Raw genomic sequence first — 125,132 nt, forward strand, 5'->3', positions numbered from 1 at the left:
TCTCTTTTACACATTAAAAATAAAAACCTCATCATGAGCTGAATCACAATTTGAGATCCACACGAAGTTCTGTGCAATTATTTAAATGAAATGTAAATGAAAGTCTGACCCAGTGCTCTGAGAACAGAAATTATAGGTGATTTGGAGGTCTTTGAATAACGTTAACTGAATGTTTCAATAAGACTTTTAGCAACACAACTGGTTTATTTTGAGTCAACTTTATTGAACTCCAAGCACAGATAGGACACATGGAAATTAATTTCCAAATTTATTTTTATTGCGACAGCATCAGTGAGATTCAAACCTATAATCTTCTGTTCTCTATATATGGAAATAGTCCACTGCGCCACCTGGATGGAGATAGCATGCCATGTTTTTTTTACGCATACAAAGCTGTTAATTTTAGTCTATTCAAACGGACCCCATTTTACAGGGAATGAAGCACTCATTAAGATCAGGTATGGCCAATTAGTGGGCACGGCCAACACACCTGAACACACTTAACAAGATAGAGGATAGAGAGAGTTTTGTTGATGCGGATGAATGGAAATGTATGTTTTTAAATAAAATTCTTATAACGTTCTCTGAACGTTACTAAAGTTTTCTTGTGTTTTTTATGGAAAGTTTACTTAATGTTCTCGGAACAATTTGAGAACATTAATTTAAATAGAACCTTGAGAAAGCCTGTAGAAAACGTTATTCTAAAGTAATGACATTCCCAAAGAAGAACGTCGTTTCTTAACGTTCTTGGAACAATTTGAGAACATTACTTTAAATAAAACCATGACACTATTTCAATTTTTTTTTTTTTACTCTGCATTGTTGGAAAAGGACCCATAAGTAAGCATTTCACTGTCAGTCTACACCTGTTGTTTACGAAGCATGTGACAAACACATTTCGATTTGATTAGATTTGATTTGAAACCTGTAGGAAACGTTATGCTGAAGTCCTGAAATTCCCACAGAAGAACGTTGTTTCTTAACATTCTCTGAACTATTTGAGAACATTCCAAATGTCAAACCAGTTGGAGACGTTCCTAGAACATTACCAACATTTTAATTAAATGTAACCATGTTTGAACGTTCTCTTAAAGTAATGAAATACCAAGAAAATTATGTGTTTTTTTGTCAAGCTCCTTAAATGTGCTGAGAATGTTCCAAAGACAAGCAACTATCCTGCACCATTCCCAGAAAGTTGTGGGAAGGTTGTATGCAAAATAACCATAGGACAACCACGCTCTCACCAAGCTCTATAAGAAACGTATGGTTCTCAGAACGTTTTGTGCTAGCTGGGGAGTTACACACATGGATCTCAGATCAGGATTAGTCTCTATAGGCGTAGGACACTACAACAACAGCAGTCATATCAAATATTGTCAGGGTCCAATGTGGACATTTGCTGGGAGAGTGTGAGGGTCACACTGTAGTTTCACTTTTCCACATACTTTTCATGCCCACAGAGCTCTGGGAATGGTCTGTGCCGCTTGTGTCCAATTCCAGCTCTATCACAGAGCTCTTGATGGTGCCGTTAGGGGCAGCCCCTGGCACAGCGGTAGTGATACTGTTCAGAGGGTAGGAGCAGCGCTTAGCTTCCCGCTCTGCAGCCGCTGCCAGTTTCAGATTGTCTCGGCTGGCGCTGTGCCTATTACCTTGCATAGCCACCCTGCTGGCCACAGAGGGGAGCAGAGGGAAGGGCTTACGGCTGCCACTGCTGCCCCCGTCGCTTCCCTCTGAGGGGCTGGTGGCCACTGTCCCCCCCACTCTCCTACCGTTACCGTTGGTTAGCGGGCTGGCCGGGCTCTCAGAGTGGCTGTGATGGAGACTGCCATTCTCACTAGTGGCCTGTTTGTGAGCTGGATGGGAAGCGTTGTGCTGCTCTATACCTGTAGGTCCCAGTGCTCCCATACTGCCCCCTCCCCCACCAGCCCTCATGGCTTTGAGACGGTAGTGACCTCTGCCTTCACCTCGGTGGTGATATTGGCTGCTCCCTTGTTTAGTTCTGCCACTGACCTTCTTCCTCTGAGGCTGGACAGGGGCTACAGAGCCTATGGTGGGCAGCAGGTTGTTAGCTTGCTTGTTGTTATTGTCCGTACTGGTGCTGGTGTTGATGCCTGCTGGGGCACGAGTGGCATTGTTGGTATTTTCTTGTGCCACCTGCAGCAGGTTGGTAAGTTTGCAGGGCCCAGGGCCCACACTGCTGATCCCACTGGGGGTGGAGGAGGACCTGGCTGATGAAGAGTTGTGGGGATCCCCTTGAGCATGGCAGCCAATGAAGATCTGGGATCCCTGTTCAGAGGTGGTCTGCACCCCACTCACAGTGGTGCAGGTGTGCGTGTAGGCTGGCATGGGCTGGGAGCGGTGATACCCTGGACAGCAGCTTAGCCAGGAGGCCTGCACATCAAGGCGTCGGAAGCAGTGGTGCACCACCAGGAACACCCCCAACACGGTGGCAGCTACTCCATAGAGACAGCTGAACAATAGGCTGCTGCGCCCTGTCAGCCACATGGCCATGGCTCCACAGCTCCACAGGGCCAGGAACAGGAAGTGGGTGGCTACCAGCATCAGGAACTGCACCTTCAGGGTGTACTGGTCCTCTGGGGTCAACGCAGCATGTATGGTCCCCACCACAGAGTCTGTGGACAGGAGACTGGTGCTGCCACCCAGGGCTGGCTGGCTCTCAGGCACAGGGGAGGACAGGGTGGATCTTGGGCACTCTTTGGACACCCGGTGCCTCAGGCGAAACACAGTGCACAGGAAATAGATCCAGGTCACCAATACCGCCAAGCCTGCGGGGACAAAGAAGGCCCCCAAACTGGGCCGCCACACCAACCAGCAGCTGGAAAATGCAATAAAAAAGTCAGTAAGGTCATAGCAAAACAAGGACACCTCTATGTATTCAAAATCTCATGAAAATGTCAAATGTTGCTCTTGAATAAGCAATAAACCAAAAGATAGTGTGTGAAGGGCCAATGGGTCAATAGTAAAATGAGAAGCACTCACTAAGGGTTGTTGTCCCCATAGTTGTTCATGTTGACAGCTGCAGTGATGCCACATATGATGAGAGGTACACCACCAGCTATTAGATAGAACCTGTATTCAAGAAAGATACAAATTAGAGGGATCAAAGAAATGTTGATGAAAAAGGAAGTAACAGTGAATGACAGTGAACTTATTTAGGAGTGAAGTATAATGTGAGATACAAGTCTATAATATTGGAAACAACAACCAAAACCCAAGGACTGTATGACAAATAGTTTCTGTTTATTCTGTATGAGATTTACATAGCTCAGTTGGTAGAGCATGGCGTTTGCAATGCCAGGGTTGTATGCACTTACTAACTGTAAGTCGCTCTGGATAAGAGCATCTGCTAAATGACTAACATGTGAATTTAGGGGCTTTGCTCCTTTGTTGTTTTCTCCCAGCAAACATACATTTCACACAGCTGTAGTGATCCCTAGGCTGGCTGTCTGTGATCTCCTAAGCTGAACTGAGCTATTAGTTGGGCAGCCTCTCTGAGCTAGCTGATAGTGTAACAATGGGCAATAGGCTGCAGGTGGGTTGTGATTCATCACAGGGCCAGGTGTCATTGGAGGGCTGACCACATGCGGCGGTGGTCGACAGAGGGGTTTGGGAAAGCCAGAGAGGTCAGCAGTACTGTGCATGATCACAGCCAGGGAGCACCAGGGCAGAACGGCACACGGGGGAGGAGGAGGGGAGTGGGGCAGTAATGAGGGGACAGTGCACCCCCTCCATCACCCTGGCCAGATTTACCATATTCTCATCAACCTCTGTTATCCCTCGCTCCTACATTCCTCCCCTCCCCCACTCTGGGCTCAGCTCTCTGCATCTGTCACTGCTGCTCTTTTGTGCCTTTAGCAGTAGTCTACTGTTTTTCCCTCCAAGGTTCTCAAACAGAAGAGCCTTGGTTCTAAACACAATGGTGGTCTTTGATATGACACAGTTTGGGTGTCCGTTCACATGAATACAGTCATTTAAAATAGCGCACCACAATGAGCTCCCAACTCAACCATTGACCTGTTTGACAATGACTCACAACATTCTCATCTAAAAGTCGACTCTGTCTCACCCTGATGACATCACTGACCTGAGCATAGGCCGCTGAGTAGGTGGAACAGGAGACTCTCCCTCTGGTTGCCGTGGCATCCTCCAGACAGCCTCTTTGTAGAGGACTCTGGCGCTGACACCGATCCACAGCAGAGTAGACAAGGAGGAGTAGTGTAGAGTGATGCCCACCTGACACAAATCACACTGGGTCAGCCATCACACACCACACGTAGAGATCATAAGCTGGGTCTGAGAGGAGAGGGACTTACTGCCTGGCACACCATTGGGTAGCTGGTCAGGGTGATGCCTCCTGCGTAGACAGCTGTGGTCATAGCGATGTGGAAGCAGGTATTGAGTAACGTGTGCCAGCTCTTTCTGGATATATTTATAGAACTACAGGAGGAGGAAAACAAAGATGAACATTAGCAGTGAAAAAAGACAGTGGGGTATGTCAGATAATAGCGCACGCACAAACACACACACACACACACACAAACACACACACACACACACACACACACACACACACACACACACACACACACACACACACACACACACACACACACACACACACACACACACACACACACACACACACACACACACACAGTACCTGTGGTGTAGCATGTGTGTGATGATGATGGTGAAGAGGCAGAGAAGGAGGATTGCAGTACAGGTATAGACCACAGGGTGGAGCACCCTCACTGACATGGGTGGGGAGTGGGGGAAGTCAGGGACCTCCTAGGAAAAACATTTAAATAGAAATGCAACAACCGCACTGTGGGGCTTGGTATAAAATCCTGAGATTGTGAGAAGAGAACATGGATATTCATCCAGTGCAGTCATCATTACATTACATCCACCATGTGTCTCAGAGTGAGTGATCCCAGGATGCCCTACCTGCAGCACAGCGTAGTTGCTGAGCACAGAGCAGCGCAGGGTGGAGGTGGCAGAGTCAGTGTGGGCCAGTTGGCAGCCCTCCTGGCTCCACCCCCCCTGCTTCTGCTGCAGTGCCTGTAAGCTCCAGTGGGCCGCCACCGGCTCGCTGCCCGAGGTTGAGTGGCGCAGGGACACCAGGATGGCCTCCGAGTGGTTCCACAGACTACACCCGTCTGCCAAACAAAGGAGGAGATAACCATCACCAGCTCATACATGTACATTTTTTTATTATTAAAAAAACAGTTTTGACCAGTCTGTAAATTAATTGAATTGTGTAATAATAGTATAATAGCCAGTTCCCTCACCCAGGCCTACGTAGACCACTGGGCTGTTGACACTGCGTCTGTGGGCGTGCTCTCCAGGACTGCTGGAGTTCCCAGAGAAAGGGAAGAACCTCCCTGTACGGAACGCCACAAACTGGAGCTTACAGTCTGACGGGGCGTCCGGGGGGAACAGAGAGGCAGGGAGAACCACAGAGGCCAGGGCTACAGCATTCTAGAGGGAGGGAGGGAGGGAGGGAACCTTTACTTTTCTACTTTCAAATATATTTGGCCATATTATCTCAATGGAATATGAAACAGAAAGTTCAAACACTAAACGACCAAATCTAAAACGTTAGGATTTTCTCCCTCTTTCATGTCAACTGTTGTAAATGACTATGCTACATGCGGATCCATGCCATCTCCAGTATGTCAAGCCCTAATGTGTGTTCCATCTAGTGAGAACCGTATGCACTGTCTGCCATTGTACCACAGACACACAACCACAGTCCTGTTAGTGAGTGAGGATAGGTTCAGGTCTGGGTGAGGGAGAGGGAGACAGAGACAATGCTCACCTTCATGGGGAAGTTGTTTAGGGAGGTGTTGTGGGTGCCAGTGGTGCAGCGGAAGCGGAGCTGCTGTTCGTGGGCAGGCTCTGCCCCCTCCATGCCCAGGTTGTCTAACAAGGTCTCCCGGCGTTGGTAGGCTGTGCAGCTCATGCCAGTGAAGTGGGCCGGACGGATAAGGTGGGCCTCCATCACAATGTTCCTGGAGATCTTTGTGGGGAAAAAACAACTTTGATTACAATTCAACCTTTAAAAATAATTATACTACATAAAAACATGTTAAAATTTGACAGTACCATGGAAAGGTCCTGGGCATGGCTGTGTAGCTGGGGCCAGGCCAGGGTCTCCAGAGAGTGGACTATGGAGCTGCAGGCTCTCTTTTCTCTCTGGGCATGGGCCAGGATCTGATCATCCACCTGCATCAGGTTACTGCCCATCTCCACCAGCACCTCTGACAGCTGACACATACATACACATGTAAAGACATGAGGACAGAGTCAGACACATACAAAAACAGGCATTCACATAAACACAGGGGGCAGAAAGAAACAAGGGAATCATGAATATTCAAGTCAAAAGACACAACATAAAACCACAAAGACCTGCATTGAGGGTATAAAGATCTCATCGCCCTACCTCTCGCAGTGGTCGGACATATTCCATGAATTTCTCCATCATCTGGGCCACGTACATCACGTCCATGGTGTCAGTGAAACCGGATGCCTCCAGAGTGTAGGTGCGCACCTGATGTGCCAGAGTGACTGCATTAGAGGCATTGATGGGCATCTGGAAAAAGAGGGAGAGAGAGTATGATTATTTAAGTATGAAGCAAATAACTCATATGTTTTGTTACTTTTACACATTTACCTTTCAGGCTATTTACATATTACTACCATAAGACATGCATCATACTTAGATTTTATATGTACTGGACAACATTTATTTGGGACATCCCAAGCACAGTCCCTGGCACTGGAACTGACCAGGATGAAGGTGTGTAGGACCCGTGTGATGTCGTTAGTGTAGAGACAGTTGTCGTAGTCTCCCTCCTCCCAGCTCCCTGAGCGGTCACAGTAGCGTGATGCCTGCTTCTGCACCACACCACCCCCCATGGACAGGGAGGGGTAGCGCAGCTGCAGACAGTACTGGTAGGAGGTTATACCTGCCAGGGTCCTCGGCCACCTAGGAACCACACCCAGAAATAATGATGAAGCATGTTTAATCAGAAAGTCTGTTATTATTGTGGATTTTGTTTCTGGAGAGGGGAATTATTGTTTTCTTCCTTACTTGAACTCTCCCCGGTTGTTAGTAACTCTCTCCTCCGGACAGAAGGAGGCACTGTTCTCCAGCACCACTATCTCCACACTGCGGGAGGTGTTGCCCCGTCCAGTGACCACCACACACTCCCACTCTCCACTGGCCTCCACATGCACGTTGGACAAGATGAGCTCACTGCACCGAGGAGACAGTACATCAGTCACTGCCATCACCACATACAGCACAGCACACTACACCGCATGTCCTGTCAGCAGAAACTAAACAAACAGTGCCATATTTCACTTAAACCTTTATAATAAATAAGTGAAAATAAGACAACTGAGAAGTGCAATAAAAAGGAAAAATGAGAGTGCTGGGAGCGACAGGTGTACCAGCAGACCCCTCAGTACTGTAACGTTACCTGGTGATGAAGGTGCAGTCATGCACCACGCTGGCCTCCAGACTGACGCCCTGTTCAGGGTCAGAGGTCACCAGCTGGCCGTTGTGGCGCCAGTGCATCGCAGTGATTTTGTCCACCAGGGCGGCAGTGCAGTGGAAGGGCATTCGGTCCCCCTTGAAGACCGCCTGGCGCTGGGAGGGCAGGAGAGACAGGGTGTGCAGCTCCAGAGGCCCGTCTGAGTGAGGAGAATAACACAGCACAGTCAGGGGAAGGGAAGGAAGATGAGACCATAACAAATCACTCTGGTTATTTCTGCTGCTCTCTCATTACTCAACCTCAGCTTAATGTTTATGAGGAAGCCATTATGAGTCTGCTTTTTTAGGAATATTGGATGCAGACAGCCCCAATTCATAAAGGCAGACCGCAGAGGAGTTGTCAACACAGGCACAACACAGCTAGCTCATGCACTTGTAAATACAACCCACTGAGTGGAAAAGGTAATACAACCCACTTAGTGGAAAAGGAAATACAACCCACTGAGTGGAAGAGGAAATACAACCCACTGAGTGGAAGAGGAAATACAACCCACTTAGTGGAAGAGGAAATACAACCCACTAAGTGGAAGAGGAAATACAACCCACTGAGTAGAAGAGGAAATACAACCCACTGAGTGGAAGAGGAAAGGGAACTAGATTTTCCTGCAGGAATACTATAGACAGCAGGCCATTGGAGATAGCAAAACATTGGTCTTTTGCTTTTCTATTGAACCACTTTTTTTTTTACATGGTCACTCACATACTGTACTCCTACCTAACAGATTTGGGACATCTACAAACAATATCATCATGAGAAAACAATGACTCTGTCATTCACATACTCAAGTTTTCATACTATTTGAGGGGTGATAGTGGTGAACCACCTCATTCATAAGCATTACATTTCCTGTCAGACACTCACCACAGCTCAGCTGACTTTCCCTCAGTCCACGCAAGGGCTTTCCATGGAGGCTCTTGGGATAGGCACAGACGGTCTCATTCCCAAGCCGGGCTGTACTGTTGCGAAAGTAACCTGGTACCCAGCGCAGCCCACAGTCACATGACAGGAAGTCAGAGTTGAAGTTCCTGGTGAGAAAAAGCAGGGAGTTTTACAACACCATTCATCATGGGAGATTACACTGAGGAGCGGGTGCACTTTCCCTCTAACGGCACATGTTGCCCAACAGTTAATATCTATTCTCTGGTGGTACATTATATGATCAACATGTCAGATGTGACAAAAGGCTGTCCATGGCTTGAACTAAGCCTATAGAGAGAATAATGTGCTCAGATTGCCTAGATTTATTTCATACCGCTTACTAAGTTTATACAAACATCTGTCTGGAGCAAACAGGGATAAAGGTGATGACCGTTACGAGCAGAGAACAGTACTCACACAAGCTTAAGAGAGGGGAGCACCTGGAAGACCCCCGAGTCCAAGGTAGATAAGATGTTTCCAGAGAGGTTCCTAACAGCAGAAAACAGACAGATGCTCAATCACAATCACTGTACTAGGTACCCATAATACTACACTAGGATGTGTTCAATGTGACGCGCTTAATATACAGTTGAAGTCGGAAGTTTACATACACCTTAGCCAAATACATTTAAACTCAGTTTTTCACAATTCCTGACATTTAATCCTAGTAAAAATTCCCTGTCTTAGGTCAGTTAGGATCACCACTTTATTTTAAGAATGTGAAATGTCAGAATAATAGTAGAGAGACTAATTTATTTCAGCTTTTATTTCTTTCATCACATTCCCAGTGGATCAGAAGTTTACATACACTCAATTAGTATTTGGTAGCATTGCCTTTAAATTGTTTAACTTGGGTCAAACGTTTCGGGTAGCCTTCCACAAGCTTCCCACAATAAATTGGGTGAATTTTGGCCCATTCCTCCTGACAGAGCTGGTGTAACTGAGTCAGGTTTGTAGGCCTCCTTGCTCGCACACACTTTCCAGTTCTGCCCACAAATGTTCTATAGGTTTGAGGTCAGGAATTTGTGATGGCCACTCCAATACCTTGACTTTGTTGTCCTTAAGCCATTTTGCCACAACTTTGGAAGTATGCTTGGGGTCATTGTCCATTTGGAAGACCCATTTGCGACCAAGCTTTAACTTCCTGACTGATGTCTTGAGATGTTGCTTCAATATATACACATCATTTTCCTTCCTCATGATGCCATCTATTTTGTGAAGTGCACCAGTCCCTCCTGCAGCAAAGCACCCCCACAGCATGATGCTGCCACCCCCGTTCTTCACGGTTGGGATGGTGATCTTCGGCTTGCAAGCCTTCCCCTTTTTCCTCCAAACATAACGATGGTCATTATGGCCAAACAGTTATATTTTTGTTTCATCAGACCAGAGGACATTTCTCCAAAAAGTACGATCTTTGTCCCCATGTGCAGTTGCAAACCGTAGTCTGGCTTTTTTATGGCGGTTTTGGAGCAGTGGCTTCTCCCTTGCTGAGCTGCCTTTCAGGTTATGTCGATATAGGACTTGTTTTACTGTGGATATAGATACTTTTGTACCTGTTTCCTCCAGCCTCTTCACAAGGTCCTTTGCTGTTGTTCTGGGATTGATTTGCACTTTTCGCACCAAAGTACGTTCATCTCTAGGAGACAGAACGCATCTCCTTCCTGAGCGGTATGACGGCTGCGTGGTCCCATGGTGTATATACTTGCGTACTATTGTTTGTACAGATGAACGTGGTACCTTCAGGCGTTTGGAAATTGCCCCCAAGGATGAACCAGACTTGTGGAGGTCTACAATTTTGGCTGATTTCTTTTGATTTTCCCATGATGTCAAGCAAAGAGGTACTGAGTTTAAAGGTAGGCTTTGAAATACATCAACAGGTACACCTCCAATTGACTCAAATGATGTCAATTAGCCTATCAGAAGCTTCTAAAGCCATGACATCATTTTCTGGAATTTTCCAAGCTGTTTAAAGGCACAGTCAACTTAGTGTATGTAAACTTCTGACCCACTGGAATTGTGATACAGTGAATTATAAGTGAAATAATCTGTCTGTAAACAATTGTTGGAAAAATTACTTGTGTTATGCACAAAGTAGATGTCCTAACCGACTTGCCAAAACTATAGTTTGTTAACAAGAAATGTGTGGAGTGGTTGAAAAACGAGTTTAAATGACTCCAACCTAAGTGTATGTAAACTTCCGACTTCAACTGTACAGTCATTTAGCCTGCTTACAGTTTGGTGAGGTTGGTGAGTCCCTGGAACATGTTTGGAGTCAAGCAGCCGATGCGGTTGTTGGACAGGTCGCTAGGAGAGATAACAGGGAGAGTGAGGGCACAGCAGTGAATAATGGTAATTTCTTAAGCTTATAGGTTTATCAACATAGTTTAGAAAGTACAGACTGGGCTATCTTGACACTGCATGTTGTTTTTGTGATCTCATTGGGAAAGACTGGCTTCTCCAGGACATTGGCCAATAGACTTCTGCTTCTTATTGTTTACAATAACAAAGTATTATCCAAAGTGGCTTTCTTGGTCTGTAGACCTATCTTTCACAATGTCCATTCATACAGCTAGCCAGTGTGTAACACAGCAGGATTGAGAATTTGACTTTTGCAACACTCTAGTGACTTGTGAATGTTCCTTATCGACAGACCATGAAGCCTCCTGTAAAGCCTTATCACAAAAGCACTCTGTAGCCCCTGCATGCTGTGTCTGCATGGTATAAGGACAGTCTCAGAGAGGGCCTTGTTCCACTGTCCCCCTGACACAACCCAGCAGAGAGTGTGTGTTTATCTCTCCCTGTTTGTTTTGAAAAGCCCCAGACCTTGCAGGGAAAACACAAGCAGTACAGGGAGGGGAAAAGAGTCACGTGGCGCAGGGCAGAGGACCGGAGCCGACCGCGACGTGACCAGACCTCACGGTCCAAACACACAATGAGTGAGCAACAAGCGGTCGCAAACTGCTGCCCTGTCACATCCAATGATGTGTGAGGAGCCTCTGCGTGGTCCTGAGGTTTCCATGGCGGCAGAGCAGGGCACCAGACATGTCATTCCAGACCCCACAGAGATCAGCACAGACCAGCATATACACTGATCACAGCTATCCACAACACATAGCTGAGCCAGCCAGGCTTTTATGATGACACTAAAACTGAGATATGATATAGTATGACGTGTCATAAAAGGTTATGACTATGTGTGCTGCTTATGAAAACAATAGGACACATGCAGTGCTGTGCAGGGAAACTGTGGCAACTAAAACCTCTCTGTATGTATGCAATATGACTGTTTACAATGCAGCCGATAAGCACTTACAGCTTTCGAAGATCAGATAAACTTTGGAAGGCTCCAGGCATGATGGTGCTGATGAGGTTGCTCCTGAGGTCTCTGAGGAGAAAGATAAATATATATTTTACATAAGAGATTAGACTGCATGGCAATGAAACTGACATTTGATCAGCAATACAGTGGTTTGTTTAAAATGACTGGGAGTGGATACCTATGCCCCAAACATAGCCCCACCAGTGGGACACAGCAGGATATTTCTGCATTCTGATGGTTGGGAAATCTTACCCCAACAGCCACCTGGGCTTGGGTCTAGCAAGGATGCAAATACTTCACCAAAGAAAACATAGCTGGAATCGAATCGTTTGAAAATAACTCTTCCCACAATAAAGTTACTCTGGCTATTGCCAAACCATAAATATAAATTTATTTGACTGTCTTTGAAAATCTAATTTCATAATACCCACTAGATTTGACCCCACCCTCTTCCCGTGCCTTGCCCAGCCATGTCCATGTCTTAAACCACTCAGCCACATACCCTTCTCCGTCCGTAGTCAGACCTGCCGGAGAATTAACCTCTGATACTCAGGGAGGCTCTTTATTGGTCAGGTTGGAATAGCAATGTTGGAGAAGGTCATCAGACAAAGGGTTGCAGGCAGGACCAGGCTGACGTGTGGAGGGAATATGATCCTTGTTCCTACAGCATGAAAAATGGTTGCTCCCAAAGGAACAGTCACAGAGGAGGATTTCCTTACAGAAGCTCCCAGACATCAACCCTCCCCCCCCCCCCCCCCCCCCCCCCTTCCCAGTCTTTCTGTTCCACTATCCCACAATGCATTATCTCAGATCTATTTTCCTAACCACACCGCCTCACACCATTCAATAAAATGAGAGCCCCCTCAAACCTCAGACAACTCCTCTCCCACTCTTGTCCTCCATCCAAGAGATGAGCTATTTTGATCAAATCAGTGCAGATTAATTCTGAGAATGGGTTCCAGTAAATACAAGAGAGAGAGAGAGAGAGAGAGAGATAGATAGAGAGAGAGAGAGAGAGAGAGAGAGAGAGAGAGAGAATATGGCTAGAACAAAGTGAGATACAGGCAGGGGTTTTATTGGTCAGGATCTGTTTTGGTCATCACTCATATCAGAATGATCTAAGGCAGCACATAATGATGGACCTGGTCTTGTGTAGTGTTGTCCTGACTGTGACTGGATGGACCAGAGACAGATGTGTCTATCTGAAAGCAGTAAGACAGACAGCCTTAGACAGAGCAGACCAGATCTTTCAGCACAGTATGCCAGCCCACTGATGCAAAAACTTCACATGTGGAAGTTTCCCCTGACCAGAGCACTCACTGAACTACGCTAACTTGCCATATCTGTTTGGCATGTGCTTCAACGCTGACCTACAAACAGTAGTCAGCACGTGTGGAGAGAGAGAGAGAGAGAGAGAGAGAGAGAGAGAGAGAGAGAGAGAGAGAGGTAGAGAGAGGGCAAGAAATCCCTTGCATTGAGAAAACATCTGAGTGTATGAGAGTGCAAATTACAATGTGTTGGTCTGTCTGTGTGTGTGTGTGTGTGTGTGTGTGTGTGTGTGTGTGTGTGTGTGTGTGTGTGTGTGTGTGTGTGTGTGTGTGTGTGTGTGTGTGTGTGTGATAGAGAGAGAGAGAGTCAGAAGCCTAGCTGTTGACCAGGGCGGGGAGAACAATGATAATGTTTCCAGCCTGGCGTGTCCCGGGGCTCATTAGCACCGTGATGAAAGGCGGGGTACTGCCCACAACTTCCTCCCTTATGGTGACTACTGTGTCTCAGACACACACTTACTGTACCACACACACACATTGTGCCATACAGACATATTAGCTCTGTGCCACATACAATAGACACACTACTGTGCTAGAGACACACTCTGTACCACATAGACACACAGGCAGTCAAGTACTGTGTTCCTCTTAAAGGAAAACTCCACCCATTAGTCCATTGTTAATATATTCCCTAAATGTTTTGTATGTCAGCAATCAAGTTTAAGATATATAACTTTCAAAATACAGAAATACAGCCGGTATGACGCATTTTGCATCATATGATGTAAAACGCAGCATCATATGATGCAAAATGCATCATTACATATTTCTGTATTTTGAAAGTTATATATCTTGAAAACTTGATTGCTGACATGCAAAACATTTTTTGGACTATATCAACAATGGACTAATGAAACAAATACTAAAAGATACATTTTGGGTGGAGTTTTCCTTTAAGCCTTAGAAGGTGAATCTGATGCCCAATATGTCAACAGTCTTCTTGAGATAAAATCAAGTTCCACATGCACCCACATATCTGTACTCTCCACAATCTGCCCTTTCATACACATCTCCAGAAGGGGCAGAGCAATGTGTGCTTTAGGCCTATGAATATCAACAGTTGGGCACTCCGATATACTCTCTTATCACTGAGCTGGGGAATGTGGAGGAGAGCACCAGAGTCAACAGAGCCAGCAGCCCCATGCAGCCCCATGCAGGCCACACACCCAGGCAATGACTCCCCTCTGCCCTCTGAGGCAGCACTCTCCCAGGCTACGACTTCACAGCTCACTGGCCCTCACACTGATGACAGCAGCTGTCAACAGAGAAGAGGAGCAGCATACACAATGTCTGAAGGAATTTCAAATGCATATCCTCAATGTACTGTATTTCACCTTGAAACATACTGGCATGGAATTGCAGCCTTAAGTCTTCTATGAATCTGAAATGTGATGATGGGTATGTTCTTATCATTGGCGTCCCAACAACAAAAACAAGAAATGTTGTAGTAAATTCCCTCCCTTATATTGACTATTATCCACTCTCTCCCACTCTCACTTATCATCCCTTATAGTTTAGTTGCAGCACAAACATATATGAAATGAATATAAAATCTAACTTCTGAGGTGAAATTCACAAGCCTCACTTCTAAATGACTTATGGCAGTAGTAATACCCTGGCCAGACAGCAAAATAGGCTTCTGTGTTCCTGTGATAATAGGGCATGACGGCAAAGGACAGATTATTGATAATCTGACAATCTGCATCAAAATGTGTTTTTATTTACTGTTCAAAATAAATAACTGGTCCCCAAATGGATTTGTAACCAACATCCCTCTGAGCCCAGTGCTTTATCCCCTACACCACATGTGGCCCATATGATTGGGCCCTGACAGCATCCAACCCACTGCCAGTCTAAAAAGAGCCATTGTGTTCTTCAGCTGGGCCTGACACCAGGGTCTGCCATTAAAGACTATATTTTTTTCTCCAAGTCTTCTCCCGATCAATAGGGCACATCTATTGCTGCTCTGAAGAGTAATTCCTGTCTGGGACAGGACGGGGCACAAGCACCTGGGGCCCAGGCAGGAAAGGAGAGGAGGAAAGAGAAGCGACGTGCTCGCAGGGCAGCAAGAGGGTCATAATTAAGACGACTGCTGTATAGCGCTCCAGACTGTGGAGTGCTCCATTATCAGGCCCACAGTGGCAGGGGATGGAGTGCTCCAGTGACATTGTTCAGGCCATAGCCCTGGGGAATGCTGGGAGAATGACTGAAGCCAGGGAACGTCCACTTATTATCGCCAGACTGGAATCAAGAATTTCCTGTTTCAATCGATTAGGGATAGGGTTTTTTATAAGTAGAGAGAAAGGGCATTCCATTCCCCATTTTCTATACTGTACCTAGCTGCGATGCACAACACAGTTCACACAATCAACCTTCCACGGTATGAAACAAGCGTTTGTTTGGGTGTGCGGAGTGAGACAGAGAGAAAAAAGAGAAAGGGACTGAATGGTTAACTGGCACCAGAGGTCAGTGGAGACCATTTTTGTGCTGCGTGTCATTTCCTGTCTCGTTGGCGTCTCTAGAACAGAGGCCCTTGCTCGTTTATTTTTACAGTTTCTCTTTTTTTTTACTAGCTGCTTTTCCCCTGTAGGGAGGGGCAGGTGGGGAAGGGGGGTTGGTGGGTTCAACATTGAGCAGATTCGGCCCTGTGAAACGGCCCCCTAGACCCCCCCACTCCTCAACACACTTGCTCACAATGGGGGCTCTGTAACACAGGCCCCAAAACCTACTCCTGCCTTCCCCCCAAAACAGGAAACCAGGATCTGCCGAGGTCTTGTTTTTCTACTAATTTCCTGCTTTCCTGCCCCTTCCACAGATTATTTTCTTTATTTTTTTTTCTGGTTCCCCTCAGATTGGATCTCTAATCTACGTTAGCTCGTGTGCATCTGGAAACCAGTTGCTTTAGCCGTGTCGGTTGGTTCTCCAGTCCAGAGCTGCAGTTATTAACCACTGCATGCAGCCTATTCTTTCATAGCAATAATGACCAATAATGACCTAATAATAATGACAAATTATAAACAAACCGATCATTACCCTTGAAATTCAATCAAAAGATGCCACTTGCACACACACACAACCCTCAGTTGGAAATACCATTAAAAAACATCCAGGTGATTTAAAATCCTCCGGTAAATAGTGCTTCACCTGAAGGTACATATGGGCACATCTGATGTTGGGTGCAACTAAGAAGAAGCCTCTTCCAACACTGGGTAATTTCAACCATGCCATGCCACAGAGCTCTAGAGTGAACTGTCTTGAAGGAATACGGCCACTGCTCTGGCCAAGTCTGACAGTAGTTTAAACTGTGGTACCAAATGCACGCTAGCTGGGGAAAGGATGAAAGGACTGAAATAGCCATGTAATACTTTTATTTGAAGTGTAACATTTCCTAGGTTTCCACAGTCTGCTGCTAGGGGTACTGGAGATCATTCTGCCAAGGAAAACTCTGGAACCATGGACTTACTGACTCCAACTCTGAGTTCTGGAAGGAACAGGGCTAGATGACAAAAGGGAGGTGATACCCACTTTGACTGTTCTCTTGATTGCAATTAGTATGCATGAGGTCCTGGTAGCAACACTGTTATACACAACTTCAACCAGGAAAGACTCAGGAATTGACCACAATTCACTTTACGTCACCAGTGTAGAGACCATTCATTTTTAATGCAAGGGTGTTTTATTTTCCTGTTTGTTCATGAACAACAGTCCCTCTGTGTAGGACTATCATAACAGTATGGAGATATTAGTCCTAAAAACCAGCCAGCTCATATTCTATAGTTTTCAGCAGAAAACCCCAAAAAGCAGAAGGGTCCCCCAAAACATTAATGTTATGAAAATGTAGTAAATCCATAAAATTATTTAAAAAGCAGACAGAAACAAAGCCAGCAATAGGCCACCTCCTCCATCGCTCTGCCAATGAGCTTGCAGACAGTAGTTTGGAAATACTTCATTCAGGGTTGGGAGTGGGCCAACTCTACCATAGGGAACGAACTGGCAAACAATGCTGTTCATAGAAAATATCAATGAAAAGGAGCGCAATCATGGGCGATGTGTGAATATGCATCCAGTGGGCGGACTGCAGCGAATAGAGGAGTAGTGAGAGAAAGGGGGGGATGGAACCGTCCGGTAGATGCAACGAGGAAAGCAGAAAAGGATTGAGAATGGAAGTGGGGGAAGGGAACAGAGAGAAACCTCAAGAACTTGTGAAGGAAGTTGAAATCATATCAAGTTTGCTGCATGTGCATTCAAGAACCACTGGTATATGAAGAATTATGTTAATTAATGAGCTTATGAGAGGGCATGCTCACCGTTTCAATAAACGCCTAGAGCCACGATTGAGTTAAGCTTGCAATACAAACACTCCCCGTTCCTTCAGTTTATCTCCCAGACACATCTGGAGTCTATCAACTCCAACAGCCCAATGCCCCCCCCCCCCCCCCCCCCCCCCCCCCACCCCACCCCTTCTGTTTCCACTCTCTAGCATGCTTAACCCCTTCCTCACTCGACCCCTCATGTCACACACACTCATTAAGTGACCGTTGCCTCACAGGGGCCATTCAAAACCGTATGCAGGAGAAAGTACAACACAAACACTCATTTGTTTGGATAGTGAGAAATGAGAGTCCCGTGTCCAGCCGTCTCTAGCTGCTCCAGCCAGGAGTTCAGGTTGTTTTTCGGAGGACAGATTAAATCAGAGTGTTCCTGCAGCCTGGATTTGGACTCCATTCTGCTATGCCCAGAGGGGTCTAGACAGAAGGGCTCCTAGCCATGGCCATGGCAAAGCATAGCCCACCTCTGCACTGCTCCCACTCATCAAGGTAATTTGCTTAGCCTCTGTGGAAATAATGTTAATCTCCCCACTAAAGAAAACAACTTTATATACTGAACAAAAATATAAAGCAACATACAACAATTTCTAAGATTTTCCTGAGTTACAGTTCATATAAGGAAGTCAGTCAATTGAAAAAAATTAATTAGGCCCTAATCTATGGATTTCACATGACTGGGAATACAGATATGCATCTGTTGGTCACAGATACCTTAAAAAAAAGGTAGGGGCGTGGATCAGAAAAACCTGTCAGAATCTGGTGTGTCCACCATTTGCCTCATGCAGCACGACACATTTCCTTTGCATAGAGTTAATCAGGCTGTTGATTGTGACCTGTGGAATGTCGTCCCACTCCTCTTCAATGGCTGTGTGAAGTTGCTGGATATTGGTGGGAATTGGAACATGCTGTCGTACACGTTGATCCAGAGCATCCCAAACACGGTCAATTGGTGACATGTCTGGTGAGTATGTAGGCCATGGAAGAACTGGGACATTTTCAGCTTCCAGTAATTGTGTACAGATCCTTGTAACATGGGGCTGTGCATTATCATGCTGAAGCATGAGGTGATGGCGGTGGATGAATGGCACAACAATGGGCCTCAGGATCTCGTCACGGTATCTCTGTGCATTCAAATTGCCATCGATAAAATGCAATTGTGTCCGTTGTCCGTAGCTTATGCCTGCCCATACCATAACCCCACCGCCACCATGGGGCACTCTGTTCACAACGTTGACATTAGCAAACCACTCACCCACACGTGGTCTGCGGTTGTGAGGCCGGTTGGAATTACTGCCAAAACTCTCTAAAATGATGTTGGAGGCGGCTTATGGTAGAGAAATGAACATTAAATTCTCTGGCAACAGCTCTGGTGGACATTCCTGCAGTCAGCATGCCAATTGCACGCTCCCAAAAAACTTGAGACATTAGTGGCATTGTGTTGTGTGACAAATCTGCACATTTTAGAGTGGCTTTCTATTGTCCCCAGCACAAGGTGCACCTGTGTAATGATCATGATGTTTAATAAGCTTCTTGATATGCCACACCTGTCAGGTGGATGGATTATCTTGGCAAAGGAGAAATGCTCACTAACAGGGATGTAAACAAATTTGTGCACAAAATTTGAGAGAAATCAGTTTTTTGTGCATATGGAACATTTCTGGGATCTTTTATTTCGGCTCATGAAACATGGGACCAACACTTAACATGTTGCGTTTATATTTTTGTTCAGTATATAAGGGAAACTGCTGGTGAACTCACTCTCTTTCACCAACAGCCTTCATACCATCTTTAGCAATCTCATCTCCTCCCCTGCATTGGATGGTAAAGTTGTTTAAGTTGGCCTAGTTCCTAACCCTAACTTCTCAGAATGGCAGAGACGATTTCAAGGTCTGTTTCAACAGGGCTCAAGCACAGCTTGAGAGGCTCCTGCCTCTACTTTATATAACTGATGTTATCGGGGTAAATATGAATGAATAGGACACCGTATTTCAGAGACACAGTAGACTTATTTCAATGATATCAAGGACTTTAACCCTCTGCTAAACACTCCCTCTCCACATCTGCAAATTCCCATGCCTTTCTTGACTTATGATGACCAGGAGTTTCAATGCAAACGTCCCCTCATTCTTAGCTTTCTATATAAATCACAAACAAGTGTGTATTTCCTGTTCTTAGCTGAAGTGGCTTCAACTAGGCAGGAAGTGAGGGGGAAAAGAGGTAAAACAGGCTATTGCAAACCAAAAAATATCTTACACACAAACCATGGTTAGAATAGCTATAAATGGCTATGAAGGAAATGTATAGGTCAGGAAGAATCACATCCAACAGTGAGTTTTTTTTAAGTCTGTGAACTGGCCCCATCCTGCTTGGCAGACCCAATCCCATGCAGCTAACTTAGCTCTTCCTTTCCTGTCCACCACAGTGCTCCTGCTCCTTCACCTATCCACTCTACCTCACCACTCTACCTCTCCCCTCTGTTCTCACTCTCCCATCTGTGCTCCCTCTCTCCCTGCAGAGTGAGCAGGCTGGTAATGAGGGCCCCTTATGCCCTGGCTGTCCTGTGTCCCATGGTGCAGTGGGGCCCCGTTGGACAGGAGCCAGACCCCCACTCTGCTCATTATTCTCATTACCTGGCCTCAAATCAGTGCAGGACAGGCCGCTGGGATCTGTCCACAACTCATAAAGGTCCCTGCTCGTTAGTGGGCCAGCCTCGTTAGGGCCTATCAGAGAGGGTGTGCTGCGAGGAGGTGGAGGTACCAGGAAAGGTGTGTATGTGAGAATGTGTGTGTGAGGGGGTGTGAGGGTGTGTGTATGTGTGTACACTAGAACGCTGAGTGTCGTACACTGGAACGCTGAAGTATGCAGTACATACAACTGTAGATATTGGGATACAAGCCTTTCAAAAAGAACTACAGTACAACACACAGATGTCCTGTAAGAGGGCAAAACAAACTAAGCTAAATAGCTCTCTGCACTTGGGTGGCATGGCAGTTTACGAAGGCAACAGTGGCTTTGAGGAGGTTTAGTCCAATGAAAGGGCTAACTGTGTGGAGGAATCCACAGTGTGGCCTGCTCTGCTCTGGTCTGGTTGGAGGAGGGGTTCCTGTTCTGTTGCTGTGCTTTCATACTTATAACAGCAAAGCTCTGATTATACTCAGCTCTGCCTCTGCTTGGACTACTGTTTCAAACATGGCTAAGTAGGCTGAGAGGGACAGTATTTCTGTTTAGACATCTACTTCTTACAATTATGCATGGAGGAGTTTGGGATGCCCATAATAGGATACACACACAGACAGACACTGAAGTTGAAACTGAGATCCACTGAAAGTGTGGGTGCAGTTGACTGTCTGGTTGCCCTCCTGACTTTGGGGAAGGGCTGCTGTGGTCTTATTCCCTGGTGTGTGTTCACCCGGCCCTCGTGGGCTCCTAGATAGCACATTATGTTCTGAGAACCATACGTTTCTTAGAGCTTGGAGAGAGCGTGGTTGTCCTATGGTTATTTTGCATACAACCTTCCCACAACGTTCTGGGAATGGTGCAGGATACCCCGTTCTGGGAATGGTGCAGGATACCCAGCTAGCACATAACATTCTTAGTTGTTATGTTTCTTAGGTGGGAATTTCAGTACGTCAGCATAACATTTCCTACAGGTTTCCTCATGGTCCTATTTAAAGGAACGTTCTCAAATTGTTCAGAGAACATTAAGAAACAATGTTCTTCTGTTGGAATTTCAGTACTTCAACATAATGTTTTCTGCAGGTTTCCTCATGGTTCTATTTAAAGTCATTTTCTCAGAACATTAAGAAAACGTTCCATAAAAAACACAAGAAAACATTAGTAACGTTCAAAGAACGTTCCAATAATGTTTTTGTTTTTTTAAACATATACATTCCGTTCTCAGTGTCAACAAAACTCTCTCTATCCTCTATCTTGTTAAATGTGTTCAGGTGTGTTGGCCGTGCCCACTAATTGGCCACACCTGATCTTAATGAGTGCTTGTTTAAATGGGGTCTGGTTGAATAGACTAAAATGAACAGCTTTGTATGAGTAAAAAAAAAAATACCGCGCTGGCTCCATCCTTGTGGCGCAGGTGGACTAATTCCATGGATAGAGAACATAAGATCATAGGTTTGAATTTCAGACACAATAAAAAACAAATGTGTTTGCATGATTAATGCCTAAGCAAATGAATTTCCATGTGTCCTATCTGTGCTTGGAGTTCAAAACAGTTGAGCTAACAGCTTTACTAAAAGCCTTATTGAAACATGTTCTCAGAACTTAATTTCATTACTTTCAAATAACCTATAATTTCCATTCTCAGAACGTTAATAAAACCTCCCAGGAAAACTTTCAGGGAACCATAGTAAAACGTTCTCAGAACCTGCCTGCAACCTAAAACTGTACGCTCCCAGAACAGGCTACATTTTCACTTCCGTTCTCAGAACATTTTACCGGTCAGGAAACATTTGGCTTCGTTCCCAGGACCAATGGGAAAACAAAAAACGTATGTTCCCACAACTTCCAAGGAACCAAATGTACTAGCTGGACTGGCTTCTACAACGCTGACCACATATATGAGTAACTGCTCGCCACTGGACCAAATGACAAGCACATGTAGACAACAGGCTGGAAATAATGAGCAAGACCTGAACGGTGACCAAGCTAGAGACAAAACAAAACAACATAGCAACTCGCAGGGTGAGCAGCACAGTAGGTACACAACAAGCTAAATTAATTTGTTTGTTTTACTTCACATCTATCCATCTTTGCCCAGTTTGATTTTTTATTATGTCAAGGTGGTATATTTTAATATGAAAATAGTCATTTTCCCATGAGCTGATTTTTAATTGTAAGTTGTGAAATGCTCAATTACAGAGTGTGGAGCACAAGATGAGTGAGCAGACCTCCAGTGCAGTGTGTCAGAGGGCCGGTGGAGGTATGAGGTCTGAGCAGAGGAGTGAAACGAGCCCTGTATGATTTACAACATGTCCTCTGTTGCGCCAGACGCCCACAGCTCCTGCTGTGTGTGTGTGTGTGTGTGCGCGTATGTGTGCGTGTGTGTGTGTGTGTATGCGTGCGTGTGTGTGCGTGTGTGCGTGTTTGTGTGCGGGAGGTTCTTGTTCTGTGTCTCTCTAACTAGGTCATGGTTATAGCACTGCAGACCTGCTCCACCCCCTACCCCCTACTAGTTTCACTACTGTCCCAGGTACAAGGGCCTGTTAGTGGGCAAGCTCATGTTACCCACCCCACAAACCCCATGGCACTCTGGGGGGCCTTGTCTGCACTTGCAAAAACAAGTAATATCATCTCACTTTACATCAAACAAACAATTCTGCCCAAGCCTCTACCACTAATCAAATCTCAGCTACACCCGATCTAACAATACAGGTCATAAAGATGATCAAACTAAGCCTGAATAGATGAGGCGCTAACTATGATTAAGAAGAAGTTAAGAACATGGTCACACAGGCGCTTTCTTGCCTGGCATAGCTCACATAAAAGAGGGTCTAGCAGTTTCAGCAGATTTAGCAATTTTTTCAGACCAGGCATGTCTGGGTTGAGCTCCAGTAGGTAGGTACTAACAAGCTAACAACTGCAGCGAATTACCATCTTTTTCTTTCTTCCAACATTTTGGAAAAGCTTGTTAACTTCATTGGTGGCAGCTCAGAGTCGCATGTGGAACTAATATCGCTTAAGCACCATCTCCCCCCACCCCCACCCCTCCCCCAAAACTGCTGCCTCCTAGACATACACAGGCAAAAGTTGGCCCCATTTCATACTGTACAGTACAAGACTGGAAGACCACTGTAGACTATCCTTTTGTTGACGCAATGTAAAACTCCCTTCCTCAGTGTCACTCAGCCTTTACATTTGTGTTCTTATGTTTACAACAGCAGGGACAGTTTGTGCCACTGATGAAAATCAAATCCTCAGAGGACTCAACTGTCATCTAAACTGTAAGGAACAATAAAAATAAAAAACAGTGGACCAGCTAGGCAGTGGGACCCTACATCCATAGGGTAGAGCCAGCCAGCCAGCCAGCTGCCTGCCTCAGTCTGAGTTACAGGCAGTGCAGGCAGCGCCAACAGCCTCCTCCTCCCATGGAATCCTCTTATCTTGTCGTGTAGAGCAGGGCTTCCCTGATAATGATGAATGGTGGTGTAATTATGTGATCTCTTCCATATAACTCTGTGATAACCACTCTGAGTGTTTCATCCTCCCTGCTGGAAGCCAGCCCACTGGATAGCAGAGCTGCGAGAAGCACAGATCTCCCTGATACCCTGTCTCTGTGGGGCTGTGGGCTCCGCAACACAGGGCCATATGGGCTACAAGTACCCAACTTGTTGGCGTTAAACCTGCCAATGTTAAACCTATGAGTGAGAACCCAGGACAGACTCATTCAGATGTAGTGAAAATGACATGCGTTACTCACAGTTTCTCCAGGGCATAGAGTCCAACAAAGGATCCATTTCTCAGAACCCTGATGCGATTGTTGCTCAAAATTCTGTTTAAAAAAAAGGAGCAAACCAAGATATCATTAGTATTGTGCTTCAAAAAAACATAAGAATTCATAAACATACACATTCAACTCATACTTAGCCTACCTGAGTGTTGTTTGTCAAACCCATATAGGATATGAAAGGAGTAAGGACAATAGCAGAGAAAGAGATGACCAACAACTCAATTACCCAGAAAATGGGTTTCAGATAAAAGTAGGACTCCTCTAAGAGGGTCAGAATCTTCATGAGAGGATAAGCAAACTGCACGAGAAGCAGTCACACGTGATTACCCTGGCCAGAGACATTACACAAAGCTGTTTCCAATTCATCCTAAAGACTAAATAGGAGACAGAGATTGGGGGTGGGGGTGGGGGGAAGGAAGCTTGTGATAATCATCCTGGATACATTTCTACATCAAAAGCCAATGGCGTTCACATCAAAGGAAAGTCTGCACTCGTCATGACAATTACCCTTCTCCCTATTGGCAAATAATTTGGCTTATAGGGCCCTTATCAGACAAGAGGGTGAGGGGCTTTCTAGGACCAGCCTGCACTGAGCAGAGCAGAAGATCTGCTTTGTCTCAGAGGGCATCATAGGAAACAGTATTTACAGTAATCAGCCAGCCCATACGGACCAGCTCAGATGAACAGAGAGGCTAAACCACTACAGAGCCCGCCAGCCTAGACCCAGACACAGCCAGGCCTTCACATGGTCCACTGTGACATTCCCTATCGGTGTAACCTGCTCAGGAGACACAGTCCCTGGTCCTGAAGCCTGTACACCTACTACCCTACAAACCCCTGTGTCGTGGGTCCTGTCAGGTCGGCTGTGTGTTGTGGGTCCTGTCAGGTCGGCTGTGTGTCTGCCACACCATGTCTTTGTGATCCTGGCCCCTCAGCGGGGTAGCAGGGTACAGCAGGGGCCCGGCTCCGGCGACAGCCCGCCATCATCACACCGCCCTCTCCCCGTTCCCCGGGGCACTTAATGGGCTGTTTGTGAGATTAAGTGTGTTTTTAATCAAAGATTAGGAACGGAACCGAGCGGAGCACGGGTGTGTGTGTGTGTGTGTGTGTGTGTGTGTGTGTGTGTTCTGTCTTTAAAAGAGGGAGCTGACTGTGAACAGCCTGTGAGATGCAGCAGCAGCCAATCCCCTAGCTTCCTGCCACATTAATAAAAATACAACCCTCAGCCCACACCTTTTAGTTCACTTAATGAACAAATGTAATCACCCCCCCCCCCCCCCCATGAGCAGCACCAACCGGTGACTTTTCCAACTAAGGAGTTGATAATGAATATATTGGTAATTAGTCACTAAATCAGCACTGTGAGAAACTAACTATAACATTCGTATAGCTATACCTGCAAAGTGTCTAAAGAGTAGATATTTATCCGTCTACTTAAACTATATCATGCTTTCACTTCCTTTTTTGCTGAACGTGGTCGTCCTAGGGAGTAAACTGAATTTGAACCTGTGACTCCCAGTCCTAAGGTCTCACGCGTCAGTTAGACACAGTATCTCTCATATAACTTGATGCAGGCCTGAGATGAAAGCTACAGAAGATCCGGAACTGCCTGAATAATTCAATACAGATAGCAGAGGAGAAAGTCACGTCTGGCAAAGCAACAAGCCATTTAATTCAACACAGACAGTTTGTGTGTGTGTGTTCATGTTCATCTTTTTGCGCAGGTTAGCTTTTTTCATCATGAATCTTGTTCTGGAGGCAGCTCTGCAGAGCGGTCACTAGCTGGCACAGCCACAGTCATAAAATCAGATTTTACACCTAACCCTAACCTTAATCCTCACCTTAACCACAGTGCTAACCCTAATGCCTAACCCTAACATTAAATTACATTTTGTTCTCATATATTTGTACAATATAGCCAATTTGGACTTTGCAGCTGGCCTATCTAAGGGGAAATCACTCAGTTCTACCTCCATGACAAGACTCATGATAATAAACATCAACCTGCTCTTTTTGCATGATTGTGTACAGTAAGTGTGTTGTGTGAGGATCAACACAAACAATACATAGTAGGCCTCTGAGAAAGAGCGAGTGTGAGACAGAGCTCTGTAAACAGCCTGAAATAGGCTGTATGCACCCTCCCATCAGGCTAAACAGGAAACCAGCCAATTAGCTGTTTATTCAGGACGCGGCTGACAGAGGTCAGGGGTCAGGAGGAGAGCACAGAGCAGAGCAGAGCAGAGCGTTGTCCATGAGCAGGTGTAAGACAGGAGCGACCGGAAGAGAGAACAAGCGAGGGATATGAGAAACTTAAACTCCTAAATTAGAGTACACAAAGGCTGTATAGAGTATTGGTGTATTTTCAGAAGCACTGGAGATGAGTGAAGTCTGTGCTTCATTGAAAAAGCATAGGTCACATACAGTATTAATCACTGAAGTGAGGAGGAGGAGGGGAACACTACTACTCACCCTCAAATTGATAGAGTGGCCTGTGTTGTTTGAATGGCCTGCTGCGTCTCCACACTGACTGCCCCCTTGACAGATGGCACATTGAGTTAGTCTGCCTCCAAATACAATTGCAGCTCTATGGTGCACGATATGAAAAGTGCACTAACTCAATCCAGACGATCTCTAAGGTACAGCAGAGCTGCATTAGCCTCCTCATTAATTAAGCCCTTTCAGACCAGTGGCTTATCAGAGATCAGAGGCAGTAATTGAATCTATATCAGCTGTGTGTAAAACCAGGGCTGCAGGTCAGAATGGGGGGACACATAAAGACACTTCATCTAAGGCCATTCAGTGAAGATCAATCACCAGGTCATCCAAGATGATTCAGCTGTTGGAACAGTAGGCATGCTGCTGTTAATAGAGGTTGAGTGTCTACAGGCTAATGGCCTTAACCCCGATCACAGCTCTGGTCAGGTGCACATACTCCTCTCATATCCTCTTATCTCTCTCCTAACAGGGATACAGTATCATGCTGTGATTACTCAACCGGATACATTCACCTCTGAGAGATGGAGAGTATACTGTAAAAGCAGAAAGACATCTAATTCTTGAGCTCTGTTCCTATAGAAACTGCTGGTAGCCTATACCTTAGCCTTCCCTCTTGGTGCACGGCTGAGACAGTAAGTCAGTGAGATGCACATTGACTGACAGACAAAGGGCCCTGTCCCAGCAGTACAAACCACAGCGACCCCTCCCTGGGCCGTGCCACTCACTTTGTTGGTTTGCTCAATTTGCTTCCTCAACCCACAAAGCCTTTGAGAGAGAGATGAGGGCATGTCAGCATGTCTCAAATTGTATTTATTCACTGATTTATTTCTGCTCCTTCCTCTCTGGGAAGAGGAGAGGATAAATGGTGACTCCAGGCCATGGTCTGTTTCAGACTGAACCTCTTCAGCTGGGTGGATCATGGCTCTGATCAACTCCAACATTAGCACACACTCACATAGGTGTCAGAGAGTGGGCAGATTGAGTGTGTGTGGGAAAGAGAGAGTATGTGTGGGAGTCTGTGTCTATTTCTGTCTCTATGTCTGTGAGTGTCTCTGTGTGTTTGTATGTGTTTGCCTCTGTGTGTCTCTGTGTCTCTGTGTCTCTGTGTGTCTCTCTGTGTGTCTCGCTGTGTATTTGTGCACGCTTGCCTGCAGCTGCACTGGGTTTCAGGTCTTCCTCTGCCAGTAATCTTTTTTTAGTGAACAATTGTTCCTCTGGTGGTAATCTGAAGGCATGCTACAGAATGTACAGTATGTACACTGTATACAGCTGAAGATAAACTTTTCAGCTATTCAAATGACAGCTGAGGGCAGAAAAACAGGTTTAGGATGAATCTCCAGGTTCCACTTGATAAAATCCTTCTCAATCTAGACAGGATATCCTCTCTTTCAAATCGCACATATCTGTTCCCAATAAACGTTGGTGTAAAAATACCTTTTGATTCTGCTCCACTCTCCTGCTCTCTTTCTAATCATGTCCTCATTTGGAGAACCTCTCTCTCTTCAATAACTGTGCTACCAATCTTACATTTTATCATTAGGACTTGCAATCAAATCAAACGTAAAGAAAAGAAGGGCTGTTACAAAGAAACAAACAAAAGCAAACAAAAGACTAACTAGATGATAGTTCAGCCTCTATGGCTTACTGCAGACGTTTGAGATGTGTACTGTATGAATGAAGAGTCCCGTTCCCATTTCCCTGATCTCTACTGCTTTCCCAAATACCCTGGCGTCTTGGAGCATCTCTCTCCCTGTCTCCACTCCAGAGGGGACTTTTGATTTTAGCTGCATGATTCTACAGCCGACCAAAAGTAGGATAACAGTCTTAAGGAGGGGTTTCTATTTAATAAGAATCCCTCTGCAGGCAAAGCTGTACACTCTCATTAACCATCTCTAACCTGGCAACCCAGCATCTCATTACAACAATAACATCAACAATCTCCCTCTCTATCATAACACTGATCATCGTTCTGAAACAAGGGTGCAGGAGACGGGGAGAGGGGAGTGAGGTTCAAAGATCAGCCATGGCTGTGGGCTGTCCTACTACACACTGTGGAGACAGTCCAATGGAACAACATGAGGATATGAGTACGGATTAGACACTACACGACCTTCCCCACCCCGACCAAGGCAAACAAAGAGAGGTGCCGGTTCAATGTATTAAAGAGAGTCAAAACAACTAAACACGCCACTTTGTAAACATAATTTAACTTAGGATAAACCTCTTCGCTAAAGGACCACACACAAGGTGAAAGACAAGAACCCTTGAAAGAGTTTGTTAACGCGCCACAAACTCAGCACACGACACAAGGCTCTATATCTCAGAGATTAAAAGACCAATAGCAGCCGCAATAAGAAAGTTGTTCACTGACAGTTTCTGAGCATCACAATTCAATCCAGTTTAATCTGCATGGTGATTTTATACTGAAAGCATCGGATTATGTCACAGCAAAATGTAGCCATTTAAATCCAATAACCCATTGAAAGTAATTTATAGAGGAAACCGAATGAGGGTATTAAACAAGGATGAAGTGACTTCATGTCTCTCAATGGTAAAGCTGACACAATACACCTTTGTATACATTCTCAGTCTGGACACTTCAGCTAGAATACTGTAGCTTAATGTAATTAAAAATATATATCCTTGAGTTTGAGTAATCTTTATTTAAGCATAAGTAATTTCGTAATTAGTAGCATTATTTCCATCCCAGTGTCCTGGCAGTGCATAGGAGAGCAGTTACTGTAAAGTAGAGACATGGCAGTCTGTTTTTCAATAAAGACATCACAAGGTTGGAACTTGGACTGATGAGGACAGACAGATCGGGTCTGTGAATATTGCGGGTGAACCCACCATTTTATTAAAAACTCCATTACTTAACTTGGCTGTTAACAAGCTTCTCAAGACGTCTTAGTCTTTCCAAGTGCCACGTCTAATACATCAAAAGCAATTACCAAACTACAGTACATTACGTAGCACCTTCCTCACACCTCACCTCATACACATGGAATGGACCAGAGTTGGCCTCTAACAGACTAGCCCCAGCCAAAGAGTTAGCCAAAGGCTGCCTGCCCCTCTCACTACTGGGAGAAGGGGCAATTGTCTTCAACACAAACTACTGTAAGGTGTGTGTGAGTATGTATACACACTGTACAACATGATGTTAGATCATTGGGTGGTAGAGGAATTAATCAGTGAAGCCTTTGGAGGGGAGTGTGACTTTTTGAATGGTTGGGGGCCATTTGAACAGCTTAGCGTCTGGTTTGCAATGACAATCCACTTTTTCTGCATTAGCCAACAAGTTATGGACCAGGAGCAGGTCTGCTTCAGAGACACATGAAGCTGGTTATAGGGTTAAGGGGTGTCTTCACATGTTAGCTGGCTACTGAGGGAGGGAGTCTGGTCACCTGCACACACACACTTTCATTGTGATATGTCAGAGTCCTCAGCCTACTAATGAAGGCCCAGACCAATTACTGCTGTAAGCTTTTAGCCACAGGAGCCCCATCTCAGCAGGAGCATGTGTATGTGTGTCTGTGTCAGTGTGTGTTTGAGAGAGTGTCACCTGTGTCTACCTGTTCACCTGTGTATTTATGCCCTCACTTCCCTGTGTTCCCTTGCTCTGTTTTCTTTGCTAGTTTCTCGATGCCAAACAGTACTACTCAGTGTCTGATCGCGAGACGTATGTACAGGTACTTGAGAAGTGTTCTCCCTGTTTCATTGTTGTTTTCAGTCGTAGTTAGTATTTCATGTTTGCTTTCAGCCTGTTTTTGTCCGTCATTTTGTATCCTGGTTTTGGGGCCACCAGTAAAGATCCTTGTTTCACCATCTCTGCCTACTGCCTACTGTCTATCCTGCACCGCACCTGGCTCATACCTCACACCAACCCTTACACCTCCCCAATATTAAAGGGCCTCTTTTCATTTGCAGGTCTTCCAGTGCTTCTGCACTGGACTGGTAGCTCTGTCCTGATGGCTAGTTGAGTGCCCTTGACTCACCATTCAGTGCCCTGGTCTGCCCACGTTCCAGACCCATCACAGGGAGTATCAGGTAAACAAGGGAGGCTCCACAGCCACTCAGTGGTAGAAAACTAAGCTACCTCTGACAGGAAGCAGTTCTGTGTGGCCCAGGGGCACTGGCTCTGCCCTCAGCGCCTTGTTCATCACAGTGAATGCAGCAGGCCACTGAAAGCCCTTGAGCACAACGAGCACTTTAGCAGTAAATGCATCTTGAGCCGTGAATGTGTCCATTGTCCCTAAGCCACCAGTGTGCTTCCAGCAGGGAACAGGGAGCCTTGCCAGACTACAAGTCCTATTTATCTCCTGTCATGTACATGAACATCCATGTAATTGCACGTCAAATGTTTTTGTAAAATCATGTCACAAGCACTGATTGAGTTATTCAAGCATTATGGAAAAGTGAACAGAATCTCCCTGACGAGTTTGCTTGTTCTCAGAGCTGTGCGGGGTAATTCTTGGTGTGCAGTCAAAGGCTGTGAAAACCAGAAAGAGTTATACAGTGTACATCTAAGATGCTATGTACAATATTTGTTTACCATGACTCAGGAAAACAAAAGAAATTCAAGATTAATATAAAATTGAAACTATATTGTGACAGTTGAGTGCAATGAGTCTTATCCTGAAGCTGGATAGTGGAGTGAGCTCTTGCATCTGATATGTACTGTAGAAGCGCTTATTATAGAGTATACTGCATTGTGCTTGGGTAACCAGGCAGGGCAAGGGAGTCTATATGGTTTGTGGTTACATGTGTGTGTGGTTGCATGTGTGTGATGTGTGTGTGGTTGCGCGTGTGTGTGTGTGTGTGTGTGTGTGTGTGTGTGTGTGTGTGTGTGTGTGTGTGTGTGTGTGTGTGTGTGAGACAGTCAGATGTATCCGTATACAACAGCATATGCATATGTTTGAGTGTATGTGTGTGTATAAATGGCAAGCAGTCCTTCAGCAATGCCTCAGTCTAAAATTAAAATTGGGGTTTTATAACTCTAATTAGAGAGGGGAGGATGGAATACTATTTTGGGTGCTGTGGCCGTGCACGCCCTTCCCGCATGCGTGCACACACACACACAGCGCTCCTGTGTTCAGAGATGGTCTCCCACATGGAAACAGTCTCAGGACAATTCAAGCAACAACACTATCAATTAATGAGAAAGCAACTTCCATGACATGTGGGTTTTTAATTCTACGTTTCTTTTATTCAGTATTTCCTTTTAGTTGCGCAACACATTTTAAACCTGGGCAACCAACAAAGACTGAAAGGTGAAAGATGTAAGCCAGTGGCTGCCTAGAATCCTAACAACCAAGAGTAAAACACGGCAAGTAAATGATGAAAGTATAACTACGATTCACACAAGCAAGTCCAACCAAGTCAGCAACTCCATCACTGTCTAAAGTTTGTTCTTTTAATGAGGCAATTTACTGAATCTAGGCTTTTCAAACAAGTGGAATGTGGTCTATGCCTGACTAACATTGTCTCATTGTTCTGTCTCATAACCAAGCTCTGTTTTCTGCTCCAATGCAAAGACTGCTGGGAAATGGGTTTGCTTTTACAAAGAATAGGGCCAAAATCATTCTGACCCAAATAACTTAACAATGCTGTTTGGCTAGTTAGTGAGACACTGTTCATTTCATGCAATAAATATCTACTGTAGAAATGGATGTTGTGTTATTGAGTGGCTCTGTAACGCTAAGTAAAGTGGAATACAATCAACAAGTTTCATAACTCCGCTCCAATTACTGGGTAATCAGCGACTGTAAAGCCATTGTTCCCTTAGAATTAGTTCTATTGGAACAATTTTCACACCATGCAAATGGTTCTCATATAATTCACCAGAAAGATGTTCTTAGTGTAAGCTTTTACAGCGATGATATCTCAGTTTGTATAATTATAGTCGAAGAACCATTTATTTTTATGAAACATTTAACCCGTTTTCTTTTTCACTAATTAAATGATTAATTACAAGCAGTAAATCAGAACTGATAAGGCTACATTTTTAGATATTATAAACATTTGACAAATAAAGTAGAGCTATCTGAGATATGTCCAACACTAAACATACGGGTGAATATTCTTACTATCTTCAGATATCAATACTCGGTGTCACACAAACACTTACACAGAAGTGGTCACACACACAAACGTGTGACCACAAGCATTTTCAGCACAGACACCCACCGCCATCTTCTGTGGGTCTGCATTCTGCTGCTTCCAAAGCAGAAACTCTGGAGGCCATTTCTGTGGTTCAGCACGGGGAAGAGAGGGGAAGGGGAAGACAGACAGAGGGGTGGGGGCTATAACTGGAGAAGAATAACCAGAGAGTCATTTATTTTTTGGAGTAAGATAAGAAGGAGCTGTATGAAAGGAAACACTATAATAACAAAAGTCAATCAGGGGTATAATGTTGCTATGACAACATATTTCTCTGTTTTTGTCAAGTTTGAAGATCGTGGCCTTTTGAGCAACAATCTCAAGTGATAAATGAACTATGTAAACCCTTAAAACTTATCCAGAATGCCGCAACCCGTCTGGTGTTCAACCTTCCCAAGTTTTCTGAATGGCTTCCAGTAGAAGCTCCCATCCACTACAAAACCATGGTGCTTGCCTATGGAGCAGCAAGGGGAACTACCCCTCCCTGCCTTCAGGCTATGCTAACCCCCCCCCCCTTACTACAACTGTGATATGTGGTTGTCCCACCTAGCTACAGTATCTTAAGACGAATGCACTATCTGTAAGTCGCTCTGGATAAGAGAGTCTGCTAAATTACTAAAATGTAAATGTATGAATTCAAAAGAGATGGACCAACAGAAACATACAGTAGATATCAAAGAAGTGTTCTTTTTAGAGCTGTGACTTTTTCCTTGACCCCCTCAGCCAGGCAGGGGGTCCTGGGAATGTGTGGCATTGACAGGTGCTGAGGCTGTTCATAGTGCCCTGGGTATCCAGTGTCAGGCCTTTGTTTTTATTTTTTGTATTTATTTATTGCTGACCAGTGCTCCACCTAACATGTGTGGACGGAGGAGAGCCCACTCCCCCTCCTCTCAACACCTTTCCCCACATAAATAAACCCTCTCCCAGCAGGAATGCCTGTGTGTTCCGAGCGCTCCACAACTCCAAGCTATTGGAATTCTCTCTGCTGATAAGATGGCTGTTGGGCGTTTCATTGACATGCTCCCATCTCAACACATACTGACTCACAGATCCAACACAAACCAATGGCACATCTGCTAGCCCTTTTGATAACCCCACACGGCCCACCCCACTCCCAAGATGCATTTACTTGGATGGTGTATACCATGTGTATACCGTACATACGACTAATAAAACTTGAAACTTGAAGATCACAATGTTGGATGGATGGGAGACATTATAACACTCCCATTAGAATCCATATAGACAGTGGTATACAGTAGGGACAGAACCCAGGCCCTACTGCGCCCACGTAGGCAGAGAGCAGCCTCACTGCAGCTGTCTGAGGCATTCCTCTCAGTGCCTGCTGACGGCCAAGGACAGGCATCAATGCCGCCCAGCCTGCCACCCCTTACATCTGCGGCCACTCCTTTGGGTTGGCACTCGCTGGACCAAGGTCATCAGTAACAGGCAACAGTGAAAATAAATGGCAAAAGCATGAATTATAATCAGCCAGACTTATAGACAGCACACTCCCTTCCACTGAAGATTTGTTTTCACCACCTCAGTGCTACAGTGTTGTTGACCATTAGAGACAGAGGCTCCATGGTTCTCCAGGAAATGGGATGTGTAACCTCCCATGTGTAGCTTCTCTATATCCTTCACAAAGTGCAAAACTAGATAACACACACACGGAAGTACGCACGCACGCACGCACACAGACAGACACATTCACAGACACAGACGCAGACGCACACACACACAAACAAACACACACACACATTACCAAAACTATATAGCTACACACAATGGAAAATGTATTCAGCATTTAGTCATAATATTTGGCAAATAAAATACTAATTACCTGGTGGTTAACATTAAAGTACTTTTTATGAAATTATGCTACTGTATCGAAACTATACTATAGGTACAGTCTCTTCCTTGGCTCTCCCCCAGTGTCTGAGGTCTGGTAGGCAAAGAGAGAGGCAGAGACTGGGGAGCAGTCAGCCTCCTGGGCCACATCCCTCTGAACCAGTGGAGGCTTCTCAGAGGAGGAAGAGGAGGACCATCCTACTCAGTGAATTTCAGAAAAATATAAATATAAAAAGTTCTCCTTTTTAGATAACACTATACTAAATATATCCACATCAGCAAATAACTGATTAAAACGCACTGTTTTGCAATGAAGGTCTACAGTACCTTCAATAGCACTCTGTAGGGCAGCACCATGGTGTAGCCGGAGGACAGCTATTTTCCATCCTCCTCTGGGTACATTGACTTCAAAATCAAACCTAGGAGACTCATGGTTCTCAAGCCCTTCCATAGACTTACATAGTAATTATGACAACTTCTGCAATGCTATTTATGTTAGCTAGCTGCCTAAGGCTATCTAACACAGCAAGTCAAGGTAAGATTTCGGTTTTATTAATTTATTGCCACCGGGGCCCACCGATGAAACTGCTAATCTGCTAAACTGCTTGCTGTACTGCGTGATTGTACACATGGATTGGATTGTGGGTTTACTAACGTGTTAGTTTAGTTTGTTGACTAGAACGTTAATATGGTGACAACGATGTAGGCTGTGTAGCTGTTAGCGGTTATGGTGTGAAGGTTTGGCTTCAGAGGTTTTTGCACCTGGTCTCAGACAGCTGTTGTGTTGTCCACAAGCGAAGGGAAAAGGTGAGACGAGGACAGTGCATAGATGCCAGAAATAATTACACTACGAGCAAAGTGATGATGCTGTATGTGGCTGCTTTGAAAGTGAACTATGAGTGCGGGTGATCAGTGTTGTATTAATTCTGCCGATTCTGTTGCAAAACGTTTCTTAAACGCAAGCAAACTGAACAAAACAGGGATGGATCTACCTGAATTTGAATGTGCAAGGAGGTATTGAATGTGTCACTGTCTGTCACCTTGATTACTCCAATTTTCCTCTCGACCTGTGCACCTACGTTGTAAACTTTCATTTGTAGGCTAGGTCGTAGCAACCTCATGATGGGCATAGGGCAAATTTGAGTATCATGCAGTAGCCTAAACCTATTGACATTACATTGAGCTGGGTGAATGGAATATGAATGACAGTCATCCAATATGATGTAATAGAAATCAGGCCATGCTCATTAAAAACAAATCGTCCTCCCTAATCTTAAACGGCACCGACCGACAATGCTCTGAACAGCCTGCCAAACCTGTAGACTTAGCCTCTCCTTCTCTCTTTTCTCCCTCTCCCTCTGTTCTACCGTTTTTCTCTCTCCTCTGCTGTAACTCTTCTCTCTCTTCTCCTTCTTTCTCTCTCTTCTCTACCTCTTCTTTCCCTCTCCCTCTCCCTGCTTTCCCTCGCCTTCACAGCCGTGTGCAATTAGCCCTAAACACAGCCCTGCCCTGCGCAGGCCCACATCTGGAAGGAGTTTAGACATGGCAGTATCCTACCAAGACGGCTAAATATTTAGGTTGAGAGTTACTGTGTGTGGATGAACTCATGATAGAGGGGTGGGGAGGGAGGGCGAGAAAGAGGGAGAGGTAGAGAGAATGAGGGAAAAGATTACTAACTCATGGAGAAAGGCTGGGAATAGAATTGTAACGCTAAACCACTGATAAGTTGCAAGTCAATGAAAAATGTACCAAAGGGCAGCCATTTAAAATATTTTTACATACAGTAATGGAGGATATCCAACGCTATCTGATATACTTTAATCCAACTGACCTAAATTTCCCACACATTACTCAACCAACCCAAAGCCCACAAGGTGTGGTGAGTCACAAGAGGAGGTGACAGTGTTAGGCTCACTGTTTGTTCCTTTATGGTCCACAGGAACAACAAACATCCAACTAATACTTTTAATAAACAAACCCCCGTTGGGATTTCCCATGAGCTGAGGGGCCTCAGCTGGAATGTTCATGGGGGCCAGCTGTTTTGCATTACACGTAGCAGTCAGTCCTGGAAGACCTGGGCCAGGCCTGGTGTCCCCCAGCCCCATAGCCCTGTCCACCGCTGGTAGCATGTAGCCATGGAAACATGGAGCAGGACATTCCTCTAACCTGCCCCAGGAGAGGGCCTGGGTGACAGTGCACCAAATCTGGGGAGGGAATGATGCAGAGCAGGCTAAGGCTGAGCCCCCCTACTGCACCTAGGATACAGTCTGCACAGACTAAGGAATGTCAGGAATAACAGTAATATCAACACAACTTCTCACATTCCACATCTGGAGCTAATGTCATGAGCGAGGATGAGAGCATCAGCGTTCGGAGCAATTCATTTAAAGCTCTCTGGCAAATTACCTTACCAGTCACGTCGTATTTCAGTAAAGAAACGTTAAGGATGGCCTTGGACAGTTTTTCACAAGAGTGTGGGAAGGAATTGTTTGCTCCTAGTACACAGCCTCATAAAAGTGTCACAGTATGCTAAACGTGTAGGAAAACAAATAAAGTGAAATTAGTAGATGCAGGGATGCGATATTATCTTCAATCACCTCCACTGCTGCCACCTAGGCTATTTTTTTAAAATTCTTTCCTCTCCTCTAGTTCTGAGAAATGTGTTCCGCAGATGTTTATGCTGCCTTTATTAAGCAGAAACACAAGGCCCTATAAATGGACCGCTGGCCGCCTTGGGCTCCCTCGGGCATAAATCCTCTGGCTGTACCTCCTTTGCATGCACCAATGGGCCAGTATGAGGTTTTACTGCGCCCATATGCAGGCGAGTGCTGCTCCCACTGGGTCAGAGAGGAGGAGTATTGTGGGATTGTGGAGGAGCAGACTACCTTGGGAAACAGTTCAATCAGCAAAAACATAAAGTGTTCTTTGGAGTCTTTGGTAGCAGCTTCATATGTGTACATATAGCTCAGGAGACTGTGTAGGTGTATCTTATCATACAGCAACTACAATTTCTTAACCGCATATTAAGAACCATTCTCCTCTAGAATGGAGTGGCGGTACTCCCGAGTGGCGCAGTGGTCTAAGGCTAAGGCTGTGCCACTAGAGATCCTGGTTCGAATCCAGGCTCTGTCGTAGCCGGCCGCGACTGGGAGACCCATGGGGCGGCGCACAATTGGCCCAGCGTCGTCCAGGGTAGGAGAGGGAATGGCCGGCAGGGATGTAGCTAAGTTGGTAGAACATGGCGTTTGCAACGCCAGGGTTGTGGGTTCGATTCCCACGGGGGGCCAGTATGAAAAATAAAAAATAATAATGTATGCACTCACTAACTGTAAGTCGCTCTGGATAAGAGCGTCTGCTAAAATGTAAATGTAGGTAGTGTAAGCTCCCTTGACTTAGGGCCTCTTTACACTGTAAAGGGCTTACCATGGATTTGACAATAATTTGCAGGCAGCTCGGAGGTAAGTTAAATTCTGTATTTAATATTACAGTACACCTACTGTAATATAAATACGGTATCAAAGCAAGTACTATGTATTGACAGTATTATACTTTAAAAAAGTAAATGCTACCGTAATCAGAATGAATGAATGAATGGATGAATAAATAAAGGCAATTCATTGAGGGGAGGGGTTTGTATTGACATTGACATTTTACATTTTAGCAGACACTCTTATCCAGAGCGACTTACAGGAGCAATTAGGGTTAAGTGGCTTGCTCAAGGGCACATTGACAGATTTTTCACCTAGTTGGCTAGGGGATTTTAACCCGCGACCTTTCGATTACTCTCCCAATGCTCTTAACCGCTAGTCTACCTACCGCTGTTTCACAGAATTTTACTGTAATTACAAGGGTTTGGTGCAAGCAGGTTGGCTGCTAGGTAAAGTGTTTACACATTACAGCATATTAATTAATATTTTATGTTTTATATCACTTGCACTTCTAGAGGCTTTAACAAAGGCTTCCAAACTGTCAGCGACTACAGGGAAAAAGAGACCAAAAGGACATGGCAAAATGCTCAACCATTTAAGGTGTGGATGAGTGTATATCTGTGTGCGTGTGTGCGTGAGTAGGTGATTTGTGTGCTAAGGTGCGGAGAGTTAATGCAGGTGGTCAGTCCAGTTCAAGTGTTCAGCAGTCTGATCGCTTGTAGATAGAAACTGTCTCTGATGCCTGTTGGTATCAGACCTTGTGCTCCGATACCGTCTGACCGACGGTAAGGAGAGAACAGCTCGTGGCTGGGGTGTGTGGGGTCCTTGAGGATGCTGTGTGCCTTCCTCAGGCACCGTTTCGAGATGTCCTGGATGGGTGGGAGCACGGTCCCAGTGATGTACTGGATCGTCTTCACCACCCATTGGAGGGCCTTGCAGTCGTGGACGGAGCAATTCCCGTACCAGGCCATGATGCAAACGGTCAGGATGCTCTCGATGGTGCAGTATTTGGAGAGGACCTGGGATGGCATGCATTTTTGCTCAGTTAGCCAAATTGAAAATTAAAGGCTTTTAAAATATCCACACATTTGTGAATCATTGCATTAATCAAGTGTGCAAAACTAGGTGTAATATGGTTCAGATGAGAAGCTCTTGTATAGTTTGAATTGCCATCCTTATTTTGTTTGTCTATACTATGGTATTTATGGTATGCTAATAGATGCACTCACACATTAAAGATTACCGTATGCTTCCCATGTCGAAACTGTTCACGCATATATTATGAGAAAATGTTGTGATGTTTTTGTTCACTTTGGTCTTCTGCAGGTTGGTCTGCGCCCCTTTGTTGATGATTGGTCAACAGTACTACTCCTAGTAGGAGTGGGAACATGAAGTGTTTGTTGTCATTCAACGAGAGACGACTAGTTTTCATGCAAATTTTTTCACTTGGGAAATACTGCACTAAACATCTTAACAGATTTCTTGATTTATCTTAGATTAATTTGGACTATTTTGAGGTGTTTCTGGCTAAGTTGTTGTTATTTTTATTTTGTATTTTTAGGGGTATGTTGTTGATACGGTGGCTTAAGAGGGACAAACAACAGTAATATCGCAAATCGGACCTATGAAATGAAAATGGATGGCCCTCCCTTCAGCAAAATATATAAACCCTCCCTGAACGCTTGAAACAAAAAAACAAGTGACCCTCCTTTATAGTGAAAGCATTGCATGAATCTATCATCATATTTGCAGGTCAGAGAAAAATAAGTGCCTTTTATAAACATTTCATGCAATTCTACGTCATTTTACATGTCTGGAGACCTTAGCAGAAGCTCTTTTAATACCACACAAATTACCAAAATTATAGGCTAAAAATGGACAGAGCCTATGCGTTCATCTTATCATATTTCTCCAATACCAAATCAGTGTGTCTTGTTTGCAACGAAACGCTCCCTGTTTGCAAATAATTAAATCTGAGATGTCATTATGAATCTGAGCATGGTACTTTCAAAAGTTAGGCCTACCTTTCCACCCCAGACAGAGTAGGCCTACCGACACAGAAAAATGTAAGCTTTAACTGCTGGCTACTCTTGTTCCGTGGCTTAACCCAACGAGAGAAGGTCACAAGTGTTTCCCTAAAACCTGCCTGGGTTTAAATACTGTATCTTCTATTGTACAGAACGCGAATAGCTTAATCAATTGATAGTGACAGAATTAGATTACTTCCCAAGCAAAGTAAATATTTTTGGCCCCTCGGCTATAGAAGCTGTAGCTCAGCCTCTGAATGTCAAAGAAACGAAACAACGATATCCCCATATGTATCGGAGTCACATCTTTCACCAATTTTCTTTAATAAAAGGTAGGCCTATGGCATACCCTCTCATACTCCCTCAATTCGAGTCCTAGTTTTAACAGCCCTTCACTGACACGGAGGTAGGCTATTTAAATAGTGCATGGTGGGTATAGGAATTGGCTGACAAATCTATGGATAACAACCTATAGCCTATTTTCGTTTGTCAAGCACGTAGGCCTACCTCTTATTTCTTAAATAGGAAGAAATAGGCTCCAACACAAAGCCCTCTTGTTGTTTGTAAAGTCGAATGAAAATGAAGACGGTTTAAATGAATTATACCTTCTCGAATTTGCCTACTTTCAGCACCATGAGCTGTCCAATTCCTAATGATTGTGTCGCGGCTGCTGCTTCAAGTTTCAGCACCACAATAGCTACATTTACACAGGCTTCCCAATTCTGATATTTGCCCAATTATCGGTAAAGATCTAATTGGTCAAAAGACCAATTAGTGGAGAAAGATCAGAATTGGGCTGCCTGTGTAAACACAGCCAAGGTAAGTTACTCGAATCTGGCTTATTGTGAGGTCAATAACTCTGATAAATACATCATGGGCAAGAAACATATTGTTTTTATTAAAATCAATTATAGCAAGATATCAAATTTGACCTCCTTAGAATATCCACTGCAGTGTGTAATGCAGCCCAGTTTTATTTACACCATCCCAGAAGCGCAAAAGACTCGGGAAGGAAGTACATTTTCTTATAAACGTACAGTTGAAGTCGGAAGTTTACATACACTTAGGTTGGAGTCATTAAAACTAGTTTTTCAACCACTCCACACATTTCTTGTTAACAAACTATAGTTTTGGCAAGTCGGTTAGGACATCTACTCTGTGCATGACACAAGTAATTTTTCCAACAATTGTTTACAGACAGATTATTTCACTTATAATTCACTGTATCACAATTCCAGTGGGTCAGAAGTTTACATCCACTAAGTTGACTGTGCCTTTAAACAGCTTGGAAAATTCCAGAAAATGATGTCATGGCTTTTGAAGCTTCTGATAGGCTAATTGACATCATTTTAGTCAATTGGAGGTGTACCTGTGGATGTATTTCAAGGCAGACCTTCAAATTTAGTGCCTCTTTGCTTGACATCATGGGAAAATCAAAAGAAATCAGCCAAAATTGTAGACCTCCACAAGTCTGGCTCATCCTTGGGGGCAATTTCCAAACCCCTGAAGGTACCACGTTCATCTGTACAAACAATAGTACGCAAGTATAAACACCATGGGACCATGCAGCCATCATACCGCTCTGGAAGGAGATGCGTTCTGTCTCCTAGAGATTAACGTACTTTGGTGCGAAAAGTGCAAATCAATCCCAGAACAACAGCAAAGGACCTTGTGAAGATGCTGGAGGAAACCGGTACAAAAGTATGTATATCCACAGTAAAACGAGTCCTATATCGACATAACCTGAAAGTCTGCTCGGCAAGGAAAAAGCCACTGCTCCAAAAACGCCATAAAAAAGCCAGACTACGGTTTGCAACTGCACAGAGAAATGGTCTGGTCTGATGAAACAAAAATAGAACTGTTTGGTCATAATGACCATCGTTATGTTTGGAGGAAAAAGGGGATATCTTGCAAGCCGAAGAACACCATCCTAACCGTGAAGCACGGGGTTGGCAGCATGATACTGTGGGGGTGCTTTGTTGCAGGAGAGACTGGTGCACTTCACAAAATAGATGGCATCATGAGGAAGGAAAATGATGTGTATACATTGAAGCAACATCTCAAGACATCAGTCAGGAAGTTAAAGCTTGGTCGCAAATGGGTCTTCCAAATGGACAATGTCCCCAAGCATACTTCCAAAGTTGTGCCAAAATGGCTTAAGGACAACAAAGTCAAGGTATTGGAGTGGCCATCACAAAGCCCTGACCTCAATCTTATAGAAAATGTGTGGGCAGAACTGAAAAGTGTGTGCGAGCAAGGAGGCCTACAAACCTGACTCAGTTACACCTGCTCTGTCAGGAGGAATGGGCCAAAATTCATCCAACCTATTGTGGGAAGCGTGTGGAAGGCTACCCGAATCATTTGACCCAAGTTAAACCATTTAAAGGCAATGCTACCAAATACTAATTGAGTGTATGTAAACTTGGGAATGTGATGAAAAAATAAATAAATCATTCTCTCTACTATTATTCTGACATTTCAAATTCTTAAAATAAAGTGGTGATTCTAACTGACCTAAGACATGGCATTTTTACTAGGATTAAATGTCTGGAATTGTGAAAAACTGAGTTTAAATGTATTTGGCTAAGGTGTATGTAAACTTCCGACTTCAACTGTAACTCCAAACTAAGTTTCCCCTAGTAAATTGAAATAAATTTGCCAAAATTATATAATTACTCCTGTCTATACAACAAAACAAAAAACATTCAAAATACTTCACTAGAGAGCATGACTTAGCCATAGAGGATCTTTATCTCCTTTAAAAAAATTGCTGTGGATTGTTTCAAATCACAAGCATGTAGGCCTACGCCTAGTTGGGAAGCCCACAATTTGGGCAGCGTGCATGGCAATAGGCCTAGCTGATTATTGAGTTGCGGCTGTCAGAGAAAAGCAATATGTGTGAAGATAATGTGTCTTGAGTATAATTTAAACATTTGAGACAAGAAGAAGGGGATGGGTGTGTGGGTAAGATATAGACATGTTTCTCTCCAGAATGAGCTCAGCTCTTCCACCCATTGTTGCACATTCATTGTTTCATTGTGTGAACTGTTTGCCCTTTGATTGTTTATTTTTTATAAATTCCCCATTACATATGTCACCAGTAGTACATTTACATTTACTCCCTGTCATTTGGTACATTCATTTCAGTTAATGTATGTATTAATTAGGCCTACAGTAATTAACCGTTCTCATTCTCAGAGTGGAAACGTTGTTTGCGGAGTTCACAACCTGCTACACTTGTGAGAAACAAGTTTTGGTTTATTTCATACAATCATTTAGACCTACGATTAAAAATAAAAAAAATAAAACATTGTTTGGAGGGCTCCATGTGAGCAATGAGCATGTGTCTGGTTTCTCTGTCCTGTTAATGTTGACGGAGCGCGCGCCTGAGCACGCATAGAAGTACCTGGCCTGCTGCATGCAAATGTAGGAACGTGCCCATTTGGGGATGTCTGATTTCTGATTGTCTTCACTCACCACCACTAATAAGCTGAGCTTCTAAGTCATTTTTTCTTCACCTCACACAGTAAGTCATCAAAGTCATATATAAATTTTTACATCCATTGCTAATGATAATAGTTCCTCACAGTAGCCTATTTGAAAAATCTTTCCAACACTCTACCCCTCGATAATCACCAATCCTTGGTGTGAAAGAGCAAAATGCAATGCTCTGATGATCCCATATATCCAGTGGAAACGTGATAAAATACCTGAACACTTTTCTCACAGCAGTGTGCGCGGGAAACTCGAGGGCCCGGATCAGGCTAGTTGATACAATGTTGCAAGTTCACTAGCGACAGCTTCGGGCTGGACCCAGTTGATTGATTTGATACAAAAATTACACTTCACTAGCAATAGCTAGTCAAGACAGATAGAAAGGGAGGCAGACAGGTGGAGTAGAGAGATGAATGCGATTGAAAGAAACTGCATTTTCATCAGGATATTTTCTAATGTTTTTATTTGTCAGCTTTATGTATTTTTACAATGGAAGTTATAGGACTACTGCTGCATTGGCCTATAGACTATCTCTGAAATCCATGCGCTCATTTCTTTAGCCACCAATGGCTCATGCTGTATCAATGTCTCCATAAGGCAGGGGCTGATGCTTTCGCATTAGTTGAATTTCATCATTTTAATTCATATTTTTATGATTAACCACATGGCAATGATTTTGAGAAATGGAAACATTATTGTTGTAATGAAACTGTTCCACGAAAATGTGCATATGAAAATCATAAATGGCACACAGATAGGTAGAAATGGCTATGAATCATTTGGTTGAGACCACACTAAATAGCCTATACGCACACTTGATATTGCGCGCCCAGCTGAGAATCAGAGATGAGGGGTGGCATTGGGCACACATCGATATATTGTATATATAGCCTAATAAGGAACTAATTCTAAAATACTGAGAAATCTAGGTATTTCATAAATTACAAATTACATGACCCTCCCCTGGACTAGATGTAAAATAAATACCATCCCCCATTTTCCTCAAGGTCCCCATTCTGTACATTTCTAACAATCCCTTAGGGAGTATGAGAGCATAGATGGTCCCTTCGCCTAGTTCTGCTAGGAGCAAACCAAACCTATGTATGTGAACGCCTTAAGCAGGCCACACCACATCCAAGGCTAGTGTAAAATGAAAAGTTGCAAATCTGATGTTGAAGAGAGATGGATCTCACTAGACATATTTTACTAATGTAAATCCACCCTTGTTGGTGAATAGACACATCAATCATAACAATTAAGATTGTCTGCCATACATGAATAGTCTATCAGACTAACAGTGATACAGGATGATTGAAGTGTCAGAAGACAGTGCTAGGTCTCACCATGGGCCGGTCGGCTGGACAACGGTCGGTCAGGCAGCCTTCCTTCCTGAATAGAAGGCGATTGTGAGGCGGCTGCCTGAGATTGCTGGGATGTTATGGTATTAAAGGAAGGAGCCAAGCCGCCATTAAAGCATAGAGAGGGAGGATAAAAAGAGAAGAAATGTGTTTCTGTTTATCCTTGTTTAGCAAGGCCAAGTCAGCTGGATTGTGGGGTGGGTGTGGGGAGCGAGGAGGGAGGAGGACACTGAACCCCAGTGTGTTTCCTTGTGTCAGAAGCAGATTTAAAGTGACAGAGTTGTGACAAAGGGGCAGGGCCAGGTGATGGCTTTACTTCACAAAGTCTTCCGTCAGGAACCACACCAGTCCAGACCAGACCAGACTCCCTACATTGTGCTTTTTAGAGACACAACTGACATTGGACTTGAGCTTTCAGCTCACGTAGTCTGTTACTATGCCACTGTATAAACTTCTGGTCTTCATTGGCCAAAACCCTGTCCATTACCTCAGGTAGTCTATAAATACCATCATAACTGAGACTGCAAGGTCAGGTTTGGAGGGTTTATCAGCATATGCAATGCATAAAGTGTTCAAATGTTCATGAAGTCAAGAGTCCAGCAACTATTAACAGTGGATACTGCCATAGCATGTGAACTGTAGGCTATAATGTATTTTCTCCATGTGTATATTCAGTTATAATCAGTGTATAACACTGTTAAGATGTATTGGATATCACCATGTGCCACAACTTCAACTATCCCCAACCTCCAAGGTAGAGATTTCCCATAATCCATTTTACACGTTGGCACTTTGCCCCTTCCTCTAGAATTATTTCCTAAAATGCTTTTTCTCTTACTCAGTTCTGGACTATAATAAAGCCCAAAATAGTTTCTCAATGATGAACATGTAGGCCTATCAACATTATGTTATGTATAATCTACATCATGCTAGTGATACATCAGTCTACAGTGTTTGGAATTTTGGTTTGGACACTCATGAGGCCCAGGCACCATCTCGTCGGTCAATGTTTGGATCAACACATTTTTTATTTTAAACTCACAGTTTTAAGCGGTAAAAAAAGTAATAAGTTTGACTTACAAAGTAACGGTCCTGTTCGGTAGCAGGCCGGGCTCTGGAGTTTCAGAAAGTTCTTCGCTACCGCAGCTGACTCTTTTCCGAACCGCCTGAGTGGCGTGGGCTTTGGAGCGTTCACCTGTACAGCTGCAGCCGCTAGTGATGAGCCCAGGGCAAGCTTGAGTGAGCCTCGACTCAGAGACAGACAGCAGGACCAGCATCAGCAACAGACGCTCCAGGAGCGGAATGCCAACGCCGGGCACAATCATTGTCTTTATCAGTCGCACCTCAGCTGCCCCCTGTCATCCCATTTCTCCACCACGAAGGTTCCTGGGGCGATGACAGGAAGATAACAGTTTTTATTATTATTATTATTATTATTATTATTATTATTATTTATTTTTACAAATGTGTGACAAATTGCTAATTTCCGTTTTAATTCAAATTCAAAGATGCTCGAAACTTACTAGTCATAAGGCATTCCCAGTATTTGGCACTCCCGATATTCTAGCTTCCCATTATGTCATGGCAAATTCGTGCGCGCATAGTCCTATGTGGCTTTCAATTTTGAGAAAATCCCGGCAAAACTCACTCCGTTCAGTTGTCCTGAACTAAAACTACTCGAAATGTGAAGATTCGAGATGAAGATAAAGTATTTGTCCAATTGTCCGTCACTTTGTATCTCCTTGAGACGCACTTCAACGCTTCAACGCTGGGTTTGATTGTCACAAACAGAATACATATCCAAACTCCGTTATTTCAGTGGTTTTAATCAAATTCCAAACGCAATTGAATAATATCTGCTGCCCTCCACAGTTTAAATTTAATTCATAGATTTAGAAATGAGTTTGCACGATGTTCTGAAGATTTCTCCGGGTGTCAACTTCAATTAAACTTTATCTGAAAGTAACTGAGTTAATTTGGAAGACGAAAGACCGGTCCTGATCGGCTACTCTTTATTCCAAAAATCTAGCGGTTTTGCATGCCACTCTGTCACACTCAAATTCAGTTACTACCCCAAGTGCGCGCATTCTGTCGCCTGCCACGCGCTGATACGCTGGGTCCTAGCGCAGATTGTTTTGGAAGTTTCACTTGGTTGCTCCCCAAAAATGTTTGCATCGGTAGCCAGCCTTAATGTCTATGGTAGCCAGCCTACAGTCTGTCTGAAAGTAGATCTGCAATTGAAGGGGGTGCACTGTGCACATCTGACATTTTTTAACATATCTAGGCCTACAGATGACATGAAATTACACTGCGCAAAGGACATTTTCATGTGCCATAAATTGACATTTGTAAAGAAGAGTTCAATTGATAACTGTAACATCAATATAATATCAATAGTCATAGACAAGCCTTTATTTAATTAACAATGACAATTTATATTTTCATTTTATTGATACAATATTCACACATCACTTTTAGGCTACTTCAAATACTTAATTAATTACCATATCCTGCAGTGTAGCTTACTCTGAAGTACAGCATAAATGCAATATTTTGTCTTTAAAAGTAGATATACAGTATTGGTTATCAGGTGATGAATAGAAACTTGCAAATGACCCCAAATGTACAAGTGGCTCTTTGACTGACCACAGTCTCTTAATAATAATGCATTTGATTATGCATGATCCCCTGTTGCTGGAATATTTTTGCCAGTAGAGGTAATATTTCTTCAAGCCAACATCCAGGGATTTGCCTTGCTGCTGGATTTCAACACATGCAGTAAGAAGAAGTTGGCCATTCATATGTATCTTCCCATACCAATCTTTGGGCACTAGGACCCATTTGCAAGTTTCCCATGGACTTCAATCCACCCAAGAGCTTGTGTGTGACCAGGTTTATAGAAGACTGGAAAAGGTCTTGGCTTCAATGAGCACATGGGTTGTGACAGCAAAAGAAAGTCAGTGAACCTCTAAAAGTTCCTTATTGATAGATGATTTTGACATTTTTCTTATGTCACAAGAGGGTTTTCTGAACTTTAGCTTTTGCCCATCAGGAGAGATCAGATTCACATAAATCAACTTCTCCCAGCTCTAGGAAGAATGTAGTGAGGCCATAATGTTATGAGGGCTGAAGCTATCATGTTAGAAGCTGAGGTCACAGCTTGAGGAGTTTAAATCAGCCTTTCTCGATGGGTCAGCTCATTAAGGTCACTGCTTCAGCAGGACCTTGTCCTGTTGGTGCAGGGGCCAGGGTCACTGTCTAGTTTGATTCAGAGGTCTATACATGACTGGATATTTGCAACTGAAATAACATGTTGAGTGAACATTGCTTTTATTGCAAATATTATTCTCTTAGTGAATTGTATAGCATTGTGTTTAGAGAGTTTTACACGTTAATACCTGTCCTGCTACTGCCAATTGCCTGTTGCTATAGCAAGCATTATTATGGTGCCTTATTCATGAGCCACTGTATGCTTTAAACAACAATAATGAAGAAAAAAAAGGTAGCGAGCAAGCACTAGTACTTACTACACTACTGGTCACTGAAATAGATGGGCCCTTTTACTTCCAGTGAGCAGTTGTGATTTAGTTCATGGAACTGATTTCATAACATTACGACCCCAACTAATGCTTATGCCCATCACTAATGAAAGTGTCTGCTTTACCTCATTATCCAAATGAGTGTAAGGACCACAGTGATCACCCATCTAAAGAAAGATGCATCATTTTTATGTCGGTGAATGTATAGTTAAAAAGTTACAGCTAAATGTCAGTAAAAACATTTTCCAGTTGCTTTCAAGGTAGACTATATCAGGTTGTACAGTGATGGTTATTGATCCTGATGAGTTGACATCGAGATTCCATGGCAATGCCATTACAATTCCTCCAACTCTAAAATGTATTTTTTGCTGAGAGCAAAGAATAAAATTAGATACAACCTGGTAAGACCTTTTGTATCCCAAAGCAATTTTGAACACTCCAAGAAAAACATTCAACTTCCTACAGGCATCCATTTCAACAAGTCTGTCTTTGTCTTTAAAAAATCCCAACAGTGCTGCCCTCTACACATTTCTGTTTAAAAATACTTTCTGTTATATGAGAGGCAGGGGAGGAATGAAACTTTAGCGTTTCAAATCTGGAGTTCATTTTGAAATATGAAAAGGTGAACCAGGAGAGTATTTGAAAGGGGTCTTGGTGCAATTGGGGGTGACATGTATTCACAGACATATCCAAAAGGCAGGCACCTCAAGTCATGCTAGCATGCCTGGTCGTACAATGGTGCAGTGTGCTCTGACCCACCCTGCAGACCCCCGGTTTGTTATTCCTGTATGTGATACTGTACACTGGAGCAGGCTGAGAGAGACAGCATGATTTCTTAAGGAAACCAGAAAGAGTGGATGGGTGCCTGCTCAGCGATGAAACAGAGCGCTATTTATCCAAGCCGTTCAATAAGGCTTCAAGAACAACACCCCCCTCCAACTCCCGCTCCCCGCTCCCCAGCCCCCAAATCTCTCTCATCTGGAGAGCACAGTTTCACGTCCCAAACAGCACATTACATTAAATTGTACTTAATGGCATCCAGACAAACTTTAATGTCGTTCCAAGATTCTCTCTGCATACCCCAACCCCCATTGCAATCTCTCCCTCTCTCCGTTCCACATCTGGACTCCATTCCAGGTGGAATATGGTAAGAGGGGGAATGGAGGGAAGGAAAGGTACCAGCTGAAGATCTGAGGAGAGAAGAGTGAGATTCAGTGTTGAAAGAGGTTGGGTGGAAGTGACGTCAGGGTGTGGAGTAGGAATGTGATGATCCCTCTTGGGCATTTCCACTGGCTCTTCCCAACCTCACATTACACAAGTACAACGAGCACTGTCGTCTTCAAAGAGGCTAACACAATCACAAGTTTCTAAAGACGTAATGAAACTAGTTTACTTGTTACAGTATCTTCAAGAAAATAAGGCACAACTCATCTTAGCATTACTAACAGTGGTAGCAAAACTCCAATAGTGAGGAAACCATTACAGTGTAATACTAAATACAAACTACTAGACTACTCCAGTACTGTATCATCATGTCTGATGTTGTTCCTTTCTTGAGGAAGCTATGACATCTAGTGGTGAATTCAATAACAGCATTGAGGCTGCTGTTAGATATTACTTGTCAGATATTACTGCACTGTCGGGGGCTAGAAGCACAAGCATTTCGCTACACCCACAATAACATCTGCTAAACACGTGTATGTGACAAATAACATTTTATTTTATTTGATGGCTGACTTCCATGCCAAACCCACAGGAACCACACCCATATATCCTCAACCTAGACCACTGAATCTGTGAGATTATATTTGTTGCTAAAACCAATACATATTAATACTTCAAATGTCTTTATAACCACTATCTATTACATAACTTTATGGTGGACATCTCATCATTGTCTGCCTTAAAGTTATTGTGCGAAAAATAATGGGTAAAAAAGTATAATACAGTAGCCTACAGTACTTGAATGTATTGGATTGTATACATTTTTGTGACGCTGTTGTTCTTTTAAAGTTATTTACTTAATTGTTTTTTATAACTCCTACTACACAGAATCACCATACTGTGTTGTAAACTCCAGTACAATACATACCAAAGATGATATGTTGGACAGCCTCAGTACTATGCAAAAACCTAACTGTGACATGTCCCCCTTCTGGAGGAAAGATAAAACAGCAGTACCTGTGAAAAACAGTCCTAAGAATAAATGACCATAGCTGCAGGAAGTAGAAAAACATAATAATAATATATTATTACAAAATAAAATAATAAAATAAAATGTTTTTCACAAAAGTAGTGCACTGGGCCTTTACTAGTATTAGCGGACCGATATAGATGTCTGAAGCTCGGCAAAAACTATTTTTCAGCATCTCTGCTTTGGCAAAAAAGGTAGTTGTATAATTAAGAACAGTATCTTGCAGGATTCAATAGTTGGAATTGTAAAAGTTGTTGCCCTGTCCCTTTCTCTGCTATTGTCATTCTAATGGAATCCAGAAAGAATAAAACCCTGTCCTCAAACATTTACATCAAAAGGTGCAAAGTTATGGGCAAAGACACAAAACATCCACATCAAATTAAATATTTTTCTTGATCAAATAATATGGAAAACAACCACTTTTTGTGCAGTATTAATTTACCATCCTTACAAACCACTTAATGTAAATGTACATGACTGTATTGTACACAGGCTGGTCATCTAGGTTTGTACCTGTAGACTGTCCATCACCATGAAGAAAAACAATGCACAATACAGTAATTGAGTACATTGAGACATCAAGTTGACCGTGATGATGTGGCTCAGTTGGTAGAGCATGGCGCTAGCAATGCTAGGGTTGTGGGTTTGATTCCCACAGGGGACCAGTATCAAAATGTATTCACTCACTACTGTAAGTTGCTCTGTATAAGAGTGTCTACTGAAAAGGAGTGATTAGACCATTTCACTTTCATATAGAAATAAGTTGCATTTGCAAAGTATTTCAAGAAACTGGAAAACATATTCAACAAGTATTATCAGATTAACTGTTTTGTACAGATAATTAACTACTTCCCGTGGCTATGTAAATGACAGACTGAGCAGTTTCTGTGTTCACAGTGCCCAAAGGAGTGCTTTAAAGCTTACTGCCTTCAAGTCTCAGCCATGGGATCATAAAAGCCTATATTTTATTTTGACTCACTGAGATGTACCTTTTTATTTGAGGAAAGGTAATATGTCTGTTTCCATTAGATTTGCATCACTTTTCATATATAATCACAATTACTTGGCCACATGGTTCATGCAAAAGGTCTAAGGATATCAGAGTCTACATACAGTGAGGGAAAAAAGTATTTGATCCCCTGCTGATTTTGTACATTTGCCCACTGACAAAGACATGATCAGTCTATAATTTTAATGGTAGGTTTATTTGAACAGTGAGAGACAGAATAACAACAACAAAAATCCAGAAAAACACATTTAAATTTTTTTATGAATTGATTTGCATTTTAATGAGGGAAATAAGTATTTGACCCCCTCTCAATCAGAAAGATTTCTGGCTTCCAGGTGTCTTTTATACAGGTAACGAGCTGAGATTAGGAGCACACTCTTAAAGGGAGTGCTCCTAATCTCAGTTTGTTACCTGTATAAAAGACACCTGTCCACAGAAGCAATCAATCAATCAGATTCTAAACTGTCCACCATGGCCAAGACCAAAGAGCTCTCCAAGGATGTCAGGGACAAGATTGTAGACCTACACAAGGCTGGAATGGGCTGCAAGACCATCGCCAAGCAGCTTGGTGAGAAGGTGACAACAGTTCGTGCGATTATTCGCCAATGGAAGAAACACAAAATAACTGTCAATCTCCCTCGGCCTGGGGCTCCATGCAAGATCTCACCTCGTGGAGTTACAATGATCATGAGAACGGTGAGGAATCAGCCCAGAACTACACGGGAGGATCTTGTCAATGATCTCAAGGCAGCTGGGACCATAGTCACCAAGAAAACAATTGGTAACACACTACGCTGTGAAGGACTGAAATCCTGCAGCGCCCGCAAGGTCCCCCTGCTCAAGAAAGCACATATACAGGGCCGTCTGAAGTTTGCCAATGAACATCTGAATGATTCATAGGAGAACTGGGTGAAAGTGGTGGTCAGATGAGACCAAAATCGAGCTCTGTTTGGAGGAGGAGGAATGCTGCCTATGACCCCAAGAACACCATCCCCACCGTCAAACAAGGAGGTGGAAACATTATGCTTTGGGGGTGTTTTTCTGCTAAGGGGACAGGACAACTTCACCGCATCAAAGGGACGATGGACGGGGCCATGTACCGTCAAATCTTGGGTGAGAACCTCCTTCCCTCAGCCAGGGCATTGAAAATGGGTCGTGAATGGGTATTCCAGCATGACAATGACCCAAAACACACGGCCAGAGGCAACAAAGGAGTGGCTCAAGAAGAAGCACATTAAGGTCCTGGAGTGGCCTAGCCAGTCTCCAGACCTTAATCCCATAGAAAATCTGTGGAGGGAGCTGAAGGTTCGAGTTGCCAAACGTCAGCCTCGAAACCTTAATGACTTGGAGAAGATCTGCAAAGAGGAGTGGAACAAAATCCTTCCTGAGATGTGTGCAAACCTGGTGGACAACTACAAGGAACGTCTGACCTCTGTGATTGCCACCAAGTCCTAAGTCATGTTTTGCAGAGCGGTCAAATACTTATTTCCCTCATTAAAATACAAATCAATTTATAACATTTTTGACATGCGTTTGTCTGGATTTTCTTGTTGTTATTCTGTCTCTCACTGTTCAAATAAACCTACTATTAAAATTATAGACTGATCATGTCTTTGTCAGTGGGCAAACATACAAAATCAGCAGGGGATCAAATACTTTTTTCCCTCACTGTACATGACATATTTAAGAAATCGTACAAGCATGAGATCCATTTTAGGATCTGTAGGTAACACAAATGACCAATTCAACTCAAAACACATTTTCAAGAGCATCAAAGATACAATTTATTCTTACAAAACATCATGTGGAAAAAATCTGCTCATCACCAAGTCACAGAGAATAGAAGACCTACTTCCAATAAGTTTTTATATATTCAGAATGTTGTTCCCAATACAGCCAGGTTATAGCACAAATGAACATGACTGTGTCCAGGATGATTTCCCTGGTAAAGACACAGAGGTGGCACCAGTAGGCCAGATGTACCCATCTATAGGATGAGGTGAATGGGCCCACATGGTGTTTATTGTCCAGGGAACTGGAAGGTTTAGCCAACATTACATACTTTTCAACAACATAAGCTGTTGATGGTACAATTGCATAGCATAGCTAACTGTACAAAAGGCCAATATACATGTAGTTCCCCCTTACCCCTTATATATTCTTCTAAAATGAGTAACCTTCATTTGATGTGTTTTCATGAAGTGTGACACTGTGTCTTTCTCTGGGTGTTGCTGTGAAGAAACGGAATATACAGCAATAGCATCAGCAAACGTCTTCACACTAAAAAAGTACTACAAATCATGCAATCCTGTGCACACACATGCCATCAGACGTCGTATGATATGGTACTCTATATTGTTCTATAAAATAAACATTTACAAAAATGTTATTATTTATATATCACATCTTTATATTCCCTTATTTAAAAAAAGCAATAAAGCAAATAAGTATTTCATCATTCCAACTAAATTGATGTGCTACCAAAAGGCAAAAGGAAACCCAACAGGCTTGGCTTGGCATTCTAAAGATAAATCCACTAAAACCTTTTAATAGTGATACCAATAGCAGGGGGAAATGGCAGCAACGCAGGCACTTAAACCATCACTTCAAAAGGAATGATCGGAACTCTTGCTCAAGTTGAATCACACATACACACGCAAGCACACACACAAATACACACAACCACAAATACAGTACAAACTTTGACGTAGATGAACTTTCACCCTTTGTAATTTATGTCTTCTTTCTTTCAAATGCCTTGTAATTCAAATGAAGAGTTTGTTTCCCTTCCTCCAAATGGGTCAGCAGGAGATTCAATGCGGTTTAAAGGATAAATGTTACGCTCTGTCATTGATCTGATTCATACACCAGTCCTGTTGTGTAATAGGTTGGTGTAAATGTGGCAGGCATAGCCCACTAAGTTGTCTGAATGAGATACAGCTGTACATTAGCGATAACAATACACCTATAAGGGCTAAACCGGGAGGGCCTGGGAAAACAAAACCTCATAGTAATTGAATGATAAAACTGCAGAGTATAGTTAAATGCTATAGAAATGGCACAACCTCTGGTGTGTTGGCCCCCCCACTCCCGTTCCCCAGCCCATGGTCTATTGCTGTAAGTCAGTGAGCTTCAGTGGTGGGGTGAGATGGTGGCACGGGGGGCAGTGCCAAGGCCCTGGTAATTCTCACGGGCATGCTTCTCACAGAACATCTCCTCTCCCACCCAGAAGTGACCTCGCATCTTCAGGTTGAGACCGCACTCTGGTGTAGCACAGGTGTAGCACTCTGGGTGGCGGAAGCGGTCGTCCATGATGCGCACCGCCTGTGTACTGCAGACAGATGGACACAGTCATACTCAACACAAACATTGTTCCTGCATATTTTAATCTTTGTACATTACGTACACAAACACTGTAGGAAGGCTTATTAATTCAGCTCCTCTGTATTTATGAGGAATAACCTGCACCTTAGGGCAAGGTATCATTGTCAGGGCTTGTATTTGTCAGCAGCTTCTTATTACTTATTATTTGTCATCTGTTACGCAATTACCCCTGTGGACAGAGAGAACATGTCACAATTACCCCTGTGGACAGAGAGAACATGTCACAATTACCCCTGTGGACAGAGAGAACATGTCACAATTACCCCTGTGGACAGAGAGAACATGTCACAATTACCCCTGTGGACAGAGAGAACATGTCACAATTACCCCTGTGGACAGAGAGAACATGTCACAATTACCCCTGTGGACAGAGAGAACATGTCACAATTACCCCTGTGGACAGAGAGAACATGTCACAGTTACCCCTGTGGACAGAGAGAACATGTCACAATTACCCCTGTGGACAGAGAGTACATGTCACAATTACCCCTGTGGACATGGAGACAGCATGTGACATGAAGTGACGTGTCATAGACTCTTACACAATGCTGGTGCCACACTTCTCACAGGTGTGGTACTTGGGGATTCCGACCCCGGGTGATGTGGGTTTGGAAGGGGTGGGTTTGGGGGAGAGCCCTGGGAACCGCACAACTGCTTCTGCATAGAACAAACCAGAGACAAACAGAGGAGAGCAGAGTCATTCAGAGCCAACAGCAGATGGTTTTGCATGTACACACTGTCCTCCCGTAGGAGACACTGTTTGTCTGAACACCACCAGTTTATGATCCGGGGGACATACTTCATGACACCAGTGACACATGCTGGTCGTTATCACTTCATAAAACTATTATTACCATCTCCGCTTGTAAAAGTAAAAACGACAACACTCACACTCTGCTGTCCATTGAAAACAATGCTCTATGTCAGAGTATGCATGCAAGAGTTTCCTTATCTGACTTTAATTCTGCTCTGGACCAGGGGGTGGCCAAATGTATCTATCGATATCTAATAACTGTCTTAGTAGCCAGACAGAACACAAGTTTGATGAAACAATTGAGTAAAATTGTGGTAAATTGTGTTGAATTTGACATAATAACCATTATCCACGAATAACCTCTATCTACCTCAGAGTTGATATCCAGTTGACCCATCAAATAGGTTTAAAACGGGACAGTCCATCCTACACAGCTGTTTATTAGATGCGAACAGAACAGCAGTGTGACACAGAGAGAGAGAGTGAAGATGAGTGTGTTTATGGGAGGCTCTGCTCACCCTTCTCATCAGACTCCAGAACCTCCTGCAGCATGCGGAAGGTGTTGGACTGTCGAGGGGCCGTGCGAGACTCCTTGTTCTCCTGGATCATCTTGTAGACCTCTGAATCCCGGTCAAACCTCTGCATGGCAAAGTCCGAGCTGGAACTGCTGTGGGAGAGAAAGAGAGGGGATATAGATATTACCTATTACGTAACCATTCAGATAAATAGACTGTTCAGTCAATACATATCTATATACATTCCATGTACAATCTATGTTCTATCTATGTACTGTACATATGTACATTCCGTGTACGGTCGATGGTGTAATAATTTGTCCATATATGTTCAAGGCGATGTGTACATTGTGGGGGACTTATGTGGGGTTAGTTTGAGAGAATCCAGAGGAAATTAAGACAGGGGCAGCAGTCAGCTTTGTGACTGACCTTCTAGCCCAAAGCCCCCAGGCAAGTCACCAAAGCCAGCCTCCAATCTCAGCCCAAACACTCACAACTGAACTGGATCACCTTGCTATCCACTTACAGCAGCAACTGCTCTAGTCTGAAAATGTCCTGCGGGCAAGGTAAAGAAGACATAATGAAAATGCCTGCGTAGAGTGTAGAGTAGACGGTACCATGTTATCAACTAAGTAGCATACATTATTGGTGTAGTGTTTGGGTATTAAGGTGAAGACATTCCAGCTTATGGCTGCCTTTACTAGAAAAAAAATTACATTGGCTTTCTAAAGTAGAACTGTGGCTAAAGCTTTCCAGATACCCACCACCACAGCAGCCATGATTGGCCAAATAAAGTGGGTAATCCTGCTGTTTTACTCCAGGCATTCCAGGATGGAAAGTCACAGAGACGTGACATTTCTATCATGTACCACTACCCCTCTCTCACGCCATCATTACATTTATGACCCACTAGAGCCAATGGCCACCTTTTAGCTTTGAGGCAAGATAACTTATGAGGGAACTTAAGCCAATGCATGGTTTGTGGCCATATTGGACAAATGGGAGTGCTTGTGGTGGGACATAGTCTTAAGAGAGTTGACACCTCTGGGTAGTTTCTCTGCTGCCTAGCTAATTAGCAGATTAGCAGGCAGCATAGTAGCACTGCACTTACATATTTATGAGCAGTACATTCTTAGCCACAGGGGTGGTGGAATATAAAAGTGGTTCACTTTATTGTTCATTCCATAGTAACCGTGTGTGGTTGCCATTGTTATACTTTCCTACCCTATCAACAACTCAGAGAAAAACAACGGACAGAAAGATGACAGTCAAATGTACACACGGACCCATGCACAGACACACACACACACACACAGAATACTGTAGTCAACATTGTTTGCCTGGAGGGAGCCTTTCAGTCAGTCAGGTTATGTGTGAAAACCGGTCAAACAGACCCTCAGTCCACAGGTGCGGTGTGTTGCCATTCACCTGCAGCCAATTGAGCAGAACATCCCTGCTAAGCAGTCAGTAAAAGTCTGCCAACTCCCATCAGCTGGTTCTCCCTCTGTGTTATACTGACTGTATAAATTCCACCTGTGCTGATCTAATCTAAGACAATACCATGGAAAATAATAATCATTCACATTAATCCTGTTTGAGGCACTATGGAAATGTAGAGATACATGCGTATGCCTGTGCATGCATTCATGTGGACTGGAGTTCGTGCCTGCCTTTCATCAGCATTTGGAACTTACTTCCCACTGATGTAACACGGCTGAAACAGGAGATTGCAAAACGATGAGACAAATCTCCAAGTGAACCCAATGCTCAGACCCTTTCCTTTGCATTACAGAACATGGTTCAAATTGAAAACAGACTCCCAAACACACCCTCCAAGTCTTCATCATGCTCCACTCCACCCGCTCAATCCATTTCCCTTTTCCCCTCATTCACAAACCTTATTGACATTACATCTTCAAACCAATGGAAATACTGGGTCAAATGTACTAAGAGCACAAAAGCATGGGAGCAAAGCAAACAACATAACGTCAGAACAGTGAATGGCAGAAAGATACAGATTGAGGGAAATCTATTATGAAAACAGCCATAACTGGCCTAAACTATATCATAATATACTGTATGTATGCATACTCAAAAGAAAAGAATAGGCTACACATAACACACAGTATCTTGAAAATAATATTGTCAGTTGGCTTTCAAGTAAGTACTTTGTAAGACTCCACAACAGTTTGAATGTTTTTAAGAAACCACTCTAGAAATGTGTACATGGAAAAAGCGGGCTTTTCATGTTTCCACAGCCACACTTGGCACAGAGAACCCCTGATTTTCATCTAGTGAAAATACAGGTCTTTAAACAAGCCTCAGTCAAACAGATGCTATCACTGCTCCCAGCTCCAACAGCATTCTCCAATGTGAGAACAATAGGGCTGTTGGTGTTGTTTGCATTGCTTCATTCAAAAACACAGCCATACTAATTAATTAAAGCCAGTTGTCCCTAAACTCATTACCAAATACAATACAAGTCAGAAATAACTCACCTCAGAAACAAAGCGGGAACAAAGAGGATAATTATTTTACAACAAGATAATCTTTGCTTTCGGATGTAAGAGTTGTTCTTGGCTGCACGTCTATCCTCAGCTGTGATAACCCAGCAAACACACAAAAACACAAGCACACACCTATTCAACACCAGACAGACACAGGAGAAGAGTGAGTTTCGGACTGAAAGGTGTGCCTTTCGGCTACCACTCATTGGCCTGGAGAGAAAAGAGGCATCTCAGGGAGTTTCTCTAAACCTGTGATTGGCTGAGTCAGAGGGGGGAGAGGCTTGGTGTGAAGGCTGGGGACTACAGAGTGGGGGTCCAATTAGGAGAAGAAGTGAAATAAGACATTTTGGGGGATAAGAGCAAGAGCCTGAGGTGGCTGGGTCTGATGCCATATTCTGACACGTTACATTACTGGCCCAGAGGAGACCCAGCAGAACAGAAATGCTCCTTAAGAACTGCACACAGACACACTCCAACCTTTCCAGGAGGGAGGAACACTGAGTATGGCTAAAAACAGACGACCTGAGAGGCTTTGTAAGGAACAGTTGAACCGGTTTGAAGAATCTCTACTTTCTTTTTGGCCGTTGAGTAAATAGCCCTATCAGAGTAAGGTACAATCTACATTTCTAACCGATTAAGTCAATGTTCGATAAAGACAGCTGAATCCTCCAATGCACACTAAAATAGTCTGACTTGTAGCTCCAAGATCAACCACATCTGTTTTGGTTAACTAAGTGCTGTGTTAGGCGTTTTTACATATTACGCTGAATTGCTACAGGAGTTTATTTTACCCTAAGCCTGTTTGTAGTAAGTCATAATCACATATTCAAAATACACAATAACAAAATACGTTAGAGTGGTTAAATTTGTACTGTACATCGTGGTAGATCTGTAGAAGAGTGAGAGTGTTATTACCTGCGTCTGGGGGAGACAGACAGCTCACGGTCAATTGGGCTGTGGGGCAAGTAACGTCCTGGAGGGGTGGGGGTTCGACTGGACACAGAGTTACTCCTGAAGTCGGGAGAGGAGAACTCCTGTGGATACAGAGAGATGTACAGGTCAGACTGGTCTGATCTGCATGGAGCATTTTCTTCTGCTCGGTCAAACCACCTGCAGATGCTGAAACCCAGACGTACACTTTATAGAGTGGAATGAGATATAGAGTTGAGTAACCTGATGAGACCATGAGAAAGAAAGCACCATGTGATGCAATATCGCCATTAAGAAGTCAGATAAAGAAAGAGCTATATTCCTTTCACTTCCAGGATTTTAATTCATGTTGTTTCCAAAACATTGCTTCATCAAGGGTGGATTGGCATTGAAGAGACTGTTCTAAGCTGAAAAATCACCACAACTAAAGAAAGAGATGAGCCTGGTTGGGGAAAACGTTATTTAAGCGAATAGACAGACAAAGAGCTGGACACGTCCACATGAATAGGAACAGTCAAGGTCGGAAAGGGAGGGCTCTATGTGACAGAAACTACCTCCCGGGGCCAGTTCAGTTGGGTGCAATGTTAAAGAACATATCTTTTTTTTTACATTTTGGACACAAAATACTAAAATCACTAGAAATTAACCAATAAAATTATTTTGGAAATCTATTCCCAAGTATTTCCACTCAGAAATAGAGAGATATATGTGATGGTGTACCAATGTAATCAAGGTTTGAAATGATTATGTTTTTGTCAAATACAATATCTGTTTGGGCTTCTTGCGTCAATTTGCAGAGTACAAATTATTTATAATTATGTTCTGGCCCCCCGACCATCTGCTCAAGAAAAAAATCGGCCCGCGCTGAATGTAGTTGATGACCCCTGCCCTAGAGGCACCAACTCCACCAACTTTAAGGACTTTTGGAGATCATTCCACAAAGCAGATTTACCTAACTTGGTAGAGATTGAAGGGATCTCCAGGGTTAGCCATCCCTGAGTGTCCGGGTCTGGTAACTTATACATCTGAAGGTTAACAATGAGGTAAAGGTATGGCAGAAGTTTATGCAAGAGGGCTTTATAGATAAAAATAGCGCAATGCATCGATCTACAAGACTTCAAGGAGGGCCAGCCTACTTTCTGATAGAAAATACAATGATGAAATGTATTGAAATGTATTGTGTAGAACCGATATGATTGTCTGTCATGTAGAACTAGGAATCAAGTCAGCTCTATTAATTTCATTCTACAGTATCTGTTACGTTTTACCTTACTGAATACACCCCAGATGTTCAGAATACACACACACCTGTATGTCTTCACTTCCTCAATCTTATTTATGTACAGTAATGACCTAACTGTTCTAATTCTGGTGCCCATGGTGGAAGGTTGCTACAGTCATCATGACAGATGCTAATAAATGCTCTGATTTGTCATGGTTTTGCTCCTGCCCCTCCCATACTGTGGGTTTGAATGGAGTGATCATGAGACACTCCCAGCATTCCTGTCCTTTTACTAACTCGTCCCTCCTTATCAATCTCACATTTACCTCCCTGCCCTAACTCCATGTGCAGGCTGCCTGCCTGCCCGCTTGCGTCAACCTTGTTAGCTCTTGATTGCTATTTATATCTCAGCTGGGACTCGGCCCCAAGTCCTGATGACAGAGATGCTGTTCGCATGGTAACAGATGTTTGGCATTGGCTCTCTTGTTCGTTTGAAGAGAAGGGGAGAGCCAACTTGTACTTCCATCGCGGTTGCCAGATGTCCTACAATTATGCATGGCAGTTATAAACCATTATACCGCGTTGGGAAAGAGCAAATGGCAAACTTTATCAACTTTATCCACCTGGGAGTGCCATGGTTTACTGACAATGCTTCCAACTTCAATTACCTAACTGCTCAATGCAAGAGTACCAGCTTGGCAGGAAGCTACTGCCAATGATGGTGGATAATGAATGTCTCATTAAGGCCATTTACCATGGAAAAAAATTGTCAAGGTTCCCGTCTGTGTAAATGGGCGTTCCCTCTTTCGCGAGAACATACAGTTCCTCAACAATCTCTGGCATGCTCACTCGAAAGAGGGAACGCCCACTGACACAGACAGGATTTTTTTCAATGTGAAACAGCCCAATCACAGCTGCCCAAAAATGAGCCTGTGAGAGGTCTCGCCTTCTCTGGCTACTGCTTCTATTAGGCCGCAAGAGGGAGCTAGAGCGACATCATTGGTTACAGCCAAGCAGTAGAGCCCTAGAGATCCTGAAAATATGGGACTGAATGGCTGTGTGTGTGTGTGTGTGTGTGTGTGTGTGTGTGTGTGTGTGTGTGTGTGTGTGAGAGAGTGAATGAGTGTATGCATGAGTTTGAGCGTGCGTTTGGTATGCACACATGTGTGCAGGTTTAATGGTATTATGTGTTTCCTATATGGTGTCGGTGTGTGTTCGAAGAGAATTTCACCCCAGGGACATGGGGCACGCAGAACACAGAGCACACCTGGTCCACTTCTGAGCAACTCATAACTCAGCCCAGACACTTTTACTGTCAGGAATCCCAGAAAACAGAGATCAGATCCAATTCTAAAAGTCTCTCAGACACGCAACAAAATCATTATTTTCTATGGGATATTCAGCTAAATAAAAAGTTAAATGAAGGTTGAAAAGTGAAGGCTACAAAAAAGATCGGTCACACTTTATTTGGATAGTCCATCTGTAAATGCACTAAAGATGGTCATACTATCAACAAACTATCTGTTGATAAGCAACTGACTATCTGTTGATAAGCAACTGCTTGCTAAGGTTATGGTTAGGGTAAGGTTTATATTAAGGGTTAGGGCAGGGTTCCCCAATAGGCAGACCACGGGCCAAATTCGTCCCGTGGCTGATTTTATTTGGCCCCTCAAGTTCAGAGCAAAATGAATAAATACAGTGCATTCGGAAAGTATTCAGACCCATTTACCTTTTCCACATTTTCTTACCGGCCTTATTCTAAAATGTATTAAATAGTTTTTTTCCCCCTCATCAATCTACACACAATACCCCATAACGACAAAGCAAAAACAGGTTTTTAGAAAACAGAAATATCACATTTACATTTACTTTGTTGAAGCACCTTTGGCAGCGATTACAGCCTCAAGTCTTATTGGGTATGACGCTACAAGCTTTGCACACCTATATTTGGGGAGTTTCTCCCATTCTTCTCTGCAAATCCTCTCAAGCTCTGTCAGCTATTTTCAGGTCTCCCCAGAGATGTTCGATCGGGTTCAAGTCCGGGCTCAAGCTGGGCCACTCAAGGACATTCGGAGACTTATCCCGAAGCCACCTCTGCATTGTCTTGGCTGTGTGCTTAGGGTCGTTGTCCGGTTGGAAGGTGAACCTTCGCCCCCAGACTAAGGTTCTGAGTGCCCTGGAGCAGGTTTTCATCAAGGATCTCTCTGTACTTTGCTCCGTTCATCTTTCCCTTGATCCTGACTAGTCTCCCAGTGCCTGCCGCTGAAAGACATCCCCACAGCATGATGCTGCCACAACCATGCTTCACCGTAGGGATGGTGCCAGGTTTCCTCCAGACGTGACGCTTGGCATTCAGGCCAAATAATTCAATCTAGGTTTCATCAGACCAGAGAATCTTGTTTCTCATAGTTTGAGAGTCCTTTAGGTGCTTTTTGGAATCTCCAAGCAGGCTGTCATGTGCCTTTCACTGAGAAGTGGCTTCCGTCTGGCCACTCTACCATAAAGGCCTGATTGGTGGAGTGCTGCAGAGATGGTTGTCCTTCTGGAAGGTTCTCCCATCTCCACAGAGGAACTCTAGAGCTCTGTCAGAGTTCCCATTGGGTTCTTGGTCACCTCCCTGACCAAGGCTCTTCTCCCCCGATTGCTCAGTTTGGCCAGGCGGCCAGCTCTAGGAAGAGTCTTGGTGGTTCTAAACTTCTTCCATTTAAGAATGATGGAGGCCTCTTTGTTCTTGGGAACCTTCAATGCTGCAGACATTTTTTGGTACCCTTCCCCAGATCTGTGCCTCAACACAATCCTGTCTCAGAGCTCTACAGACAATTCCTTCGACCTCATGGCTTGTTTTTTTGCTCTGACATGCATTGTCAACTGTGGGCCATATATAGACAGGGGTGTGCCTTTCCAAATCATGTCCAATCAATTTCATTTACCACAGGTGGACTCCAATCAAGTTGTAGAAACATCTCAAGGATGATCAATGGAAACAGGATGCACCTGAGCTCAATATAGAGTCTCATAGCAAAGGGTCTGAATACTTATGTAAATAAGCTATTTCTGTTTTTATTTTTTATAAATGTGCAAAAATGTCTAAAAACCTGTTACGCTTTGTCATTATGGGTATTGTGTGTAGATTGATGAGGGGGGAAAACTATTTAATAAATTTTAGAATAAGGCAAAATGTGGAAAAAGTCAAGGGGTCTGAATACTTTCCGAAAGCACTGTATAATAATGATTACTGGAAAATCACCAGAAAACCAGCTCAAAGTTATTTTTATTTACAAAATCTGTTCCCAGGTATTCCCACAGATAAATAGAGAGGCATATGTGATCGTATTCCAATGTAATCAAGCTTTGAAACTATTCTGTTTTTGTCAAATACTAAATCTATTTGGGATTGTTGCTGTCAATTTGCAGCGTACAAATGATTTATAACCATGTTCTGGCCCCCCGAACAATCCGCTCAAGGAAAATTGAATGTAATGGGTTGGTAAGGGTTAAGGTTAGAGTTAGGGCTAGGGTTAGGGTTAGGGTAATGGTTAAGTTTAGGGTTAGGATAAGGGTTAAGGAATGTCCACCAGAGCTGTTGCCAGAGAATTGAAAGTTCACTACCATAAGCCTCCTCCAACATCTTTTTAGAGAAATTGGCAGTACGTCCAACCGGCCTCACAACCGCAGACCACGTGTATGGCATTGTGTGGGTGAGCGGTTTGCTGATGTCAACTTTGTGAGCAGAGTGCCCCATGGTGGCAGTGGGGTTATGGTATGGGCAGGCATAATCTACGGACAACGAACACAATTGCATTTTATCTATGGCAATTTGAATGCACAGAGATACCGTGCCATTCATCCACCGCCATAACCTCATGTTTCAGCATGATAATGCACGGCCCCATGTCACAAAGATCTGTACACAATTCCTGGAAGCTTAAAATGTCCCAGTTCTTCCATGGCCTGCATACTCACCAGACATGTCACCCATTGAGTAGTTTGGGATGCTCTGGATCGATGTGTATGACAGCGTGTTCCAGTTCCCGCCAATATCCAGCAACTTTGCACAGCCATTGAAGAGGAGTGGGACAACATTCCACAATCAACAGCCTGATCAACTCTATGCAAAATAGATGTGTCGCGCTGCATGAGGCAAATGGTGGTCACACCAGATACTGACTGGTTTTCTGATCCATGCCCCTACTTTTCTTTTTAAGGTATCTGTGACGAACAGATGCATATCTGTATTCCCAGTCATGTGAAATCCATAGATTAGGGTCTAATGAATTTATTTAAATTGACTTGATTTCCTTAAATGAACTAGAACTCTGTAAAATATTTGTCAATGTTGCATGTTGTGTTTATATTTTTGTTCAGTATATTTCAATGCCTACTGTACTGTATACAGTTCTAGAGAACAGCATGTATGACTCAGAGAGTTTACAGACTTTCCTGAGCAGTATTATCATCAGCAGATTGTTTGGGCGGCAGGTAGCCTAGCGGTTACATCATTAGGCCAGTAACCAAAAGGCTGCTAGTTCAAATCCCTGAGCCGACAAGGTGAAAAAGCTGTTGTTGTGCCCTTGAGCAAGGCACTTAATCCTAATTGCTCCAGGGTCATCCACTCTCTGAGGGTGTCTCATGCGATATGCAAAAAACTAATTTCCAATTGACATTTGAAATAGGACAAATACAGTGGGGGAAAAAAGTATTTAGTCAGCCACCAATTGTGCAAGTTCTCCCACTTAAAAAGATGAGAGAGGCCTGTAATTGGTACACGTCAACTATGACAGACAAAATGAGAAAAGAAAATCCAGAAAATCACATTGTAGGAGTTTTTATGAATTTATTTGCAAATTATGGTGGAAAATAAGTATTTGGTCAATAACAAAAGTTTCTCAATACTTTGTTATATACCCTTTGTTGGCAATGACACAGATCAAACGTTTTCTGTAAGTCTTCACAAGGTTTTCACACACTGTTGCTGGTATTTTGGCCCATTCCTCCATGCAGATCTCCTCTAGAGCAGTGATGTTTTGGGGCTGTCTCTGGGCAACACGGACTTTCAACTCCCTCCAAAGATTTTCTATGGGGTTGAGATCTGGAGACTGGCTAGGCCACTCCAGGACCTTGAAATGCTTCTTACGAAGCCACTCCTTCGTTGCCCGGGCGGTGTGTTTGGGATCATTGTCATGCTGAAAGACCCAGCCACGTTTCATCTTCAATGCCCTTGCTGATGGAAGGAGGTTTTCACTCAAAATCTCACGATACATGGCCCCATTCATTCTTTCCTTTACACATATCAGTCGTCCTGGTCCCTTTGCAGAAAAATAGCCCCAAAGCATGATGTTTCCACCCCCATGCTTCACAGTAGGTATGGTGTTCTTTGGATGCAACTCAGCATTCTTTGTCCTCCAAACACGACGAGTTGAGTTTTTACCAAAAAGTTCTATTTTGGTTTCATCTGACCATATGACATTCTCCCAATCCTCTTCTGGATCATCCAAATGCACTCTAGCAAACTTCAGATGGGCCTGGACATGTACTGGCTTAAGCAGGGGGACACGTCTGGCACTGCAGGATTTGAGTCCCTGGCGGCGTAGTGTGTTACTGATGGTAGGCTTTGTTACTTTGGTCCCAGCTCTCTGCAGGTCATTCACTAGGTCCACCCGTGTGGTTCTGGGATTTTTGCTCACCGTTCTTGTGATCATTTTGACCCCACGGGGTGAGATCTTGCGTGGAGCCCCAGAACAAGGGAGATTATCAGTTGTCTTGTATGTCTTCCATTTCCTAATAATTGCTCCCACAGTTGATTTCTTCAAACCAAGCTGCTTACCTATTGCAGATTCATTCTTCCCAGCCTGGTGCAGGTCTACAATTTTGTTTCTGGTGTCCTTTGACAGCTCTTTGGTCTTGGCCATAGTGGAGTTTGGAGTGTGACTGTTTGAGGTTGTGGACAGGTGTCTTTTATACTGATAACAAGTTCAAACAGGTGCCATTAATACAGGTAACGAGTGGAGGACAGAGGAGCCTCTTAAAGATGAAGTTACAGGTCTGTGAGAGCCAGAAATCTTGCTTGTTTGTAGGTGACCAAATACTTATTTTCCACCATAATTTGCAAATAAATTCATTAAAAATCCTACAATGTGATTTTCTGGATTTTTTTCCCTCAATTTGTCTGTCATAGTTGACGTGTACCTATGATGAAAATTACAGGCCTCTCTCATCTTTTTAAGTGGGAGAACTTGCACAATTGGTGGCTGACTAAATACTTTTTTCCCCCACTGTATAAGCACCCACCAAATTATTATTATTTATGTGACTCCCTTCCCAGCCTCGTCATCAGTTGGCATTAATGCCCACACAAGCCCATCCCAGGAAAAGTTGTGTCTCCACCCCACCCTTCTCCACTCCAGCTCCCAGCACCAGAACAGGCCTGAGGCCTGGGGCTGACTGAGGCATGGGCACTGGTGGAGCCAGGGACTCTCTGTCTCCATAACCACCAGCACCCGCTTCCAATTGAGAAGCTCTTTGAACAATGGCTCTGCTCTCAATCGGTCCAGTTTTCCTTTTCTTTTTCCAGTGCTTGTGCAGATCGCTGCTCACTGCTCTTTGCCAGGAAGCTTTTACCCGGAACGATCAGCAGAATTGCTCACTGTAATTCCTCTCAGGGTCGAATTTCCCCAGAAACAAGGGCCAGATATTGTTAGTTATTACTCCCTCCATATAATCTTTGAATAAGTGCAGAAACCCTCTCCCTTCTCCTCCTGATATTAGCTACAGTAGTAAAAATGTCATAGTCTTGCGATGAACATTTCCTATTGAAATCCTTTCTAATGGCTACATGTCATCTTAGGCTAACCTGTAGTTGTAATTTTATAAAAATCTTGCTAATGAAGAAATAAGAGTCCAAATCTAGGATGGTTACATCTTAGAGAACATCTTTAATTCCTCTGAGATTCGATGAAGTCTCCTGACAGTATCAGTAACCAACTGAAGCCATATTTTCAGAACCAAGTTTAGCTAGTCAAGCGAGTGAGTGCTTTAATCACAGCTGTGATCCATGAGGCATGAGGGGAACAAAGGAATAAAGAAAAAAAGCTAAACAAAAGCAACATACAGGCACGGGAAAACAAGGTTGGACGACGACAGGGACTAAGCAGCTGCGATTGAGTTTGACCATAGATGGGCTCGACAGCTTGGTCTGGAGAAGTAGTGGAGTTTGGGCAACAACACTGCTCTACTCTCCTCTGTGCTCCTGACCTTTTATAGAAGCAGCCATGGCACCTCAGATGGCAGCGATTCCCCCTGTGGATTCCCCAGGGGATGCCACTCACTGGCAGAGGGGCACCGCCAGCCGGGCACAATGGCTGTTTGTCTTGGAGAAGGTGAATGGTGTTGGGAATGTCGAAAGCCAGGGAACATAAAATCAGCAGGCAATTATTCTTGGATCCTCTGACTGGCTGGCTGGCTGACTGACTGACTGACTGACTGGGGAGAAAGCCCTCCCTGATTAGACCTGCTCTGAACTGTAATCATAAGCTCTTAACGAGCTCTGGGTCAAAGCCTGAGGTGTGCACAGGACAAATTACACTTCGAAGCCAAACTCTGAACTTGAAGTTAACTTTTGAATCTACATGCCACTCAGATGATGCCACTCTCGTCTTGCTGCTATTTTCAATTTTGCCACTGAAATCTGCTGTCATATTTGATTAAAGAAATCAACTACAGAGAATACAGTTACGTGCTTATTCCAAATGCTCTAGAAAAAACCTAAGGAATAAAGACAACACAGGCCCAAGCCATATCTCAATCCCAGGACATGGAAGGAGGATGGAGTAAGTGAGTGAGTGAGTGAGTGAGTGAGTGAGTGAGTGAGTGAATTAATTAATAAATGAAAGAGAAAAAGAGAGAGAGAGAGAGAGAGAGAGAGAGGAAGAAAAATCATGAGTGAGAGAGCACAAAAGAGAGAGTTCTGAATCTGAAACTCAAAACTGCCTCAGTCTGGGATTGGAGACACAAACAAACAGGAAATGGAAAATAGAAGCAGGGGCAGCTGTTTCAGATCAGGGCCCATGGGAGACATGGGACATTGGCATCTCTTTTACATTTTGGGAGCGGAGAAGCTCTCCATCAGAATCCAGTCGGAGCCACCGCGCATCATCATCATTATTACCACCCTGCAGCTTCAATTACAGGGCATGGGCCAGCAGACAGGTGCAGATGACGCACAGAAGACGCTACAACTTTATTTTGTTGACTGCTGTATGAAAACACTTACATTAACATAAATATGGGACAATCATCCAGGGGATGTCAGGAGTCCTCGCGTATACTGTAACTGGTCTCATAAGGGGAGCAGTCCACCCACCCAGCCAGCAGCCGGTCTGCCTGCCACCAACAGGCACAGATACAGTGAGAAAAACTGATGCCAGGCAGGCTGAGAGAGAGTTTATTTATCCTTGGAGGGAGCTATGAGCAACACATTTTTCAACCTTATTACATTCCCCACAAGGCTCCAACTGAAGCTGCATATCAAACTCATCTGGAGTTCATTATGGTTTTGTTAAATCGCTGGACATTTAATTTATGATCGGCAGAATCCACCATTTCATTCAGTGCATTAGGAAAGTATTCAGACCCCTTTTTTCCACATTTTGTTACATTACAGCCTTATTCTAAAATGGATTTTAAAAAAATCAATCTACACACAATACCCCATAATGACAAAGTGAAAACAGTTTTTGAAATTTTTGCAAATTTAATACAAAAAAAAACTGAAACACCTTATTTCCATAAGTATTCAGACCCTTTGTTTCCATTGATCATCCTTGAGATGTTTCTACAACTTGATTAGAGTCCACCTGTGGTAAATTCCATTGATTGGACATGATTTGGAAAGGCACACACCTGACTATATAAGGTCCCACAGTTGACAGTGCATGTCAAAGCAAAAATCAAGCCATGAGGTCGAAGGAATGGTCCGTACAGCTCCGAGACAGGATTGTGTCGAGGCACAGATCTGGGGAAGGGGTACCAAAAGGTTTCTGCAGCATTGAAGGTCCCCAAGACCACAGTGGCCTCCATCATTCTTAAAATGGAAGAAGTTTGGAACCACCAATACTCTTACTAGAGCTGGCCGCCCAGCCAAACGGAGCAATCGGGGGAGAAGGGCCTTGGTCAGGGAGGTGACCAAGAACCCGATGGTCACTCTGACAGAGCTCCAGAGTTCCTCTGTGGAGATGTGAGAATCTTCCAGAAGGACAACCATCTCTGCAGCACTCCACCAATAAAGCCTTTATGGTAGTGGCCAGATGGAAGCCACTCCTCAGTAAAAGGCACATGAAAGCCCGCTTGGAGTTTGCCAAAAGGCACCTAAAGGACTCTTAGACCATGAGAAACAAGATTCTCTGGTTTGATGAAACCAAGATTGAACTCTTTGGCCTGAATGCCAAGCATCATGGCTGGAGGAAACCTGGCACCATCCCTACGGTGAAGCATGGTGGTGGCAGCATCATGAAAGATGAACAGAGCAAAGTACAGAGATCCTTGATGGAAACCTGCTCCAAAGCGCTCGAGACCTCAGACTGGGGCGAATGGTCACCTTCCAACAGGACAATGACCCTAAGCACACAGCCAAGACAATGCAGGAGTGGCTTCGGGACAAGTCTCTGAATGTCCTTGAGTGGCCCAGCCAGAGCCTGGACTTGAACCCGATCGAACATCTCTGGAGTAAATAGCAGAGCAGCAATGCTCCCCATCCAACCTGACAGAGCTTGAGAGGATGTGCAGAGAAGAATGGGAGAAACTCCCCAAATACAGGTGTGCCAATCTTGTAGCGTCATACCCAAGAAGAATTGAGGCTGTAATCGCTGCCAAAGGTGCTTTGAGTAAAGGGTCTGAATACTTATGTAAATGTGATATTTTTTAATTGATTTTTGCTTTGTCATTATGGAGTATTGTGTGTAGATTGAGGAGGAATAAAAAAATAAAAATAATAATTAGGATAAGGCTGTAACATAACAAAATGTGGAAAAAGTCAAGGGCTCTCTCTCTCTCTCTCTCTCTCTCTCTCTCTCTCTCTCTCTCTCTCTCTCTCTCTCTCTCTCTCTCTCTCTCTCTCTCTCTCTCTCTCTCTCTCTCTCTCTCTCTCTCTCTCTCTCTCTCTCTCTCTCTCTCTCTCTCTCTCTCTCTCTCTCTCTCTCTCTCTCTCTCTCTCTCTCTCTCTCTCTCTCTCTCTCTCTCTCTCTCTCTCTCTCTCTCTCTCTCTCTCTCTCTCTCTCTCTCTCTCTCTCTCTCTCTCTCTCTCTCTCTCTCTCTCTCTCTGAATTTGGAGAAAATGTAATGAATCAATATTTCTGTTATGTTTCATCATTAATCCCATGGATAGTATTAAACTGGATGGACATTTACAGTGTGACTGACTGCAGCAACGTTTCGCTTTACATTTGTACCTGGAGGGACACTTTTACCTCCCTAACAATTATGATTTATTACAAACAAATGGAGCCATGGCAACCATTATCCCAAACTCAAGGTGATATCCTGCGTAAACTAGAGAATATATGCTGACGTGTCAGTTTCTGCTGGAACAAGGGGCAGTTATCCACACGGTTACCTTGACAACAACTTACGGAATGTGCACATACCATTTGACCGCCTGAGTAAACCGCATTAACTAATAAAAAGGTCCATATCTCCTGGCCAAAATCCCCCCATAAAGCGTGTGGGGCCAGCAACGTCCCCAGCTCAGCGGAGAGTGAGCCCAGCCCAGGGGCCTGGGAGGCAGGCAGGGGAAATCTGAAGTGCCCCAGTTAACTTTTCCACTTCAGGGGAAAGAAAAACAACGGTGCTGATCATCAGTGGGGATGTAAAGAGGCATGCTGCCTGCCGAGGGGCCACAATGGACCCTGCCTTAATGGGCAGAGTGGCCAGAGCCCACATGAAAAGGCCTCACTCTGTGGAAAAGAGAAAACATCCCCCCTCCCCTCCACTCCACTCTCCTCCCTCCACCACCTCCACACTGGCTTTAGCCTGCCCGTTAGACAGCACACCCCAGGCCAGACAGCAGCTCTGCTCATGTCAGACCTGAAATAGCACATCAGTCCTGGCGATGTCTTCTCAATCTGTTTGGATATGGTGGTGGGGAGGAAGAGCGGGGAGACAGCAAGGAGGAGAGGGGAGAAAGAAGGAACGCTAAGGTATATTTTAGAAGTTGATCTGGAAGAGAGCTTTCTGAATATTTTTATCTCAGGCTAAAGAAAGCGGAGAGAGCAATTTCAAGTAAAAACCTTTGACTCGACTTGAACAACATCTAGTGACATTCCTACTGCTGTATGCCAAGCCTCCATCTCCCTGCTCCACAGTAACAACCACAGCTTTGCACTCCAACTCGCCACACCCCCCAAAATAGACTGGGGTGAAACCAGTGGCTTGTGTGCAGGCTGGCCTGCTGCGAGCCTGCCTGCCCATTGGGACGTACAGTATGGGTGGAAGGAGGGATAGACAGATAGGTGATTGGAGGGGTTGTCCTCCCCTGGATAAAGAGTTTAGTGATGCATGTCATTCCCCCAAGGTCAGCCCGCCCAGTGTGGTCATTGTGGGGCCCATGATGAGTGTCACAGTGAAGTTGGCCATCCTCCAGTATGATGGTTATTTATACAGTAACCATCCCGTCCCCGACACAGGATGAGGCAGCCCACCAAGGCTACCCTCAGGGCCCACAGAGTGTAGAACTGGAAACCCAGACCAGTGATCCTGCCCCTAATGGCCCAATGACGAGCCATGTCTTCTGAAAAGGCAGCTCGGTTTTGGCCCTGCTCGTCCCAACAGGGATGCTGTTGTGGTCACTTCCTGATGTTATGAACAGACGCGCTGCTTCCTTCTGATTCCTGGAGGTGACCAGCAGCGGGACCAGCTCAGCTACAGCTACAGCTCCAGGCTTGGCTCAGGGTATCCTAGGAGGAATCCGGGACCTGCTCCAACTGTCCTCTTTAGTAGGCTGGCCTCTTCCTTTTGTCATGGTGTGCCGGTCCAGCAGATTGGCTAGCTAGTAGCTAGCACAGGACACAAGCAGTCATGTGCCATAACAAAATGTTGCAAAATAAGATAATACTACTAAGCCTACCTAGATTGCAGGAACAACTTTCCATGTACTGTATTTCAGTACATGGAAATTATCTCCATCCATCAATTTGGGAGCCAGGCTAATGAACCATCCAACCCAAAACGAAAAACGAATATTAAGCTTTTTTTGTGCATTAACATTACTGTTCATTTGATATCTTTATCAAGCCCAATGGAAGGTCATTGTCATCAGTAATGGTGGCTGAATATGGGCCTCTACACAGCTACTGTACTGTATGTTCTGGTTTCAGCAGGAGCCAGATCTCTGAATCCATTGTGCATGAGTGACGTATGGTGCTGTCAACTCTGCTCAGTCTCCTCATCGTTCCAGTGTGGGTTTCTGGGTCGGGTACAATGGGTATCTCTGTGCTGGAGCTGGTTGTATCGTATTGGAGAGGGAGGTGATGGTTTTGGGGAGTTGTTTGGGAATGGCAGAGGCCCTCCCGTGTCCCAAGTGTCTCTCTGCCCCTCTCCACCCTCCTTGCCCATCTCCTAGAGCTCCCCAACCGCCCCATCACACAACGCCAGGCCTTGTAAGGCTGGGGAAATCCAACACCAGCCTCCCAGAGCCACTATTGTACAGGGCATTATCTCAGGTTATCCAACACCCCGGTAAATGGGGGATCCAGCCGCACATCCCATTTTCTTCACTTGGAGAGCCAAAACAGGGGTGGAAAAGCCTTTTAGACGCTTTTCAGAGTGGCTGATCACCTGATACAGCAGTACTCTGCACCTCTCAGGCGGGACAGAGGGCCTTGTCAGGGGAGAGGAGGCCCCGCTGCTCACTGGGCTGCAGTGTTCCTGCCAGCAAGTCAAGAGTAGCACAACACTACAGCACAGTGTGTCCATGCAGGCAGGGCAGGCCTCTTCCCAGCCGTTTACCCGCCGCGCATACTGAAAGGGCTCCACTCACTAATCACACATCCTGGGTGGGAGGCTTGTCTCCTCTTTCAGACCAGAGAGACCTCCACTGGAGGAAGAGCCCCACCAAAATCCCCCCTCATCCACCGGTGTGGATCCTAGTTAACAGAAAGCTGTCCGGCTTTGAGGAGAGCTCTCCAAGACAGGCTCCAGCCAAGCCACAGTGGAGGCGGAGTGGGTGAAGTGGTGACTGAGGGCTCCCAAGGTACTGTCTGTAGACAGTAGGTCAGCCCTGTCAAACCACAGCAAGGAGAGGACACTAATACTGTTAACATGTGTTAGATGTACAGGTCTGACAAACAACCAAAAACATGTATCTAACATTTCCTGTCTCTTCAGTTCAAAAACACGGTAGTGTGTGACTCCAAACATTTGGTTAAACAGGGAAAAAAAGAAAAACAAGTTGATACTGGAGTGGATTGAGACAGAAGGAATGTGATGGCTCCCTGAGGGGGTGAGAGAGGGGAAATGGATTCCAAACTTGAGATGAAGAACGAGGGAAAAGGGTGAGCTTATCCTGAAAATGTCAGAAAAGGTTGTGAGCAAAGATTCCAGACCCTTTGGCCCACCTGCCTTCATAAATACCACAAACATGTAAGGTCATCTCAGACAGCCACGCATGACAGAGGAGCATGTAAGTCAGCGCATTCCTTAAAAGGCTGCTGATAAAGCTCTCAGTCAACTAAATAGCTCCTAATAGTCGACACTCCAGTCTGCCTGGGGCGTCTGTGATACATAGCTTCAAAACATCTCATAACACAACAGTGTCCTTAGGAACGGTCTGCTCTGCATGGTGATCCAATCAGGGAACTGATTCATGTCTGCAAATACAGACATCTCTGCACCCTCCCCTCCTCAGGACAACCTTTTGGAGTATACCAACATGCCATACACAGCTAATAATCTTAAATCACATAATATAGAGTGACTGAATTTGACTGAACTTGAAGGAATGCAGCTTGCTACATAAGGTGATTTCCCAGTCAAAAACTCCTGTTCTAGAAATAGGACAGACATACCACACTGGGGAGAGGATTGACCAGACCCCCAAAGGAGTGTTGATAGACAGCTTGATAGTGATGATAATTGTAACATCTGTCAGCTATGGGCTCTCAGAGAGATCATTAGAGTATACTGAACAGTACAAGTTATTTGGCTGGCGGCGATGGGACCAGCATCATCATGAAAATAACTCAGAGAATATCCCATATCAGACCAGAAGTTTCAGAGTGGCCTCTGCTCAAGACATCTGCCCCTTAGATGAAGGGCTAAATTCAATCTTCATTTTCCAGGCCAAAGAGGCCATATTTATCTAGCTCCATGTAATATTCACAGAACTTATCAAATGAATGGAATTCCATTCCCTGTCCCCCGGCCATTACGTGTCTTGTCTGTTTTTCCTGCTCTGTCATCTCCCATGTTGTGTCTTCTGTGGGACCAATGCTTGGGACTGGGGCCATTAGACATAGCTGGAATATCTTATGATGAACTTTCCCACAAAATTATCTCTTCTTTAGCTCACTTTCCAGACGCCTCTTTTAGTTGCTGCAACAGTAAATAAGCATAGTAAATTCATGAAGAAATCAGCTTATATCCCAACCTCATATTTTACTGCTAGTGAGACAACAAGTGAATATTGCACTAATGAGTCTAATATAGCAGACTACTAAAGGTCAAGTCTATTGTTTTACTGAGAGCTAATCATTCTCTTCCTTACAGTGATCTTTGAACAAACCATTTCCAGATTGTATTCCAACGTAATGTCAGATCTTTAAAAAGTGACCTTTCAGTTTCCCGGCAATGAAAATATCAAATATTGTCTGCATCCTGTCTTTCTTGCTGTAAAGCGTCTACATGTAATGCACAATGGCCTTGGAAGCTTCAATCATCAAGCTGTGCAGTTCTTTGGAGATCTAGGTTTATACTGATGGGTTACGTACGTTGAAATAACATAGGAAGTAAAGGGTCTGTTATGGGACCTTGTCCCCGAGTATGAGACAGATTTACCTGTGACAGTGGTCTGGACAGTCTGTGACTAGACGTCTTCTCTTCTGGAGACCACGAACGCAGCTGGATGCTATGAAATGACAGAGAAAGATTACACTGATAATGGTGTGGGTCATCTCATCCTAAATAACCATAATGGTCTCAATCGAAATACTTCACTTGACCAAAATGTAATAAAAAGTGCTTCAAAACGTCTATCATAAACATGGCATAACACTTCTCGTTACCTTTCATATTAATTCATAAAAATGTGTGTGTTTAGGGTCATGGGATCATATTTACTAGGTCTCCAGATTACTAGGACAGGAATAGATAAGGATAGCCAAACAGCCCTATAAATGTTTTACATTGACATTTTAGTCATTTAGCAGACACTCTTACCCAGAGCAACTTAGTGTGTTCATCTTAAGATAGCTAGGTGGGACACCCAATGACACCCACATATCACAGTGATAGGAAGTACATTTTTCCTCAATAAAGTAGCTATCAGCAAAGTCAGTGCTAGTAGTGTGTTCGTTCACAAAAGGCTTTTTACATTTATTTTAGGGTGAGGGGGGATGCGGGGGGGTGCTTCGGGAATATTTAAGATACTCTTTGAAGAGGTATGTTTTCAGATGTTTTCAAAAGATGGGCAGGGACTCTGCTATCCTAGATTCAGGGGGAAGCTCGTTCCACCATTGGGGTGCCAGGACAGAGAAGAGCTTGGACTGGGCTGAGCGGGAGGGCCAAGAGACCAGAGGTGGCAGAACGGATGCTCGGGTTGGGGTGTAGGGTTTGAGCACAGCCTGAAGGTAGGGAGGGGCAGTTCCTCTTGCTGCTCCGTAGGCAAGTACCATGGTCTTGCAGTGGATGCGAGTTTCGACTGGAAGCCAGTGGAGTGTGTGGAAGAGCGGGGTCACATGTGAGAATTTGGGAAGGTTGAACACCAGGCAGGCTGCAGCGTTCTGGATAAGTTGCAGGGGTTTGATGGCACAAGCGGGGAGCCCAGCCAACAGCGTGTTGCAGTAATCCAGACAAGTACCTGGATTAGGACCTGCATTGCTTCCTGTGTGAGGTAGGGTCGTACTCTACGGATGTTGTAGAGAATGAACCTGCAAGAGCGAGTCAACGCTTAGATTTTGCAGAGAACGACAGGGTGTTGTCCAGGGTCACAATGATGGAGAGGTCTTGGAGCGGGCTGGCCTTCCCGGGAGGAAGAGCAGCTCCGTCTTGTCGAGGTTTAGCTTGAGGTGGTGTGCCGACATCCAAGTTGAGATATCTGCCAGGCACGCAGAGATGCATGTCGCAACCTGGGTGTCAGAAGGGAGGAAGGAGAAAAGTAGTTGCATGTCATCCGCATGGCAATGATAGGAGAGACCATGTGAGGATATGACTTGGTGTATAGAGAGAAGAGGAGAGGGCCTAGAACCGAGCCCTGGGGAACACCAGTAGTTAGAGTACGTGATGCAGACACAGATCCTCTCTACGTCACCTGGTAGGAGCGGCCTGCCAGGTAGGATGCAATCCAAGAGTGTGCATAGCCTGAAACGCCCAGCCCTGAGAGGGTGAAGAGGAGGATCTGATGGTTCACCGTGTTGAAGGCAGTGGATAGATCTGGGAGGATGAGAACAGAGGAGAGAGTCAGCTTTGGCAGTGCAGAGAGCCTCCATGACACAGAAAAGAGCAGTCTTAGTTGAGTGACCCGTCTTGAAGCCTGACTGGTTAGGGTCAAGAAGATAATTCTGACAGAGATAGTGAGAGAGTCTGTAGTTTATGACGTCAGAGGAGTCAAGTGTTGGTTTCTTGAGCGGGGGAGCGGCTCAGGCCATTTTGAAGTCAGAGGGGACGCAGACAGTGGTCAGGGATGAGTTGATGATGGAAGTGAGGAATGGGAGAAGGTCTCCAGAGATGGTCTGGAGAAGGGAGGAGGGGATGGGGTCGAGCGGACAGGTTGTCAGTGGCCGGACCTCACTAGTCGCAGGATTTCATTTGGAGAGAGGGGGAAGAAAGAGGTCAAGGCGTAGGGTAGTTCGACAGGCATTCGATTGACCCAGAACAAAATAAGGTTTGAACTGTGACCTAGAAAGTGACTCAGGAGAATAGCAGCTAGGCCTACAGACAGAGCAGAGCAGAGTGGTGAATGTTCCACAGCCTGGCCCTTTGTTGCTGTGAATGAACATGGGGGAATGTGATATGCTGTGCACATCCTTTGTTACTACCACACAATCCCATGGCTCCATTTTCTGCCAGTTACTCTTGTACCTATTCACTCTGGTCCTGTGTAGAATGCAAAAATGCTCTAGTAGTCTACCCTACCCCCATCTCCAACCCCAACTTAACTAAAAGCACCTGGATAACTGTGGTAACCTACTGACTATCCAGTCAGGTATTCACTCTTTTATTCTCAAGCAACACATGCATGTCCTGGTCCTTTAGAGAGAGATCAGATTGCGGTGATGGTGGATGCTGTAGTGTACCTCTTGGTGCTGGTGGGTGTGAGCCTCTCTCTCTTCCCCTCAGGACTGGACGGGGCCTCTGGGGAGTAGGGTCCAGGTGACAGGGAGGCTGGGCTGGAGATGGAGTACTCTCTGTAGTTCTGGTTCTCATCTCGACTCACCAGCACCGCCTCCTACAACAGAACAGGGCATAACAGACAGTCTGCATGATCAAAACATTTAATATATTTATCCACACACAAAACTGTGACAAACTGCTTATCCATATTCCTAAAATTACTTGTCTTGCAAGCATGTTTAAGAAATTGATTCACGATGTAACTAAAATATTTGTCTCCTTGCACTTTTAGTGGGTGCTCAGAAGCAATTGACAAGGAGGCATTTGAGATATATGCTTCATAAAACTCTTCAAAAAGAGGGCAATACACGTCAAGGTATAATGTACAGTCATGTTAGAGCTGCACATCCTGAGGTAAGTGAAACCAGGTTTGTGGAAATCAGATATGTAATATCCCCATGTTAGAATGATGACAGTCAGTGTTCTTTCCTAGCATTCAGCCTTGGGCCCTGCATGGGCTCATTTTCTGCCAGTGATACCACGGACACCCAGCAGTAGTTCTGTCGCCCTATAAAACACAGGAACATCAGCTGATTTACAGCATCCTCTGGTTCCTCTCCCATGTTTCCACTGTCCCAGGGCCACAGAGTTATCCTAGAGTTATGGAATATCTCTTCAGTCACACTAGGACGTCTCATTCCAGCTCATCTGGACCTCTAATAAATCCTTGATAAGCAGACACCCCGCAATCTGTGAATATGAAGCAGACCCAGCGTCTGCATGGCTCTCAGGCATCAGCCATTAAACAAACCATTAGGACAGGAATCATCATGTAGAGATATGATGCTGATGTAACAAGATACTAGAGGATACTGGGATAAAAACTGTAGGAAAGAATACCTCCATAGGTCACTCAATGAAGGCATCCATCATATGCCCATCAACAAAGTACTGATTCACAAATTAAGTGTTTAAATCACATTACAGTGAAACTGTTCAGCATGAAAGCTGTCCTAAAGGGAATTTACAGACCAAAGATGGAAGCTCCTGCATAAGGAGATAGATAGAGAGCATGAGTGACTGACCTGGAAGCGTCCAGTGAGCTGTTCTGGGGTGGTGGTTCCGTTGGTCTGTTCAGGGCTGGGCGGCTCAGGCCTGTAGAAAGAGACACACTGGAGGTTCATGGACCACACACGGACAAACGTGTACCTCACCTGTAATCAAGCAGGAGAATGGTCGCCACCTCCAAGGAGAGGGCAAGACTGGCCCAGTAGAGTAACACGGTCTTCAGTACCACATAATTAACCTAACTATGTCAAGCCCTAAACAAATACTCAAAACCATGATTGGTTAAAATCAGTTGTTGAAAGCATAAATTATTAAGAAAGCTTGCAGACATCACTGCATTAAAGGATACAAGCCAAAACCCCACATTAGACCAAGCTGTACTTCAAAAGACATGGACCAAGGTCAACTAAAGTAATTTACACCAATGATTCTAATCAGGTTCTTTAGATGACTTGAGCCATGTCAAAGTATTCCCTACATGATAGCCTGGAAGGATCTGATAACATTTTCTGTAATGTCTCATATTATTCATTAACGTGTTGAGTAGAATGGTCTGATTTGATTTGGCTATATCACTATACACAGTGAAAGAGTTGGAAAGATGAGGCTCTGCTGGGAGAATCATGTTAAAGAGCTTGAGAATAATTTTTGAAGGTTCTATTTGAATCAAAACTACATACCAGTGGTTGCACTGACAGTACTTTGGCATAGGGGAAACCAAAATAAGGTGTCTGATTGAAAGATTCTTTAGATTTTTGCCAGTGTGCACTTACACATCGGCGCATACTCACTCTCAGGTTCAGTCTCATTGTTAGATCTCTTGTGACATAATATGCACATACACTGTTCAATTCAGATATTATGTGAGTGCCGGAGGACATGTGTGTGTGGTGTGTGTGTCTGTGTCTGTGTGTGTGTATGTGTATGTGTGTGTGTGTGTATTATGTCACAAGAGATCTAAGAGTGAGACTGAAAACCTGAGAGTGAGTATGCACCGATGTGTAAGTGCACACTGGCAAAAGTCAAAATAATCTTCAAATCAGACACCTTATTTTGGTTCCCCTATGCCAAAGTACTGTCAGTACAACCTCTGGTATCTCAAGAGAACCTTCAAAACAATTCTCAAGCTCTTTAACATGATTCTCCTAGCAGAGCCTCATCTTTCAAGCTCTTTCACTGTGCTCACTTCAATAAAACATATACCCAGTTCTGAGTGGAACATTTTGGACTGTACGACCAAATGTAAACAACTAGTGCCCCCCTCACTGTAGGGATGTAGGACTGCCTGCATCTCCTCTCAGCTGAGCCTCAGTCCAGGGTAATGAGGCGCACAGGAAGGCCCTGGATGCCTGTGGTAAATCGCCCAGAAACACACCTCTAACAGCCCAGACCTTGGCCCTGCTGTACAGTATCTGAGTATTCCACATGTGCAGCAGGGGCACATCCAACCAGAAGAATGGCTGGAAGAGGAAAACAGGCTCCTCGTGCTACAGCAGTGAGAAGATGTGAAACTTAATGGATAAAACAGAACATAATGGATGGTTAATTGGGGTGAATAAATAAGTTCCCTGTAAGGAAATGCCTTTGTGTTTTCACTTGGAATTCTCAAAACGTTTTTAAAGAAAAAGGTTCAGATGAAAGTTCAATTTCCGCTATGTGTATCCAGTTCAGCTCCTCTGGTTGAGAGAGATGAGGATAAAGTTAACTTGTGTCCTTCAGACAATGAGAGGCATACAAGGTTAACTGCTAGGCCTTATGTAATGTGACCTGTAATCTAACCTCTGCCACAGGCCTCATGTACAGCAGTAGATGGAAGGATGAGCACAGGCTGAGAGGAGTGGCTGTCGTCATAAACCACGGAGAGGTGAAGATGCTTGTCTCTCCTCTAGAGAGCTGTCTGATCCCTGCATGGAACAGGGACGTAACATCACTGATCAGCAAAGGAACAGTATGTTGATCTTTGTCATATTTGGGACTTGGAGTTTGCCTGCCAGGCATTCTTCAGTTAGAATAGATTGCATAGATTCCTATCTGTCTGCCCTCTGAACTTCAGATTAATTATGAAAACAAACAGAGCAGATGAATAGAAGGGAACAGTGATAATCCAGTGAACTACTAGGATAAACATACCACTGTCTTGTCTTATAGCTATCTTGAATTCAATTCAAACACTGTTCACATAGACCAAGGAATGTCACTTCTCACTTGTACAGTATGCACAGACTTGAGACTTTGGATGTGGTGCCAAAGATTAGAAAGAAACATGACTGTATATGGCTGCCTATATACAGTGGGGGAAAAAAGTATTTAGTCAGCCACCAATTGTGCAAGTTCTCCCACTTAAAAAGATGAGAGGCCTGTAATTTTCATCATAGGTACACGTCAACTATGACAGACAAATTGAGAAAAAAAATTCCAGAAAATCACATTGTAGGATTTTTAATGAATTTATTTGCAAATTATGGTGGAAAATAAGTATTTGGTCACCTACAAATAAGCAAGATTTCTGGCTCTCACAGACCTGTAACTTCTTCTTTAAGAGGCTCCTCTGTCCTCCACTCGTTACCTGTATTAATGGCACCTGTTTGAACTTGTTATCAGTATAAAAGACACCTGTCCACAACCTCAAACAGTCACACTCCAAACTCCACTATGGCCAAGACCAAAGAGCTGTCAAAGGACACCAGAAACAAAATTGTAGACCTGCACCAGGCTGGGAAGACTGAATCTGCAATAGGTAAGCAGCTTGGTTTGAAGAAATCAACTGTGGGAGCAATTATTAGGAAATGGAAGACATTCAAGACCACTGATAATCTCCCTCGATCTGTGGCTCCACGCAAGATCTCACCCCAAAATGATCACAAGAACGGTGAGCAAAAATCCCAGAACCACACGGGGGGGACCTAGTGAATGACCTGCAGAGAGCTGGGACCAAAGTAACAAAGCCTACCATCAGTAACACACTACGCCGCCAGGGACTCAAATCCTGCAGTGCCAGACGTGTCCCCCTGCTTAAGCCAGTACATGTCCAGGCCCGTCTGAAGAGTGCATTTGGATGATCCAGAAGAGGATTGGGAGAATGTCATATGGTCAGATGAAACCAAAATAGAACTTTTTGGTAAAAACTCAACTCGTCGTGTTTGGAGGACAAAGAATGCTGAGTTGCATCCACAGAACACCATACCTACTGTGAAGCATTGGGGGTGGAAACATCATGCTTTGGGGCTGTTTTTCTGCAAAGGGACCAGGACGACTGATCCGTGTAAAGGAAAGAATGAATGGGGCCATGTATCGTGAGATTTTGAGTGAAAACCTCCTTCCATCAGCAAGGGCATTGAAGATGAAACGTGGCTGGGTCTTTCAGCATGACAATGATCCCAAACACACCGCCCAGATCTCAACCCCATAGAAAATCTTTGGAGGGAGTTGAAAGTCCGTGTTGCCCAGCGACAGCCCCAAAACATCACTGCTCTAGAGGAGATCTGCATGGAGGAATGGGCCAAAATACCAGCAACAGTGTGTGAAAACCTTGTGAAGACTTACAGAAAACATTTGACCTGTGTCATTGCCAACAAAGGGTATATAACAAAGTATTGAGAAACTTTTGTTATTGACCAAATACTTATTTTCCACCATAATTTGCAAATAAATTCATTAAAAATCCTACAATGTGATTTCCTGGATTTTTTTTCTCATTTTGTCTGTCATAGTTGACGTGTACCTATGATGAAAATTACAGGCCTCTCTCATCTTTTTAAGTGGGAGAACTTGCACAATTGGTGGCTGACTAAATACTTTTTTCCCCCACTGTAGTAGCCTATAGAAGAGCCTTCGGGCAATATTCCGATGCCCATCTGCAGTTGCAGCTGCTCAGTAACATCACATTACAAGGACCAATAAGATCAGAGGGACATGACATCATGCACAAATGGTCAGTGAACAATGGATTCATTAAAAGGCAGCTGAGGACAATGGGGGATAAATGACAGAGTATGAATGACAAGATACTGCTGGTGTTTTTTTCTATATTGTCACAGTAAAATCTCCACTGAGCTGCAGATATCAATCTGGAATCAAAACGTACCTCAAAGAGTGCACAAGTCTGGTTATTGCATGTCTGGGTTTTTGGTGGGTTGAGCACTGGCAAGTGTATCTGCACTGGAGCAGTTCCTCAGTTTAAGACAGGCACGCCTTAACCAACACTCCTATTCTAAGGGTGGACTGATGCCAAACTCTGCCCATGGGCAAACCCAGCTGTAATCCAGCCGCTGTGATCTGCAGGGCTGTAAACCCATTTACCAGGTTCCTCTCTTATTCTTCAGATCATCAGACATTACACTGCACAATTTGTGTGTAGTTTTCATGATGCTTCATGGGAGTTAATTTACTGTTAAGAACAACACATTGCATAATGCTGCAGGTGGACCAACAAGGGGCCACATACTGTAGTTGATTTGAGGTGGCTAGAGAGGTGCTGGACTAGGATTGATAAGAGAGACACGGTACTGCCTGCCATCTAAAGACAGTAGGGCCTTGATAGTGCAAACCACCCTTCACTACCTTACCCATCCTGTTTGCCTCTGCCAGTAGAACAGTGGGTTTAGGGGCAGAGTGGCTGGCGGAGCTACAGAGTGCCATTGTCCTGGGTAGCTAGGGTGTCACAGTGTTGTTTCTGGCTCGGAAGGAGACATGAGGTCAGCAGGGAAAAATCCACTCACATGGACCTGGGGCACGCAAAGAGGAAGCGTGCGTGTGTGTATGTGTGTGAAGAAATGAGAATTCACTGAGAGAGAGGCAGAGACAGAAAGACAGAGACAGAGCAAGGACTCGCCAGCCAAGAGCCTCCTTTCACAGGAAAAAGTCCAATGTGGAGCCAATTCTCTGCCACCCTAAAAAGGTCTCAGATAACTTTCAAACGTTTATTAACATGTGAAATGAAACAAACAGTTCATCTTGGCAAGATAATTCTGACACATTCTGGTATTCACCCAGAATGAAGCCACTGGTCCTTTGTAGGGAGAGAGAGATGGGACATCTTAAGACGTTAACAACAAACACCAGAAAAGTGGACAGTGGGGAAGTGGGAGGGAGGATGTGGCGACTGTGGAACTGGCACAAATACAAGCAATCAGCAGATCTAAGCTGACCAGAGAGCACAGATGTGGTCTGTATGCCACGGTGTGGTGCCCCATCTCAGTGGCGACCCGTCATTCAGGGCAGGTGGGGCAGAGCACCACCTGTTTTGAGCCCCACCCAACCTATAGATATATAAATAAACGGCCTGTTTTGCATGTTATTTTGGCATTCATTTGTATTACATATCAGTTTTCAAACAATGTAAAAATATATCCTTCAGTTAATAAAGCCTCATACTCTGTTTTTTGCTTTCTTGAGTAAGGCAGCTCCAAAATACAGGTGTTTCAGCCTAGCTCAGTGCTTTCTGTGGTGGAGGGGCAGCCAGCGAAAGCAGAGCGTAGGCGTTGGTAATCTTCTCTAGTTGCGCCGTGATTGGCTCAGTGTTCGGTCACTGATGGGGACACTACATCACCGCAGAATCTACAGGGAAAGCTTGGCAGTTCAAGCCCCCTTGGGTGCTGCCATAAATGTACATTAGAAGTGCCCGTCCAAGAAGGCTCAAGGTAATTGGCCACAGATAAAATGACATCAAATCACGTTATATCTACCGTAGCTTTGATTGGACTGATCATGCCAACATCATACTTTCTAAATCTATCACCGCAGAATCTACAGGGAGAGCTTGGCAGTTCAAGCACCCTTGGGTGCTGCCATAGATTTACATTAGAAGTGCCCGTCCAAGAAGGCTCAAGGTAATTGGCCACAGATAAAATGACATCAAATCACGTTATATCTACCGTAGCTTTGATTGGACTGATCATGTCAACATCATATTTTCTAAATCTTAGCTAGCAAGCTAGCTAGCTAGCCAAACAAGCAGTCATCATCATGAATCATGTCAACAATCTACTGACAATCCTTGTCATATGAAGAGAAATTATAGATAAAACGTATCGGTGCACATCGACCATTGGACATCAACATTACAAAACAAGTTGGAAATCGCAAATACAACAATTAGTGGTTTGGAAGGAATCAATGGCTAACTGCAAGCATTGCAAAGCAATCACTATTTTGCTGCCCCTGCCTGCTATTCGGTGGATAGGGTGTGTGGTCCAAGTCTGGGTTTAAGGATTTAAAACATCTGTCTGAAAGGGTCTCTTTTCCAAGCTTAAAAGGATAAACATTCACAGGCAACACCATGGGCCAGAAAAGGTTGAATATATTGGGCATGCGGTCAATCCTGCGTGATTTTTTTGTTTTTTTGTCATTTAGCAGATGCTCTTATCCAGAGCGACTTACAAGAGCAAGTAGGGTTAAGTGCCTTGCTCAAGTGCACATCCACATAATTTTCACCTAGTCAGCTTGGGGATTCGACCAGCGACCTTTCGGTTACTGGCCCAACGCTCTTAACCGCTAGGCTACCTGCCGCCCTTCTGCCGCATTCAAAACAACTGGTTTCCCTCAAGAATTTCCCTGTATTTAGCGCCATCCATCATTCCTTCAATTCTGACCAGTTTCCCAGTCCCTGTCGATGAAAAACATCCACACAGCATGATGCTGCCACCACCATGCTTCACTGTGGGGATGGTGTTCTCGGGGTGATGAGAGGTGTTGGGTTTGCGCCAGACATAGCATTTTCCTTGATTGCCAAAAAGCTTAATTTTAGTGTCATCTGACCAGAGTACCTTCTTCCATATGTTTGGGGAGTCTCCCACATGCCTTTTGGCGAACACCAAACGTGTTTGCTTATTTTTTTCTTTAAGCAATGGCTTTTTTCTGGCCACTCTTCCGTAAAGCCCAGCTCTGTGGAGTGTACGGCTTAAAGTGGTGCTATGGACATATACTCCAATGTCCACTGTGGAGCGTTGCAGCTCCTTCAGGGTTATTTTTGGTCTCTTTGTTGCCTCTCTGATTAATGCCCTTGCCTGGGCCGTGAGTTTTGGTGGGCGGCCCTCTCTTGGCAGGTTTGTTGTGGTGGCATATTCTTTCCATTTTTTAATAATGGATTTAATGGTGCTCCGTGGGATGTTCAAAGTTTCTGATATTTTTTTATAACCACAACTTTGTCCCTGACCTGTTTGGAGAGCTCCTTAGTCTTCATGGTGCCGCTTGCTTGGTGGTGCCCCTTGCTTAGTGGTGTTGCAGGCCTTTCAGAACAGGTGTATATATACTGAGATCATGTGACAGATCATGTGACACTTAGATTGCACACAGGTGGACTTTATTTAACTAATTATGTGACTTCTGAAGGTAACTGGTTGCACCAGATCTTATTTAGGGGTTTCATAGCAAAGGGGGTGAATACACACACCACTTTTCCGTTATTTATTTTTTAGATTTTTTTTTGAACAAGTAATTTTTTTCATTTCACTTCGCCAATTTGGACTATTTTGTGTATGTCCATTACATGAAATCCAAATAAAAATCAATTTAAAATTACAGGTTGTAATGCAACAAAATAGGAAAAACACCAAGGGGGATGAATACTTTTACAAGGCACTGTATATGCCCCCGTTATTATCCTATGGTTCTGACTTGGTGTGCAGGGAGAGTACTGTAAGAACGGCCCATGTTCTGAATTCTGTTGCTGTCCATTTCAAAAGTGCTGAATAAATAGGCATAGGCCTATCGACTACGTCCCTCTTAGCTCACTCATTGATGTCTTAATCAAAATTACGGCTTGCCTCTTATCCGCTCATCGTTCCCTTATGCCATAGTTTGTACATCTCCATTGTTATATTGCTTATATTGATCTATATAATGAGTATCTTTTTAATCATTTTAGACAATGTTGGAATTATGCATTTCATTGTTTTGTTTACTTTGTGTATTATAATTAGCTTATGTGCTTTTCTCCACAAGGAGGGGATTCTGTATAATGTTGTTGGGTCTGTAACCATGTTTGCCAGTGACAGTCTCTTCCCATTCAAATATATTTTTTCAACAAAAAGTTCAGTAATAGACCCATGTAATTCCAGTTGATATTGCGAGGGTTGTTTTGTTTGTGTAATGCACTGTGTGCGTCGGTGTATTGTCTATAAAAGTGGATCCTCGTGATTTTATTTTCCTTCCTTTTTAGACCACATAGGCCTAATACAATTATTCAAATGGTAGGCTAACCGAGTCTCTTTCGCTCTCTGTGTGATGACTTAAAGAAGAGAAAGTTGAGGCCTCAACATCTTGCTGAATTTATCTGAATTTCTGTCAGTGTCCTTTTAGAAAGTGCTGAACGAATAGGCCTACCTCATCGCAGCTCGTTTGCTTGTACTTGCTTATACCTAGAGCTAAGTGTTAATGATATAAGAATTTACTGAACATAAATGTAATAATGTTTGTATGGTTCAAAAGTCAAAACTCATGTCGGCATTCGTTATTATTGAAGGAAAATGCGGTTCTTATGGAGTTACACAAATCCACAAGGAGTCAGTAGAAACCATATTTATTTAAGCAAGTCAGCCATATCAGCTATGGTTTTTAAAAAAGGCAGTAAATTAGGCTGAATGAACTGTTTCGCTGTCAGATGAGGCTCTGCTGATAGCCAGGTGTAGCGGTGGTAAGGATTCACTTCGATTCACTCCATGGCGCTGAAAGGAAAGCTCTGCTGTCGGGACAGCTTTATGTAGGTCCTAATAGTTTGTGGCCAACGTTTGTCACCGTTATAGTGCAATTAATGTATTGTTTAGTGTTGTGTAGTGGATCTAAAAAAAAATGTTGAGTTTGCCCCACCAAGATTGACATGCTAAAATTGTCACTGCCCCATCTGATGTTTGGATGAGTGTGTTTCCATTGCCAACCTGTTGATTTATGCACTTTCTACAGAATAGAAAACATCTACACCAACATACAAATTAAAACATGTTAGACCGCATAGATACAGTACATCAGGATACATCTGTGCTCCTAAACTGTGCACTGTAGTGAACCCTACCTCTCCACCAGCAGCTGCAGCTGAGCCTTGGAGTTTTTTATCTTGTTCTGGGCCTCCACATTGAGCATGTCCACTGTGTTCTCTCCATTGATCTCCAGGATGACATCACCAGGCTGCAGGGCGGCCAGCTCGGCCTTGCTGCCCCCGTTGACCTGTGGGCCAGAGGTAAGAGCTGCAGTCAGACTCTCCCTACTGCCTGTGGACTAGGTGCAGACATGATGCTATCAGCAACGTAAAATAACCAGCAAGCCTGAACGAAATGCTGCATATTGAGTGTTGGACTTTTTGTCAAGGGCTTACAGATACACTGATGAACGGTCATTATGACAAGACAGTGAAGACAAGACAGTGATGATTGTAATAACATGAGACCAGTCTAGGTTATGTGGCTGTTGTGAAGAGATGGGTTGTTTTCCTCAGTTTGCCTGCCAGGTGTCAATCAGTTCTTATAGGGCTCTTGCTGGTGATTGTATTACATTTTGGTTGCAATAAACATCAACAGATACCACAGCTCTTCACACACATGGCACACCTCAACAGTGTGAGGATTCATGACACCCTGAGGGGAAAGTCATCAGTGAGACTGTGGGGTTGACTACTCTGGCCTGACCTTTGCCTCCAACCTCACCACATGCCAATGCCAATGGTCTACTGCCTGCATTGGGGGGAATTCCAGCCTAATGGAACAAAAACACACCAGCAACACACTCACTCAGTCTCTCTCAGGCACACACAAACACGCAACCATACAAACAAAAAAAAACAAATGAGGAGTTTAACTCAGGATTATTGAGCACTTGTGAGCATGAGTTTTTACTCACCAATGTAACAACACAGTGTGGTCAAAGACTTAGCAACTTAGTTGTAGGTACGATCTGGTTACCTATAACTACAAACATAGTTATGTTTTAGCATTTTTTACATATTTATTAACTTATTTATGGATATATTGGAACTACCCACAATGCACTATTTCTCAACGTCATATGGAGAACTGGTGCTACCGAGCTAGTTCCAGCTGGCTAACGTTAGCTACTAGCCATGCTAGCATGTAAATACATTTAAAACCAAGTGTTTGCGCTGGTGAGCTACTATGTACATCCACAATAAAGAAACCATATACAGTGCCTTCGGAAAGTATTCAGACCCCTTGACTTTTTTCACATTTTGTTAGGTTACAGCCTTATTCTAAAATTGATTAAATATTTTTTTTTCCCTCATCGATCTACACTCCATAATGACAAAGCAAAAGCAGGTTTTTAGAAATGTTTGCTTCACCATAGGAATGGTGCCAGGATTCCTCCAGATGTGACGCTTGGCATTCAGGCCAAAGAGTTCAATCTTGGTTTCATCAGACCAGAGAATCTTCTCATGGTCTGACAGTCCTTTAGGTGCCTTTTGGCAAACTCCAAGCAGGCTGTTATGTGCCTTTTACTGAGGAGTGGTTTCTGTATGGCCACTCTACCATAAAGGCCTGATTGGTGGAGTGCTGCAGAGATGGTTGTCCTTCTGGAAGGTTCTCCCATCTCCACAGAGGAACTCAAGAGCTCTGTCAGAGTGACCATTGGGTTCTTGGTCACCTCCCTGACCAAGGCCCTTCTCCCCCGATTGCTCAAATTGGCCAGGCGGCCAGCTCTAGGAAGAATCTTGGTGGGTCCAAACTTCTTCCATTTAAGAATGATGGAGGTCACTGTGTTCTTGGGGTCCTTCAATGCTGCAGACATTTTTTGGTACCCTTCCCCAGATCTGTGCCTCGACACAATCCTATCTCGGAGCTCTACGGACAATTCCTTCGACCTCATGGCTTGGTGTTTGCTCTGACATGCACTGTCAACTGTGGGACCTTATATAGACAGGTGTGTGCCTTTCCAAATCATGTCCAATCAATTGAATTTACCACAGGTGGACTCCAATCAAGTTGTAGAAACATCTCAAGGATGATCAATGGAAACAGTATGCACCTGAGCTCAATTTCGAGTCTCATAGCAAAGGGTCTGAATACTTATGTAAATAAGGTATTTCTGGGTTTTTCAAAAATTTGCTAAAATGTACACTGCTCAAAAAAATTAAGGGAACCCTAAAATAACACATCCTAGATCTGAATGAATGAAATAATCTTATTAAATACTTTTTTCTTTACATAGTTGAATGTGCTGACAACAAAATCACACAAAAATTATCAATGGAAATCAAATGTATCAACCCATGGAGGTCTGGATTTGGAGTCACACTCAAAATTAAAGTGGAAAACCACACTACAGGCTGATCCAACTTTGATGTAATGTCCTTAAAACAAGTCAAAATGAGGCTCAGTAGTGTGTGTGGCCTCCACGTGCCTGTATGACCTCCCTACAACGCCTGGGCATGCTCCTGATGAGGTGGCGGATGGTCTCCTGAGGGATCTCCTCCCAGACCTGGACTAAAGCATCCGCCAACTCATGGACAGTCTGTGGTGCAACGTGGCGTTGGTGGATGGAGCGAGACATGATGTCCCAGATGTGCTCAATGGATTCAGGTCTGGGGAACGGGCGGGCCAGTCCATAGCATCAATGCCTTCCTCTTGCAGGAACTGCTGACACACTCCAGCCACATGAGGTCTAGCATTGTCTTGCATTCGGAGGAACCCAGGGCCAACCGCACCAGCATATGGTCTCACAAGGGGTCTGAGGATCTCATCTCGGTACCTAATGGCAGTCAGGCTACCTCTGGCGAGCACATGGAGGGCTGTGCGGCCCCCCAAAGAAATGCCACCCCACACCATGACTGACCCACCGTCAAACCGGTCATGCTGGAGGATGTTGCAGGCAGCAGAACGTTCTCCACGGCGTCTCCAGACTTTGTCACGTCTGTCACATGCTCAGTGTGAACCTGCTTTCATCTGTGAAGAGCACAGGGTGCCAGTGGCGAATTTGCCAATCTTGGTGTTCTCTGGCAAATGCCAAACGTCCTGCACGGTGTTGGGCTGTAAGCACAACCCCCACCTGTGGACGTCGGGCCCTCATACCACCCTCATGGAGTCTGTTTCTGACCGTTTGAGCAGACATATGCACATTTGTGGCCTGCTGGAGGTCATTTTGCAGGGCTCCGACAGTGCTCCTCCTGCTCCTCCTTGCACAAAGGCGGAGGTAGCGGTCCTGCTGCTGGGTTGTTGCCCTCCTACGGCCTCCTCCACGTCTCCTGATGTACTGGCCTGTCTACTGGTAGCGTCTCCATGCTCTGGACACTACTCTGACAGACACAGCAAACCTTCTTGCCACAGCTCGCATTGATGTGCCATCCTGGATGAGCTGCACTACCTGAGCCACTTGTGTGGGTTGTAGACTCCGTCTCATGCTACCACTAGAGTGAAAGCACCGCCAGCATTCAAAAGTGACCAAAACATCAGCCAGGAAGCATAGGAACTGAGAAGTGGTCTGTGGTCACCCCCTGCAGAACCACTCCTTTATTGGGGGTGTCTTGCTAATTGGCTATAATTTCCACCTGTTGTCTATTCCATTTGCACAACAGCATGTGACATTTATTGTCAATCAGTGTTGCTTCCTAAGTGGACAGTTTGATTTCACAGAAGTGTGATTGACTTGGAGTTACATTGTGTTGTTTAAGTGTTCCCTTTATTTTTTTGAGCAGTGTATGAAAACCCGTTTTTGCTTTGTCATTATCCGGTATTGTGTGTAGATTGCTGTGGATTTATTTTTATTTAATCCATTTTAGAATAAGACTGTAACATAACAAAATATGGAAAAGGTCAAGGGGTCTGAATACTTTCCGAAGGCACTGTAAATTCATGCGAAAAACTGCAACTCTTTTTCTCCTGTGTGTTTGGTAGTGGTAGTCGAATGAGCGAGTGAGTGTTGTGGTCGTTTTCCATCGTTTGTAGATAGTGCAGTAATACCCACAAGGACAGGTTTACGACTAATTTGTGGCCCAATCCTTTGTGGCCCAAAAATGAGAAGCAAGCTTTGAAGTTCGGTTTGTCCCGTTGAAGCAAGCGGATTGGAGAATGGGAACTGTGCGCACGTCTACTGTACGCAGTGCTCATTTCACCCCGGAGGACTTCGATGGCTTAGTTTAACCAGTGGAAGGCAGGATTCAGAATGAGACTCTGATTAAACCCAGGTGCTGTGCGGAGCCTGCAACTTCTATTTTCAACCGACCTACTGGTAGATCGTGAGTGTCAGCAGTGATGGAGATAAACCGGTTAATTCAATGTGGATTTACCTCACTATATCGCTATTGGATTAGCTAGCTGATTCTCCCTCTGAAGGAGGGTTAGCTAATTCACGCGTCAATCGGTAAGTCTCCGCTCTCTCTACTTTATGTCACTGGCTTTTTATTAATTTTTTTGTTCTGTCGCTCCCTGCCTATGCTAGACTAGTTGTTCTCTGGCTTCCTACTTAGCTATGTAGACTGTGGTGGTTGGCTAGTTAGCTGGCTAGGCTAGCTAGCAGGATAACATAATTAACTTTAGCTGGCTGGCTAAGATAATTGCATATACCGGTAACATTATTTGGTTAGATGGCGTTATGTATTTCCAAAACTTTGATTTACTTTAATGTAGCTGTAAACTAGGTGTTGATAGCAACTGGCTGACTCACGCAGTGCTAACGTAGCATTAGCAGGCTATTAGGGCTAACATTAACAGGCTAGTTGGCTAGCAACTTAGCAAGCTAATTTGTAACAACACATTCTTAAAGTATGTGCTTGAAAGTTGGCAGAAATGTAATTGAAACCAGCAATCGATTTGGTTTAATTTGAAGTTATACACTTGAAGTTATTTGTGTTGGAGTTTACATTACAGCGAATAGGCTGGCTTGCCGGTTCCTCAATAACGTGTCCAAATGATTTTCCAGCATGACTTCAGCATTCTTCGGAATTCTGATCAACTCGAAAATAGAAAAGTGAGGTATAACTTTGCATTGGGACTTTTGATATGTATTCTAATGCAAAACCATTTGTTTCATGAGGTTACGTTTATGATAACTACCCTTTAAGAGCAGCATCAACAAGGCTGGCCCAATTTAAAAACAGAAAGAGGAAAAATAAAAAAGACACACAAAGACACAATCAGTGAAGATGAAGAGGTCTCCTTCATACATCTCCAACAAAAACATGGCAGATTGCGGAGAGAATGCCAGGCAACAAGGTGTTTGTCCGTTTTGCAAAGCAAGATGGCAGAGGTGTCATGTCTGTGGGTCTACTCAAGTGGCAATTAAGCGTTGCTGTGGCGACCCACAATGGTGCGTGCCTTTTCTGATCAGGGCACACCTCACTTCACATAAACTAAGGGTGCAGATTGTTATAGGGGGGCTATGCCCTGCAGAAACAGGGGGAAGCTCTCTTTTCAGGCCAACAGAATGGGAAAAGAGGGGGCATCCATGTTGTTTCAGTGTCAAGATGCAACCATTTCAGACAGTTCAAAGCCATAGCTGCTTAACCAGAGAGGAGGGGGAGGGAGGAGGGAAACATTCTGCTTCTCCAAGTGGGTTTTACAACCACTTTCACTGATGAGGTCTCCCGCTCAGCATGGACCCCTGTTTCTTCTAAGAGACTGTTTGATATTTGAGACACAGTTCTGTGTTCCATGCATGCTGGTGTTGTTGGCTACATGGTAGAGGGAGTGAATGAGAAGGAATGCCCATCATCACAAGAAAATAGCTATTTTTGTCCTCGGTTTCAGAATGGTTGTGGCGGGGGGCAGTCTGCCCTGGATATCCTGAGTCTGTTTACGGAGTAGGAGAACTCTCTGCTAATGTCTTCCCTTCTACAGCTCCATCTTCCTGTTGTATCCTCACAAGCTTGGAAAATCAAGAATATTAAAACAACATGTGCACAAACACATGCACACACGCTGGTTCGACACTCACAGCACACCCCTCCACCCCTCAACCCTAACTGTAATAACTGGTTTCCTCCTGATGTAGCTTTTATTCCAATCTGACTGGTTACATTTGTTAAGGAAACAGGTAGAAGGCAGCCAATGGAGACAAACAATCAGAGGAGCAGAGAAGTACAGCAGAGACTGAGGAAGTTGAGTATGCATTGCATGTTTTGCTTTACAGAGGATATGGTGTGACTGAGCAATAAGGTCATTAGCGATTACCTTGGAAACTGTTATCGCCTTCTTGAAGTCCCTTCCTCCGTAAATTCTAAAGCCCCATGGAGACGGACCAATCAGGTTCACTGTCAGCGCCATCGCGTGACCAGAGGTCTCCACCCACTGCCTGCTCAAACCCTGTAGAGAGAGAGAGAGTGAGTGAGTGAGTGAATGAGTATGTGGGTTATATCATCAGTCATGCTTTCTTTGCTGCAGTGACTATACAAGGTGAATACGTTAGAACTGCTGTCACTTGCAACGTCTGCCTTTTATCTCCTTCTACTTGACTTCAACTTGATTAGATCCTCTTGATTTAAAAGGAATGAGAGGAATCTGAAACCTAAAGGCACATCACTGACATTGTTGAAGTTCCTGCAAACCCTCAGTTTCATGAAGTCATACCACACCAAAAAGTGGTATTATACCACAGGATACAACAGTCAAACATTTCTGTTCAGTAGTTTCACCTACACTACATGACCAAAAGTATGTGGACACCTGCTTGTCGAACATCTCATTCCAAAATCATGGGCATTAATATGGAGTTGGTCCCTCCTTTTCTGCTATAACAGCCTCCACTCTTCTGGGAAGGCTTTCCATTCAATGTTGGAACATTGCTGCCGGGACTTGCTTCCATTCAGCCACAAGAGCATTAGTGACGTCGGGCACTGATGTTGGGCGATTAGGCCTGGCTCGCAGTCGGCGTTCCAATTCATCCCAAAGGTGTTCGATGGCGTTGAGGTCAGGGCTCACGCCGATCTCAACAAACCATTTCTGTACAGACCTCGCTTTGTGCACGGGGCATTGTCATGCTGAAACAGGAAAGGGACTTCCCCAAACTGTTGCCACAAAGTTGGAAGCACAGAATCCTCTAGAATGTCATTGTATGCTGTAGCGTTAAGATTTATCTTCATTGGAACTAAGGGGCCTAGCCCGAACCACGAAAAACAGCCCCAGACCATTATTCCTCCACCACCCAACTTTACAGTTGGCACTAGGCATTGGGGCAGGTAGCGTTCCCTGGCATCTGCCAAAACCAGATTTGTCCGTCGGACTGCCAGATGGTGAAGCGTGATTAATCACTCCAGAGAACACGTTTCCACTGCTCCAGAGTCCAATGGCGGCGAGCTTTACACCACTCAAAGCCGACGCTTGGTATTGCACATGGTGATCTTAGGCTTGTGTGCGACTGCTCGGCCATGGAAACCCATTTCATGAAGCTCCCGACGAACAGTTATTGTGCTGATGTTGCTTCCAGAGGCAGTTTGGAACTCGGTAGTGACTGTTGCAACTAGGGCTGTTGCGGTGACCGTATTACCGCCACACCGGCGGTCACGAGTCATGAAGGCAGTCAAATTCCACGTGACCGTTTAGTCACGGTAATTAAGATTCTCCAAGCTCTGATGCTGCTGCTGGTCATTAGTAGCCTACCAAACGTGTTAACTGCCTGGTACTCCGCACTCTATTGTCCCTCTAATCACTCTGACATCAATGCAAATCTAATCGAAAATCAAAGACTTCATGAGAGCCCATGAGCTCATGTTGCGCAACATTTCTATAGGCTATGCAATTGCGCGAGAAAACAGAGTGATGGATCCCATCAGCTTTGTTTAGGCTAGGCCTACTATATTTATTTCTCAACTTTCCTAATATTAAGCACATTGCTTATATTTATAACAGGAGTATAGCCTACCTGGCTGGCATGAAAATAAACCAAGCGAAAAGCGTCCTCCATTAGCTATTTAAGTGCATAGATGACATGTATTTTTTCCCGCTGACCCTGTTTCGATACAGGTGCATGATAATGGCCCATTCTTAATCAAAACAAATTTCACACATATATTATTTAGTATATGTAAAGACAAGATTCAATCAAGAATAGTCTGATGGGTGACAATATTAGCCTATCACTTGTGAATTATATATTATCACTTGTGAATGATGCTTACCTGGTTAAATAAAGGTGAAATAAAATAAAATAAAAAATAAATGCCAAGCATAAGAAACAATGCCTTTTCTTTGCGACTTTTTCGAATCATAGTCGCACACCTCATGTAGCCTAGCCCATACGCCTATATGTTTTGATAAGGTTTGTATCACAACTAAAGTGGACAAATAACTTCTTAAAAATAAGCACATTAATCCGCTTTACAAGGGGTATAGAGCCTAACTGGCATACATAAGCAACGCGTGAGTTTCAAGTCTCGGGAAGATCATTTTCACCATAAAAATGCACCTTTATAATAAAAGCATGACACGCATAATTGCATTTGCGGTCACTTTTGATAATGGTGTTTTCCGCTAATAGAACATTTGCGCTTATAGCCTCCTACCATGTGCCCATTGCTGCGCTTATAATGTGAAGAAATAACCTAATAGTTTATCAACATTTTAAGCTAAACGTTCTGGTCTGTTGAGTCAGCCACATTGCGTAAAAAATGTTTTTTGATGCTAGTGATTGTATTAATTTGGGAGCTATCGCATCCCACAACTGTCCCAGACTACGTTTGGAATATTTATTTATCGCACAGAATAGGTCAAATTGTTGTACTATGGGGGATAGTAGATTGACATAGGCTAGTGCTTTTGCTGTTCGTTAGGCCTACTCATCTTGTTGGCTGACGAAAAGTAAATGTGGACAGTTCTTCCAATATCTTCAATATGCACCTCGGAATTGGATAAGGACGCGTGCAGTTGCATCCCCGATAAGTCTGTCTTCACTTGTAGCCTGTGAGAAAGACCCGATCATGTGATGGAGAGCCATGTGAGTGAGAGGTTATTCGGAACGCTCAGCACTCAGAGAGAAGGGCACAACGGCCACTGGCCGCAAAAGGCATGGATTTTTTTAGGGTGCATTACGGCCACACAAAGCGGATGCCACCGTAAAATTCTAGGCATTATCAAGTGATTGTCAAATTGTGAATGAGTGACTGATGTACTGTGTACAGCCTGCGCAAAAAACAAAGCAGAGCTCATGCATTTCAAGCAACTTTTTTTCAAATCATCATTAGTCGCATCATGCAGCCTTACAATATACTAAAAATCAAAACATATAGCCCAACGTTTGTAGAACAACTAAAGTTACATTAATAACTCTAAATTAAGCATATAGGAATACCGATTTATTTCTTAACCGCTCAACACAGAATAGCCGTATGCGCACACTCCCTCAAATCGTTTGGAGAAAATATCATTTCTATTTTATTCAGCTTTGTTCAATTGTATTCTTCATACTATCAAATAATGCCACAGAATTCTAAGCAAATCTTGTCTGCTAAATGAACTAGTGTAGCCCACAGCCATTTGGCATAGCCAGATCAGGACCTAACATAAGGACAACTCAGAGTATGCTATTCTGTACTTCTGAAATAGACTACATTTTCTTCATTTCATGCTTCTTTAGACCTGTCTAAAATAAATAATGGATTTATTGTGAAGGTGTAGGCTATATTACATGGATTTATTAGACTTGTAGATGTTCCAAAGGTCTGCATCAGTGGCTTGTAGGCTATGTGTGGAAGCCAGGAGATGCTAAATGTGTTAATGTTAATTAACGGTCAATTACCGTGAGACCGACAGTTATTTGTTGACAATCACCGGCTGACAAGATTTCGGGACCGGCACAGCCCTAGTTGCAACCGAGGACAGACGATTTGTACACGCTACGCACTTCAGCACTTGGCGGTCCCGTTCTGTGAGCTTGTGTGGCCTACCACTTCGTGGCTGAGTCATTGTTGCTCCTAGACGTTTCCACTTCACAATAACATCACTTACAGTTGACCGGGGCAGCTCTAGCAGTGCAGAAATTTGACGAACTGACTTGTTTGAAAGATGGCATCCTATGACTGTGCCACGTTGAAAGTCACTGAGCTCTTCAGTAAGGCCATTCTACTGCCAATGTTTGTCTATGGAGACAACCCAGAGGCGGTAGTCACGTTTTACTTTTAATAAACGTTTAATCAATCTCTGTGTTCAACAAATTTACCAACTTTTTAGTTTTGTCCTCACTCATCTTTTTTCGTTAAACTTTTTCACCCCGGACGTTTATCCCGAGACAGAAGAGTCATTTTCCTGTGCGTTTTAGCTGCCAACTTTACGTTATTTTCCTTTTTTCCATCGCAACTTTTTTCCCTTATTCAACTTTTTTACTCCGGACGCTTTATCTGGACATGGTTCATCAACATCTTCAACAGCCGAAGCTAAGTAGTAACATTAACATGATGTCTTCTAATTGCAGTCGCTGTACTCATAATATACAGGAGAATTCTCGCCTTACGGCGAGAATAGCTGTGCTACAAGCCCAGCTTCAGACGCAATCGTTAGGCAAGGGTAATATCAGTGTAGGAAAGGAAGAAACAGCGTCTGTGCCACCAGTAAGTACAGACAGTAACGTCAGTATAAATCCCCCCGCACAGTCCCCGCAGCCGGACAACTTTCTCATGGCTTCTGGAGGGAAATACTGTTGGAATGCTCAACCGGTGTCGCTCATTCAGCCGACAGAAACCTTCAACCGGTTTTCCCCATTATGTAGCGAGTCGGAGTCTGAGTCTGAGTCTTCTCTAGTCTCTACTCCTCCCGTTACGGGGTCTGAGACTCCGAAGGCTCCCACCATTAGCTCTGACAAATTGAAAACCCTAGTCATTGGCGACTCCATTACCCGCAGTATTAGACTTAAAACGAATCACCCAGCGATCATACACTGTTTACCAGGGGGCAGGGCTACCGACGTTAAGGCTAATCTAAAGATGGTGCTGGCTAAAGCTAAAACTGGCGAGTGTAGAGAGTATAGAGATATTGTTATCCACGTCGGCACCAACGATGTTAGGATGAAACAGTCAGAGGTCACCAAGTGCAACATAGCTTCAGCGTGTAAATCAGCTAGAAAGATGTGTCGGCATCGAGTAATTGTCTCTGGCCCCCTCCCAGTTAGGGGAAGTGACGAGCTCTACAGCAGAGTCTCAGCACTTAATCGCTGGTTGAAAACTGTTTTCTGCCCCTCCCAAAAGATAACATTTGTGGATAATTGGCCCTCTTTCTGGGACTCACCCACAAACAGGACCAAGCCTGACCTGCTGAGGAGTGACGGACTCCATCCTAGCTGGAGGGGTGCTCTCCTCTTATCTACCAACATAGATAGGGCTCTAACTCCTCTAGCCCCACAGTGAAATAGGGTGCAGGCCAGGCAGCAGGCTGTTAGCCAACCTGCCAGCTTAGTGGAGTCTGCCAATAGCACAGTCAGTGTAGTCAGCTCAGCCATACCCATTGAGACTGTGTCTGTGCCTCGATCTAGGTTGGGCAAAACTAAACATGGCGGTGTTCACCCTAGCAATCTTATTAGGATAAAGACCTCCTCCATTCCTGCCATTATTGAAAGAGATCGTGATACCTCACATCTCAAAATAGGGTTACTTAATGTTAGATCCCTCACTTCAAAGGCAGTCATAGTCAATGAACTAATCACTGATCATAATCTTGATGTGATTGGCCTGACTGAAACATGGCTTAAGCCTGATGAATTTGCTGTGTTAAATGAGGCCTCACCTCCTGGTTACACTAGTGACCATATTCCCCGTGCATCCCGCAAAGGCGGAGGTGTTGCTAACATTTACGATAGCAAATTTCAATTTACAAAAAAAAAAATGGCGTTTTCATCTTTTGAGCTTCTAGTCATGAAATCTATGCAGCCTACTCAATCACTTTTTATAGCTACTGTTTACAGGCCTCCTGGGCCATATACAGCGTTCCTCTCTGAGTTTCCTGAATTCCTATCAGACCTTGTAGTCATAGCAGATCATATTCTAATTTTTGGTGATTTTAATATTCACATGGAGAAGTCCACAGACCCACTCCAAAAGTCTTTCGGAGCCATTATCGACTCAGTGGGTTTTGTCCAACATGTCTCTGGACCTACTCACTGCCACAGTCATACTCTGGACCTAGTTTTGTCCCATGGAATAAATGTTGTAGATCTTAATGTTTTTCCACAAAATCCTGGACTATCGGACCACCATTTTATTACGTTTGCAATCGCAACAAATAATCTGCTCAGACCCCAACCAAGGAGCATCAAAAGTCGTGCTATAAATTCTCAGACAACACAAAAATTCATTGATGCCCTTCCAGACTCCTTCTGCCTACCCAAGGACGTCAGAGGACAAAAATCAGTTAACCACTTAACTGAGGAACTCAATTTAACCTTGCGCAATACCCTAGATGCAGTTGCACCCCTAAAAACGAAAAACATTTGTCATAAGAAACTAGCTCCCTGGTATACAGAAAATACCCGAGCTTTGAAGCAAGCTTCCAGGAAATTGGAACGGAAATGGCGCCACACCAAACTGGAAGTCTTCCGACTAGCTTGGAAAGACAGTACCGTGCAGTACCGAAGAGCCCTCACTGCTGCTCGATCATCCTACTTTTCCAACTTAATCGAGGAAAATAAGAACAATCCAAAATTTCTTTTTGATACTGTTGCAAAGCTAACTAAAAAGCAGCATTCCCCAAGAGAGGATGGCTTTCACTTCAGCAGTGATAAATTCATGAACTTCTTTGAGGAAAAGATCATGACCATTAGAAAGCAAATTACGGACTCCTCTTTGAATCTGCGTATTCCTCCAGGGCTTAGCTGTCCTGGATCTGCACAGCTCTGCGAGGGCCTGGGATCGGGAGAGACACTTAAGTGTTTTAGTACTATATCTCTTGACACAATGATGAAAATAATCATGGCCTCTAAACCTTCAAGCTGCATACTGGATCCTATTCCTACTAAACTGCTGAAGGAGCTGCTTCCTGTGCTTGGCCCTCCTATGTTGAACATAATAAACAGCTCTCTATCCACCGGATGTGTACCAAACTCACTAAAAGTGGCAGTGATAAAGCCTCTCTTGAAAAAGCCAAACCTTGACCCGGAAAATATAAAAAACTATCGGCCTATATCGAATCTTCCATTCCTCTCAAAAATTTTAGAAAAAGCTGTTGCGCAGCAACTCACTGCCTTTCTGAAGACAAACAATGTATACGAAATGCTTCAGTCTGGTTTTAGACCCCATCATAGCACTGAGACTGCACTTGTGAAGGTGGTAAATGACCTTTTAATGGCGTCAGACCGAGGCTCTGCATCTGTCCTCGTGCTACTAGACCTTAGTGCTGCCTTTGACACCATCGATCACCACATTCTTTTGGAGAGACTGGAAACCCAAATTGGTCTACACGGACAAGTTCTGGCCTGGTTTAGATCCTACCTGTCGGAAAGATATCAGTTTGTCTCTGTGAATGGTCTGTCCTCCGACAAATCAACTGTACATTTCGGTGTTCCTCAAGGTTCCGTTTTAGGACCACTATTGTTTTCACTATATATTTTACCTCTTGGGGATGTTATTCGAAAACATAATGTTAATTTTCACTGCTATGCGGATGACACACAGCTGTACATTTCAATGAAGCATGGTGAAGCCCCAAAATTGCCCTCGCTAGAAGCCTGTGTTTCAGACATAAGGAAGTGGATGGCTGAAAACTTTTTACTTTTAAACTCGGACAAAACAGAGATGCTTGTTCTAGGTCCCAAGAAACAAAGAGATCTTCTGTTAAATCTGACAATTAATCTTGATGGTTGTAAAGTCGTCTCAAATAAAACTGTGAAGGACCTAGGCGTTACTCTTGACCCTGATCTCTCTTTTGACGAACATATCAAGACTGTTTCAAGGACAGCTTTTTTCCATCTACGTAACATTGCAAAAATCAGAAATTTTCTGTCCAAAAATGATGCAGAAAAATTAATCCATGCATTTGTTACTTCTAGGTTAGACTACTGCAATGCTCTATTTTCCGGCTACCCGGATAAAGCACTAAATAAACTTCAGTTAGTGCTAAATACGGCTGCTAGAATCCTGACTAGAACCAAGAAATTTGATCATATTACTCCAGTGCTAGCTTCCCTACACTGGCTTCCTGTTAAGGCAAGGGCTGATTTCAAGGTTTTACTGTTAACCTATAAAGCGTTACATGGGCTTGCTCCTACCTATCTTTCCGAGTTGGTCCTGCCGTACATACCAATACGTACGCTACGGTCACAAGACGCAGGCCTCCTAATTGTCCCTAGAATTTCTAAGCAAACAGCGGGAGGCAGGGCTTTCTCCTATAGATCTCCATTTTTATGGAACAGTCTGCCTACCCATGTGAGAGACGCAGACTCGGTCTCAACCTTTAAGTCTTTACTGAAGACTTATCTCTTCAGTAGGTCATATGATTGAGTGTAGTCTGGCCCAGGAGTGTGAAGGTGAACGGAAAGGCTGGAGCAACGAACAGCCCTTGCTGTCTCTGCCAGGCCGGTTCCCCTCTCCACTGGGGTTCTCTGCCTCTAACCCTGTTGCAGGGGCTGAGTCACTGGCTTGCTGGTGCTCTTTCATGCCGTCCCTGGGAGGGGTGCGTCACTTGAGTGGGTTGAGTTACTGACGTGATCTTCCTGTCTGGGTTGGCGCCCCCCCCTTGGTTTGTGCTGTGGTGGAGACCTCTGTGGGCTATACTCGGCCTTGTCTCAGGATTGTAAGTTGGTGGTTGGGGATATCCCTCTAGTGGTGCGGGGGCTGTGCTTTGGCGGAGTGGGTGGGGTTATATCCTTCCTGTTTGGCCCTGTCCGGGGGTTTCTTCGGATGGGGCCACAGTGTCTCCGGACCGCTCCTGTCTCAGCCTCCAGTATTTATGCTGCAGTAGTTTATGTGTCGGGGGGCTGGGGTTAGTTGGTTATACCTGGAGTACTTCTCCTGTCTTATCCAGTGTCCTGTGTGAATTTAAGTATGCTCTCTCTAATTCTCTCGTTCTCTCTTTCTCTCTGAGAACCTGAGCCCTAGGACCATACGTCAGGACTACCGGGCATGATGACACCTTGCTGTCCCCAGTCCGCCTGGCCTTGCTGCTATTCCAGTTTCAACTGTTCTGCCTGCGGCTACGAAACCCCTACCTGTCCCAGACCTGCTGTTTTCAACTCTTAATGATCGGCTATGAAAAGCCAACTGAGAGACCTGAGCCCTAGGACCATACGCCGGGACTACCGGCCGTGGTGACTCCTTGCTGTCCCCAGTCCGCCTGGCCTTGCTGCTATTCCAGTTTCAACTGTTCTGCCTGCGGTTATGGAACCCCTACCTGTCCCAGACCTGCTGTTTTCAACTCTTAATGATCGGCTATGAAAAGCCAACTGAGATTTATTCCTGATTATTATTTGACCATGCTTGTCACTTATGAACATTTTTGAACATCTTGGCATGGTTCTGTTATAATCTCCACCCGGCACAGCCAGAAGAGGACTGGCCACCCCTCATAGCCTGGTTCCTCTCTAGGTTTCTTCCTAGGTTTTGCCTTTCTAGGGAGTTTTTCCTAGCCACCGTGCTTCTACACCTGCATTACTAGCTGTTTGGGGTTTTAGGCTGGGTTTCTGTACAGCACTTCGAGATATTAGCTGATGTAAGAAGGGCTATATAAAATAAAATTGATTGAAAATTGATTGATATGGAGATTGCATGGCTGTGTGCTCGATTTTTTACACCTGTCAGCAACGGCTGTGGCTAAAATAGCTGAATTTACTAATTTGAAGGGGTGTCCACATCCTTTTGTATATATAGTGTAACGCTGTAATTCATGTTTTACCATGGACTTACTTCCCTCGTAGTTTAATAGGGATCATAGTACAGGATGCTGCTAGGAAGTGTCTGTTTTACAGTAAAGTCTATGCGTCAGCTGGGTACAGTATACTGCTGGCCCTCATAACTCTGCCCTTCTCATGCACAGTGTTTTTCATTTGCACATGTGCTTCTGTTGAGACACTGACAGCTCTCCCGCTCTTTGGTAATTCATGCTGTGGTGAGGAGATGAGGAGGAGGAGGAGGTGGAAACCCCAGCCCGACCGGCAGAGACACACAGGCCCCACCACAGTGCAGCATAGTTTCTCTTTCTTACTCTCTCACACACACACTGCTGCTGCTGCTTCAGTAGCGAGGCACCTCAACTACTCAGCAATGCCCTTGTTAATACCTAGTTAAGTGCTACCACGACCATACTATTATTCACAACACACCATGAAATAAGGGGAAGCACTGTTGCAGAAAACAGAGTGACAGAAGTCACTCATTATTAAGTATATTTATTGTAGGTTCAATGAATTCAACTTCAGATATCTGACAGCAGCCTATATTGCATAACATCAAGGTAAATATAGAAACGCAAATACTTATTGAGAAATTAAGACGTTATCTGGTTCAAGTCTCTCTTGAAATCTGTTGGAGTGGACTTGTGACAAAACATGTTTGACCTAGAAGAAAATGCTGGCAGATCCTACGACAAAAAGCTGATGTTTCCTGATTCTGTCTTCACAAGTCCCTGTTATGTAACTATTCAGCATTACTTTGTATGTAGGTCAGAGTTTGAGACAAAACATACTTGGACAGATCAATAACTGAACCTTGGTGCACCACGTGGCCACGGGCCTAGTCTTATCATCATAGGCAAAGAATCTGAAATAAGAACTGATCTTCCTGTAAATATGATCAGTCTAGTTCCATATACCATAGTGTTAGAATTGAATAGGTAATCTACCGTTAGGGCCCAAGGCTGGTTCCACAGCCATCCAGGCAGAAACAGAGCAAACAGTGAACCCAGTCAGGATCTGGGACATCTCTCCCTCCCTACACTGGCCCATTTTTGCCATCTACAGCCGTCTGTCTGTACATTCCACAAGGGTTTGGGACGATCAGCACAAACCCACCCAGTCATTAGCACATTCAGGCAATTAGCGGGGTTACCATCATTAACAGCCCTTAATTGCTGTGGACATGAGAAACAGCCGAGGCACCAGTTGTTGTTCATGCTGTAATCCCTGGAGACAGACACCCTAAGGTTCATTTTCATTTTAGTCATTTAGCAGACGCTCTTATCCAGAGCGACTTACAGGAGCAATTAGGGTTAAGTGCCTTGCTTAAGGGCACATCGAAAGATTTTTCAACTAGTCGGCTTAGAACCAGCGACCTTTCGGTTACTGGCACAACGCTCTTACCCACTAAGCTACCTGCCGCCCTAGTCTTTTGGTTCCCAGTCTTTTGGCTGTTCAATTAGTTGGACCAGGATCAGCATCTCTCCTACATAACTGGAACCATTATCAACAAGGCATAGCGCTAATTTATGATTTATGGACCAACTGTTATCACTGTAAAACTGCTTGCTATTTATTGGCAGGCAGTGAAAGGGTGATAGCTGCTTACTATTGGAAGAGAGCTATTGACCTGAAAAACTCCAGCTGTTACCAAACAGATCACTATGGTAATACATGTGCACCAGGTGTTAAATGGAGCTTTAAAAAAGTAATGGTATAGGTGCAAATTACAAATGCACAAAAATACAAAAGAACTATGAGCCCAGTGGTGGATTATATTCTGGTGCCAACTCATTGCTTTGGCTACCATGCAGCAATGGCAGCACAATAAAACACACCTACACAATGAGGAGAAATTCTAGTAAGGAGGTAATCCATCTGGCTCACATTAGGTAACCACAGTTCATGATGAATTAAGAACTAGAAAGTGGTAGGTCCAGTCAAATACTCTCACTTCCGCTGTGCTACACCTGTCTACCAAATACCATAGATATTTGATCATGGTATACCATATGTTGCCATGGTCTACTTTACAGCACTTTATATGCAGTATCATCCAGAGTTTCAGTTGTGAAATCTAGAGTATCAAAGGTGAATGAAACAATAATGAGTTTGATAAAGGTTGTTGAAATCAAGTGCACAGACAGACTTGAAGGCTGCATTCAGTTTCCAAGTGGAGAATGATCAATCTCTGCAGAGAGTTCAAACTGTCATACTCTACATGAAAAAGCCCCCAGGCACTTGTCATGTCTGTGAGAAAGCAGCCCCTCATGGTAAAGCAGCCCCTCAGGGTAAATGTAGGAGAAACACACAGGAGAGAGTACCCTGGTGTTGGGTTCCAGACTCTTCCTCACTGCTCAAACACGCATGGTGCCAGTGGTGTTCAACAAAAAGGCAGATTAAAGTCAATTAGCCTTAGCTCCTTAGCACTCAGTGACACCAAGCTCCTCCTGGTACACAACATGACAGACAGGGGCAGGAGGGTCACTGCCATTGACTTAGTTGAAGAAAATAAGGGAGAGGTTCACTAGTGGCACTCAGTCTGGGGCTTGGCCTTCGGATGGGAGTTAACTTGAGGCCATCACAAGTTCCATACATTTGACACAATACAACTTGTCTAAAGTGTTCCCTCCCTGTGCATTCTTCTTTGTTTACCATTCTTCTTTGTTTACCGTCACTTCAAACTACGTAATTGTCAATGTATGTGTGAGACCTGCTAAAACAGGTCTGTGAAATCATCTACAGTTTAGCAAAGGTAAATATAGTAAGATTACTCTAACACACCCTTGGGTGAGTCTTGGGTTTCATGCGTGTGTCAATAAACCACAATTATGGCAGGGTTATTCTATTCTGAATATGAGCTTTAAAGACGAGTCTTGCTGGCTGGCACAGAGAAGATGCCAGGCCTTGATATGAACATGTCTGCTTATGCACCATGCTCAGCTCACACTCTTCACCCTTTCAATCTGCAGATGTACTTCATTCATCTGAACTTGCTGTTGGCTGAACTTTGATGCAGAGAAACACACACCATCCACTGTTATGGTTGCAGTGGAATGCTCTGGGTGTTCACACTTGACAAATCTCTTGCTTCTGGCCATTTAGCTCTGTGAACTTCCATAGCCTTTGTGAGTGCTCTTGTCTGGCTGATGGCTATGCCCTGTAATGTTTTCAAGCACACTCCTTTTCGTGAGGAGGACTGTGGCTGATGGGACACCTGTCCTGCTGCCTGCCTGGTCACACACCCACTGAATAGACAGAGGAATGCCATGGAAAGCCTCTCCCCGTGTTAAATGGTGTGGAATAACATTCTCAACATTCTCACACTAACCACACACAATGATTTGATAAAAATAAAACTGCCATCACTAAGGTGATGAGGACATATCAAACAATAACAGATGAGATATTAAAAGAATGGGGTGTTGCTGAAGGGAGATGAGTGACTAAGATGTTCCTAGGTTGTGAGTACTACTATCACCTAAGAATGAGCCGCAGGTTCCTCGCACTTAAAAGGAAAAAGTGACAGGTTAAATGTATATGCTAATACACTGCTCAAAAAAAAAAAAGGGAACACTTAAACAACACAATGTAACTCCAAGTCAATCACACTTTTGTGAAATCAAACTGTCCACTTAGGAAGCAACACTGATTGACAATAAATGTCACATGCTGTTGTGCAAATGGAATAGACAACAGGTGGAAATTATAGGCAATTAGCAAGACACTCCCAATAAAGAAGTGGTTCTGCAGGTGGTGACCACAGACCACTTCTCAGTTCCTATGCTTCCTGGCTGATGTTTTGGTCACTTTTGAATGCTGGCGGTGCTTTCACTCTAGTGGTAGCATGAGACGGAGTCTACAACCCACACAAGTGGCTCAGGTAGTGCAGCTCATCCAGGATGGCACATCAATGCGAGCTGTGGCAAGAAGGTTTGCTGTGTCTGTCAGCGTAGTGTCCAGAGCATGGAGACGCTACCAGGAGACAGGCCAGTACATCAGGAGATGTGGAGGAGGCCGTAGGAGGGCAACAACCCAGCAGCAGGACCGCTACCTCCGCCTTTGTGCAATGAGGAGCAGGAGGAGCACTGCCAGAGCCCTGCAAAATGACCTCCAGCAGGCCACAAATGTGCAATGGACTGGCCCGCCCGTTCCCCAGACCTGAATCCAATTGAGCACATCTGGGACATCATGTCACGCTCCATCCACCAACGCCACGTTGCACCACAGACTGTCCAGGAGTTGGCGGATGCTTTAGTCCAGGTCTGGGAGGAGATCCCTCAGGAGACCATCCGCCACCTCATCAGGAGCATGCCCAGGCGTTGTAGGGAGGTCATACAGGCACGTGGAGGCCACACACACTACTGAGCCTCATTTTGACTTGTTTTAAGGACATTACATCAAAGTTGGATCAGCCTGTAGTGTGGTTTTCCACTTTAATTTTGAGGGTGACTCCAAATCCAGACCTCCATGGGTTGATAAATTTGATTTCCATTGATCATTTTTGTGTGATTTTGTTGTCAGCACATTCAACTATGTAAAGAAAAAAGTATTTAATACGATTATTTCATTCATTCAGATCTAGGATGTGTTGTTTAAGTGTTCCCTTTATTTTTTTGAGCAGTGTATATCTCTCTAATAAATTATCTCTGGAATTTCATCGATATCAATGTAATCATTAATGGAAGCTGTTATGAAAGGGACTTAATTATTCGATCAAAGTTTATAAAAATATGTTATTTATATCTTGTCATCAAAACTGCGGTAATAGTGTCAAAACAATAGCAGCTATTGTTATGGTTGTTACTACTATGTACATTAGCCATGGTTATGTCAGTGCTGTGGCTTCAGAAAGCACTGGCTCCACTTATCTCTCAACAGCATCATCTGAGGATCATGTTACTGGTGTTAGCACTACGCAGATTCAGACAGACTCCCCACTTCGCACATTCAGACAGACTCCCCACTTCGCACAGCAATCAGGCCACCTCACTACATCCCCTACACGGGCCATTAAGCCTTCTGATCCACTGAGGCAGACACAGGAAAGTTTACCACTGCTTCATCATGTTCATCACATGCACGTTTTCTTATTTTATTCTCAACAATGCCCATTCAAACTCTAAAGCCAACTCAGGCAATGGTCACACAAACACTGAGGAGAGCAGCCCACTAAGCATTTAGCGATTTTTGTCCGTCTATAATTTGTTCAGATTTTGTCCGGTCCGTACCGGCCTTAATTTGGCCTAAAAAAAGACGCCTTTTGATTGGTTCAGATTTGGTCCGGTCCAGCCTTGATTTGGCCCAAATATAGACATCTATGATTGGTCCAGTAGGGTGTTTGCCTTTCACGCCACGACCCGGATTTGTCATTCGCTACATTGGTGTCAGAAATGGGATGGCAGCCATGACCGTGAAACATCATGACTGCCCACTAAACATTTACAAACAGCACTGTCTTTAAAAAATGTTTGGGGTGCAGTCCGGATACAAGACTTCCACGTCCGGCAAAAACATCTTCCAACCTTACATTCAGCACTTGAAATGCACGTGACATCAACATCTAAAAATTACTCTAAAAGACGTATTTTCAACGTCATTTTGCTTACTGGGAGACCTCTTACAGAGAACAGGAACTGTGCTATTAAAGGAGACAGACAGACAGACAGACGTAGTCTATTAATTTATATTGAACTGAAACTAGTTGTGAAAAGGAACTCAACATGAAGCAGTCATCCAGTGACACTCATCCGTCTCAGCTAAGACAGACACTGAGAAAACCACAAAGCTATCAGAAACAAGAAAACAAGCAACATAGAAGCTTTCATCATACAAACTCCACCAGATTGTATCTGAGTGTAACTTCCTGCAGAACAGCATACAAGTTAACAGCATAACCAGAACAGCAGAGTCATCAGGAAACAGACACAATTGAAAATGAGAGGGGGGGGGGGGGGGGGGGGTGCAGCAGGCACATGGAAGGTTGCTGAGAACAAAAACAACGGAGAGGTACTGGTACAGTGCAATGCAAACGGCAGTCAGGGGGTGGGGGGTATGGGGGCCGGGATTTGACTGGTGCTTGGGCTGTGAGCAACACGTGAGTCCTGGGAAACACATCCAGCTTTTTTCCACCCATTCAAAATGCCAAATAATTCAGTCTGCACATTACAGGTTGAATCCAAGTTGTCTGAATGGCTTGGTTTGGGCACATTAGAGGAAAAACATTCTTGAGATGCTGGCTTGAACTTGAGCCACAGGGTCGTTCCACGAAATGAGTGCCTTTTGCGTCCCTTTGACATTTTAAGTAGAAATTGTGCACAAATATTGCATTTTAAAAGCCTGTTATATTACATTTAGTGCCCTTTAATATAGACCACATAAAACATTCTATACATCTGATTTTTAATATGAATAAATACTTGCTAAAGTGCCAGAATTCTGCTTTTTGACATGTCCCTCTGTGCATCCTCATTTATCCAAGTTTTCACCATCATTGTAAAGCCCTTATTTTGCTGGTTCGACAAATTTATTTCTCAAGATTATAATTTAGTGATACATTTTAAGGTAAAAAAAAAACCTACAGTTATGTTTTTTTACCTTAAGGGGGACTGATGGGCAACCTTGGTTGCTGGGTGGGATGGGAAGGGGTGGAAGGCATTCTTTCTTTGGGTGGGGAGGGAGGATGCGGGCGGGTGGATGGGGACTGAGGGGGGGAATGGGTTGGGGTTATCTTTGTATGTATTTCTTTGATTGTTTTTTTGTAATGACGACGTAAAAAGGTGGGGGACGCACAATGAATTGTAGCCAGTACCCCAACATCACTGTTCGCATAATCCTGGGCAACACTGCGTATGCGCACCATTGGTTGATACAGACAGCAAATCTCCCGTAAAGTTCCATCTGAAGGCTCTGAACGGCAACTTGTGGATTGGAAGAATTTGGTTCTTCTTTCATGCCTTTTTTCATTTCCACCACTCTCGACAACCGAATGTCTGACTGTGGGACTCTTTTAATTAAGGACACAACACTCTTGATACCCGTGATCACCGTGGAACTTTGGGTAGAAACAATGTGTTTAAGTGCCGACGTTTGCCTGAAGCCCGGTCCACTCTGGGTTTGGGGGATACCAGTGACGTACCCCACTTGGTGGTACAGTTGTTGGAAGGAACCGTGCCACCTCCTCTCTCTCATCACGCTAGGTGCACAGGGGCTGCTGCCTCCCCAGCCAGACAGGCGCTGCTCTTATGGAACAGGATAAGCAGGAGCCGACTTAGGGGTGGACCCAGAAGCCGGGGCAGCCCGCTTAGCCGCCGGGCCGCTATCTGCAGACCCTCTAGAAGATGATGCCATCGCAGCAGCAAAGTCCTCCTGCTTCTTTTTCTCCTCAAAAATCGGCTAATCCATGTACAACTGCCTGTCTCTCTCCGGCACCTGCGACAAAGTGAACCAAAGTCAGCCCCATGCTTCTCCCGAGCGCCGAGAAGATGCAACGTGACATGCATGAGACGAAATCAGCCGTAGTACGAATCTCATCTAGGAGCTCTGCGTGGGGTTCCCCAGCAGCCAGAACCGTGGCCAGGTCAGCCAGCAGCTCAGTCTGGTAAACCTACAGCATTGTGACTGTGTTTAGGGAGTGGGTCGCCACCCCCTGGGCCCAGTACACCGAAGGAGACTGCAATATCAGCCGGCTCTATATTGCCATGCTGGGAGGATTGCTCCACGAGCCCAGATCCACCCCCGTATCCTGCAACTCAGACTCCACCGAAGTACAGGCACCCAGGAGAGGATAGTCAATCTCAGTCCCACCAAGCCTTCTAAGGAAGGCTACACGCCTCTTGAGAGAGCTTGCACACAGCCGGTGACAGTGGTCGCACAAGCTGGTTTGATCCAGGGCAGCCTGAGCATGCACCCAGCCCGAACCATACAAGACAACACTTGTGAGTATTATTCAAAGACATGGTGAAACCGCATGACTGTGGGCAAGGTAGTGAACTCGAACCGGGTTTAACAGCCTTCCCCGACTCGTTTGTGCTAGTCATCTTACTTACAACCAGTTAGCGTGGCTAAACAGGCAAAAGAATAACTAACAAATTGGTAGGGAACTTCACGAAACTAGTAACCAAACTTTAACACACAATGTCCAGAAGGATGAGCATGCCCTCCTTATGTGGGACAGTTAAGTTGGAGTAAAGCCTGATACATTTTGCATTCCAATGTTTGTTTTTGAAGAAATGTATGAATTGTTCTGTTCAGCTCGAGGTGAAGAGTGGAAGAATTGAATGAATGAATCCGTGCCTCGGTTTTATCACCTGTGGAAGGCAGGGCTTTCAGTGAAGCACGCTGTTCATTGGCCTTGTCAGGCATGATTCTAATATTCTTCAGTAGAGGGCACTAGCGTGCAAACTCCCTCATAGCTGTGTTGTTCCTAGTTGACCGACTGAAAGGGCACCCTGTCCCTCATTTTAAACAGAAATGTCAAAACATTTCAACTTCATATTCATCTCCAGCACCACCCCAACATCAACATATGTGAAAATGGTGCGTTTCTATGTTTTGCAGTAAAAATGACAGAGAAAGATAAGCGTTTCCAATGACATCATCAACCAATTAGTAGGCAATAAGTAAGCAATTAGTAGGCAATTAGTAGTCAAATCACCTAATGCACACTGTTGATGTCATTGGAAACACTTATCTTTAACTTTTTTACTAAAAAAACATAGAAACGCGCCATTTTCATATATGTTGATGTTTTGCTGGAGATGATGAATATAATTGTGAAATGTCCCTTTAAGGTCAACCTTGTTGAACTGAACTCTCATTTTAATAATATTAATATGGTGAAACTATTCCTTTTATTTTATTATGCAAAAGAAACATTGCAAAACAACCTCTCCCTCAACGTGATCAAGACAAAAGAGATGATTGTGGACTACAGGAAAAAAAAGAAAGAGGACTGAGCACGCCCCCATTCTCATCGACGGGGCTGTAGTGGAACAAGTTGAGAGCTTCAAGTTCATTGATGTCCACATCACCAACAAACTATCATGGTTCAAACACACCAAGACAGGGCACTACAGCTGCACCATCGAGAGCATCCTGACTGGTTGCATCACCGCCTGATATGGCAACTGCTCGGCCTCCGACCGCAAGGTACTACAGAGGGTAGTGCGTATGGCCCAGCTTCCTGCCATCCAGGACCTCTATACCAAGCGGTGTCAGAGGAAGGCCCTAAAAATTGTCAAAGACTCCAGCCACCCTAGTCATAGACTGTTCTCTCTGCTACCGCATGGCAAGCGGTACCGAAGCGCCAAGTCTAGGTCCAAAAGGCTTCTTAACAGCTTCTACCCCCAAGCCATAAGACCCCTGAACAGCTAATCATGGCTACCCGGACTATTTGCATTGTCCCCACCCCACCTCACCCCCTCTTTTACGCTGCTGCTACTCTGTTTATTATCTATGCATAGTCACTTTAACTCTACCCACACGTATATATTACCTCAATTACCTCAACTAACCGGTACCCCCTTTATATAGCCTCCATACTGTTATTTTATTTTACTGCTGCACTTTAATTATTTGCTATTTTCTACTTAACACTTTTTTTATTTTCTTAAAACTGCATTGTTGGTTAAGGGCTTGTAAGTAAGCATTTCACTGTAAGGTCTACACCTGTGGTATTCGGCGCATGTGGAAAATAAAATATGATTTTATTTTATTTGATAATAGTCAAATCATAGTGTAAAAGCAAATGAGCTGGTTCTACTCTTTTTGTCAATGTCCTGGTGTTTTGTGGTGGAAAACTGAGCGGGTCGAGCATAACAAGTCAACCCTGTTACCCATAGATAGACAGGCTAGAAAATGTTTAACAATGTAATTTCTTTGTGAAGGTTGCATTCAATTGCCCCTCCCTGTTGCACATAACAAGCTTCCATTCCCCCAGTTACAAGGGGACTTATGGATTATTTAACATGAAGTCTTCAACACTGTTATGATCAACCCTGTTACTTTATTTGTCACTTAAAGCTGCAATATGTAACTTTTTGGGCACCTAATTAGTGGAATGACCCCACAATGGCTTTCAGGAGGCTTCACCAGTGAAAACCCCACTTTAAAAGGGAGGAGTGAACAGTCACAAATCACAGCTTGCCAGTTTTAACAATTATGCTAATGTAACATAAACACAGACCTGTTGGTCTGGAATTTCACCTGGCCTGGCAATCCACAAATCATATAGACTATGTTTCATGTGAATGTTTTGAGCAGCCAAGCTTTTTGTTCTCAGAGATGCCTGTAGAGAGGTAAAGGATGCTGACTGTGTGAAGCGTGGGATGTTAAGTTAAAGTTAATTTACATTCGTAATCATGTCAACATGGAAGTACATTATGCTACAGTGAACACATACTGTACCAAACATCCATCATGATCATACTGCATCACTGCATCCACAGTTTCACCCACATTACCATACCTAATGTGTTTCCATGCCATAATGAAATCTAAATTATGTTGATGGGAACTATTCCTCCTGCCAAACTGTCAAACCAACTGATGGGTGTCTAAGACAGTTAGAGTCAAGGCTGTTATGAGTTTGGGTATAAATCCAAGATACCCAAAACAAAATTATTCCTGTTCAGATGGCTAGGGGAAACTTAAGAGCAGCAATAAAGAGAATAATTACATCAACCAGGGTGTCCAGACAATTTGACAGCATCACCAAGAACCCCTGTATCCCAATGTTCATAGCTATAGGCCTTTAGAAATTGCAGAAATTCGAATACATTATTTTAACTTATGAGTAAATAATGTGAATTGCCACCTAATTGAATGAAATTACTGATGCCTATTATTAGCGTGAATTGACAGGTCAATGGGAGACACACAGAAAGAAGCCTATAGCACTTACCTAAATCAATGCAGTTGATCAATAATCAGTGATAGTCGAATTGTGTTGGTACACCTGCAGATCCAACACCGGTGCTCTCCTAAAGAATATCACAAGTCAAAAACTAGGCGACAGCACCAAAATACCCGAAAAGAGCGCAGGACCAGAAACACTACACCCCTTGCGCGCGAGTCGCTTCCAAAAATACAGCAGAATGAAGTTAATGTTTCCTTCTTTCTGCTCCCAAAAAGCCCACAGAAATCTCATATGCCTCTAAGAGCGATTCGTGCTGCTTGTTATCAGATCAAATCCTCTGGCCACCTGAGTCTGAAAAATAGGCTTCTGAACTGCACTTCTATTGCTGGGGACTATTGGATAAAGAAGCGATATGAAACCACCTGTGGACACCCGCACTGAGGGATGAGCTCACAGTGCCACGTGCTGTTATCAAAATAATGGCAGGGGCGTGTCGGGAGACAGGGAGGGTGGGTGATAATTGAGATGTTACAGTATGGCCGTAGGGCCTTGCACGTGTGTCTTAGTGCGCCATCTGCAGACTAGAAATTGCATTACAAAATTAAACTGATTAATGATAGGGACACAACTACAGACAATGGGCCTACATATGCCTATGCCTACAGGATGGGCTGGTGTAATTGTTATACATTCCTGTGGATTATTGTCTCAAATTCCTACCCGAAAAAGGACCAACCAAGCAGACAACCGGTAGAGTAAGTTCAAATGTAATTTTATTCAACATTCCAGCTTGTAGAGGACTGGGCGGCAGGTAGCTTAGTGGTTAAGAGCGTTGTGCCAGTAACCGAAAGGTCGCAGGTTCTAATCCCCGAGCCCACTAGGTGAAAAATCTGTCGATGTGCCCTTGAGCAAGGCACTTAACCCTAATTGGTCCTGTAAGTCGCTCTGGATAAGAGCATCTGCTAAATGACCTATTATATTTCCAGAATCAAACACTAAATGATAAGAGGCCGTCTGCGCTCCTTTAAGGTCCTTTCTACTGAATAGTGTCTGTTCCAGGTGCGTAGGAGTCAAAATAAGAATACTGGAAGAGATGGAGACCGGTACACAGTCAAAAAAAAATGAATAAATCCAAAACTGAAGCTTGAATTCAAAATAAAGATGTTTATTAAAATAACCAGGGTGTACAGACAATTTCACAGCATCCCCAAGAACACTTGTATCCAATGTTCATAGGTATAGACCTGCATATATCAAACACTGTTCCCAGGCAATCCCTTTCCAAGCATTTGCATTTTACAAACAGCCAGTGGCGACCCGTCATTCAGGGCATGTGGGGCAGAGCCGGTTTTGAGCCCCACCTGTTAAGCCCCAAAAAATAAAAACAACTTTTTTTTTTCTTTTTTTTTTGTGCCTGTTTTGCATGTTATTTTGGTATTAATACGTGTCACATATCAGTTTCCAAGCCATGTAAAAAAAGTATATTTGAGTTAATAAAGCCACATACAAACATGGTCTCTTTTTTGCTTTCTTGAGTAAGGCAGCTCCAAAATGCAGGTGTTTCAGCCTAGCTCAGTGCTTTCTGTGGTGGTGGGGCAGCCAGCGGAAAACATGTGGGTGTTGGTAATGTTCTCTAGTTGCGCCACATGATTGGCTCAGTGTTCTGTCATCATCATGAATCAAGTTGACAATCTACTGGCAAATCCTTTCAATCCTTGTCATTTGAAGAGACATTATGAAGAGAAATATCATTGCTCATCGGCCATAGGGTATTAGGGTGTAACTAGCCCCCCCTAAGAACAATTGCTGACACAAAAAAGCAATGTTTGGAGAAAAAAAATGGTAGGTGGATGAAGGTCATGCTCAGGCGAATAAACTATAAGGGGAAATAAATGACTACAGTTTACACTTTTTTAGTTATTTTATGAAATGTTGTTTTTAAGTACCGGAATAACAAGATTTTAAATACCAGATGTCTTTAAAATGACATTCAGGAGCAAAAGGTTTTCAATAGTTATTTTTAAAATATTCATTGGAATATAACTAATAACATTGGAATATAACATTTAATAACAATAACTGTGTGATGAGTACTGAGGATACGAAGAGGCAGGACGCAGATGCAGGAATCAACAATGTAAAGGTTTACTTAACACTGAGCAAGAGAACAATAAAGAGCGAGTACACGACATGACACTAACAATCACACACAACACAACACTGAACAGTCCAGGGCAATATAGGGGTGGTGAAGAGATTATGAGGTGCAGGTGCGCTGGAGGTGATTAGGGTGCGTTGGGTTTCCATTCCGGTGTTGCCGAGGTGGTGTGCTGAGACCGGTGGCTCAGTAGACCGGTGAATCAGAGCGCCGGAGGGGAGCAACGGGAGGAGACGTGACAGTACCCCCCACCCGGACGCGCGGCTCCCGCTGCAGGACGTCACCAACATGGAAGGCGACCCCGAGGACGAGGAGCGGGCCAGTCAGGGCGGCGACGGTGGAAGTCCCGAATTAAGTTGGGGACCAGAACGTCCCCAGCCGGAACACAGCTCCTCTCCTCAGGACCATACCCCTTCCAGTCCACCAGGTAACGGAGCCGTACCCCACGGAACCTGGAGTCCAGCAGGTCCCTCACCGCATACGCCGGACTCACGTCAATGTCCAGGGGCGGAGGGGGCGTCCCCCGGGGGACAGCATCCACCAGAGGACCAGGAACCACCGGCCTGAGGAGAGACACATGAAAAGTGGGTGAGACATGGTAGTGAGGGGGAAGGAGCAGCCGGTACGATACCTCATTTATCCGCCGGAGGACCTTAAACGGCCCCACAAACCGGGGGCTCAGTTTCTTGCAGGGCTGGCGGAGAGGGAGGTTTTTTGTGGACAGCCAGACACGATCACCAGGCTGGAATACGGGGGCCTCACTGCGTTGGCTGTCGACGAATGGCCCTCTGGAGATTGACATGGGCGGCGTCCCAGACCTGTCCGGCCCTGCGGAACCACTCGTCGACAGCGGGCGCATTGGTCTGGCTGGGTGTCCAAGGGGCCAGGGCCGGCTGGTACCCCAGGACGCACTGGAAGGGAGTGAGCCCCGTGGAGGAGTGAAGGAGGGAGTTCTGGGCATATTCTGCCCAGGGTAGAAACCTCGCCCACTCACCCTGCCGGTCCTGTCAGTAGCAACGAAGAAACCTCCCCAGCTCCTGGTTCATGCGCTCCACCTGTCCACTGGTTCATGCGCTCCATGCGCTCCTCGTGGTGCTCCGGTAGTGTGGGAATGGTGATGGTGATGGGGAGAGTGACGTGCCTGATCCAAGTGGTTTATTGTCCAGCGAGGTGACGTGTAGCGGAGAAGGCAGTGGCACGGTGGGCAACCCCCATTCAGAGACCAACCCCCTATCTATAAGGTTCCCCGCTGATCCGGAATCTATCATTGCCATGGAAAGCAAAGAGATGGAAGAATCATTTACCATTTGGGGAACTAAAAACAATGGTTTGGTGACAGGTGATGACGGAGCGGCGATGGGAGTCATACCGCCTAGATAGGGAGCCGCCAGGAGATCTGTGGTGGTGTAGGGGGTGCAGCCCACCTCCATGGGTGAGGACTCGGAGGCAGGGCTGCTTCCATAGCTCAGATGACTGAATCAACAATGTAAAGGTTTACTTAGCACTGAGCAAGAGAACAACAAAGAGTGAGTACACAACAAGACACTAACAATCACACACAACACAACACTGATCGGTCCAGGGCTATATAGGGGTGGTGATGAGATGATGAGGTGCAGGTGCACTGGAGGTGATTAGGGTGTGTTGGGATTCCATTCCGGTGTTGCCGAGGTGGTGTGCTCAGACCGGTGGCTCAGTAGACCGGTGAATCAGAGTGCCGGTGGGGAGCAACGGGAGGAGACGTGACAAACTTAACTAATTAATTCAGTGAAACATTGATGTGGCAACTCTCTTATGCTCTGCTATTACACGATTCTAATTTGTACATAGGTCACGAATAAAGCTATCCACAGTAAAATTCTCACACCTAATCCAGTCCCCACCTGTGACTGAAAACAGTGGGAGAGATGCCAATTGAAAAGCTCTCTCTTAAAAACATAGCTAGCTATCTAGCAATATGACATAAAATGCTGTGTAAAATAGCTAAAAGGCTATAAAGTAATATTAACTGTAAAGCTATCAGTCACTAGTGGAAACATTTACAACTGCAATGAAGTTACGTTATCTTTTTAATGTATTTTACGTCAGACGATCTGGTAGTAAGGTTGCTAGCTAGCACTCTTAGCAACTTATGCTAACTAGCTAGCTGGCTAGCATTTTCTGTTAGTGAATTTGCTATCTAGCAAGTTAGCATAAACTAGCGCTAACTAGGCTAGTCATTGTCTGAATGACAGATAGGAAAAAAATCATAACCATAAAGGGGTAACTAGCCCCTAGCGGCCAGTTACCCCCTAGTAAGGGGGGTTGAGTTGCCTTCAACACACTCATCCAACATATTACTCTTTTACTCAAAAATTATCAAAATGTTTATCTCTAAACAAGTGGATTATTTATCTTAAGGCTCTCCTACATGTATATGTAAAAAAAACAATTATAGATCTAACTTCATTGGAATATATCTACAACTTTTTCAAAATTATAAAAAATCTATTTACCACAAAATCGTTTTGTTGAAATATCTCCAAAAGTTGTGATGACACAGAGGACATATTTTGTTGAGCTAGAGCAGTGCAGCCAGGGAAGGTGTTGGGAAAATAATTTGGTGACATCTTGTGGTCTTAATGTGAATTAAAGGGGGGGGACAGTTACCCCAGGGTGCTGGTTACCCCCTACTACCCTAAACATTACACAGCAAGTTGGAAATCGCAAATTCAACAATTAGTGGTTTGGAATGAATCAGTGGCAAGAGTTGCAAAGCAATCACTAGCCTGCTATTCAGTGGAGTGGGTGTGTGGTCCAAGACTGGGTTTAAGGGGCTATTTTCCAAGCTTAAAAGGATAAACATTCAACATCATGGGCCATAAAAGGTTGAATAAATTGGCCATGCTGTCAATCCAGCATGACTTCTGCAGCGTTCAAAACAACTGGAAACTCGGAACTGGGAAATCTCAGACTTCAGTGAGTTCAAGACAACTGGGAACTGGCAACTCGGAATTCCAGGTCGGGAACTTTGGCCTTTTTCTAGAGCTCCGACCTGAAGATCACTGACGTCATGATTTGACCTTGTATTTCCGAGTTCCCAGTTTTCTTGAAATCCAGGGATTGCAGGACTTTGATGACGAAGTCCTGCACCACCTTCCTGTTCAAGGTGAGTCCAAAAATGTATTGTATGCTGCTGCATAAATTATGTGATATGCCAGGGAGAGATGTATACTGTAGCTAAGAATGTCACAAGCTGATGTGGATGCGGTGTTGGAGTCAGGCGCAGGACACAGAAGCTCAGTCAAAACGACTTTACTAGTCAACAAGACAATACAAAATAACGGGCCTCAAACACTGGAGGCGAGCGATTACGCATACAGTGCGTAAATACACTATCAACACGAGAACAAATACCATACATCAACGGACAGGCGGACAATCACACACAACTGCAAACAAAACTAAAGGAAACTTATAGGTGACCTAATCAATACATAACACGAAACAGGTGCACTAACAAGACAAGACCAAAAAAACATCGACACATCAAGCGGTAGTAGCTAGTACTCCGGGGACGACGAACGCCGAAGCCTGCCCGAGCAAGGAGGAGGAGCAGTCTCGGCGGAATTCGTGACAGTACCCCCCCCTTGACGCGCGGCTCCAGCCGTGCGCTGACCCCGGGCTCGGGGACGGCCAGGAGGACGCGGAGCAGGGCGCGTGGGATGACTACGGTGGAACTCAGTCAGGAGGGATGGATCTAAAATGTCCCTCCTAGGCACCCAGCACCGTTCCTCCGGGCCGTACCCCTCCCACTCCACGAGATGTTGTAGACCCCCCATCCGACGTCTCGAATCCACGATGGACCGGACCGAGTACGCCGGAGCCCCCTCGATGTCCAGTGGGGGCGGAGGAGTCTCTCTTATCTCAATGTCCTGGAGTGGACCAGCTACCACCGGCCTGAGGAGAGACACATGGAACGAGGAGTTAATGTGATAATCATTAGGCAGTTGTAACTTGTAGCAAACCTCGTTCAATCTCCTCAGGACTTTAAATGGCCCCACAAACCGCCGACCCAGCTTCCGGCAGGGCAGGCGAAGGGGCAGGTTTCGAGTCGAGAGCCAGACTCGATCTCCAGGTGCGTATACTGGATTCTCACTGCGGTGGAGATCGGCGCTCGCCTTCTGCCGACGGATGGCCCGCTGCAGATGGACGTGTGCAGCATTCCACGTCTCCTCCGAGCGCCGAAATCACTCATCCACCGCAGGAGCCTCGATCTGGCTCTGATGCCATGGTGCCAGAACCGGCTGATACCCTAACACACACTGGAAAGGGGTCAGGTTAGTAGAGGAGTGGCGAAGAGAGTTCTGAGCCATCTCTGCCCAGGGGATATACCCCGACCACTCCTCCTGCCGGCCCTGGCAATATGATCTCAGAAACCTACCCACATCCTGGTTCACTCTCTCCACCTGCCCATTACTCTCAGGGTGGAACCCCGAGGTAAGGCTAACCGAGACCCCAAAGCGTTCCATTAACGCCCTCCAGACTCTAGAGGTGAATTGGGGACCCCGATCAGACACTATATCCTCGGGAACCCCGTAGTGCCGGAAGACGTGGGTAAACAAAGCCTCAGCAGTCTGTAGGGCAGTAGGGAGACCCGGCATTGGGAAGAGACGACAGGCCTTAGAGAACCGATCCACAACGACCAGAATAGTGGTATTCCCCTGAGAGGGGGGAAGGTCCGTAACAAAGTCCACCGAGAGGTGAGACCACGGCCGTTGTGGAACGGGCAGGGGTTGTAACTTCCCCCTGGGCAGGTGTCTAGGCGCCTTACACTGAGCGCACACCGAGCAGGAGGAGACATAAACCCTCACGTCCCTAGCCAATGTTGGCCACCAGTACTTAACACTAAGGCAGTGCACTGTCCGGCCAATACCTGGATGTCCAGAGGAGGGTGACGTATGAGCCCAATAAATGAGACGATCACGGACCTCGAGCGGCACGTACGTCCGACCCACTGGACACTCTGGGGTAGTAGGGTCGGTGCGTAACGCCCGCTCAATTTCCGTATCGACATCCCATACCACCGGTGCCACCAGACAAGACTCCGGCAGTATGGGAGTGGGCTCAATGGACCTCTCCTCTGTGTCATACCGCCTGGACAGGGCGTCTGCCTTACCGTTCTGGGACCCTGGGATGTAGGTTATCTTAAACACGAACCGGGTCAGAAACATGTTCCACCTAGCCTGACGAGGGTTCAATCTCCTAGCTGCCCAGATGTACTCCAGGTTACGGTGATCAGTCAGAATGAGAAAAGGGTGTTGAGCCCCCTCAAGCCAATGCCTCCACACCTTTAGAGCTTGAACCACGGCTAACAGCTCCCTGTCCCCTACGTCATAATTACGTTCCGCCGGGCTGAGCTTTTTAGAATAAAAAGCGCAGGGACGGAGCTTAGGAGGCGTGCCTGAGCGTTGCGACAGTACTGCCCCAATCCCGGCCTCTGACGCGTCCACCTCTACCTGGAACGCTAAAGCGGGGTCCGGGTGCGCCAGCACCGGAGCCGAAGTGAACAGGTCCTTCAGTTTACCAAACGCCCTGTCCGCTTCAGCCGACCACTGCAAACGCACCGGGCCCCCCTTCAGCAGGGAAGTAATGGGAGCTGCTACCTGTCCAAAACCCCGGATAAACCTCCGGTAGTAATTGGCAAACCCCAAAAACTGCTTTACCTCTTTAACAGTGGTTGGGGTTTGCCAGTTACGCACGGCTGACACACGGTCAATCTCCATCTTCACCCCTGACGCGGACAACCGATGACCCAAGAAGGAGATGGACTCCTGGAAAAACAGACATTTCTCTGCCTTGACATACAAGTCATGCTCCAACAGCCTACCCAACACTCAGCGCACCAGGGCTACATGCTCGGCTCGTGTAGAAGAGTACACTAGGATGTCGTCAATGTACACTACCACACCCTGCCCATGCAGGTCCCGGAAGATCTCGTCCACAAATTATTGGAAGACTGAAGGAGCATTCATTAACCTGTATGGCATGACGAGATACTCATAATGACCTGAGGTGGTACTAAATGCCGTCTTCCATTCATCTCCCTCCCTAATGCGCACCAAGTTATAGGCGCTCCTGAGATCCAGTTTTGTGAAGAAACGCGCTCCGCGTAATGATTCAGTCATACTCGCAATCAGAGGAAGAGGGCAACTGTATTTAACCGTGATCTGATTGAGACTACGATAATCAATACACGGGCGCAACCCTCCATCCTTCTTCTTCACAAAAAAGAAACTCGAGGACACAGGGGAAGTGGAGGACCGTATGTATCCTTGTCTCAGGGATTCGGCTATGTATGTCTCCATAGCCGCCGTCTCCTCTTGAAACAGAGGATACACATGGCTCCGCGGGAGTGCCGCACCTGTCTGGAGGTTTATCGCACAATCTCCCTGTCTATGAGGTGGCAATCGCGTCGCCCTAGTCTTGCTGAACACGAGTGCCAAATCCTCATACTCAGGGGGAATGTGCATTGCGGGCATTTGGTTCGGACTCTCCACCGTGGTCGCCCCAACGGAAACACCTAGACATCGCCCAACACACTGGTCAGACCACTCCTTGAGAGCCCTCTGTTGCCACGAAATGGTGGGGTCATGGGTGATTAACCAAGGAAGCCCCAGCACCACGGGATACGCAGGAGAGTCGATCAGGTACAACTGAATGATCTCCTCATGACCCCCCTGCGTCTTCATCTTTAGTGGCGCTGTGACCTCCCTAATCAACCCAGATCCCAACGGGCGGCTATCTAGGGCATGGACAGGGAAGGGTGCATCAACGGGCAGGAGGGGAATCCCTAACTTAATACAACATTTCCGATCAATAAAATTCCCAGCTGCGCCTGAATCGACTAGCGCCTTATGCTGGGAATGAGATGCAACCTGAGGAAATACCACAGGTATACACAAGTGAACAACAGAGAGCTCTGGGTGAGTGGGGCGCCTACTCACCTGGAATGACTCCCCAGTGCGTGACCTGTTGCCCCGACTCCCTGGAGACCCTCCCCAGCACCTAGCCGCAGTGTGTCCTCCACGGCCACAGTTGGTGCAGGGGACGGCCCCCCTCGGGCTCGCTCTCCTCCTCTCTCTAGCGCCAGCACCCCCGAGCTCCATAGGGCTAGGCTCTGAGATGCTGGGGGATGGAATGGACGGCCCCAACTCGGGACGTCCGCGGGTGGCCAGCAGGGTATCCAGACGGATGGACATGTCCACCAGCTGGTCGAAGGATAGAGTGGTGTCCCTGCAGGCCAGCTCTCGTCGAACGTCCTCACGTAGGCTACACCGATAGTGGTCGATGAGGGCCCTCTCATTCCACCCCGCATCCGCCGCTAGAGTCCGGAAATCCAGGGCGAACTCCTGTGCGCTCCTCTTCCCCTGTCGGAGGTGGAACAGACGCTCCCCCGCCGCTTTACCCTCAGGAGGGTGATCGAACACAGCCCTGAAGCGGCGGGAGAACTCCGCGTAGCTGACGGTGGCGGCGTCTATTCCCCTCCATTCGGCGTTGGCCCACTCCAACGCCTTGCCGGAGAGACAGGAGATGAGGGCGGAAACGCTCTCGTATCCCGAGGGCACCCGGCTGCGGTGCCATCATACGCCCTCGGGAGCGAGAGCCGAATCCCACTGGACTCCGGAGCTGGTCTGGTGGGGCTGGCCGATGGTGGTGGTAAGGTAAGAGGAGGTGTGGGCACACCTCCCCTTTCCCATCGGCGCAGGGTGTTCATCACCTCTTGCATGGCGGAGCCGAGTTGCTGGATCCTGGCGTCCTGGCAGCTGACCCAATCCTCCAGCGACTCGGTCGCCGCCGCTGCTCCTGCTGACTCCATAGTATAGGTGTGTGATTCTGTCACAAGCTGATGTGGATGCGGTGTTGAAGTCAGGCGCAGGACACAGAAGAACAAGACAATACAAAATAACGGGCCTCAAACACTGG

The 125,132-nt window shown here is 44.7% G+C and overlaps 2 protein-coding genes across 2 annotated transcripts; both read right to left on the reverse strand.

Moving 5' to 3' along the window:
* Positions 1-817: 817 nt before the first annotated feature.
* Positions 818-46,081, reverse strand: LOC311141544 (adhesion G protein-coupled receptor A2-like; the record flags this gene model as incomplete). Its single annotated transcript, XM_084176904.1, has 19 exons — positions 818-2,836; positions 3,001-3,090; positions 4,106-4,254; positions 4,335-4,458; positions 4,682-4,809; positions 4,969-5,180; positions 5,313-5,502; positions 5,843-6,043; positions 6,130-6,291; positions 6,470-6,619; positions 6,817-7,015; positions 7,121-7,285; positions 7,512-7,725; positions 8,448-8,611; positions 8,922-8,993; positions 10,737-10,808; positions 11,818-11,889; positions 23,913-23,984; positions 45,837-46,081. The coding sequence occupies 19 exons, from the start codon at positions 46,079-46,081 to the stop codon at positions 1,417-1,419; spliced, it is 4,101 nt and encodes a 1,366-aa protein (XP_084033030.1). The 3' UTR covers positions 818-1,416.
* A 7,174-nt stretch (positions 46,082-53,255) lies between these two features.
* On the reverse strand, positions 53,256-115,453 carry LOC311141547 (PDZ and LIM domain protein 2-like). The gene is made up of 10 exons (XM_084176907.1): positions 115,055-115,453; positions 94,521-94,652; positions 88,421-88,572; positions 79,431-79,500; positions 78,309-78,460; positions 75,853-75,922; positions 59,574-59,692; positions 56,155-56,303; positions 55,425-55,539; positions 53,256-54,829 (listed from the first exon to the last, which is right to left on the reverse strand). Exons 2-10 carry the CDS (start codon positions 94,611-94,613, stop codon positions 54,631-54,633), a joined length of 1,119 nt encoding a protein of 372 aa, XP_084033033.1. The 5' UTR covers positions 94,614-94,652; positions 115,055-115,453; the 3' UTR covers positions 53,256-54,630.
* Positions 115,454-125,132: the final 9,679 nt, after the last annotated feature.

Source organism: Coregonus lavaretus (genome assembly GCF_964263955.1).
Source record: "Coregonus lavaretus genome assembly, chromosome: 14".
NCBI classification, from domain to species: domain Eukaryota; kingdom Metazoa; phylum Chordata; class Actinopteri; order Salmoniformes; family Salmonidae; genus Coregonus; species Coregonus lavaretus.

Excerpts from the sequence above, each read along its gene's own strand:
- LOC311141547 (XM_084176907.1), bottom strand. The coding sequence starts at position 94,613 with ATGGCGCTGACAGTGAACCTGATTGGTCCGTCTCCATGGGGCTTTAGA. Across the intron at positions 78,461-79,430 it reads AGCTCACTGGACGCTTCCAG|GAGGCGGTGCTGGTGAGTCG; the intron begins GTCAGTCACTCA and ends GTTCTGTTGTAG. Across the intron at positions 56,304-59,573 it reads TCTGTCTCCCCCAGACGCAG|CAGTTCCAGCTCGGACTTTG; the intron begins GTAATAACACTC and ends TCTCTCCCACAG.